Below are 144,179 nucleotides of genomic sequence, written 5' to 3'. Positions count from 1 at the left end.
TAAAACAAGTTGGGCAGGCCATGGAGACTCCAAAGCACTCTATAACTTTGTGAATCTTTATTAGTGGTTGCCAAAGTGACTGTTCATCCTGGGGATTAAAAGACCCTTTTCTCTCTCTCTTTTTTTAAGATTTTATTTATTTATTCATGAGACACACACACACACACACACACAGAGGCAGAGACACAGGCAGAAGGAGAAGCAGGCTCCATGCAGGGAGCCCGACGTGGGACTCAATCCCGGGATCCCGGGATCATGCCCCGAGCCAAAGGCAGACCCTCAACCGCTGAGCCACCTGGGCTGCCCCCCCACTTTTCTCTTTTGAGGCACCCCTAACTTTTGGGTGGGAAAGCTCTGGGATTTTTCTTACCCAAGGTCATTAAGTATATCTTCATTTATTAGACTGGGTGATACATTTCTATTGTATTCGATGCATTTCTATTTAATTTTCTTCTTCAGGGAACTTGAGAGCATCTGTGCATCAACAACATAGTAATGAAGTTTAGTTCAAAGTAGAACGGTATGGAGTTAAAAAATGGAAACTCAAACCATAACATTGTCTTGGGGTGAGGCAGGTGCTGTGGGAAGAGAATGGAGAATGGGGAACTCTAGAGGTGGGCATGCTGCAGAAGTCCACACATCTCTGTGTCCCTAAAATTCTTCTATTTTATTTATTTATTCATGAGAGACACAGACAGAGAGACAGAGACATAGGCAGAGGGAGAAGCAGGCTCCCTGAGGGGAACCCGATGTGGGACTCCGGGGACCCTGAGATCACACCCTGAGCCAAAGGCAGATGCTTAACCACTGAGCCACCCAGGAGCCCCTGCACCCCTAAAGTTCTTAACATCTGGTTTTAGTGTCTTTCCATCAGCATGGGGAATCTACATTAGAAAATTTTACTGACTTAATTAATTTAAAGGAAACTACATGAAATATGGGTAAATGGAAATGAATATTTCCAGTCAGGGAAGATGAGTCTCTGTTCCATCTCTAGGTGATTTGTAACCCTGGGGACTTGTTCTGTGACCTGTGACCTCAGCTCTGTGACCTTAGAGCCCCAGACCATGCTGGACCCCAGATCTGCGATGCTGGTGGCTGCCAGATTAGCTTCACCACACTTCTTCATTCCAGTTCTTCCATGGAAATAGCACATTTCTACATTTTCATAAACCTTCTACATTTTACTCTCATCAGCATACTTTTTTTAAAAATTCAGTTAATAAAAATTCAGTTAATATACAATGTATTATTAGTTTCGGACGTAGAATTTAGCGATTCATCAGTTGTGTATAATACTCAGTGCTCCATCAAGCATGCTTTTTTCCTTAAAGACTCTGACAGTGACAGTGGGCATCACTCTGCATGTGACCGGGTCATTTTTGCCCATCTGCAAACAAGCCTGGCCCCTCTGGAGAGCCGCTTGTCATCCACATTCACTCTTATATCCATTGAGATCCAGAAAGGGTTGAAGGGCCCCTTCAGAATATAATTCACCCCTGATTCGAACAGAGCCCTTCAATTCCTTTGGATCCATGAACACTGAGTGGAAAAGCTAAATCCTAACCTCTGACCTTTCAACCTGCCAACCTTTGTAACATAACAGCACCCAATACACTGGTCGGGGAGATTGGAAACGAACAGTGATCCCACCCAGGGGTCCTCTGGGTTAAAAGCACGCCCAGCGTTTCTACAAAACAAAGTCAGATGCCCTTGCAAGGATGTCAAAATATGCTTCGTGATCCCCAAAATACTCTCCCAAAGATGCACCCAAGGATAGTTCCCAACTGGCCTAGTGTTCCATGGAGACCAGGGCAATTCAGATTAATATCAACATTTCATAGCGTCTAATAACAAAATACTCCACACACAAAAAATGTTGTCTATCAAAAGTACATGAAACAAAGACTTTCAAATATTAAGACCAGATGTCGGAAATACTGGGGAAAGCATTTACTCTTGGCGTACCCAGGGAGATATAGAAAAATGTACATGATATCAAATGGATATAGCTTTCGTCGGAATTTTTTTTCTCAAATATTGACCAGTAACAAAGCAATTTGTGCTTAAAGATTTTATCCCAAAAAGGAGGTTTCTTTCAGTTCTTGTCAGGAACCCCTTTTAGCATTAAGCCCTAATAGCTCAATAAATAAACAAAGTCACCTTTCATTGTCCAATGTTCAAAATGTCAAGTGCTAGCAGAGGGCAAATAGTTCACCTTCTCTCAAGTACCCATCGATTTAAGTTATAATTACTCCCCCGGTGACAACCAAAGGGGTTATGGAGAATGTAAGCAGGGCAGTCCCCGGAGAGACGTGTCTGTCTCCTTCAGAGGAAGATTCCATTAAGAGAGAGCAACCCAGGATTGAGCGATTGGGATTTTCTTTGGACAGTCAAGCGACTTCCCTACCAACCCTCTAGGAAGGCAAAGGGAAGAAGAGGCATTAGGGTGGAGGGATCCTTACAAATGCCAAATCAATACTGGGCAAAGCAGCTTGGCCCACAGAGAAGCTCTGGGCCCACTGCCAGCATGGTCAAGGCCATCCCACCACACCCTGAAGGCAGCCCAGCCCCAAGAGATGGCAGGCCGAAGGCCATCCAGTAGAGGAGCCCACAGCCCTCCGTTTCAAATTTCCTGGCCATTGTCAATTTGTCTGGTGAACTCCGTATTATCTACACTTCAGAGACTTTTAATTTCCTTCCTTAATAATAAAAAAATCTGCCCGAAGTGGTTATAAAATGTATATTTATTTACCTCTGGGACTAGGGCTGAGGGCAGCATGAGTGGGCCGTGGGTTAGAGAGGAAAAGAAGGACAAGAAGAGCCTCTGGTTTCCTTTGGCCTCAATGTCACCAGCTCCCCTGGGCCTGTCCTCCCTTGCTCTGGCTGATCTCAGGAACAAAGCTGTCAGGCTAGGGGAACTAGCTCACCTTAACGCCACAGGCCACTCAAACATTTGCTGAGGCTGACTGGAGTCCAAGCAACAGGAAATAATCTGTCCCTGAGAGGAACATTCGGGGAGGCTCGCTGAGCCGAGGGAGTCTGTCCAGTGAACTGGCTCTCAGCTAGAGCTGGGGTCGGCAAAATACAGCCCGTGGGCCAAATCAGGCCCACCACCTGTTTGCATATGCAAAAATTGTATGGGAACACAGCCACATCTCGGCTCTGGCTGCTTTCTTACAAAGAAAGCAGAGCTGAGCAGTTGAGAATTGAGCTGTAGGTATATGGTCTGTGATGCCTAAAGTATCTACGACTTGAGCCTGTGTGGAAAAATTTGCCAGCCCCTGGTCAGAGAGGGTGCAAATGGCAGGTAGGAGGTGTTCCTGTAATCTGGGCGGGAGGTAATAGTGTTTTCTTGTTAAACTCTGTGTTTTTGAAACTTCCAGACAGTGTCTTTAACTGCTTGAAGGAAGAGCAGTGCATATATAGGAAGTCTCCAAAGAACTTTCTTTAAGGGGCTCTATGATACCTGTGACCCACGCCCAGATGACAGGGAGGTTAGTGGAGCTAGGGAAGCTGGGCAGATGCCATGCAAGTTCAGGGAACCGATCTAGGTCTGACAGACAAGTAGAAGCAACATAACCAGAAAAGCCTGGTATCTCAGGAAAGGTTGTCATCATGGGAAACACAGAGACAGCCATCCCCAAGCCCTGTGACGGGGCCTGGGGGGAGCAGCAAGCCCCTACTGCTTGGCAGTAGTAGCGAAGAACACTATGGCTACCTTACTCCGTGCTTGTGCCTATATTAACTCACTCTGCACTTACAACACCACAGAGTAGGCTTACTTCTCGTCCCATTTTACAGATGAGGGCCTGAAGGACGAGGAGGTCAGGTGTGTTGCCAAAGGTCACACAGCAACTAAGCAGCAGAGCTGAAATTCTAGCACAGCGAGCCTGATACCAGAGCCCGTGCTCCAACCACTGTGCTGAAATAAGGCTGCAGAGCAAGGAGGAGGCACCGGGGTAGATTTTTTTCCTTGAGAATTGGAGTTAACTAGTGAGAGTGATATTTTGGAAAAACTCACTAGTAGCAAAAAAGATTCATAATTAAGGGGACAGAGAAGAGATAGTTGGCAATAATCTAGGTATGAGGGATGTGGGATTGGCCCAAGATGGCAGCAGCGGGAATGGGGAGGAAAGTCAAGACCAGTAGAACTAAGGCCTCCTCACCAAGAAACATGCATCGAATGCTGCCCTGCGGAGCGCCCTGCATTCCCCTCTCCCTAGAGATTGGCTATGCAGCTCTCCCCTTCTCTAGACTGAGAGCCTTAGGGCCTGTCACTGATTTGTATTTACTTCTCTACCCTGAGCCCACGCATGCTGCCTGACGCATGATGGACGCCCAGCAGACTCCTGAGAGCTGTCTCGGTTCTTAGCCAGGAGCCCTGGAAAGCCCATCAGAGCCCTGCCCGAGATGGACAAGTAGACGAGGCACCTGCACAGCATGAAGGGAGAGAGCAGATGGGCATACTGAGGTGGAGGGGCAGCAGGATACGTGAGGAGAGACGTCCTGTCAGCGGTTGGAAATGCCGTCTGGGGCACAGGAAAGGGTCATGGCGGGAAAGGTCGACTTGCAGGGCATCTGCAAGAGGTGCTAATGAAACCATGAGAAGAGACGAGCTCATAGCCAGGGGAATGGCAGAGGGAAGGGGCAGGGGCTGAAAGAAGCCCATTGTTGGAGAGAGAAGGGAAGGAGAGGCGTCCATGGAGGGCCAGCCCCAGAGGTAAGAGGAGAAGAGCCAGGTCAGGTTATGGGGCACCCCTTTCTTCGGGAGCTGACAGACATACTTATCAGCTGGCACAGGAACTCCCACAGCCAGCAGGGCCCCGGCCTCCCCACCCTGACATCTTTCTGCAAAAAATTAGCCCTTAGAACATAATGAAAATGTCCACACAAGGATGAACTCAGGAGGCCCACATGTAATTTCAGGGGGCTAAGCAAACTTCCGTTGCCGGAGGATGCCTGCAATCCTTCCATCGAAGCTTCTTTCCTTTACCATAAGGCTTCAGTTCCCATTAAAATGGGTTGCACCTCCCAGGACACGTGCTAGCCATCGGTTACTCCTGGGGGTGAATGGGGGCTCTGCAAGTAGGTTTGGGTACAGTGTCCAAGGATAGGTGGTGGGTTGTGGAGTTCATGAAGGCACGACTCAAAGAGGTTAGAACAAAGCAACAAAGCAGACAAACATTGCCTGTTTCATCATTTTGCCAAAAGGGCGTCATGTCATGGTTTTCCAGCCATTTCTTGTTGTTTATTTATTAACGGGTCAAAACAGCAACAATAAACTCAAGCTAACTAGTGATAATAATTCGTAATGGCCACATCAACAGCATGCATGAGGTTAAGTTTTGCTTTTTCATTTTGTTTTGTTGTGTTTGTGTTTGTTTTTTGTGTTGTTTGTTTGTTTGCTTGTTTTACCATACTTACTGCTAGGGAATGGACTCAGGGCTGGAGACAAGATTGTACACACACGCCCAACGCCCTCAATGTGCAACACTCTGTGCTAGGAGTTATACGGGGATCAGGAACTAGACCAGCGCTTGCAGAGCCGCCCCTTCAGATGGACAGGTGACACTCCTGAGAATCAGGGTGGCAAAGTCTCAGAGATCATGGTGGAGGCAGTGTCATGTGAGCCAGGTGTTGGGGACTGCGGGGGTCTCCAGGAGAGGTTGGATGGAGGGCCTCCAGCTAGTAGCGCAGAGGTGGGGATCAGTCTGGGATGACTGAGAAGGAGAAGAATGGTGACTGCAGAGGGCTGGCTGGTTCCCAGATGCGGACCTTGAACATCAGACACAAGGCTTTGGATGAAATGGAACACCAGCAATGGCAAGAAGTGCCTGCACCCCCAGCAGGAGCCGCGTGCAACAGGAAACAAAGAATGTGGAAAAGAATTCGGACCCCAAGTCTGCAGCTGACAAACTCTGGGGTGCTGCTTAGCCTGGGTGCACCCTGATTTCGTCCTCTGTAAAATTGGGATAACTGTAGTACCAATTTCAAGGGTTGATAAAAGGACTAAGGGAGATAGTGCATACTCAGTGCTTAGCACAGTGCTTTTCACCTCCGGAAAGTTCCATGAATGTTATTCAAATTGCTGAAAGGACTACTTATTAGTGGAGTATTCGGAAAGTGGAAACTCCCTCCTAGGAATTGACTCCGATGGGCCCGACCTAAAGACCTTAGACTGAAATACCGAATCTGCTGGACAAAACTCATTCTCTCTCTGCTCTCTGTATGCCGGCAACTGGGCTCATCCAGCCACAGGTATGGGAACCAGGCTTAAATAGGCAGGTGCAATCAAGGATCATAGCCCAAGTAGAGTGGGGAATCTATAATAAAGAAGGGTCTTGAAAGACTAGGGAGAAATGGCTCAAGCTTTGGGTGGGTCGCGGTGGGAGGGAAACAGATGAGGAGTTAGCATTATGGGGCGAGGCAGTGCATGTAGACTGTAGAATAGAAAGAAAAATATGCTAGAGACTTGCAGGGCAATGATTTGTTGGCTGCCCCCTCCCTTGCCCAACAGGGAGCTCCCTGAGGGCAGGAACTATCTGTCTTGTCCCTGCAGTATCCCCAGGAGTTAGCACCCAGCCAGTGCTGCATGAACCTGCACGAGAGCACTATGGTCAACTTCATCACCACCTCATGCCCTTTCAAGTTCTGGCTGCCAAGGACAGCATGGCCTCCTTCACTTTCACCCACTCTAGCTTCAAGCAGCTTCCTCCGGTGGCATTAAGTCAAGTGCAAGGGTTTCCATACTCTGGTTTATGGCACTTGGATGTGGAAATGCAGGGAAAAGTGCTGAGGCATCATCACACGCTCCACTTCCACTCCAATGTTGTTAATTACTAATGATAAGAATGGGTATTTCCTGCACTCCTCATAGTGTCAGGCACTGTACTAGGTGCTTTGTATGCATCATTATATTTGATCTTCACAAAACCCATTTTACAGGTAAGGAGACTAAGATATAGAACCATTGTGAAGTTGCCCAAGGTCACTAAGCCAGCCAATGCCAAATTGGGGCCATCTGACCTGGGAGCCTATGCTCTCCGGAGGTGGGACTCTGGGCCCTCAGAAAGCAGCAGGTCAGTGAGGAGACACAGCTGGGACAGACAGGCAGGCCCTGGCTGGGTGGCCTTTGGTGCAGCTGTGCTTTACCCAAGAAGGCAGGACAAGTGGTGCCCCCAGCACCCCCGCATACACTGCTGTCTTACAATCCTGCTCCAGACCCACTCTGAAAGTTGGCATCACTGAGAATGTTTGGAGGCTATGGGGCTCAAATGCAAGGTCTTGAGGTGACACCAGGAGTGTTTCAGCATTGGAGAAAATCTGGGCTACCATTTAAATGTTAGAACGCCCAGGGACAAGTTGCAAAACTTTAAAAAAGTATCTCTGGCCCCCAGTGGCTGAGTTTCAAAGACAGAAGTTCAAATACATTCTGTCCACAGCAGAGCTGGGAGTCACACAGGCCAGAGATGACAAAAATCAGCCGTGTGCAAAAATCCTCTCCTCCATTATTCTAACCTGCGTTTCCCCATCTTTGACTGTTAGCAACTTACAGAGAGATCCGGGAGACAAATCTGAGATCTCTGGACTCCTGTTATCTATTTCTTCCCTACTCCCCATGAATATGGGAACATCACAATGGAAGGATTAAACCCAGAGGAAAAAGAGCCACCACCGCGGCAATTAGCATGCAAGTCTGCAGTGAAGACCATTTCCGAAATTTCCTGATTTAGAATAAAGAAGAAAATTGTTCAAGTATGACTGATGTCCATCAACAGGATTTTTTCCCCCTTAAGATGAGAATATATTTCAGGTTTCAACTTTAACATCAAAACTACTAAGGAGTCCTCTCCTGGAACACATTTGGCCTTTGCTTCTGCTTGTCAGATCCCCCCACGTGCTCCCCACCGCCCGGTACTTCACATATAATTCCTGGTGTTATAGGAAATGACATCAATATGGAGGTAAACATACATATGCTTTCAATATGTCATCCATCCATGTTACATTTGGGGAGCATTTAGAAGCAACAATAACAAAATTGGAACCTTGAATTCGGGAGAAGTTTAAGCTACGGGAATGTTGCAGGCCGGGACTCTCTAAGCCACATACACAAACCATCCATAAAATGACCTTCGGAGTAGAGCTCCAGGTTTTGCAGGTCAGAAAAGGGGGCCAAGGACACCGATCAGAGCACTTCTCAACCTCACACAAAGGAAATATTACAAGAAATACGGACATGTGAATCTCTGCTGCAAAGAGCCCAGGGCTCCCCTGCCTCCCCCTCTGCACTACTGGAATTCTCGAAGAATCAAGCTCTTTTTTCCCTGACTGGACTTGATAGTAGGAAAAGAAGGATCTAACTGAGCGAATGTGTCTCAGTTTCTATTTACTTAGTGATCCCTTCAAAGGCAATAAAAGGGAGAGACCTCGATTTTATTTCTGCATTGCAAAACCCCTAAAGAAATTGACTTACCTTTCTTTTTCTTTATTTTTGGTGGAATTTTATCAATTCTGTGAGTGAATGTGGATTATAACAGACTAACCAGGTCAATGTATCTTTAGATTCATAACTAAACTAGTTCTTACCCAGTAAATAAAGTTTGGTTCTGAAGAAACTCTTTCCAAGTGTGGGCTCTATAAGAGGAAAATGAGTAATGGGGCCATTACTGACAAAGAGATTGGGGCGGCCTCAGTGAGCCAGCATCAATATGAGCAGGTTCTAGCCTCTCATGTGGACCAAATAGGGACTCTTCATTCTGTTCACATTAACTTTTGTTGTAATGATTTTTCAAGTACATTTTACGTTCCTGAAGCCTTGCTCAAAGGTTGTGCATAACGTGACTTGTTGTTTTGCAATCTGGAGGCTACAGAGAACCAGAGAAGTAGATTTAGAAGTAAAAGATATTTAATTGAATTGCCTTTTGTTTTGACAGATGTTTTATACAGTACTTTGTCTGTTAAGAACAAGATGTTCCAATAAATACTGGATAAGTGGGAGAGAAAATTTACTACAAGGCCATAAATCAATTGGCAAGAGGTCGTAAACTGCAAGATCGGTGCTCAAAGCATTTATTAGATTATCAGAATCTAAGATTGATCTGTAGCTTTATCTATCTTCCCCTATCCATCATTTTTATGGGACATGAAAAAGAGTTATAAAGGACAAATTGCATTTAAAAAATTAAAATACAGGTTTTAGACAAAACAGTATGCCAGGATGGGGAACAAGATTAAAAAAAGTGATAAATCCAGAAAAATGTCCCAAATAGAAATATTTCTGTCACTTGGCAGGAGATACCAGTTTAGTGGGGAATGAAATCCTAAGATAAAAGAAATCGTGAAAGTTTTAAAATGCAGTGAGGTCTAGAGATTGCCTCATTGAGCCCCCATCATCTTACAAACAAAGAAACCCGAGGTCCGAGAGGTTAAATGACTTCTATAATAACATGGCCAGTTAATGGCATCAAAGACCTTATTCATGCTAAAGCCAATACAGAAGGTTTTGTGATTTTAGAAGAATGTATTTTTGTTAACAGAGAGGTACATAATTTTAACCTGAGACACTCACACAGCATAAACCCTTTGTGGACAGGGACAGATTTTCCTTTCTACTACATGGTCCCTAAATATTTGTCTGTAGACTTGAGAAAGTTTGGGAGACTCTCCTGTGTACCTATGGTCTATGTTTCACACATCTGCTCTTGCACACTGGCCATACCCTGGTGGCCCCACGGAGGCAGGCACAGGCCTCAGCATCCATATGCTGCTGATGAGGCCAGGGTGACACAACCCAAACACGGGAGGTTTGGGAAACACACCCTACCACTTGGGCGATCCAAAGCCAGTTTCCCTTGGGACCAAGTGGCGAGTGTTCTCTCCCCTAGAGTCAGAGCCAGACTAGGGTGGGGCCAGTAAGACTCCTTAAAACATAAGGAGGCACTCACGGTCCGTGTCATGCAAGTTCAGAGTCATAATTGCACAACACTGAGAGTGAGTGTCTCCTTAAGTCACACACCCTCGTGCCTGGCAAGCCAGGAAGAGGAGATTTGCCCAAGTAAGGGACAGTAGGGAGCCTCAGGGAAGGGGGTGCAAGGAGAGTACAACGTCCTGACAGCTGGTTCCTGAGTGCCTCCAGTCCCCATGACCACACCCAAAGACACAGTGCTGACAGGACTAGACCAGGAACTGGACAAGGTCTCAGTCCCCAGGATGCTTGTGGTCAACTCAGAGAAACATGTGAGTGACATCTCACAACATGGGGAATGAGCTTCGTAACTCCAACTTGTTCATTAGTCCCAAAAGAAATACTGTCAGAGAGGAAAATGTATGGGAAGGTGGGTGCTTAAGCAGGCATGGAGAAGCAGGAACGAGCCATTCATAGAGAGAGGGAAGGCAAGGTGGGGGCATCTGTTCTGCCCATCGACTGGATTCTACTACAGGAGGGGTGGCAATGCCAAGGGGAGCCTGGGGGACACGGAGGCTTAAAGGCAGGCTGCTTCCAGATGGAAGGTTCTACAGATCTCAAATGTTCTTCAATTGTGATGCTCTGAATATAGAACTGCCAGGTGAAGAGCAGGACACCATGAAATTTGAGTTTCAAAGCATCAACATAATTTTTTAGTATGTCACAGATATTATATGGGACATTAGGCTAAAAACAGTATCTGTTGTTTGTATGAGTTGTAAACTGAACTGGGAGTCCTGTATTTTTATTTGCTACCTCTGACAACCCAATCTGAAAAGAATGGGTGAAAAGGTGAACACAGTGGACGGAAGGGATGGAGGGTGATTGAGGAAGGGTCCTGAGGAGCTTCACAGAGAGATCCCGATTGTCCCACTGCAGGGGTAATCTTCTGTTCCAAAAGGAACGTGGTAGAAAGAATCCTGGAACTGGAGGAGAATTCAGAGCCGTGCTTCCTTAATCCGGCACACTAGGATCCCCCGGGGGAAGCTATTACCAACCCTCAGTGCCTGAGTCTGCCCTCAGGGGCTCTGATTGGATTGGTTTCATTATGGCCCAGGTACTAGCATTTGTTAAAGCTCCCTGGGAGGTTATCTTGTCAAACAAGAGTGAGAACCACAGCTTGGAAAACCACTGGGCAGAGGGTCAGACCGAGCCAGGGTTTTAAGATCCAACTCTATCACTTCCTGGCTGCCTGACCAAAACTCTATGCCTGTTTCACCATCTGTAAAACAGGGATAAAAAGTATTCCTGCATCACAGGGTTGTTGAACAGATTACTTAAGACTTCTAGTACATACTGCACATTGAGTACATGCATTTAAATCCATCCTATACTGAAGCCCTACTGAAATGACAGAATAAAAATTATTCTAACCCGTGCACTCAGTCACCTGCTAGAATCCAGAAAGCTGATACGTGACTGTTCATCAGCAAGGAGAAACCAATAAAAAGCAAGCCAATTCACACCACTGAAACCCAGAAATGTTCCAGAAATGGAGGCAGTGGGGATTCTCTGCAAATCGGTCTGAGAGACAGGCTAAAACCCAGAGGATTCACTGTGGTGTGATAGGGAAACCCTCCTCCAACCCCTGTATCTGGTAGTGGACCAGAGACAGAGAGAGAGAGAGAGAGAGAGCACAGAAGAGTAGACTCAAGGGCATTCAAGGACACCCAGTGGTGGGGGTTGGGGGGGATGGGAGGCAATTTATTAAAGATGGGGAGAATGAAGTGAAGGACTATAGGTTGAAAGGTGAATACCAGACACTTCCCGAATGTGGGCATAAGGCACACCCTGAAGGCAGGAGACTTTCTGAAAAACCTGGCCAGTGTGAGAGAAAGGTGGAGAGATGCTGACATTTGGAAATCTCCCAAAGAAAGGTTGGGTGCCCCCATCACTCTAGGCCCACAGATAGACCCTTCCCCCAACCTTCCAATAACTCACTAGACAGTGAGGATAAGAGATCAGAAGAAAGCCTCTAACATGGGAGAGAGACCAAAATCAAACAGGAAAAAAAATGGCACGTGAAAGAAACAGATCGCTCAAGGAGCAGAATAAAACAAAAGAGAAAACTATAATGAATATGAATGAGAATATAATCATCCTCATAGAAAAGATCCAATACCTGACTATAAGAAGTTCCAGTGGGAGAAAATGGAAAGTGGAGATGGGTAAATTATCAAATAAATACCACAAGAAAAATTCCCAGAAATCAACAATCAATTCTACATTGAACAAGTCCAATCAGTAGCAACCCACCCTACACACCTCTACAAGAAAGGGGGGGGAGAATGTGGGGAGACTGACACCAAAGCATATCATCATGGAACTTCAATATCCTAAGGATGAAAAAAAGACTCAAAACGTTGATAGGAGAGAGAGAGAGAGAGAGAGGGAGAGAGAGAGAGAGAGAGGTCATATACAAAGGACTTTAGATAGGAATACTCTCAAATATCTCAGCAGCTAAAAGCTAAGACAACCAAGCCACCAAAGCCTCCAAATCCTAGGAAAAAATTACTTCCTCCTTAAAATTCTATAACTATAGGACGCGTGGGTGGCTCAGCGGTTTAGCGCTGCCTTCACCCCAGGACGTGATCCTGGAGTCCCAGGATTGAGTCCCACATCGGGCTCCCTGCATGGAGCCTGCTTCTCCCTCTGCCTGTGTCTCTGCCAATCTCTCTCTCTCTCTCTCTCTCTCTCTGTGTGTGTGTGTGTCTCTCTCTCATGAATCAATAAATAAAATCTTTTCAAAAAAATTCTATATCTAGCCAAACTATGAATCAAGAGTAAGGGTCAGATAAAACCATCAGACATGCAAGGTATCCAAAATGTATGTCCTATGCTGCTGTTGCTGCTTCCATATTTGATGGAAGATGTGTGCCATTGAAACTTGACAGAAAACCAAGAAAGACAAAGATATGAGATCCAGAGAACAGATGATTTTCCAAGGGGGAGGTAAAGGGAATTCCAAGATGAGAGCCAAGAGGGGTCTCAGAATCACAGCATGGGGCAGACCAAGAGACCAGACAGCCCAGAGCGAGCAGGACATGGCTAGAGCAGGGAAGACTCTAAGGAAAAAAGAACAGAAGTTTGATTTGTTTGACAATACGGAGAGGGGTTTTAGGCTTCTGTTGGAGAATGTGAGACTTCCTTTTCTATGCACATAGAAAATCAGGTAAACCAATAAACACGGTGATTATGAATTCCAAAGCAAACTCTAGTCATATAAGGAAGAGCATGTAATCTTGCAATACTGTGAAAATATTGTTTATAGTCATTATAACATAAACCCTGAATATTTCATCAAAACCTGGGAGGAGGAGAAATGTGAGAGGGTGGGTGGGGCATGGGAGCTAAACCACGCTGCACTCTTCAATCAGTAGATAATGTCTATTTCAAAATTTAAACAGTAGCACCATAAGCATGTTATTTAGAAATCTAGAGATAAAAAACTGAGAAACAACTAAAGTCGTTGCTTCAGGGAGAGGATGGGGTCAGGAAGAGGATTGTTATTTCTTACTATAAAGCTTCTAGTTCTATTTGACTTTTCATATTATATACGTGTATTTCTATAAGAGCTTGATGTACTCTATGTCTAGCCAAACTATGAATCAAGAGTAAGCTTCTTTAAGAGCTTGATGTATTCCTAAGAGCTTGATGAATGTTGGCTACTAGTATCACCTCCTAGATTTAAAACTGGACAAATGGAGACACTGTGGGTTACTGAAAGCTTTTCCCTCCCCCAAATTACCAGCAGCAGAGTTAGGACCTCTTTACTCAAAACATTTTAAAAGGGCATCCTCTGTGCCAGACTCAACGATGAGCTAGTCCCAGCCCCATAATGTGCATTCCGGTCGGGATCAGTCATGGCACAGAGCAAGTGTGAACATAAATATCGCACCAGGTACACCCTGGTAAGCACCGCATAACCATATTATTAAACCAGCCTCCCACCAGGATGGCCCTCTCCATGCCACACTCTGAATACCAGAGTAGGTCATAAGCACTGAAGGCTAGCCACTGGAGATGCTAACTCTTAAAGCATGAGAGTTTAGGGTCTCTGGAGGTAATAGGTGTGCAATTCATCACATTTCTCTTTTTTATTTTTCAATTCTTAGGGGAAAGCTGTATTCATATTATCAAATATGCAACAGCAATCAACAGGACCATCCGAGGAGCTTTGGTCACTGACTACAGAGTTCTTTGTACTTTAGTCAAATTTTTCCTAAGGTTTGGCTCCTTTGAAGCTTTACCAGCATGCTGTCTTTCTGGTGCTTTCCTGACTTACTGTTGGCCAAGCAAGTCGAAGCAATCATTGAAACCGGTAAGAAGAGCTAGGGTGTCTGTCTACCCCCTTTTAGTACCACTGGTGTCCTTCACGGGGGCTCGCCATGCTGAACAAGTTCATGGAACAGCAGGGCTGAAGGCTGTAAAAGAGTCTTTCCTGAAAATAAAATAATAAAAAAATCAAGCTCAGCTGGATTCTGATTTAATAGCATCTGGCAAGCTAACTATATTATTTTTGAACACACAGACATAAATTTGATATGAATAATAAAACTGAAGTATAACATGGACAAAGGAAATATAAAATTCACCTAATCTTCAAAAGAAATTCTATACTTGAATAATTAACTATGCTCTATTTATAAAACTAGAATAATTGAAAACAGAATTTTCAGTTGATTCATATAGCCTCTGAAATATTTATTATTGCAAGTCGAAAAGATCTGTCTGGGGTTTGTCACTGAAAATGTCTAAACTCAGTGTCCAGATGTTTATTTAAGTTGCTCCCACAGAGTTCTAATGTCAATAACAGGGGTTATCAGAGAGCATCGCTGTGTATCTTCCTTGACTAATATTCTCATTTCTTTTGCATCTTTGATGTTTTCTTTCATTAAAATTCCTGGCCCATATCCACAAAAATCTGCTGGGCTTGCATTAAAAATTAGTCTGCAGACTCGACATTTGATGATGCCCTACGTCTCGACAAAGATAATATTTAGCAGCAGCTATCACTTAGGCATTACGATCAGCAGCAGAGAGTCCATTTCAGAGAATGAAAAAGAATACAGAATCCAGATTTTAGAACACCTAGCTTGCAGATCCTACCTTCCTGCCTATTCTCTCTTCCCAGTGTTAGATAAGGCAAGGTTGGAAGAAGCAATGGGATTTCTCACCATGAGCCCATATGAGTTCCCCTTCCCCTCCCTCTCTCCCTCTCACGTGCCCTGTCTTCGTTTGAAAATCTAAAGTAAGATGACTTTCAAATAAAGGAAACCAGGCTCTCTGTCAAGACTCACTTCCTAAAGTTTCTGCAGACTAAGACACCTGGGAGAACATTTTAAAGACATGCAATGTCCTTTCCCTTTGTGTGAAAGTAGCAAAAGAATATTTTTGAGCTGACCAGATGAGGGTTTTGTTTTTAATCAGCTGTTCAAAAGGAGCAGGTACTAGAAGTTCCTCCTTCCCCAAACTAACTGAATTTTACAAAAACTGTTAAAGCACCTAGAACCCAAAGAAAAGTGGCATGCATAAATGAAGTTAGTGCATCTGAAGGCTGGTCCAGTCGTCTGGGGCTAGAATCTGATGGGCAGTTATAACCAGCATGAGGTTGGTGCCACTTACCCTCTGCTGTTTCCTGTATTAATTTAAAAGAATCAAACCTGATTTGCACTCCAAAACAATTTGAAGAAAAACTTGGCACTGATGTGGAAAACCACTAATGATACGAAAACAGTGCCCTCTGGAAGGGAGGAAGTCACTCCTGGGAACTGTGGACGGATTAATTAGAAGGTATTGTCCATGGAAAAATCTCCATCTACACTGTTTATTTGATTAAATTGTAATATTCATAAACTCATGTAATACAGCCCGAGAGGCAACTTCCTAGCACAAAGTAGGCGCTCAATAAATGTTTATTGGCTTTTCAGTGAACATCTAGTCTAACATTTCTATATTAATAGGTATTACATAAAACTGGATCTCCAGGCAAATACATTTGGGAAATGCTGAGTTAAACAAAGTTAAACAGGCTTTTCACTCCAGGACCTATCAAAACCTTTAATATGCTAAGGTGATTTTGAATTCCCATGGGGTAGTGAGTGAAGGAGGGCAGGGATTATGCTGCATTTCCCAAAACCCATTGTTCTCAGGATTTCGGCTTTAAGAGACACATTTTGGGAGATGTTGACCAGGTCCAATGCCTTCATTTGAGAAACTGGATGATTTCAATCCCCTGAAGTGAAGTGACTTGGCCAAGCACTCAATCTGATGATAGCAGAGCAGGGACTCTCCACTCTCCCTCTCTCATCTCTCCACCTCCCTCATCCCTGTCACCCAATGTATCTTGATATAGGAGTCCGGGACTCTTCCTCAGAGCACTTTTATTGGGCTCTTGCTAGTATATTCATTTCTGCTTCAAGCAGAGCCCAAAGGGAATACTCTTTTAAACCCAACTGTTAGATTATGCAGCCTTACCTGGTGATACACTATAATAATTTTAGCAAGATAGGGTCTCTCGAGTTCAGACTTTTTTTTAAGGAGGGTAATAGAATTCATGCTTCCATAGCACCCTTCCATCACACGTCCCACATTTATAATTTTAGTATTCCTCCCACTAAACTGTTAATTCCAAGGGGTCAAGGAATCTCAGTGCCTGGTATGTAAGGGGTGTCAGTGAACATCAGTTGAATAAATGCATGAATGAATGACCTATTGAACAAACCAACCAGATGTCTGTTGTCTTAGAGAACTTCTCAGCTCTTTCAAGGAAAAAAATGACTAAATACCCCCTCTTTCCACCAGCACCAGAAGACACAAAGAGAAAACTGTTTCCAAAGAAGATCCAGGCTAGGACAGAGGGCCCGACAGAGGATGCCTGCCAGGATGATCGCCGAGCAGCCTCAACGGACAGCATTTACTTTGTTGGTTTCACAAAAAAAGTTGCCAAAGCTGTGTGGTCAGTCACCAGTTAGATCAAAGTCAGCCAACTGGTTTTGATTCTTATCTTGCCTATATTTTTAAAATATCGATTTATTTGGATTTGGGGGGCACATACTAGGGTTCTGTACTAACCTAGCTAAAGTCAACAGTAACAGTAACCTGTGGTGAGTTACCTTGTTGGAAAGCGAACTTTGCCTGAAAATAGGGAAATGGGTAACAACTCTACCTGGAACATTCTTAAATGTGTAATTTACATCAAGCCTTCTAGTGGTGAAACCCCACAGTCTTGTTCTGAAAGTCCCCTCTGGGTGGAGAGGGGTATATAAGGAAATTTCTGGATGACCACTGTCCCTTCCTAGTCCCAGATTGTGTCAATATGAATTTTTCTCAGATTTTTGAATGGAGGAGAAAACTCCTTTTAACATTTTTTGCACAATGCCTATGTATGCAAATTCTTCTGGAAAGAAATGCATGGGCCAGATCTGAAGGGCCCTTCTGTTTGGGTGCCGGAATTCTTCAGATGTGGGTAAGAGTATCTAAGAGATGTGTGCATCATCTCTGCTATTCTCAATTAAGGGATCATGGTTAAGGGTATGAATTTTTTCTTTCTTTTTAAGCATCAGTCTAATGTGAAGGGAGACATAACACACAGAGACCACAGCCCTGAACTCAGCCCAGGTATGTGTTCCTGGGATCCAGAGAAAGGGTAGTTCCAAGGGAGGGAATGTGGCAAGGCCTCCTGATGAGAAAACCCATCTGGGACTGGAGAAATCTGGATTCAATTCTTGGCTCCGTCTCTAGCTCACCACATAATTAAGAGGGCAAATCGGCTAATCTCTCTGTCCTTCACTTTGTCCTCTGTAAAGCGATAGTGTCTGGCCTCTCCCCACATCTCAGGAATGCCATGTCAGCAGATGCTGGGCCGCGGGGCCCGCCGAGCCAATTAGCTGTAGGCAGCAGGGACCTGTGCCCGGCCCTGGCTGCCCCTCCTGCCCCAGCCTGTCTCGCAAATTAATGTCTTTGGTCACACAGAGTCTGCGTCTGAGAGAGTGTGAATGAATTTCAGACAACTCGAGGCTCTCCTCTTCAGATGACAAGGCAAATAACATTTCCTTTGAGAAGCACAAATGTGGTTTCACTGCATAAAAATACTAGGAACACCACGAAAAGAAGACCCGGTCAGGCACAGGCAGAGAGGGGACCTATTATGGACAAGGGGGTATTGGCCTGAGAGCCAGAAAATCTGGGCTCTGATCCTGACTCCGGCAGCTGTGTGACCTTGGATGCACCCCCTATGAGAACAGCTCCTGTTTCCTGGGTGCTTATGGCATTTGGGGCCACATACAAGAACTCAAGTACAGGTGTGCCTGCGTGTATACAGTAAGTGCCCCATAAATGTCAGCTACTAGTGTTATCATTGAATTGTGTCTCCTAGGAATCTTTTAAGATAGGTCTTGCTGTTGTTCCCGACTGAGGGACAGAGAAGTGGCTCCCAGGATGTCCTGTCCGGGTCTTCTGCAGGAAAGCAGAACATCTTCCCCAGGCTGGACTCACAGCCTTCTCTGGGGTCTGTCCCTACTGTAGAAAAGTGGCTTACTCGAGATCATGCTTCCTCTAGTGGTGGACGCTCAGGGTAGAAAGGCCTGGTCTCCCGTGTTAGTTTCCTGTGGCCACCAAAGCCAGTCACCACACACTGGGTGGCCTAACCCCCCGGGAGTCATTCTCTCCCAGTCCTGGAGGTGGGAGCCTGAAATCACCGTGCCTTCAGGAAGGCTCCTGTGGGAGGCCTTGAGGGAGGCTGTCCCACGCCTCTCTCCCAGGTGCTGGTGGCTGTGGGCCATGCTTGGCAGCTCCCTGGCCCACGGACGCATGGCTCCAGTCTGTGCCTTTACGCGAATCTGGGCTCCAAATCTTCCTCTCCTTTCTCTGACAGGGCTCTGTCGATGGACTTGGGCTCACCCTGATGGCAGGATGATCTCATCTCAAGATCCTTAACTTTATTATATTTGCAAACAAGGTCACAGGGACCGAGGGGGAGGACTCAGACACATCTTTTTTGTGGGTCACTATTGGGCTCCCTAGACCTCCCATGGGGACACTGCTCTGCAGGGCCATCCAGACTCCCCAGCTCCCTGTGCAGTCGGTCACCTGAGGACTTTGTGAACCTCAGCCCCTCCCAACTTCTCCCTTGGTCCTGCCTTCTTTGTCCTCCGTTCGCAAGTATTTCTCTCTGAGGCTCCCCTAACGGACGTCCTGCAAACTAACCTCCATCTCAGTATCTATGACAATTGCATACATTTTAAAGTCTTTTTAAATTTCACACTAGGACTCATACATATTTTTTAAACACTTTTGAATTCGAATCCAATTCTGCAACATACTGGCCAGATATTCACTGACTTCTCACAGTTTCCCAGACGTTCTGAATTTCCCCCCTTCCTGGCTGTTGCTAGTGCTGTGTCCAGCTATCTCCCCAGCCCACCAGTCCACGTGCACCCACAGTTCAAAGCCTCATTCAATCACCCTCCTTCATGGAGCCTTCCCAGCCCCCTGCCTGGAAATGAGGCCCTTGGTCTGTTACTCACTTAGCCCAGTATGCTCTGGATAAGAATGTTATGCAAATGGCAGTTCTATGAGGCCTGCGAGGGCAGGATTTTAGTCTATTTTGGAATCTGCTACATGTCAGGCCAGCTCTGTGCACCCTCTATTGTGCTTCCCAAGGTCACTGGTCCTTCCTCTTCCTGATCTGGGCTCTCCTGGAGCATCTGCATTACAGGCTTCAGCCACCTCTCCGTATGGTCTCCAGTCCCAAGAGTTAGGCTGACCCTTCCCACAGCCCACTAGGCATCTGTGAGGACCTCCAAAACTGACTGTCAGTTGCCATCCCCTACACCTGTAACCCAACCCCTCCCCACTGGTCTCCCAAGTTAGGAAGTGCAAGGGAACAGAATCACCCCCTGTACTGAAGGAATGTCTAGTTCCTGCTCTTCCAACGCTGCTGCCTCTGTGACTTGGTACATGAGGATCACTCCTGAGGACGGAAGGGCAAAGCCATGCCCCCTGGAAGGGCCCTAGGGGGGCATCCTGATGCCTCTGTTCTCTTCTACGAAGCAGTGGTGCAGAGGATGGGGGCCAGCAGGCGTTGAGTGGAAACCAGGCTAGAAGTGGGAACAATAGCTAATAGTTGTTGTACACTTAGACCTAGCTCATCTTCACCACAAGCCTGTGATGGTGATGCTGTTCTTAGGATTCCACCTTTCCAATGAGGAGCCTTCGAGCAAGTAAGGAACATTGGTTACCCTGGGAGTGAGTAGCAGTTGTGAGCTGCTGGCTGGGGCAGGTGCGGGAGTGCTGGGAGGTCCTCTGGGAGAGGCAGTGGCCCTGGCAGGTAGAACCAAAGAGCTGGGAGGGAAAGTGCTTAGAGAAGGCTCACACCTGAGCTGTTTTCATGCCCTTTGTCTTCTTTTTCCCCCTTTTGTCTCTCATCATTAAGGAAAGTATCTGTGAAAGGCACTATCCATCACAGCACTGCTCGTCAGGACCGAAGAGGGAGGATCCCCTTGGGCCTAGTGGAAGGCCTCAAGGACATGGTGTAGGGTGCTCCCCATGCATCCTCACCAGCACTGCAGGAAAAGCCAGGTGCTCACCCATCTGGAATGGAAGCAAACAGAACAAGTAGGAACAGCACCCTGGGAAACTGAAAAGGCACTCGACTTGGAGAAAAATAGATGCATGTCCTAATAGCGTGTGGCTTTGAGAAAGCCACTATCTCGCTGGCCCTCAGTTTCCCTTTCTGGAAAACATTGGAATAATACCCACCTCATAGGGCATGAATGAGGAGTAGAGGGGGACCACAGATGTGAGATCATGTCCTAAACAATACGCAGCTGTGTTGGGCATCATGGTTTCCCATGGAAGAGAGCGGCTCTGGGGCAGGTGCAGAGGGTGGCTTCCCGAGCCCTCCTTCCTCTTCTCCATCTGCTCAGCCTCTCACTCACTCATTCATTCTGTTACTGAGTGCCCATTATGTCTAGCATTTTCTAGGCCACTGAGGATATAGCCATAAACAGAACAAATAAAAACCTTTGCCTTCATATTCTTTTGGGGGAAGTCAGATAATAAGCAGACAGGAAAATGTACGACTCTATGGAGAAAAATAAAGCAGCTGGTGGGGAGGGGGTATATTCATTGGCATTCCTGACAAAGTGACATTTGGAGAAATACTTGTAGGAAATGAGGAACCAGCCCGCTCAGGTGTGGGGAAGGAATATTCAAGGCAGGGAGAACAGCCATGCACAGGCCCTTAGGTGGGCACACTCATGCCTGTTACAGCAAGAGCAAGGAGGACCATGTGCTACAGTCAGATAAGCAACAGCGGGATCAGGTGGGGTTTTGTGGGCAATCATAAACGTTTAGCTCATTCTGAGATGGGAGCCCCTGGTGGGCTTGAGGCAGAAAAATGACCTGATCTGATAATGTCTTTACAAAGTGATGCTGGCTGCTGTGTTGAGACAGCACTGTAAGTGTGGGCAAGGGCAGAAGCTGGGAGACCAGTCAGGAGGCTCCCCACCCAGCAATCCAGGCAATGGAGCATGGTAGCTCATCTGACCACCAAATCTCATTTTCCAGAAGACTTCTGTTTTAAGACATACATTTTGAGCAATGCTAATCAGGTCCAACACCCTTGTTTTAGAAACCAGAAAACTCAAATCCCAAGAAGTTAAGTGACTTGGCCAAGAATATTCAATTTGTGAATAGCAAAACAAGAAGTCTGCTGCCACCACCGCTGCCAATATATCCTGATTCTGAGCCCAAGAGCCAGGATTCTCCTCAGAGCACTATTGTTGCAGCTGAATATGAATCTGGAGCTCAGAACTGTATCAACAGTATTTAAAACCACGAAGCTGGAGGAGGTCCCCAAAGGAGTGAGCACAGAGGGAGAAGAGGTTCAGGGAAAGAACATTAGGCCTCTCAGTGCTCAGTGATTAGGAAGACCAGAAGTAATCTGCAAAGAAGACTGACAGGAAATGGTCATCAAGTGCCTTCAACAGAGAGTAGTAGTTCTGGTTGCCTCCAGAAACGAAGAAAAAAAGTGTTTGAAAAAGAGGGAATGATCAACTGTGCCAAATGTTCTGAAGGGTTAAGAAAAAGGAAGACTGAGATTGAACTACTGAATTCAGCAACAGCAAGGCTATTGGTGACCATGACCTTTTTTGAGGGAATATTAGGAGCAAAGATGTTGAGATGGGAGTGGATTCAGGAGAGCTGGTGGAGAAGAGTTGAGGTGGTGAGATAGACAATTCTTCCAAGTAACGCTTCCTTGCTGCTCCTTGGCTGTTGAGGGTCCATCAGGCCCACCTCCTATCCTTGTCCTTCTCCTACTCCACTTTCCATTTCTTGTCTTCCTTCTCCCACTCTCCCAAAGTTTGCCTGTTCCATCTTCCCCTCCCTTAAGCCCTACTTTCCTTCAGGAAAAAAGTCACCTAATGAACTAATATGCACTGAGAGATTAATAAGATTTCATTGATGTTTTGCTGCCTCCAAGATCATGTGGATTTTAACAAAGGATTCCAATAAATAAAATGTTTTCTCCCAGAGGTAATTATGGCAGCCACAGATTGGAGGAAGGAAAAGACAATGAATCTAAAACACCATATTGTCCCTTATCCATCATTATCCAATGCCTACTGTTGACCTGCACAATTTGCAAATATATAATTTTCTCTTTAAGATGTAATTTATTTGTGAGGGAGAGCAAGAGAGTACAAGCAGGGAGAGTGACAGGAGAGGGAGACGGACACCTAGGTGGCTCAGCGGTTGAGCGCCTGCCTTTGACTCAGGGCATGATCCTGGGGTCTGGAGATTGAGTCCCACATCGGGCCTCCTGCATGGAGCCTGCTTCTCTCACTGCCTGTGTCTCTGCCTCTCTCTCTCTCTATCTCTCATGAATAAATAAACCTTTAAAAAAAAGAGAGAGAGAGAGAAGCAGGCTCCCCACTGAGCAGGGAGCCCAATGTGAGGCTCAATCCCATGACCCTAAGATCATGACCTAAGCTGAAGGCAGACACTTAACCGAGTCACCCAGGTGCCCCAATAAATATGTAATTTTCTATTTTGAAATAAACTTTCATACTGAAGAAATGATGCAGAACATTGAGCTCATTGCCTAGAGCAGTGCTACTCAAGAGATGTAGTCAAGACCCACTGTGAGTTTCTGCAAGTTGCAAGACATGTTAAGTAGTGTGTTACTATAATAAAGTTCCAAAGTACAAATGGTTTTCTTTTGTTCGTAAATTATCTGAGGGAACCCTGTACGCATGAGATTCTCCGTGTGTTCTCTCAGAGACGGTAAGGGCCAAGCAGAGTCACAGCTTGTGGGCTGAGATCTGCCCATAACCCACAGCTACCCAGATCTAATTTCTGGATAAGACTGAGAGGTGGAAGCTTTGAGGAGCAATGCTGGTCCTCCCCTGGGCAGTAAAGTAAGTCATGATTTTTTTTAATGATTAAAAAACCAACACGAGAAATTCTAAATGATCATTGGTAACAAGACTATCAAAACCAGAGACTTCGCCAGAGTAGGGCGAGGAAGACACACCCCTCCACTCCATACAGGACTGCTTCCTTGAAGGTATTTTTTATTATTTTTTTTTTATTTTTTTTTTAAATTTTTTTTTTAATTTTTATTTATTTATGATAGTCACAGAGACAGAGAGAGAGAGAGAGAGAGGCAGAGACATAGGCAGAGGGAGAAGCAGGCTCCATGCACCGGGAGCCCGATGTGGGATTTGATCCCGGGTCTCCAGGATCACGCCCTGGGCCAAAGGCAGGCGCCAAACCGCTGCGCCACCCAGGGATCCCCCCTTGAAGGTATTGATGGCAGAGACTGCCCAGCAGCATTCGAAGGAAGCAGACTAGCCTGCCAAAGACGCCAGGCCAGAAGATCCAGAAAGCTCTGACAAAGATGGAGCTTTCATCCAAGTCCTCCTTGGCTCCCAGAGAGAAAGATCACGAACAAAAAAAGGGCAAAAGTTAGCTCGCCCCTTACGGTGGTCACAGACACTTTATTAACATCTTAGTTCAAGTTGAATTTAAGGGGGTGGCAGAAATCAGTGAAGGGGCCAGAGGTACAAAGTTCCAGCCATAAAATAATTAAGCCTTGGGGATGCAATGTACAGCGCGGTGACTATAGTTAAAATACTATATTCCATATTTGAGAGTTGCTAAGAGAGTAGATCTTAAGAGTTCTCATAAAACACACACACACACACACACTTGTAACTATGTGTGGTAACGGATGTTAACTATACGTATTGTGGTGATCTTTCTCCAACGTATATAAAATGTCGACTCATTATGTTGTATGCCTGAGATTAATATAACGTTATATGTCAGTTATACCGAACCCCTCCCCCCAAAAAAATCATCATTCTCAAAGAAAGTTTACTCCTCTCAAATCCATTTGCTTCACAGAAGCCATTAGGCTTCCTAGAATTTTTATTACTTATCCTAATTAGCCCACAATAATAAATACTAAGACCCCAAGTCCCCTGTTACCTTTAGAGGGTGGTGGCAGACAGAAGTCACAGGACTGGTGAGAGGTTTCGGTAAGTAGGTAGGAGTCACACTGCTGAAGACTGGAGGAAGAGGGTGGGAAGATGATGGGGAGTCTGTAAAACAAACCAAGTCGGGGCTCCCGGGTGGCACAGTCTTGGTTAAGCATCTGACCCTTGATTTCAGCTCGGGTCACGATCTCAGGGTCGTGGGAATGAGCCCTGCGTGGGACTCTGTAATCAGCACTGAGTCTGCTTGGGATTCTCTCTCCCTCTCCTTCCATTCCTCCCCCACCCCACAAATAAATAAATGTTTAAAAACAAACCAGGTCAGGCTGCGAAGATGAAGAGAGTCACACTTATAAGGAGCGGTACATTATCCCCTTGATGTTTCTTTATAAAATATACATTATCAGTTTTTATTTCAAGAAAATTAAAAAAAAAAAAGAAAATTATAGTAACTGAACCCAATTGCATTAGGTAAGCCTACCTAAGGCTACCCAACATTTCTATAGGTTCAGAATCAGAAAATGGATTTCTGGCACTGTTGCTTTTTCTGTCACTTTGCAAAAAGGTATTAAGGAATTAATTACAAGTAGACTCCCCATTAAGCACAGAACACCAGGCTAGAGCAGAAAGACTTGGCTCTGTTAGAACGAGCTGCACACTGTAGGCAAGTCTCTGTGCCTCCCTGTGCCTTGGTTTCCCTATTTATAGGATGTGCAAATATATTTAAAGTTTCTTCCTTCCCTAAGAACTAAAGATGTTAATTTGAGATAAGATTGGCCTTCTGTTGTCAGTTAGTTTCCTCATGTGCTGCATTTTGACCCTATTAAGTGTAGCTGAAGGGGGAAAAAAGTCCTTCTTATTAAAAATCTAATCAATAGAAGATATGCTTTCATTCTTACCACACAATCCCTAGAAGAGCTATTTAATACAAATATATGTGGTACTGGTTAAGAGCAGTGATGTATTTCCTAGCATTATTTTCAGACAGAATTTATAAGCACCAATCTGGGTCTCCGTCTTCTAAGGAGCGTTTCTGTGTGCTTGGAGTAAGGGCTTGATTTACAACTCTCATTCTTTTGCCTTAATAATGAGAAAATTTTCCATATGAAGCTGGGTCTTTCCTTAGCTCAGTGTCCTAATTTCCCCTGTCAAAATAGCTTTTTTAGGGAGTCTCTATTGTTCTCAGTTAATTTTAACACTAAATTAAAAGTTTCATATGGTGGTGATTTTAAAACATTTTACTCTGAATGCCAAAAGGTACCTCCCAAACTACTTGAATCATAATTGTTACCATCGTTACAATAAGGTTTTCATATAGAATCTCTGTTAGGCCCCAAAGTGTTCTCTAAAGACCACACTTTGAAATTTCTGTTCTCTCAAAACATACCCCATACGTTAGATAAGGGGTCGCTGACCTCATCTTACAGACTTAATAGTCAGGAGAGCACATAACTTCCCATTGGATTCAAAGGAAATAGTGGCATTTAAATCCTAAATCTAATAACCTAATGCTATTCCAGTGGCTTACCCTCTTTTTCGCCTTTTTTTTTTTATTCCAAGTTTTCTAAAATCATCTGGGAAGTAATAGATCATATTTAATTGTTCAGGCTTTTATGCTGCGCTTTCAGAATCGCTTCTGATTTGTGGTCTGGCTCCAGTTCAGTATTACCCAGCACTAGGTTTGTTTCATCCACCCAGTATCAAAGCTCCCTCACTTTAGCCAGAAATTAAAATAATAGCTTTCAGTTTCTCCTCCCCGTCAAGGAGCTAGTCAATAATGCAATTTGCCATATTTTGTAGATGACTCTATATGCTCTCCATTAAAGCTGGATATATAATCCTTTTATTTATTTAGCAGGGGCTAAAGACAGAACCTTTTCTTCCTGACAACTTTACTTTCTTTTAGCATTATGAACTGTCCTGAAGCCCGCAAAGGGCGAACTACCAGATATTACCTGCTCCCCTAAATAAAGCCTGGGATACCTGCAGTCACTTTTCCTTACATCTCTTCCCCTAGAAAGTTTTACGCGGCCAAGTGTTGAGTGAGGAGGGAAGAGTGAAGATACCATCAGTGACCAAAGTAGTCATATAGTTCTAAAATGATTAAAAACAAAACATTCCAAATACAAAAATTATCAGAACAAAAAGCTCTTTTGTGGTGTAAGTCGTAGACACATGACAAACACCCCCAGAGTAATCTGAGCTCTCGCCTACCATTAGCACTTTTTAAAGCCCACATGCAACTTTGATTTGTGGGTTTGTGCACAAGGCCATGCAGTTCAGTGCCCAGAAATCTTGAGGGCTGGCTTCTTTTCTCGGCTGCCTCTGACTGACCTTGTGCAAATCACCTCAACATCCCAGTTACAGGAAAGAGAGGTAATCCCACAAGCTATCTGCCTTCCACCTTGACTCATATCTCCTGGATCCCCAGAGAATGTGATGTGGACTAGACACAGGTCCTGTGAAATTATTATCTTAGAGGTGACTCTTACATAATGAGGTTAACCCTCCAATATCTCCCACAGTTCAGGTTAAGCTCCAAACTTCAGCACTTCCATCTCTTAAAGTAATCACTTGAAAATTGAAGGTAAGGGTTAATGACTGCAGATTCACTCTATTTTCCTACTTTAAACCTAATTTAACATTAAAAAAGTCTTCCTTAAAAACTTACTTTTAGGGCAACCTGGGTGGCTCAGGGGTTTAGCACCACTTTTGGCCCAGGGTGTGATCCTGGAGACCCAGGATCGAGTCCCACATTGGGCTCCCTGCATGGAGCCTGCTTCTCCCTCTGTGTCTCTGCCTCTCTCTCTCTCTAAGTAAATAAATTAAAAATCTTTAAAAAAAAAAAACAGAAAACTTATTTTTAAAAGTTAACTTTTGTTCACCTGCAATTCAGATGAAAACATGTTTTCTATGTCTATACCCTTTTGATTTTACTTGGAGGGGCAACATGGATTATGAGCTAAGAGCATATATAGCTTGGGTTTAAACCTTATCCCCAACACTTCCTAGTCATTGGCCTTGGACAAGTTATTTCAAGTCCTTGTGTCTCAGCTTCCTCTTCTGTAAGTGGGAAAAATAGTACTTTTGAAAAATAAAAATCTAATCATGTCACATTACAAAAACAAAACCCCTTACTTGCTAACTCTTCTTAGTCAAAACTAAACTTACAATAAAAGTGTTCTGAATTTTCTATTTAACTTGTACAGCGCAAAAATAGTCATCCTTGTTGAAATAGTAACTATACTCGATAAATGGCAAGGTTCCAAATCTCCTATCTCCTAAGTTTCAAAGTACATTTTGTTAGGAATAAAAAGTTAATTGATTAACAATGGAGTATCAAATACTTTTAAGTGAATGGAGATGTGCATTATCAAGGGTTTTTGGTTTGTTCCTTGCAAAACAAAGCAAGCTGATTCTAAAATGTATGTAAAAATGCAAAGGGCCAAAAACATCCAAAGCACTCTTAAAGAAGGATGGCAGGCTTTACTCCAGCCTATCATAAAGCTACCATAAATAACATGGAGTAACATTAACACAAATAGATAAACAGAACCAAGAGAGGACCCAGTAAATTCACACAAACATACACAGATGCTTGATGTATACCAGAAGTATACTATATAGCTCAGGACAACAAGCTGGCTACACAGAAGGATCCTTCCTCATACATTCACAAATAATTTCCAGGTAGAATCAACAACACAGCGGAAAGGCAAAATTATAGAGCACTTTTTAACTAAAACAATTTTAAAAGATAGTATCTTCATGACTTCAGAATAGGGAGAGATTCCTTTTAAAAAGACATTAAACAGGGCAGCCCCAGCGGCCCAGTGGCTTAGCACCGCCTTAAGCCCGGGGTTTGACCCTGGAGACCCGAGATCAAGTTCTAGTCAGGCTCCCTGCATGGAACCTGCTTCTTCCTCTGCCTTTGTCTCTGCCTCTGTGTGTGTGATGAATAAATAAATAAAATCTTAAAAAAAAAAAAAAAAAAGACATTAAACATAAAAGATTGGTAAGTCTGCCATTAAGGTCTGTTCATCAAAAACACCATGGAAAAAGTAATCCAAAGAGGAAGAAGATGTTTACAACAAATATAACTAAGTAATGATTAGTATTAAGAATACACCCTAAAGGGGCTAACTGGGTGGCTCAGGCAGTTAAGCACCTGCCTTTGGCTCAGGTCATGATCCTGGGGTCCTGGGATCAAGCCCCATGTCAGACTCCCTGCTCAGTGGGGAGCCTGCTTCTCCCTCTCCCTCTGCCTGCCACTCCCCCAGCTTGTGCTCTCTCTCAAATAAATAAATAAAATCTTTAAAAAAAAAAAAAAAAAAAGAATACACCCTAAAGATAAATGAGGAAAAGGACAGCTGACACAAACACATAGAAAGATGAATAAAAGTTTTGAATGGACACTTTTCAAAAGAAGAAATCCAATGACCTGTAAACATGAAGACGCTCAATGCCATTCCTAATCAAGGAAATGCAAAAATAAAACCACAATTAAGACCTACTACCAAAACATCACACTGGCTAAAATTACTGTCTGGTAGTAGCAAGTGTTAGTGAACTGGAACTTTCATACATGCTGGACAAGGGACGGTGAGAATATTAAATGTTAAAGATATGCATACCTTATACCCCACGAAATGAACTCCTAGGTAAATACCCAAGAGAAATGTTTATGTGCACAAAGATGCTCATCGCAGCATTGCTTATAAAAGCCCAAAATTGAAAGTATTATAGAAATGCCCACCCCACTAGATTAAAGTGGGATTGATAGGAATGGCACATTATACAGCCACCAAATGAATCAACCACACTTACACATGAATTTCATAAGCAATGTTGAGTCAAAGACACCAAACATACATACAGTATGATTTCATTTTTATAAGGCAAAAGTAGGCAGCAAAACAAATTAACCATATTATTGCATACATAACTGGTAAAACCATTTTTTTTTTTTAAAGGGGGAAGTACTACTTCAGGATAGTAGTTACCTCTGAGGGATAAATAGGGTATCCACAGGGTACCTGGGGAGATTCGAATGCTGGCAGTAGCTTTTCTGCATCTGGCTTGTGATTACATAGCTGTTTGTTTTACCCATTAAACTGCACACCTGTTTTGTGTACTTTTCTGGAGGTTATAGTTGACAGAATTTGGAGAAATTGTATACCAAATATTAATGCTGATTAAATCTGTAATTATTAAAATAGTGCAGGAAAAACTGCAAGGCACAGAAATAGGCCCATACCACAAGACACATGGGAATTTAATATTCTACAATGATAGCATTACAAATCAGTGAGGAAATGGCTTAAAATACTGAACCCCCCCAAAAAAAATATTGAACCAATTGGTCAACTATCTGCAAAAATTAAATCTTACAACATCTTCAAATAAATTTGAGATGGATTAAAAATTTCCTTTTGAATTAAATGGAAGTATAAAATGGAATTTTTTAAAAAGTAGTAGAAGAAAATAAGGATGAATATATATCCATCTTGGGAGTAGGGAAGGCATGCTCAGGCATAACAAAAGTAGTCTTCTAAAGAAAACTTCTACACCGAAACACCACAAACTGTATTAAAAAGAAAGTAACACACTAAAATAAGAACATATGACAAAAGCCGGACATCTTAATTCATCAAGAATTTATAGACCAATAAAAACAGCACTTTCCAAGAAAATAGTTAAAATATGAATAAGCAACGCTCAAAAGAATGACCATTAAGTGGTCAATAAACATGAAAAACCATCCTTCATTAAGCAATCAAAGAAATATAAATTTAAAAAATAATCCTTTCTTGTAACTGATTTGCAAACACTTTGAATATCAATTTTCAGTTCTGGGAGTTCAGTATTGCTAGGAGGAATTTAAAGGGACTCCATCTTTGTGGTGGGTGAGGTCTATCGAGAATCTCAAAAACTTAATATACTTCCAACTAGCGATTTCACTTCTAGAAGGCTATCTTCCAGAAATAATTTTTTTGACAAACGTGACTTTAAGATGTTAATCACATTGTTTACAGTTTACACTGTAACTAACATTATTAAACAATAAGTTGATTTTAAAAGTTCTGGCAGACCCATTAAATTGAATATTCTGTAGCTATCTAAAATGCAAATTATCTATTATGGGAAAATGTTTAGGACACATAGAGCAGGCTATGAAACAATATATAGTATGATTGCATTATTGAAAATAGAAACAAAAAATACGTGAAGTACATATACCCAAACCTTAATAGAAGTGTTCTCTGGGTGATCCGACTACAAGGGACCATGTGTACATGCATTTGAGCCCTTCCATATTACTTGGCTTTTCAGAATGTATCCTTTTATCCTCTAAGGAATAATTTTATGTTGTGAAATACATTTACTATTAGTTTTTAAAAGTACAAATAATTAATTTGTTAGCTCAGTATATCTTTACATTGGGGGGTGGGGAGCTGGGGTGGCAGGGGCATAGAAAGCTGTAGCTGCTCCTGGAAGTTCATGCTAGAGAACTGAGCTCTTCTTCTCACTCCTAAATGTGTTTGCAGGAAAATTTCATATATGAAAGTCTCTTTTAAAGCAAGATAAATTTAATTAAGCACCAGTAAAATACCACCATTAACATTGTAAGTTGCTCTAATATTTTATTCTTCCTTTCAACACTGTTTGAAGTCTCCAACATATTAAACAAAGAAGTCTTATAACAACTACATAATCCTTTAAAATTACATAAACACAAATACATAAGAGATTGAGATTTCTGTAGCCTAAATATGCCTCTTTGGATGGAGGAGGGGGGCAATATATTGACAATCCAATTGTAGCTTTAAAAAAAAAAAATGGTTTCCTTACCAAAATGAACCTGTCAGCTCTGAGAGTAATCACCTCAAGTCAGGTCAAGCCTAAGAATAGCTACTCCCTTCACCTACAACAGTCACCCTAGACTTTCCCTCCAACTCGTGTTACTCCAGGCAAATCTGATCATCTAAAGATCATCCAAGCTCCAGCATCACTAAAAGTACTCCTTATTCCTAATCAGAAGAAAGATAGCATCCTTCCTAAGGGAAGACGGAAGGAGACAAATATTTAAGAATTTCCTAGGAGTGTCTTCCTAGGTACTTCACATGTGTCCAATACCTCAATAACCCCATGCAGACATGCACAAAATTCTCTAGACTGCTCCCTTCATTACTCAAAAGAGGAGGGAACTTTATCTTCCTAATTCATTTTAGCTGATGCCTGGGGCAACCAAATATTTCACTGAAAGACATGTAATAAATGCTATTCCACTGAAATAAGAATAAGGAAGAGCAGTTACCTGCCTCATTTGGCTTAGAGGAAAAAAATACTGTGCTTACTATGTACTAAAATATCAGACCAACACACAACATACTGCAAAACTTTAATACAATATGATTAAACATAATATTCAAATTTTAAACTTTCTAAGCACATGAAAGTCATCTTCTGAAAGACACACTGGGCTATTTTTATAGCTACCTTTGTGTAACTTTGTAAAACTCCTCCCCTCAACAATGTGACTCTGATCTTGATACTTGGTAAAAAGTCTGATGTAAGATCATGATATCTCAACAGGCAGACATTAAGGTGATGATTCCACTGCTCATCTTCAGAATTCATCATCAGAGGACTGATCATCTTCATCCCTTACTTCTCGATACTTCCTCGAAGTCTCCCCTTCTGGATTATAGCTCTGCATCTTAATATTCAGTCTTTCAGCTAATTTTTGTGCCGCGAGTTTGGCTTGCATCTCCTTTAAAACAAAAATCAAAGCAAAAAGTCACACATTCACATCTTTTTCCCTACCATTTTTCCAACAGGGAGTCACTTAAAGAACACTGGAAATAAAGGGGCATACCACTCCCCTCAGTGCTCTCTAGCAGTGTGCAAGTTTGAGGTTGTGCCTACTGCAGATACAGGGGGGCAATGCTGGTGAGAGCTACTAGCCCACCACCGCTATGGTCAGATTTCCACTCAGACAGACAGTGGTGCACTGATTACCCCACTTCTCCACGGCAAACTGAGTAACAGGCTAAACGCTGCAACAGTTGCAAATATGAAAAGATTTTTAAGTATGTGGATACATGCATGTGTACATACACACTCACACAGCAGTTTGAACTATCAAATGCCAAAAATCACTAATGCTGTCCTGATTCTCCAACAAAGAATCTTCTTTCCTAGATGAAATCATGGCTTTTAGGCTTGAGATTTACATTTCAGTTGCACAATGAAAAAAAAAAAAATCAAGAAACCAATACTTCTAAAAAGCTAACTATCCCCTCTCCAAATTAAGTTCCCATGAAAGTTACTATGCAACACAAAGCCACATAAATTTCAGATGCAGGCAACGTGCTCATAAGACACCCAAGGGCACAACCTCTGACTGATGGCAAGGGCAGCGCAATTTTTAATCTGGCTCTTCACTTTTCTCCTGCTTCTGCCCCTACAACTTGACCCTCTCCCCGTCCTTCCTCTCAGGCCATGAATATTCTGGGTAGGCAGAACTGAAATGGGAGCTATTACCACTCTGCCAAGGAAACCAGTTTCAAAGGAACCAAATTCAAGCTAAATTGGACAGGCACTTAAGATCATATAAACAATTTAGAAAACAATTCCCCAAGGGTGTAGTTGTAAGTAGGCAATAATACTCTTAATACGTGAGGAAGAAAAATGGCTAAAAAGGAATGCCTTGAAAATGCCAATCCATGCCAAATGAATTTTTGTAAAAAGTCAAGGCTGAAAAACAGCCTCATTTTGTCTTGAATAGTGCCTAGTGCCTGATTAAGATCTAGCGAAGCAATGCTAAGAAGTTAGGCTGCTATTTTCCTGGAGGTTCAAACTCTTACTATCTAAGGATATTGGATGCTTTCTATTCTCCCTCCAGTCTGCACAACTATTTCCTCCCATTCATTACTCTGTGCACAAACTGTCCATATACGTGCTTAGAGTCCTGGGCAGAAGTCCCAGATCTTTGAAGAAAGTGCTGTAAGAAATTAAGTCACCATAGGTAGGTGATTCTTCTGTCTTCACAGGGGCTTACAGATCATGCTTTTAAGTTTACTGTCTGAACATGTTGATAAAACCACAGTATTCTCCCAACATTACGCTCTTCCCTGTCTGGCAAGAGACAGAAACCGGGAAAGTTCTCCCTGATTCTTGGTTAGCTTCTACCACCGAGAACCTCTTGCATGGCGTTTCCAAGGTAGAAGACAGAGAAGCAAGGCTTCTGCTAGCCTGACAGCATGGGCTTTAAGAGACTGGGGAATTTTGCAGTAGTCTCCTCCCCGTATTTTCTGGCAAAAACCACTCAGCTGCTGCACCTAGCTGTGAGCATCTCCAGCTGCATCCTGTGGTTCTAGCAGCTTCAAGACTCTCAGAGAACTAGAGGCTCACATCTGAAAGCTACTGGCATTAGCTGACCATTTCTCAAGCACCTACTCCCTTCTATCGAGTCCTATCCTTTCTGAACTTTCCAGAGTAAATTCTGACTTAGCAGCATCCAACACACAGACAAGAAACATTTAGAGCTCTAAATACCTCATAACTCTGTTTCTGCTGTTTCTGAAGTGCCAAAGATTCTTCTATGGAGAGCAGCTGGGTGGGCATATGGTGAAGTGGTAGAAGGCGAGCTGCTGTGATGTCATCGAGATGCTGCTTATCCCTGAGCCGCCTCTCTTCTGAGGAAAGGGGAGACCCTCTTCTCTGCCAATGGCTAGATGCAGATTCATCATTATGTTGCGAAGGTAATCTGAAGGAGGGGAAATTTGTATCAGCGGACTACTTTCTTTTTACAGACACACATTTACAACATTCCCACACAGAAGTGGCCTTCAACCTTAGCAGTGAATTCTCCTAAAAAGATAATAGTAAGGAGTTTACCAGTATTTATATATGTAGGTAAAAATCCTGTTTCTAAACATACTTCAAAACCAGTATGTAAATTAGCACCTTTTTGGAGAATAACGTGACAATCCACTGTTTCAACAAATAGGTAGACTGGTAAGTTCTTTGCATTTTCCTTCACTCCTCCAACCTTACACTTGAACTGAAGCCATCTTTCCATCTTTTCATTCAAAAAACATTTGCGAAGGGGTTTGCTGTCCAGTAAAGGGAAAAAAACTTACGGACAGTTTCTGTGCAACACAATACCACCTGGATAATACCATACATAGAGGTGGTATACATACTATACATGTTGGCACAGTGCAACATAAAGTAAACGACCAGTTTTATTGGGAGACGGGGGAGGGGGCTGTCAGAAAAGCTTTAAGAAAGTGAATTTTGAGGAGTCTTGGAATAATAAATGCTCACTGTGTCAATGAGGGGAAAAGGCATCCCAACAGGGAGTGAGGGCCAACATGGTGCTGCACAAAGGGTGTTCAGGGGGTGGGGTGGCCAGGAAAGGCAGCGAGGTAAGGCTGGTAAGTACACCAGGCCCAGTCCTCAGCGAAGAGTTCTGTTCTATATAATAGGTTCAGATTTGCATTGTACAAATTTCACTCTGACAGCAGTGGAGAGGATGGACTGCTGGAGTTAAGACTAGAATCCAAAACATGCCAGTTATAGTCCATGAGAGGGATAAGAGCCTTCGTTTTGACAGGAGGACAAAAATAAGAATGATCAGAGATAAAGGTCAACGAAATATATTATGTAGGTCTTTACGGCTGGCAGATACAGAGATGAGGCAAAAGCAAGACACCTTAGGGAAAAAAACAAAGTGCTGACACTATGAATTTAGGGAATATGGGAGAAAGCATGGGAAGAAGTAAAAGTTCTATGCTATATATAAATCTAAAGTGCCACAAAACACCCACAGGGCCAGGTTTCATTGGTAACTGGCCACGCAAATCTGAAGTTCTATAACGACCGAAGCTAGAGGGAGATGAGGGGCAGCCACCAGCATCCAGGCGGTACATGGAGCCAGCATGGCATGGAGGAGGCCAAAGGAAGAGCAGAAAAAAAGCCAAAAACTGCTCATTCTTGGAATCCCTCGACAAACACCTAACAGACTCATCCAGGCCCAGCCTTTCCCGATCTGCTCTGACAAGAAGCATCTGGCTCTCCCCACTCTGACTTCCAGCTAAATGACCACACTACCACAATCAGTGTATCCACTGACTACATGATGCTTTAGGTTTTCCAGCTTCCTGGAGGTAAGGAAATGTACCTCCCTGAACACAAGATGAGAGATTACTTAGAAAGAGTACAAAGATTACTTTTTGTTCCTCACTAAAAATTAATGTTCTATAATTCTGGTTTTTATACAGAAGTAAATAAAATGTTTTCAAGTTAAAAAAATGGCAGGGTTGAACTTGAAAGTTTTTTTGTAATAGTTCTATAGTTCTTTGAAAGTTTTAGGTATTTCTAACTAGAGGTTTTCAGTTTTTCAAAGGCAGGCAGTAGTGATTCCACTTTGTATATGATGTTACACCCTGCTAAAGTCATACAGGTAGGATACCAGTGGCTACTCCCTGAGGTGAATGTTACATCTGCACACAAGGAAGTAACATCCTTTTTTCTTCAAAGAGCTTCTCTTTTTCTGCAGATCTCAGTAACAAAACTATGGCGAGGAACTCAGAAGCAAGGTTTGCTCCTCCTGCCTCAAATGTTTTTGTGTCTTTAACCCCTTCTCAGCTACCTTCCCCCTCAAGTTGTTATGGTCTAGTTCAAAGTTCTTCCAAGTGTGGAAGCCTTGGGTTTTCATCTAGACCCTGAACTCCTGAGGAGCAGGACCTTTACTTCTGTGTCACCTCAGCACCACCTGCTTACATATAGTGAGCATACTAATATGTTTTGATGACAAGTCCATCAGCTTTTTTCCCCTTAGCTTACAGTCTAATCAAAGGGGGAACTGCATAACAAACAATTGTTGTGGAAAATAGTCACAATAAATTCTCAACTCTGGGTTTAATATCAAATGTTGGCTAAGCATCCTGAAATTTAATACTTCACCTGCTATGTGAAACCTATCCAATTTGGCTAAAAACCTAAAGTATTTTTCAGCATGAATCCTCCACTCCGGCCAGGCTGTTTCCACAATATGCTCTTTCCTAACTATAAGGAGGTCCCACACAAAGTCCACTGAACTGAAAGCATTCTTCCTTTTTTTTTTTTTTTTTGGTTTAACAAATAGTACATTTCTGTGACCGGCCTGTTTCTGATAGTACTTACACATTAGTTTTAAATTTATGTGCTGGGGGCACTGGGTTTTTGGCTCGAATTTCTAGCACTTCCATGTAATGAGGCTTCTTCTGTGCCCCACTACGGAGCCTTCCCAAGTTTTCAGCACTCCTGCTCTCTTCTGAGTGCCCTTCACCCGGGTCCACAATTGTGATCCTTTGTAACTTATCAATAAACAGGTTGTAAGAGCTGCTAGAATTATCTTCTGCTTGACGTGAAACCCGATGTTGAGGGAGACGCACATTAGCTTCGGAAGAGGAAGGTGCACGGGCTCTGCTGCTGGAGGCTGGGCACCTATTCACTGTGTACTCCACTTCTGGAGCTTCTTCATAGCTTTCACCAAAAGGATGTACAAGTCCCTGTTGCTGTGAGGTTGTTTGAGATGACTTGATGTTACTTACAGAGGAAGAGCCACAAACTAGTGATGAAGTATCAAGTACCTGGTCAGAATTCTGGGCCTTATCTGTGTCCACATCAACAACTGCAATTGCTTTTTGCTTTAGCTCACAGTCTAAACTAACAGGATGAAACAGTTCACTTTTTCTTCTAACTTCTTCACATTCTGCAATGGCAGCTTTCAGTTTGGCAACAGAGTCTAAGATCTTTTTACCTTTGTCGGGCAATTTGCAAATGAATTTTCTGTTAAATGGGGAAAAAAAACACACATGTATTTGTTAGAATCATGTTTTTAAACTTGAGATACAAAGACAAAAGCATTATCCTCAAAGGGAAAAAAAAAATCTATCTTTAAGCCAAAAATCTGACTTCCTACTGCATCAGAACAGGAATAAAGTAAAACGCATTATCTAAATACTCTAAAAATACAGGATGCAGAAATAAGTATTCCTCATCTGTCTAATGAGAATTTCAGCAAAAGTATTTTAAGCACATAATATCCTATAATACACCCCAAAACTCGCAGTTTTTAAAGTGTGATGTCCAAGGCCTTCCTAAGGAGGGGACGTGGATGGGTCTGCATGGTCAAAATTATTTTCATAATAATATTTGCCATTTCCATGCTCCTTTTCTCATATGGGTATAATGGGAGTTTTCCAGAGGCCACGTGATACTGCTCTGATGGCTAATCACTGTGTATTCTTGTGTTTTAAAGATCTCTCACCTGTAATTACTTTTTTTTCTAATTTATTTATTTTTGGGAAGAGAGTGAGCGCAAGACCACAAATGGGAAAAGGCAGAGGGAGAGAAAATCCCAAGCAGACTCCTGGAGCCGACGCCAGGCTTGATCTCCCCACCGAGATCCCGACCTGAGCCAAAACCAAGAATCCAACGCTTAACCGATGATGCCACCCAAGTGCCCTTCTCACCTGTAATTCCTAACACACCAATAAACACCAGTAGATGTTTTGTAAGTAGATGTTTTGTAAAACACCAGTAGATGTGTCTTGTAAAACAAGAACTCCTTGGGACGCTCCCTAAGTCTTAACAGTATAAAGGGGGTCCTGAGACCAAAAGGTTAACTCGCTGCTATAGATTTAAAAAACCATTCTCACAAAGTACTTGAACCTACTCGAAAGCTCCCAAATGGTCATTTGTCCCTTTGTCAGTCTGCTGACTGACAGAAATTCCTTTTCAGATTCTCTCTTTTTTTTTTTTAATCTCTATTAGAAATGGAGGGAAGATAGATTACACCTCTGGCTCTCCATTCTCTCACATTACATTCCTTCCCACAATTACAACACCGAATCCCTCTCCAGCTGAGATTCCTACATGTCCTCAGCCTTCTCTCTCCGGATCCTCATGACCACTACTCTAGCTTTCCCCCACCTCCCCAGGATTTTATTTATTCACGAGAGACACAGAGAGAGGAGAGAGAGAGAGAGGAGAGAGAGAGAGAGAGAGAGGCAGAGACACAGGCAGAGGGAGAAGCAGGCTCCACGCAGGGAGCCCGACGTGGGGCTCGATCCCGATCCCGGGTCTCCGGGGTCACGCCCTGGGCCGAAGGCAGGCGCTGAACCGCGGCGCCACCCAGGGGTCCCCCTACTCTAAGTACATCTAACTAACTCCCTGTCCAACCCAGCACCCCCCGAGTAAACTCAACCTCGGAGCTCTTCCCCAATTTTCCTGTTCTTACCAGTGGTCCTCCCTACAGGCTGGGAACTTCAGCCATCCCTTTCAACTACCTACCCCGATTATTCCACGCCTGGTCGGAGTTTTCCCAATCCGACAACTACTCTTCTACAGTCCCCCTTGCTGGGAACTTCTCTGAAAATAACCTCCAGCTGTCGCCTGCCTCGGATTCCTCCAAAACCATCCTGCACCGATCTGCTAAATGAAGCGTCCTTAAAAAAAATAAAATAAAAAAATCACTCTCATTATGTTGTTCACCTGCTAAAGGGAAGTCGGCCGGCTGGAGGGGACAAACTTTTCCTGCCTAATGCAGCACTCCAGACTCTCCCTCTCCTTCCTACAGCTCCCGTAGGAACGGGACCGAGACGGAACTGACCCGGTGTCCTGGGCCCGGTCCGGGCGGCAAGGGAGGCGGAGGTGCCACGGGATTTAGGCCACGGCCCCTCCCTTCAGGGAGCCGTCGGGGTAGCAAGGTCATTAGCACCGCGGAGGACTCAGGGAACAGCTGAGACTCCAGCAGCCGGCCGTTGGGCCCTCGCGCGGCCGCCTGTGCGGCGGGAGGCCGTCCGCGGGCCGGCGGCACCCCCGGGTCTGACGGAGGGAAGGTCACCTTCCAGGGCAGGGAACCCGACGCGGGGGAGGGCAACGAACGCGTCCCAGGGAGCCCCGACCGGAGAAGCCTGGCGGTGACTCGGCGGGACCCCAGCTTACTCGTTGCGCAAAAGTCTCTCCTGGCGCTTCAACATCTCCCGCAGCTCCGCCAAACTCCGCCGCCCCAAGTCCTCGGGAACTTGGGGCTCGAAGCCGCGGGCCAGCGAGGACATTCTGCGGGGGCTGCGGCTGGCGCGGCGGCGGGCACTCGGCTCCCTCGGCAGCCCCCGCTGCTGGCGCCGGATCCGCCGCCGGCGTGGACTCCGAGGTACGAGCGGGAGCCGCCATTTTCCCGGAAGAGCGGGGCTTCTTCGAGCCGAATCGAGCTTTATTGAAACACCGGAAACAAACACAGGCGAGGGGAAGGGGGCGCTGGGAGGAGCGGGGAGGGGCGGAAGTTACGTAAGCCGAGGGGGCGGGGCGCGCTGGCGCCGGGGGTCTCTTCGCGGCTCGTCGGCTCGGCTCTTCAGGTTTATTCGAAAAGTGTTGCCTGTAGCGCCGCTGTGACCCCCCAACACGTGTCCCCGACTCCTGCCGTTGTGGAGCTTACCGAGGGGTGGAGGGAGGCAGACACTAATCAGGTAATGGTGAAACAGCAGTAAGAGGGGCAGCCCGGGTGGCCCAGCGGGTGAGCGCCGCCTTCGGCCCGGGGCGTGACCCTGGGGACCCCGTTTCGAGTCCCGCGTCGGGCTCCCTGCAGGGAGCCTGCTTCTCCCTCTGCCTGTGTCTCTGCCCCTCTCTGTTTCTCACGAATAAATATCTTTTAAAAAAGAAAAAAGAAGCCCCCCCCCCCCCCCCCCCGGCAGGTGCCTTCTGAGAAGTGGGATGGAAGTGGAAACTCGCCCTTGGTGAAGCCGGGGGAGTGTGCCGGACGGGGCCCAGGCGGCCAGGGCTTAGTGAGGTCCTCAAACTAAGTTGGAGGGATTTTTCGTGACTATCAGCGTTTCTTAGTGGGACTCAGTGGCATTCGGAGCAGGACATTTATGTGTCTGGCTTGCGCCCTCTGGTTCAGTGCAGCTCCCAGCTCGGAACAATCCCCGACGCCTCTACCAGTCCCCCCCCCCCCCCAGCCCCCGACCCCACCCTCGGCCCGCCCCGCAGGTACACAGGCCCCTCCAGAATCCGCCGGAGGTGATGGTGGCAGGTGCCGGACAAGTCAGCCTGAAACCGATCCTTCCTAACTGCCCAACTCGCCCGTGGGAAAGCAGAGGCGCAAAATCAATGAGGTATTCCCAGGGCACAAAACTAGTTAAGTGGCCGCACCAGATGTCACTCCAATGCCCAGCTACTCTTTCTACCACACCCGTTTGGAAAAAATCTTCTTTTTTTTTCCGCCTATTTCCAAATGTTTAAAACTGTTCAAAGTTTTTTTTGTTTTTTTTTTTTCTTTTCAGGTTGTTAAGAATCTTAAGAGTAGAGCAGTGTAAGAAGCATCCCAGGTGGCTCTGACTTTGTCTTTACAGCTCAGCTACCAGAGCTGTGTCCCAAAGCAAAACTAGGAAAAGCGTGCAAGAGTCACAACACGTAACGGTTGGGGGGTTTGGGCACCCCTATAACCTCCAGCACCACCTCCCCCCATTCTCTGATATGGAAAATCTTTAATTTTCTCAATCCTGTGTATAGTGCTGTAATAAATAGAGCTGTTCCCTCCCAATCAGATAGAGGCTCTTAGATAAAATCTGAAACTACTCCAGGGATACAGTTGAAGCCATTTCTGTATTGTCCCAAGCTAGTCCATTCTGAGACGAGTAAAGTATCCAAATTCTCAACATAAGCCCTGCTTGCAGAGACCTCAAGAACCTGCTCCAGGGCAGCCCCGGTGGCACAGCGGTTTAGCACTGCCTGCAGCCTGGGGTGTGATCCTGGAGACCCTGGATGGAGTCCCACGTCGGGCTCCCAGCATGGAGCTTGCTACTCCCTCTGCCTGTGTCTCTGCCTCTTGGTGTCTCTCATGAATAAATAAATAATTTTAAAAATTAAAAAAAAAAGAAGAACCTGCTCCACCAGCTATATAGCAGATACTTGAGTAAGACCTTGGAGTCAGGGAGTTGTCTGCTGGCAAGCTCCCCCAAAGCCTCCCTCAACCTAACCCTGAGCCACAGCTGGAGGCCTTTATTAACCCCACGGTAGTGAACCCTCCTGGTCCTGGGCCACTGGTGTCCTCCAGGCAAGGATGCCTTTCTCTCAAGACTCAGAATTTTGCCCCCTACCATCCTCCTCTAGCCCCTTATAAATCTAAATTCAAGCCTCATCTTCCCCCTAAGCCTTTCTACATTATTCCAGCCCCAAATTGCTCTTGCTCTTGAACATAACTATACCTCTTAGAGCTCAAACCTCAGTCTCTGAAGCATATTCTGCTTCTCCAATTGTCTTATGCATGGTGATTTCTTTTTCCTAACAAAACTGTGAAGTCCGGGAATTCTCTCAGGGAGTTAATGTTTGTACTTTTCTGTCTCTTCTAATGTATATTGCAGGTACTAGTTGATGGAATCTCTCTCTCAATTTTTCTCATAGCCTTCCTCTCATGCTCCTCTTAATGTCTCTTTCGTATATACAAATCTTAAGCTTTTTATGTAAGTATCAACCATAGTGATTGTGAATTCTCAGTGGTATGTGATAGAATCTTTTATACAACATAGCTTAGAACTTCAAGATGTCCTAATACAAATCTGAATTTCTAACAGCACCGATGCACAATCTAGTTCTCATCAGTAACCAAGAGGTTTGGCAAGTGAGAAAACATCACCCTAAAACAAAAGCGGGCTATTTGCACTTCAGAACGAAAAGAGGCAAAGTATTCTTTTATAACCATCAAACAAACAAATGAAAGGTAAGTTTAGAACACAGATTTTAACAGCAGTGTCTGGGGAGAAATGATATAAAATGGAGAAATTTAACAAAGAAGGAAACTGTGAATGGCATTGGTTTTAACAGTCTCCAGCCAGAGCCAAATACTTGAAAAGAAATGGAGCCCACAAACCAACAATCCCTAATCTCTGCTAAAGAATTCCAATTGTTGGGCAGCCCCAGTGGCTCAGCGGTTTAGTGCTGCCTTTGGCCCAGGGTGTGATCCTAGGGTCCCGGGATCAAGTCCCACGTCGGGCTCCCTACATGGAGTCTGCTTCTCCCTCTGCCTGTGTCTGTGTCTCTCATGAATAAATAGATGACATCTTTAAATAAATCACTTTTCCAGTGGTACTTGGACTAATCTTCAGAGTATTAATCATCCTCAGTAAACTAATGAATTTGGCTACTAGCAAGAAAAAACGTCAAAATGAAGAATTAAAGGAGAGGACAGTTTCATCATTATGTGAAGTGTTGCCAGGATGACTTAGCCATTCCATTGCCACCACACTGCAAAGAGTGTTGTTTGAATGCAATTTAAAAGGACAAAAACGGGCACCTGGTGGCTCAGTCCATTAAGCATTGGATTCTTGATTTTGGCTCAGGTCATGATCTCAGGGTCCTAAGATCAAGCCCCACATGGAGCTCTGTGCTGGGTGCTGGAGCCTACTTAAAATTCTCTCCTCTCCCTCTCTTCCCCCGTGCCCCATTCATGTGCTCTCTCAAAAAAGGACAAAACAAAAACACCTGGGAAAGATTTCCATTAGTCCTTAGGTAGTTGAAGATAAAAATTACAAATCAATTGTAAAATTAGTAGCACAGATCCTCAGAATCTTCTCCAGGCTGCTCCTCTGTTTTCTCCCACTGGTTTTAGGCCACAAAACTGGCCATGGTATGCGTCAGGTCCACTAGGATGGCAGCAAAATTATTTCCCATCCCACATGTTCTGCTTACTATGTGAATTTAACTCTCCTCCTCTCAAGAAATGGGGTTGGGGATGCCTGGGTGGCTCAGCGGTTGAGCATCTGCCTTCGGCTCAGGGCGTGATCCCACGGTCCCAGGATCGAGTCCCACATCAGGTTCCCTGCATGGAGCCTGCTTCTCTCTCTGCCTAAGTCTCTGCCTGCCTCTCTCTCTGTGTGTCTCTCATGAATAAATAAATAAAATCTTAAAAAAAAAAAAAATGGGGTTGGTCTTCCCTGTCCTTGAATCTGGGCATGCTTATAACTAGAGCAAAAGTGATTTTTTTCAGTCTTCATAGTAAAAGGTGATGCAGCTTCTGCCTAATTTTCTTGGGGTTCTTACTCTTGGAAGTAAGTCAGCCATGCAGAAACCTGAGTTTGTGTGGGGTTTGGTGTTTTGTCAGCCTAAACTGGGGTTTCAGCCAGAAGGCAGTATTAACCACCAGATATGTGAGTGAATAAACCTTTGAATGATTCTAGCTCCTGACTGGAACAGCCTTCCAGGCTCCCAGACTGAGGCCCCAGACATTGTAGAGTAGAGATATACCCACTAGGCTCTTTCTGTATTCCTGACTTATGAAATTCAAGGGCATAATTAAATCATTTTTTTTAAACTTTAAGGTTAAAGGGTGGTTTGTTGAACAGCAGTAATAACAGGAGCATTAATCAAGGTTAATCCCTCCAGCTATGATCTGGATCCCATCTATTTTGCCTCCTTGGAGATCTCATTCATTTGTTCATTCAATAAATAATTACTTCTCGTGCATGAGATGCTGATCTAGGCTTTGGAGATATAATGGTGAATAAGACAAGTCTGCCATGCTGAAACTTACATTCTATTAGATAGTGTACCAAGTGCCACATAGAGAATTAATACAGGTGGAGTGATTAGGAGGCTACCTTGATTGAGGTGATTGAGGTTGGTTTTTCTGAAGAGGTAATTTATAAGCTGAGACCTGAATGATGAGCATTAACCATGGGAAAGTCTGACAGGAAAGCATCCCAAGTAGAGGGAAACATAAATGCTAAGGCTCTAAAAGGAGCAGGAGCTCAGCATGTCTAAATAACAAAAGGTCGGGGCTAGATCTTGCAAAGCTTTGTAGACCAGGATATGGAGTTTGAATTTTACTCCAAGAGAAATGGGAAGCCATCTGTTGTAGGCAGCCTCTAGGCTGGACTCCCAATGGTCCTGCCCTATGGTAATCCCTTCCTGTTAAATGTGGATGGACTTCCTGACTTCTAACAAAGACAACGTGGTAAAAAAAAAAAAAAAAAACAAATGGTGAAAGTGACTGGGTTTCACTTCTAAGGTTAGGTTGTAAAAGATTGGAACACGCATTTCACCAGAGGTGTACAAAGGAAAAAATAAGTACATGAAAGGTGAGCAGTGTTAGTAGCCATTAAGAAAATGCAAATTAAAAATTCAATGAGATAACTACAACACAATTATCAGAATGTCTGAAATTAGAAAGACTGTACCAAGTGTTGGAAAGGATGTGGGACTACTGGGACTTACACTGCTAATGGGAATGTAAAATAACACAACCACTGGGGAAAACAATTTGGCAGTTTCTAAAAACCTACTGCATAACCCTTTGCTAGGTACTTACCCAAGAGAAAGGAAAGCCTGTGTCTTTCTGAAGACCTGTACATAAATGTTGATAGCTTTATTTGTAATAGAAAACTGGAGACCACCTGATGTCCATCGCTAGGTGAATGGATAAACACGTTGTAGTATGTCTGTACAATTGAGTACTATCATACATGCAAAAACCTCAGTGAACCTCAGTTATACTGAGTGAAGCCAGGAAGAGTACATACTGTGCGATTCCATTTATGTAAAATTCTAAAAGATGCAAACTAAGCTTTAGTAACTGAAAGATCAGTGAGTGCCTAATGATGTGGGGTAGCAGGGAGAGGCTGCAGGGAAGGATTATGAAGGGGCAGGAGGAAACTTCCAGGGTGATGGATATGTTCATTACCTTGATTGTAGTGATGGTTATGTGAGTGTATTCATTTGACAAGTCACAACTTCTCCCATGGTACCCTGAAAATAAGTCTGGTGCATGGCATGTCTGCTATACCCCCAGCGAAACTGTTAAAAGTACCCCTCTATCTTCCACTCCCTTCTCTGTGTTCAAGGATAAGCTGTTGGAAAGACTTGTCTGTACTCTTTGACTCCATCTCTTCCACTTTCACCAGTGCCATGATCGCTCTCGTGGTGTCAGACCCAAGGAGCAGGTCTCAGTCTCTCTCCTCCTTGCTGCCTCTGACTTATTGACCACTGTCTCCTAACGGAAATTCCATGTTACCAATCTCTCCAGGATTTTCAGCTCTGGCAGTTTTTGCTCTAGGGCCTGAATTAGAGCCCTAAGGACCTTACCACCCGGATGTCCCAAAGGTTCCTCAGGTTCAGCGTCTCCGAAGCTGAACTTCTGTTCCCTTCCCCTACCCACTCTTCCTTTTTAAAATTCCCTGTTTGATGGCATCATCATCCACTTAGTTTGCCCAAGCCAGAAACTAAGTATTCATTTTTCCTCAACCTAACAGCCTAAATACCTTCTTCTCTGGACACTTCTCCCTCTTTCTACCCCTTTCAGCACCTTGCCACATACCCAGCATTGCCTTAATTGCCTCTGTTCCAAGTCCTTGAGCGAACTGCTGTAACAGCTCCTCAGAGGTCTTCCTATCCTGGCCTATCTTTTCCTTATAACTGCTGTCATAGAACTTTCTTCCTTAGAAAAAAATAATCTACTTTTGCTTCCTTCACTTGGAATACTGATGTAGGAAACACTGATATCAATGTAGCAAAAACCAGAAATGTCCAATTCCCTTGCTTGTTGAGCCTCTCAGCTCACAGAGATTGTCCTACCACCATGTTGGGATCACTGGAGGGTCCACACAGGGAGTGCTGCAGGGGAACACCCAGAAGCATGCCTGTCTCTCTGCCTAGAATTGACGGTGGTGTGTGGTCACTGTGGCAGTGGGTTGTGATGAAAGCATAAATGAAAAATGTAGCCTAACTCCTGTCAGACAGCAGGAACTTGGGCAGCAGAGTGATGGTTAGTGGGAGGTCAGTCCCAAAAGAAAATATAAAGGAGAGGATTGGCAGATATTTGAACCAAGGTCATTGGGAACAGTAGTCACCAAAAAAGAAACCTGTGATGATTAATTTTGTGTGTCAGTTGCCTAGGTCTTGGTGCCCAGATAACTGGACAAATGTTACTCGATGTTTCTATAAAGATGTTTTTTGGCTGAGATTAACATTCAAATCAGTGGACTTTGATTAAAGCAAATTGCCCCCCCATGATGTGTGTGGGCCTCATCCAATCATCGAAGCCTGTAATAAAAAGACTGACACCCCCCCCCCCGGCCCCCGAGCAAGAAGGAATTCTGCTGGCAGACAGCCTTCAGACCTGGACTGAAGCAGTGGTTTTTCTCCTGTTCTCCAGCCTGCTGCCTACCTGCAGGGTTAGTCACCTGAGCCAGGTGTCTCTCTCTCAGATTCATTTTAAGGAATTGCCTCCCATGATTATCTACACACACACACACACACACACACACACACACACACACACATTCTACTGCATCTGTGTCTCTGAGGAGCCCTGACCGATACAGAGCCCGATAGTGTCAACCTGTTAGGAAAATCAGGGGTCCACCATGACCAGGGAGAGAGGGCTGACGGAGGAGAGGGAGGGCTGGCTTTTGCTCTGCCCCTGCTGTGTGCTGGGCATGTGGAGAAGACATAGGAACCAAGAGTCATAAACAAGTTTGAAGCAAATTCTATTTTCTTCCGTGTTGTTTTTTTTAAGCGTTCATTTGGGAATGGAACCTGCTGAACTTGCAAACAAACCATAGCAGCCGTAGCTAATGAAAAATTAATAAAGAATGCTAAACCTTAGACTCCATTGAACAATAATGGCTGGCATCTGTGTACCATTTACCAAACCTGCCCTTCCAACCCCCCAAACCGCTTTCGTGGATGAGCAGAGTGGCAGAGACTAGCCCTGCTTTATAGAGGGAGACACGAGGGCTAGGACCTCCTGCCACTTGTCCCTCAGCACAGACCTTCCCAAATAACTGGCAGGTTCCTGGCCAGTTGGGAGAGAGAAATAAGGAAACAGGGAAGTGGAACTGAGCCTGAGAAAAGCAGAGTGAAGAAAGGAAAGGAAAGGAACTGGTAAAGAGGAACACAGAACAGAGGAAGGAGCTGTAGGGATAAAGTTTCTCTGCACAGAAACAGAAAGCTTCATCGGAAGCCTTATGCTGAGAAATGCACAGATAAATTTTTCATTTCCCTTCCAGCTCTAAAATTCTGTACTACAAAATGTCACATTTCCCCTCTTTGTATTTTACTGTGCTCCCACTGCAACAAAAGGTTTTCCTCAGCTACCCAGGGGTTTAGGCTGTAAAGTGCATGTACTCCACACTAAAAGTAAATTCTTGCATTAGTTATCCAAACTGTTTGAAATGAGGAACCAAATTTTCAACTCCTATCTCCCTCTTTATCAGCAAATAGTAATTTAAAGCCATTTACCGGGGCTGTGGTTCCCGGGTAACAGACTGTGGCCTATTAAAATTAATCCTGACAGAAGATCCTTGCTGCTTTCTCCAAGCACATTCAGGCCATTGGTTTATGAACAGGATGAACAGACGGCCCATCCCAGAGGGCTTGAGGGAGGAAGCACGTTAAAATGGACGCCTGCATCTTTGTTTGCTCAGCTGCTTAGAAAAACTAAGACTGAGGGAAATGGGATTAATCAAGGGGGCAGTTGCCCATGGAAAAAAAATAGGAAGACTCTGGTGAGAAAATCCCAGCCAAATAAGGTTCAAGTTGAAGGGAAAGAATTCTTTTCTCTTCAGACTTTCACATGGTTGAGTGTTATTTGGTGACACATCTCCCATTTCTGGCCACCACAGTGTTTTATGATCTTTGTGATGGTGTGGGAAGAGGTATATTAGGGGAAAAATAATTAAATGTCCGATTCCCGAAAATTTCATGTAATTTTACTTTTAATTAACAAATTTAGTGAAGATTATTGGCTAGATATGTGGTTAATTGCAATTAACATCTTTCTGTGATTATTCATATGAACAAACTCATGAATGAGAAGAAAGTGTTCTTGTAAGATCACATGTACCCATCTTGGTACAGACTATATAGCCATTGTAGCTGAAGCCCCTCCTCTCAGTTTAGGAGAAAGAAAATTGTCAGAAGCAAGACAGTCTCTTGATTTAAAATATCTTCCCCTCCCCTTAACTTAATTCACTTCCCTTTGACACACTGACTGGAATTCCAGCAATAAGATCACTAGGTTAACAAGGATCTTCCTTTGAGACCATGGATATTTCTAAAAGGGTTGTGGCCTATCAGCCATTTATAAATGAATATGAACTGGTTCCAAATGGCTGTCTGACAAAAGGACTAGCTGAGGCGATAACCTACACTAACAGAGTAGAATTTGATAGGAGGATAAAAGAGGAAATTGAGAGAATTTTTAGCAATCAGGAGAGTAGATCACAAAGTATTAAAACAGACTTTACATAGCAGGAAGACCCAGAGGACCTCCTATCCAGGATTTGGAGAATATGGAGAGCAGGCAAAAGGGGACAATGTCAAAACCAAACTTTGCTTGGAATTGGCTCAGATTCAGTGCTGGAGAGCAGACATCCTATATATACACGTGAACCTTGTCAAAGATCTTTCATAAAACGTGCAGTTGACTGTGTATCAAAAGATGGCTATAAGATTATTTCATTAAAAAATACACTCAGATAAGTATGTTTACGCTTCTCTTGTGCTCAAGGAAAGATGGTTTCTACGTATGTTTATCAGAAAATAGAAACAGTAAGGGAGGTAATTTGCAAAGTCAGGAAAGGGTGAGAGGGTACAATTTCCTTTCAAGTATTAATAGGGGAGGGAGTTCAGAGTCGTACCCATCGTGGAGGGAAAGAAGAACCAGGCCACTGCTACAACGTCAGCACACCATGGGTCTCACTCTTTGGAGTCTGATGCCTATCAGATGCTATGAAATAAAGAAACTGGTGACCGGCAGGAGGATGGAGTTAGAGAAAGCCCACTACCCCTCTCCTGCCCCTGGACCTGGCCAGAATCGAGTGTCTGATCACCTTTAATGTTCTGTCTTGCACGAACAAGAACACAGCTCTGAAAAGTTTCAGCTAGGGGAAGTGGGGGCACAAGGGACGCCCATGGAATGTAGAGTCGAGAGAATTATTAAAAAAAAAAAAAAAGTGCTTGATTTTTCTTCCTAAAAATTTGGAGAACAGTCAAGCATAGTATACGGGACAATAAAGGTGATCCCGATCAGAGAATTGAAGGGGTGGTTGTCAATCCTCAACTGTTTTTGGGGGGAGAGGGTTTATGTACCACTTACTTTGTGCTTTGTGGCCAATTAATTTCTCTGGGTCTCTGTTTTCTCCTATTTAAAATGAGGTTATTAAACCAGACAAACTCCAAGATGCCTTTCAACGCTTAAATTATATGATTCTGGGATGATTAATGTCATAATACATTCTTTGGCAACATCTGCATCTATTTAAGCTCATAAATGTTGAGAAGAAATATTTGGTATGCAGTAAACCAGGAAGCAGGTAGCTCCCTTTAAATAAATACTCATCCAACATTGATGACGTTTCAGGTTTTATCAACCCTTGCTGTACTCCCATACTTGCCCGTATCTTATGGAACTGGGTAATGTCTTCCGTCACCTAGAATTCTTGGGCTTAATTTAATTTTTATATCTAGTGGATGACAGCTCTGAGTAATTTAAGATTGTTTATAAGGTTTAAAAAAACCCTGAAGTTGTCAAAATAGTAGAAGAAAAGCAAACTATAATAAATGATGTGGGAGGAACATCATTTCAGGCAGAAGAGAGAAAAAGGTGCTTTGAAGGAATAAGTATTTTCTTTTTTATCGTGCACAGAAAATAACATTAGATAATATAAACAAAGGGTTGCAAATTGTGGGTCTGTGGCCACATCCAATCTACAAATGGATTTTTTTGGTCAGGACAGAGTTTCTCAAAATCACGAATTTGAGTGACTTGGGCATGTACTTATTTATCATCTGGGTGAACTTTCCTCCAATGAGTCACTCACCCTCGTTATCCTACACCAGACCCTTTCCACCTCTGTGCAGACCCTGGGCACCAGAGCATTTGAGTTTGGGTGTGTCACAAAAGAATAGATGAAAAATTTTGCCCAACATTTTTCTTGTCTGAGATATTACAGTTAATCCCACAGAAACATCTAGGTCACTAATCCAATATATATAACTTGTAAGAAAATGTTCTTTACCTCCAAATCTCAGTTTTCCTAAGGTCTTCTGATTTTAAGAGGCCCCACAAATGGGGCGCCTGGATGATCAGTCAGTTAAGCATCCAACTCTATTTTTGGCTCAGGTCATGATCTCAGGGCCCTGGGATCAAGCCCCACATGGGGCTCTGCGCTTAGTGGAGAATCTGCTGGAGAGTCTCTCCTTTTGTCCCTCCCTCGTACTGTCTCTCCAATAAAATCTTTACAAACAATCTGCACAAATGATTCTCAGATAATTTATAGACTTGATGTCCTGCTAGATTATAAATTTCATTGAGATTACAAGGTTGTTGGGTTTTTTTCCCCCTCTAGAATTAAGTGTAAAAGGTTAATTTTAACTCAAAAAGACTCAGCCTTTTCTGGGAGGAAACCACTTGCCTTGTTTTATAGTCAGACTAATAAGTACTATAGTCAAAGGTTGTAATTCTGTTATTTTGAACATTTCCTAAAGAATTATTTGTAAGTATCTCAAACAATACATAGTCATTTTTTTTACAAAGCTTGATATATAACATTTTTTATCTATTAAAAGTCATTTTAAAAAATCAATTATGAATCTTTATGATCACCATGGAAAAACACCATCTTTACGACTATATTTTCTATTTTCAATTCCATATTGGGAATTTGGGGACAAAAAAAGGTTAACTTGAGACAGCCCTAATTTCCTTCCCCAGCCCCCCAAAAATGTTTAAATAAATTCGTGGGTACTATAAAGATATTTTATTTTAGGGTTGGGCCACAAAGTGACCAGTTAAGTTTTTTCAGGCTGAATGTGTTTTGTTTAGGAGGTGGCAAGTTAAGAGGAAAGGAGAGAATTAAAATATTTGCAAGATGTCATTAATCTCCAGCAAGAACCTAAAGTTGTTTTTTTTTCCCTCTTCATTTCAGAACTAATCCAGCTTTCTGTTATTTGGCTCAGAAAAGTCTTAAATCTGTAACAAGAGAGTAACTTCCTGTTCTCAAGAGTATGGCTGCCAAAGAAAACATTTACAAGAAAAGTCCCAGGGCCAAAAAATTGCCTACTAATTATTTCTTAACCCCCTCCCACCCCTAATTCAGGAAGGTGAATGCTGTAAATGCTATATGTTAAAACTCGAAAGTATGTGTTGAAAAATTAAGAGAAAACCCCTAAGAACTGTTTGCTATTTATTTATATTTTATTGCATTCAAATTACATGAGTTTTATGGCCCTTGGGCACAAATTAATGTTTCTTACAATATTCTGTTCAGAATTCCACAAAGATTATACTATACCTTTATCAAACTACATTATGGAAATTTTTACCTGGTACCTTCCCAACTGAAGAAGGGAGAAGTAGTCCCAACATTCAGGACCTGACCTAGTACTACCAGCTAGACTGTGATGTTGCTCCAAGTTGGCCTGACACTCAGCAGTGAGGTCTTTTTTTTAAAAGATTTATTTATTTATTGGAGAGACTGCAAGTGGGAGGAGGGGCAGGAGGAGAGAAGGAGAGAGAATCTTAAGCAGGTTCCCTGCTGAGCACAGAGCCTGATGACACAAGGCTCCTCCATCCCAGGACCCATGAGATCAAGACCTGAGCTGAAACCAAGAGTCGGATGCTCAATCAGCCTGAGCTACCCATGCACCCCACTCAGTATTGAGGTCTTGGTGTTCTTCTTGGTGATCTCTCTCTTCAGTGCAATGCCAATCAAAGTCCCAGCAGCCTTTGGTAGAAATGGACAGACTATAAAACTCATATGGAAGTGCAAAGGACTTAGAATAGGCAAAACAACTTTGAAAAGAAGCACAGGGATCCCTGGGTGGCACAGCGGTTTGGCGCCTGCCTTTGGCCCAGGGCGGGATCCTGGAGACCCGGGATCGAATCCCACGTCGGGCTCCCGGTGCATGGAGCCTGCTTCTCCCTCTGCCTGTGTCTCTGCCTCTCTCTCTCTCTCTGTGACTATCATAAATTTAAAAAAAAAGAAAAGCACAAAGTCAGAGAGCCTATGCCACATGACTTCAAGCCTTATTAGAATAAGATGGGCAAATAGATCAATATAACAAAGTAGTGAATACAAAAATAGACTGATGCAAATATGACCAATTGATTTTCAACAGTGGTACCAAAGCAGTTTAGTGGAAAATGGGTAGTCTTTTCAATAAATGGTGCTAAAACAATTTATACTCTACACCATGTATTAGTAATCTAATCCTGTTTTAACAGATTACCTCAAAATTTAGCCTCCAGTTTCCCTCTGGTCTTTTTGCCTCTGGACTCTAGAAACACATCTCCAGTCTCCCTTTTGGTCTTTCCCTTCTCTGACAAATTCAAATGAGTTATTCTCAAATTTTCATATGGGGAAAAGGAGACTACAGTTTATTCAATCTCCTGTTAATCCAGCCACAGTCCCACTCACTAGTACTCATTGAGTCTAATAGTCCGTCCAGTAAGAGGATCCTTAGATTTGCAAATATTCATGATGCAACACCTCCTTCCCAGTATTATAGTAATAATGGCAGGTATCAACTGTTTGTCTCTGGTGTGGTGCTGGAAAATTTTTCCATGGTCTCACGTGATCTGCACAGCAAGCCTGTGAAGGGGATGTAATTCCATTTCTAGGCAAAACTGCCAGTGGGAGCGCTAAGCCTGAAGTGGCCTGACCAAACGGGTATTGTGACTTAGTGGCAGACTAGAGACTGACTCCAGGCTTCCCACCTGTGTTCTGGAATCAGGCCCGCGTGGTTTCAGACAGTTTGCATCTCTCTTTGAGTTTCATTTTCCTTGTCCACAAAATAGCAGCACCAGTAATGTCTTCCACACAGAGTGGTTGCAAAGATTTAGTGGATGTATGCTGGACCTAGCTCTATAACTCTTGCTCTGCTAGATTTCCCCAGCCAGGGCTCTTTCTGGAATACTTCCTATTTGTAGATTATTGAGGTTTGGAATGAATCCCCTTGTTTATGGGAAATTACCCCGAAGGAGCTCACTTCATGAGAGAGACAGGAAATGGACGTGATGCTCCGTCATTAGATGTAAGAGGTAAGAGGGTGAGAGGGGGCTTGGGAAAAGTAGCCCTGGGATTCAGAGACAGCAGAGTTCAAGAGGAACCAGACTCACTAGGGATAATTTTTGGGAGGTGAGGGTCTCGAGGGGCACAGACCTGTCTCCCCAGCACATGACCTGTGGCAACTGGCATGTGCTGGTTGAACGGAACAGGGTCTGAGTGTGGCTATCAGGAAGAGTACTGTGGTCTGATGCAGACAGGAAGGAATCCTTGCCATCATACACCCCACCCCACCCCTTGCCCTTAGGGGACCACCCTGGGGCTCCTGGAGCAGGAAGCTAGAGCTAGCATTTGGGGGGGAGGAAGAGGGTTCCCAGGGTGGAGCAGGTCAGGGGTCAGTCTTGGTTGGTACACCCGCTAGTGGGGGAGGGCAGGTCATGCCATACAACTCCAAACACTTCCCAAACGTCCCTCTTTCCTGGCTGGCCCCTGAAATCTGCCCTCTGGGGGCAGGTCCTACCCAGACTCAAACCCATTTCAGTCATGTGGCCTGAATTTTTTCTGTCTTCATGGCTGGCTCTTGCTTCTGACTGAGCAGCAGACCTTCTGTGATTCCAGGATCCTGGGGAAAGCCCACTCACTCACTCTAAGCCCAGGCCTGTTTCCTGTTTGCTGCCCATGTTCTCTCTGGGCCCTGGGGACGCCTACAGGCCTGCAGCTCACACCTGCACCGACCCTGAGCTCAGGTATCCAAAGGCAATATCCTGAAGAACTTTTTTCACTGCCTGTTTGTGGGACAGGTCTGCCTAAAGCAAGCAACTTTATACACTCCTTCATTTCTCATTCCCAGTGTTGGCAAAGGGGTCAGAAACCTCATTCTCATCCTGTTATAAGAATTTAAATGGGTGCAAATTTCCAAGGCCCAGTTGGACCATATATACCAAAAGACTTAAGTCTGTATAATTTTTGATCCAGCCCAGCAATGCTTCTTCTAGGAATTTATCCTGAGAAACTAATTAGGCAAGTATATAAAGACAGCATGTACACAAGATGATTCATCAGAGGATTGCTTAAGAAAAGTAAAGACAACTTCTAAAATTCCAACACGAGTGGAAGGCTGAGTAAATCATAGTAGGTCAATAAAATGGAATCCAGTTAAGTATAAGAAACAATGGCATAGATCTATATATCCATATCTGTATAGAATGACCACAATATAGCAAGTGAGAAGTGGTTACAAAGTATGTAGTAATGAGAATAACACTTAAGTGCCTACTGTGTGCCAGGCACTATTTTAGAACTTCACAGATATTAACTCATTTAATCTTTCCACCAACTGCAGCTAGAAGAGAACTGTCAAGGATCCCATTTAATAGGGGCTGAAAGAGGTTCCATAATTTTCCCAGAGCACACACTAGTGACTGAGCTCAGTCTCCAGAGCCCAGATTCCTAAGTATCACAATTCTGCTTTTTCAACATAGTACCATATGTGTTTTCAAAACAAAACAAAATAAATAGTATGTGTGTGTGTTTTAAGACAGCCAAGAAGGATTGAAATGAAAACATTGATGGCATTATTCTAGGATTTTTTTTTTTTTCATAATCTAGGACAAAACCTTGCATACAAAGCTGTTTTTCATTTCGGTAAGATAAAATTACTATGTACTATTGAGTTAATTAGATACATTTCAGGGTTTAGACATACACACACGCTGGTGCTATCTCCCCCCGCCTCACATACACACACCCTGTCTTATGGTTTATAAATGTTTCGATGAACTGTACTGATGGAAAGATCTCTGTGCCCTGACTTTGACATTCCCAAGCTCCATCCTGTTCTCTACCTCTCCTACCTGACCATGGATGAAATACAGAGACAACGTAGGTAGAACAAAATATATGGCATTTATTAAACATATGTGACATAGGTTATAATATCAAAGTAGAGCATGCATGAACAAATTATTTAACAAAAACACCAATTGATACTGAAAACATGAAATGATTATATTTCCACAACATACAAAATTCTTTCAGTTAAAGTGAGAAAGGGAAAAAAAAATCACAGGTGAAATAAATACATAGATTTCAGTAAGCCCCATGAAGGCATAAGGCACAAATTAAACCAAAGGATTAGCACATCAGAATGAGGCACTTGTGCCGGCAGGAGGCCAATCTCCAGCCATGGCTCCCGCAACCCCACACAGATCCTGGGTGCCAAGAGGAGACAGCACCCTTCCTTGGCAGGGTTCGGTCTCCCCAGGTGCTCCTGCACCATGGACAGGCTTCTCGGCACCAGAGAAACACTGCCTCTAATACTTTTATGGGTGAATAAAGCCTTCATGCTGTAACAAATGATCCTGGCGTGAATAACATGAAATTTCAAATTAATGCCCTTTTTCCTCCCAACCGAAGGCTAGTAAACCAGAAAATAAATTGTGAGGGAATTCTCCTGACACAATTTCAGTGTCTACTCAGAAAGCTAATGACGGCCCAGTAGGGCATGGTTGGGTGTTTGAAATATGACCTCGAAACCACTCTCCCCAGCCCTCCCCTTCCACCTCACTTTTCCTTCATGTTTTAGAAGTAGATCAGAACCTCAGCAGGCTCCTTTCTGGCTTAAACACGTATACAGGGAAGCAGCAGCCGTCCTTCCCAGACTTTGAGCTGTGCGGTTCTAGGGCCTTTGCCCATCTGTACAAGGTGTGTGTCTCCCAGGGCCTAAGTCAGGGTTTTCTTCATGGTTAACTCCAGAACTCTTGTGTATGGGGTATAGTTCCTGGAAGGCATCGCAATTTCACGAGTCCTGCCTGTTGGGCTGAGAAGTGAGAAAAGGCAGGTCAGGCAGATGGAACAAACTTCTCCATATTTTTCATGTAAGACAACTCTAGGAAATGGTTTTGCCACTGCTGTGGCCTAAAAATAGAATGCAGTTGAATCTTTCATTTAAATATTATGAGGGTCCTTTATTTTTAGCAACTTTTTCCCCCAAAGGTTTGACAGAGCTGAGCAGAGAGAGAGGCAGAGGGGGAGAGAAAATCTTAAGCACACTCTCCACCAAGAGCATAGCCAGATGCAGGGCTCGATCCCAGGACCCTGAGATCATGACCTGAGCTGAAATCAAGAATCAGATACTTAAACCGACTTGAGCCACCCAGGTGCCCCATTAGCAGCTTTCAAAGGTTGTGCCAAGCATCAATAATTCGGAAACATTTTTAAAAATGTATTTAATTAAGGAACTCATCATTTGGTGGGACAGCTATTTTCGTAACTGTAATACAGTGTGTTAGGTACTATGAGATACATAATGATCTGTGCTGGATATTCTCCATTTGCCGGTTCAGATGACTCTTCCCGGTCTTCACCTCACTCTGCCCTTGGGAAGCTGACCTGAAGGTCAGCATCAATGGGCTCCCTTACCCTTTAGCTTCCAGTTGGTTCTGACCAGTTGGGAACTGGCGGCAGAGGATGAGAGACTAGAAGGACAGAGAGGTCAGGACCTTTGTCCCCTCCCGGCCAGGCTGTGGCTTGGTAGTTGGCCACATTCCTCTTGCAAGGACCACAGCTTACAGCTCTCCCCTTTGTCTGCTCTACCCGCTTCCTCCGCCTGCCTCTTCAGGCCCCGCGGGTAGTAGCTTCACGAGTACTACTGGAAGTAGTACTGCAGAGTACACCACTGTTCTTTGTTTACTTCTCTCAAAGCTGCCCATACCTTCACAAATGGCCCCTTCATCTAAGTCTCTTCAGTCTTCCTGTCCTGTCAGGACCCTGAGCAATATAAGGATTGACCTGTTATGGGCCAACTGAGGCCAGAACGAGGTAGCAGCACTGAGGAGGGTATCTGGAAATCTGCACCGAGAGGGGGAACCTTGAAGGTGCCTAGGCATTCCTCAAGCGGCCAAGGAGGAGACAGGAATTCAAGCAGAAGGGACAGTGTGTGCAAAGGCAGAAAAGGGGGAGCATAAGGGCTCTGGGTATGGAAAGGAGACATGTTCGGTGGGACTGGGGCAAAAGGTTCATGATGGAAAGTGGCAGAGGACGAGGCCTGGTGGAGGGCCCTGTGTGCCCTGCTAAGGAGGTTAGAAGGGGACACAGCCACTAAAGATTTGTAAGGAGGGGCAGGATATGCTCATCTTTTTATTCTAGTAAGATTCCTTGGCACTGCTAAGGGTTGATTAAAGAGGGGTTAGGAGGTAGGTTAGTTAGGAGGCAGGAGGCTAGTTAGGAGATCCTTTAGTGTGTGTGCTGTTCAGGAGGTGAGAGAGAGATCAGGAGAACTTGAATTCTGACAGTAACACTGGAGGTGAAGTAGCAAGGAACGGGTAAGGAGATACAGGGGAGGTGGAATCAACCAGAATTTGGTGACTGAGATGGAGGAAATCTCCCATCTCTTTTTCCTCCTGGACACCGTAACTACTTTTTCCCAGTGTGGCCGTGTGACTAAAGGACAGCAATGATGTTTATTACTTCCAGGTCTAGCCAGGAAAATCCTCCTACATAACCCTCCATGCCCAACCTCTTCCTTTTTATGTAGAGGATAGAGTGGAGGGCCCAGGAGGACTCCAAAGCCCAAGCAAGGTGACCAGCTGGAAGAATCTGGACTCCTGAATGACCATGTGCAGTGAGGCCCATGCCAGCTGGCCTTGGGCTGTCACATGAGAAATCAGTCTTGATTTTGCTAAGCCGAGGTCTGTGGGCTTGTGTTACAGCAATTATGTTCCTTCTCCCCCCGATGCAGTGACCAGGTGCAAGTAGGAGATCCTGGTCTTCTCTATTCCCTCAGCCACTGCCCCCGTTCAGGCTCTCCGAATCCATCTTTGAATCCTGGAGCACTGTTCTAAATGGTCTTCCTCCCTTCAGTGTTGGCAAAGTCCTCCTCCTCCTCAGATCCTCTACCTGGTTTGCTGTCAAAGAGATCTTCTGATAATTGAGGCATATTACCGTACTTCATACTTTTCAGAGTCTCCCCAGTGCTTCCAGGATGAAGTCTAAGCTCCTGTGCTTGGTCTTACAGACCCGCTGCCATCTCCTGTTTTATCTCCCTCCCGTCTGGCCTTGCTAAGAAACACGGTTTTCACCCCTGCCACTGCCATTCTCCTGTTGTCCGCTCTGTCTTGAAAGCTTCCCTAATCAAGTGGATTTCATGAATCCCTGCCTGTATTTCAAGACTCAAACCAAACATCACCTCCATATGACAATATCCCAGATTCCCCACCCCAGTGATGGAAAAGAAGTGATCATTCCTTTCTTTTGGTCCGTTTCCTTGGGCAGTAGTGCACCATTTTCTGCTTCCACTTTTGCTAAACTTTTCCAGCAGTTAACATTTCCCCTTACCCTGCCGTGATTTTCAACTGTAGCTGGCTTACAGATTCTTAATGGGATATATTAGAAGCTTGGGGGAAATTTTAAACATCACCTATCTCTCCCCAAGAGATTCCATATGTCTTTTCCATGCTCTCTAAACTATCCTCCCCATGTAACCTTGAAAAAGACTGTCATACAGGCTCCTGACCCAGCACTGGGAGCACCCCATAGGCTCCTCTGGTCTCCACATTCTCTGCTAATTACAAATGCCTGAAGGCTGAAAACCACACTCCTCTTCATGACGCCAGCAGCTCACGCAGGCCAGGCACAGACCTATCACTAAATGTATGGATAATGAAGGAAACCAGAGGACAAGGGTTGCCAGGAGCGAGTGGTCAGTGTCTTGTCCCCTGCCACAGAGGAATCCACAAAATCTGGCGGTTGGGTCCCCAGTGACCTGACCAGGCAGTTTTGTGGAGTGCTGGGGGCAGAAGCCAGATGGTGGTTTGTGCCAACCACCATGAAAATTCCATGTAACGGAAGTGGTCTCTGGTGATAATATCGTAAAAGCCCGTAAAATGCAAAAATATTTATAAAGGTGAGCTTTCCAGGTTTCAAAAACACAAACTCTGATATCCCAACCTTTCAAGAGGAAGTGAGGTATTTTGTTGATCACTAGGAAACAACGGGATTTCAAGAACACAAATAATTTCAACCACCGAATGAAATTCAACCATTTTCTTTAACACCTTAGGCCATTGTTAACCTTTTATTATTCCATAAAGGGGCAAGTCCCCTGAGGGAGACAACACCAGAGTGAGCAAATAAAGCTTTGACAAAAAGCTACTTTGTGTTCTGGTCTCTACACACCAGCAGTATGAAATGAAATGTTGGCATTTTAAAGCACTTACTATGTGCGGGGCACTTATGACCATGGGGAGTATTTTTCATTACATCACATCTATTAAGACATAATTTATGAGCTTGCTTGGACACCAGGTGTCACTAAGGGGCAAAGAGAAAAAGTTTCTTTTTCGTTTTTCATTTTTCTCTTTGGATGAAGGCTAGTGGATTGGAAATTGCTCTCCATGGCTTTCATTAATAGATCTCAAACTTTTAAATCAAACTCTTGATTCTTTTCTAAAGAATAGGTGGCTTTTTTAAAAGACCCTGGAATCACAGTGAATGCCTTCTCAACCCTTCCCTCCCTCCTTGCCCAGTTGTAAAATCCGTGCTCTCCAGAAATCTATGTAATGCAAGGGTTGGATGAAGAGGAGAAGGATTTGAAGAGGAGAAACTGGAGAGAGAAGGTGGTACTCTGCTGACGAGACATAAAGAACCCAAGTCTCTAGCAGGCTGGTGGCAGTGGGACTGTAAAGGCATGCAGCAGGTCCTGAAGGGAGGAGTAGGCCTGTACGGGCACTGAGGTGGTCCTGGAGCAGAGTGTCCGCAGAGAACTGCCCTTAGGGACCTGGGAAGGTGGTGGCCGCATCAATGGAATAGGAAGATGCACCCACTCCACTGGGCACTTCCTGTCTTTAGCCTAGTTCACCAGCTCAGCAAGTTTCTGAGGGAATTACCATCAGAATCTTCCAGTTCTGGGTGAGAAATCGAGACTCAAAGAAGATTAGGGATTTACCCAAAGCTGTAGATAGAGCGAGAGGCAGATCAGCCAACAAATGTTTATGGAGCATCAAGAAAGTGCTAGGCTAGGGAATGAGCAACCTCAGCGTTGCTGTCCCCTGGAGTACACAGTGTTGGCAAAAATGTTGGTGAAAATGGGGACGTGGTGACAGTGTGGGGAGTTTACAAAAGGGACTTAATGGCTCTATAAGTAAAGAAAAGTAAGTAAAGTAAAGACTGGTTTTGAATCTTCCCAGCATAAAAATCAAGCAGCTCTAACTGCAAGTCAAATGCTGGTAACAGTAGCACAGCAGGAAAGCCCGGCAGGTATAGGGAGAAATGAGTCCTGGGTGGCCCGCTACTCTCCCGTGAGGCTTTGTGCCCAGTGCCTGGAACAGGCTGGGACCACGCGGCCATCTCAGCCATCACAGAGACCTCATCAATCACTGGGCCTTCCAGAGTTTTATGCACTGTCTAGAGGGTTCCAAACCATGGAGAGTTTAACTGAAGAGCTTAATGCATACTGAAGCACTACAGACTTGTAGCACTATCAATCCATTTAACAAAATCACTGATAACCCCCAGTAAAAATTAAGTTAATGAAATTGTCTTAGCACACCCAAATTCATTTATATTTGATACAGCGTCTTATGTGAAAAATTAGAGTTTTGGTGTAATTAATAATAATAATAGCTCTTTTTTTTAAGATTTTTTTTTATTTCACAGAGAGACCACAAATTGGGGGATGAGAGGGAGAGGGAGAAGCAGACTCCCCATGGAGTAGGGAGCCAGATGCAGAGCTCCATCCAAGGATCCCAGGATCATGACCTGAGCCAAAGGCAGATGCTCAACTGACTGAGCCACCCAAGTGCCCCAATAATAGCTATTATTTATTAAGTGCTAAATGCTATATATTTTTGCATTTAACCCTCATAGAAACCCTATGAGATTTGATACTCTCCTCTTCATTCCCATTTTAAGGATGAAATACTGGAGGCTTAAGAGTGATGAAGTAGCTTGCCCAAGATTGTGCTCAGCTGGCAGCTGGCTGGGCAGTGAAGCCCCATGGCCTGAGGCTCCCCAACTGGACTACACTGTCAAGTTCTTTGTGAGAGAACAGGTAGTGAGAACAAAACTCATCTGCAGAATTAAGGCTTTAATGCAATACTTTTATTGATCCAATACATTTTGGAGTAGGCTATTTTCGAAATGTTCCGGAAAACACTATGGGATCTTATATTAGGTGCAAGTTCAAAGTCTAAGTAAGAACCAGGAATTTTGTTAGAACATACACACAGAATTTAGTGACTTTATTTATTATCTTAAAACTACACATGTACCACAGCAGGACTCTAACAGTCTGGTTCTAATCCTGACTATGTGGCTTCCAGTGAATCACTTACCTCTCTCTGAGCCTCGATTTCGGTATCTATCAAACATAGGTACTAAACTAGACCAAGGGATTCCAGTTTCTTTATTCAAACAAAATCTTACTTGGGATCCAACATATAAAACACACTAACAGCCGAGTTTTTCAGTTTTGTTTTGTTTTGTTTTCCAGGAGGGGAAGGGTCCCCACAGGCCAGCTCCTTGCTCACCTCCAGCCCCCCGAGGCCGCTCCCTGAGCCCCAGCACCACGTGCAGGGAAGCAGCACAGGTGGGAAACTACTGCTCTGAATTCTCTCTAAAGACCTTGTGCTCCTCGCCACTCAGACCCGCATGGCACCTTTCACGTAGTAGGCACTTAATAAATATCGGAGAGGAAACAAATGGAATCTTACCCTGCCTTTTCGGAAATGCGGATATGTAGCTTTCATTTCCTCTGCTGATTGACCTATGCAGTGAAAGCGCTAAGATGGATCCTGGGGGAAACCAAATGTTACATTTATGGAAAAGCTGCTTTTAGATGCTGAAGTGGCTTCCAAGTTCACCATGGCCATAAGTTAAGGGTCTGTCAGCACTTCCATTATGAAAACCGCTTTGTGGTTTCATAACTTAGCCATAAAAGTTTGCTTCAGGCTATCCTTCGGCATACAAATTGAAAACTTTGTTTTAAGCCAAAATGTGGGAATTAGAAAACAAACAATTTATTGGTTTCAGACATAGTTTTGTACCCGTCTTAAGCCAAACAAGATTTATTATGTGGGCAATTAAAGTGGACTAAACCACTTGGTTCCTGAAAAATAAAAAAGGAGAGAAATGGCCAAACTATTTATATTTCAGAAGGAGTCCCCGGCCATGACCATTCCTTTTGGCTATATTTTTATCATGTCCTTTGTCCCCCACATTCATGAGACCTTCAGTATGTTTTAAGTATCTGTTTCCCTGCTTGAGCTGGTTAAACCTGAGAAATCACCTACTCAAAACTACTGTACTTTACAGATTGGGAAACTGAGGCCCCAGCAAAGACAGTCTGGCTTGAACACATCCTGCTGCTAGCTAGGGGAACTAGACCCAGGTACTCTACATTCCGGCTTGGTGATGCACTCACCACCGTTTCCTACCAGATACAACCATTCGAGGTTCCAGGATTCTACATTTCTCCAGCCTGCTAGTATCTAACAGAGCACACACCAGTGCCCCTAATTACACAGGACTACATCCTCCTACACACGGTATACAAGGTACTTTGTGACTTTGGGTACCTAAATTACAAGCCACATGCCATGGGCATGCTCATTATCGTTTTATGTCTCTTTGGGCCAAGCACGGTTTCGAGCACCTAGCGATGATGGGTTAGCTACTGGGTCACAGACGCTGATCTTACCAGAGGGAGACCCGGGCATGGGTGTGTGGAGCAGCTTAAGGACAAATAGGTCAGTCCTCGAGCTTAGAAATGCAACTGAACAGACAAGGTTGTGGTTATTGTTCATTTGTCATGACTGAAACAGATCGATCTATTTTTGATACTGAGCCAGTGCTTGACGATACTGTGTCACCGCTCGGGAAACAGAGGACTCTCCCTCCCTCTGTGTTACCAGAGCACCTCGAGGGCCCCCCACCCCACCACAAACACACTGTTGTAAATGTCTGCCTCTGTGTATGTCTCCCCTTCCAGACTGCATGTGGGGCAGGCACCAAACCTCATTCCTCTCCATAAGCCTATGGCACAGGGAAGGTATTCAACAGATGTTTGCAGGGTGAATGAACCAGCGGACAGAGGAACAAATGTCTGCACTTCCTGACAGGGCCAGTCTGTCTCTCACGTGGCTTCCCCACGCTTCTCTGCGTGACCCTCTCTGCCCTGCACAGTACTCCTGCTCCCACAGAAACGAGCCAGACCCCTCGGCAGTTACCATTTATCTTTGCAGAAATATTTTTGATAGAAAGAATGTGATTCTGGTACTAACAGCCCCATAACGTATTTTCTTAAGTCAAAGAGGAATTTGAGTCAGAAAAATAGGAAATTCCCAAATACCTGGTTAGAAGATCACAGCCCACTCCAATCTCTCTGGTCTCCACCTCAGGCTTGGCCTGGGTTTCTATTAAATAGTCCAACCTGCTTTGTAGTTCATTATTCTAGAGAGGAGGAAAAAAGTACTTTTAGTAAAGCAAATACGTTCCCCCACAAACGTGTGATACAGATAGACATATAGATACAGTCCAAATGTATTACATGATTTACCCTGTGACATGGACATCATAATGTATTATTGAGCACCTCTTATACAGTAGGAATTGAAGAAATAGTTTGCATCCTTACAGATACTTTTCTGTGCATGTACATACATATGTATCCAATTTTACATCAATGGAAACAAACAAAATACCCTGTTGTATGCTAAATTTGGGGTTTTTCACTCAACAATTTGTTGTGAATATCTTGGCATGTTTATTAGTTTTCTTTTTATGTCAACAAGCTATTTTAATGGGTTCATAGCATTCCATTGTGTGGATGTATATTATTTATTTAACTAGTCTCTTACTGATGGCATTTAGATATTTACCACTTTTTTTGCAATTATAAATAAGGTACAGCTCATGTTTTAATACTCCCTTATTAAACTATAAAATGAGTAAGTCTATTAATTTAATTTAGTGGGAAATACCTCTATAACTTAATAATTAGTATTTCATAGGTTTGGAAAATTCAGAATCTCAAACATATAAAGTAGAACAAGCTCCTTGGGATTAAAATTAGCATTCTAAACAGTTTTTTTCAGGCCAGAGCCAAACATTACATAGGCTGATGATTAGATGCTCAGGAATTGGAAATTTGCCCCATGGGGGAAATGAAGGACAAAGGAGCAAAGGGGCTGAGAATATTGGAATGAAAACAGAAGAAAGGATAGTGCCTGGCACCTAAAGGGCAAATATACACACACAAAATCCAGAAAGAGGTTAATGGTGGTTATCTCTGGGTATTGAGGTTTTTTTTTTTTTTAATCCTTCTATATTTTTCTGTAATGCTAAATTTTCTCTTTTTGTATATTATTAGTTTATTTTTTCATCATGGTAATGATCTTTAATCCCCATCACCTATTTCACTCATCTCCCAACCCACCTCCCCTCTGGTAATCATCAGTTCTTTAGAGTTAAGAGTCTATTTCTTGGTTTCGCTCTCTCTCTCTGTTCATTTATGTTGTTTCTTAAATTCCACATATGAGTGAAATCATATGATATTTGTCTCTCTGACTTATTTCACTTAGCATAATACTCTCTAGCTCCATCCATGTTGTTGCAAATGGCAAGAGTTCACTCTTTTTTATGGCTGAATAATATTCCAAACCACCTCTTCTTTATCCATTGATCAATGGACACTTGGGCTGCTTCTATAATTTGGCTATTGTAAATACTGCAATAAAGAGAAGGGTGCATATGTCACTTAAGTTAAAAGTTAGTTAAAATTAATATTTTTGTATTCTTTGGGTAAATACCCAGTAGTGCAATTACTAGATTGTAGGATAGTTCTATTTTTAATTTTTTTTTAAAAGATTTTATTTATTGAGAGACAGAGAGAGAGAGAGAGAGAGGCAGAGACATAGGCAGGGGGAAAAGCAGGCTCCATGCAGGGAGCCTGACGTGGGACTCGATCCTGGGTCCCCAGGATCACGCCCTGGGCTGAAGGTGGCACTAAACCACTGAGCCACCCAGGCTGCTCTATTTTTAATTTTTTGAGTACCCTCTATACTGTTTTCCACTATGGCTGTACCAGTCTGCCTTCCTACCAACAGTATGAGAGGGTTCCTTTTTCTTCACATCTTCACCAACACTTTAATTTTTCATGAGACAATAACGTTATCTATCTTCTTAGCTATATTCTCCGAGCATGCCATGTCAGAGATGCAAGGTAAATACTGAATAAATAAATGTATAAGTAGTCTCATAAGGAGAATGTTATTTGCACAATTAGAAAAAATTAAAGCATTTGTCTTTTAAGAAGCTAAAGCACTATTCTAACACATTAGATTAATGCGTGAAAGTTGAACGGTTCTTTGAAAAAGAAACTCGGGATCCCTGGGTGGCACAGCGGTTTGGCGCCTGCCTTTGGCCCAGGGCGCGATCCTGGAGACCTGGGATCGAATCCCACGTCGGGCTCCCGATGCATGGAGCCTGCTTCTCCCTCTGCCTGTGTCTCTGCCTCTCTCTCTCTCTCTCTCTGTGACTATCATAAAATAAATAAAAATTAAAAAAAAAAAAGAAAAAGAAACTCATTTGTTTCAAAAGCAAGAATGTGGCTATCACTCAGTAGATCATACTCTGAAATGGGTGATACCAAAGAGCAAAGCAGCAGCTCTGGTACAAACTCATGTTCTGTAAAGGTCTATGGATCCCTTCAGAAAAAAAGGGAAATGGTGTATAGGGAGAGAATCCATAGCAGCTGATGAGCCATGACAGATGGATGGACTCCAAATCTATTACCTAATGCTCAGGATGGAGAATGTTGCTGGCTTACTGCCTAAGGTACAACATTTACACACACAAGTGCACACACAGCTTCTCTAGCAATATGTGGATTCTCTCATTCATAAGGAAAGACAAAGGCAGAAGGGGCTTGCCCATTAACAAGCTCCAGAAACCCCACCGCCTTGTCTCTTCTCAGTGTAGAGTTTAATAATGAGGATTTCACATAATTCTGAACTGACTACCTACAGTTAGGGGGCACAAAAGACAGGTTAAGTAAATATGCCCTACTGATAGACTGAATGCAATGTGGCAAAGTAGCCACAAATCCTTTATTCTATTTCAGAAGAACTCTATGTGTGCATATGAGATACATGCTGAAGGCTGAAATAAAAAACCTGCACTCTTAAATTTTAATGTGAACAAAAGGAGTACCAACTATGTATCAGGTAGTGTGTAAAGTTGGGTGAGGGGAGCTAGTTAGCAGTTAAAGAAATAGGGCATGATTGCAACCCCTGAATTCAGTCTTGTGGGGGTACAGACAACCAAGCAGAAAATAACAAAAGCATAAGTCCCATGCCAGAGGGACCCACAGAATATTAAGGGGGAACTCAAGACAGGGAAAATGACTGAACTCCATGAAGGCTTCCTGGAGTTATGCAAGGGAAAGACTAAGAGAAACAAAGGGATGAGTATTCCAGAATTGCAGAATATACCAGGTTGAGAACAAGCACCTTGCTGCAGTATATAGGTAGCAAGAGTTAGTTCCGAAGGGCTACATATGCCTTTACAAGGATTTTATACCCAATTTGATAAGCCAGAGCACTAGATTTTATTTCAACCACTGGGCTTCCAGGTGAAAATTGTCTTGGAAGGAAATAAAACTCCTTGGTTAGTCAAGGAGGCCACTACAATTTCCTAGTTCAAGGAGTGAGAGCTGTATTTATAGCACTGAGGAGTAGGCATTTAGCCAATGGATCCTCCTGCAAAGAATAGCTATGAAGTGGACAGAAGACCAAATAAAACCAAAAAACCCATCTATTAAGGTCTTTGGAGACTGAACACGGAGAGGCAAGCTGTAGAGGGGAGTGACAAGCTAAGAACGTGTTCTCTGTGACTCATTTGTTTTTGTTTGCAGCTTTGCCCAAGAGCAGTTCAGTCACTGTGGCAGCAGCACAGACCCTTTAGAAATTCAACAGAAAGATCACCTTTCTTGTAGAGGGAAAAAAAAGGAGTCCAGCATAACCAGGACTGCCAAGAATAAAGGGAAGCCAAAAAGGAGAGAAAGAAAGCAGAAATGTAAAATTCCATGTAAAGACTCAACTCAAGTCTCTGGCAGACCCCCGAACCATGCATGTGTTGGGTCAACTGAAAGAAGTTTGCAGCCAAGGCTTAAAGAGCTGAACTGAGATCTGAGCCATCACCCACTACAGCATGGCAGGGTGGAGTTGGGTCTAACCATATTCATTACCTAAAATAAAAACCTCAGCACTGTTCAGAACAATAGAACAATCCAAATCCTCCACAACAGAACCTTTACAATGTCTAGATTATAATCCAAAATTACTGAACTTTAAAGAGTCAGGAAAATGTGACCCATTTCCAAAGAGAATGAGAACCAACAGATGCCAATCTTGAGATGACCTGGATGTTGGAATTTTCAGACAAGGACTTTCAAGCCCCTTTTATAACTATGCTCGATGAGGTAAAAGAAAATATGCTACTGGGGATCCCTGGGTGGCGCAGCGGTTTGGCGCCTGCCTTTGGCCCGGGGCGCGATCCTGGAGACCCGGGATCGAATCCCACATCGGGTTCCCTGCATGGAGCCCGCTTCTCCCTCTGCTTGTGTCTCTGCCTCTCTCTCTCTCTCTCTGTGACTATCATGAATAAATAAATAAAATCTTTAAAAAAAAATATACTACTAATTGATATAATTTAAAAAATCAAACAGAAAATATTAAAAAAAAGAACCAAGTAGAAACTTTAGAACAGAAAAATATACTCCCTGAAATTTTTTTTTAAAAAATCACTAGACCAAAGAAAGAATGGAGATGACAAAGGAAAAAGTCAGTGAACTTGAAAACATATTAACAAAAATTCAATCAGGGGCACTTGGATAGCACAGTCAGTTAAGCATCTGACTCCTGGTTTCAGCTCATAATTTTAGGGTCATGAGATTGAGCCCATCAGGCTCTGTGCCCAACACAGTCTGCTTAAAACTCTTTGTCCCTCAGGCCCTCCCCTGCCATACTCTCCCTCTAAAGTAAATAGATCTTTAAAAAGAAAAACCAATCAGAGTAAGATGAAGAAAGAAAACACTGAAAATAATAAATGGAGCTTCCTGGAACTATGGGACAATTTCTAATGCCTCACATAGGGACACTAGAATCATAAAAGGAGAGGATAAAGAAACTAGAGCAGGAGAAACAATCAAAGAAATAATGGCTAATCATTTCCCAAATTTGGTGAAAGACATAAATTTGCAAATCCAAGAGTCTCAACAAATCCCAAACAGAATAAATCCAAAGAGAAATATACCTTGGGATATCTTATTCAAACTACTGAAACCCACAAGATTGAAAGCAATCTTGTTACATACAAGGGAACAATAATTTGAACTACCACAGATTTCTCATCAGAAACTGGAAGTCAGAAGACAGCACTAAAAGAAAGAAATTTATCCCTAAACGCTCAATGATTCAATAATGATGGTAAAATAAAGAGCTCACTTTCAGATAAAGAAAAACTAAGTGAATTTGTCCTCATGTGTGCTATACTAAACAAAATGCTACATAAAGGTCTTCAGGCTGAAGAGAGATGATCTACGAGAAACAGATTTTCAGGAATGAATGAAGAACGTCAGAAATAGATACTATATGAGTAGATATGAAAGACAATATGAAAGACAATATTAAAAGCGATTGTAACAATGTATTGTGGGTTTATAATGCATGCAAGTGTGATACCTATAACAGCAGAGGAAGGGGTAAATGGACCTATATCATGGCAAGATTTTTTTTTAAAGATTTTTATTTATTTATTCATGAGAGACACAGAGAGAGAGAGAAAGAGAGATAGAGGCAGAGACACAAGGCAGAGGGCAAAGCAGGCTCCATGCAGGGAGCCCAACATGGGACTCGATCCCAGGTCTCTAGGATCAGGTCCTGGGCCAAAGGCGGCGCTAAACCGCTGAGCCACCTGGGCTGCCCTCATTGCAAGATTTCTACATTTTACGCAAAGTAGTTTAATATTAGATCTTTAAGTAGACTATGAACAAATAATGATGTACATTGTGATACGCAAGGATAATGGCTAATATGTTAGAGAAAAGAGACATAGCAAAATGCCAATAGATATATTAAAATGGAATTTTTAAAAATAATAATAATCCAAAAGAATACAAAAGAAGGGAGAACAAAAATAAGCAAAACAAACCAGAGGGTGTAAACAGAAAATAAATAATAAAATGACAGACCTAAATCCAATCCTAGTAATTATTAAATGTCAACGGACTATACACTCCAATGAAAGAGACATCAGAATATATTTTAAAAAGCAAGACTTAACTATGTCTTGTCAATAAGAGATGCACGTTAAGTATAGAGACATGGATCAGCTGAAAATAAGTGGGTGGAAAAAGGTATATAATACAAACAGTAAACTTAAGAGAGCAGGAATAGCTATATTAATGCCAGAGAAGACAGATTTCAAGACAGAGAATATGAACAAGACAGTGACCAACATTTCATAATAAGGAAAAAGTCAATTCATCACCAAGACATGACAATAAAAATTATACATATCTAATAACAGAGCTTCAAAATATATGAAATTAAAAAATTAAATAGATGGTCTAAAACCATACCAATGGTTTTAGCTGACACCCCTCTGTCAGCAATTGATAGAAGAATTACACAAAAATCAGGAAGAACATAAATAAAATAAATGATACTATCAGCCATCTTAATCTAATTGATATTTATAGAACACAAAAATAACTGAATACCTGTTTTTTTACACTAACCAAGAGAAACCATGTGCTGAGCCATAAAACAAATCTCAATAAATTTAAAAGAATTAAAACCATACAAAATATGTTCTCTGACAATAACAATTAGAAATCAAAAACAATATATAAGAAAACCTCGAATATTTGGAGGTTAAACAACACACTTCTGAATAATCCATAAATCAAAGAAGAATCTCAAAGGAAATTAGAAAATATTTCAAACTGGATGATAATGAAAATACAACATATCATAGCTTGAGGGGTGCCACTGAAGCAGAGCGTACAGAGAGACGTTTATAGCTGCTGATAGTAACAAAGAAAAGAGCTCTAAAATCAATGGCCTAATGTCCACCCCAAGGACCTAGAAAAAGAGGAGCAAAGTAATACCAAAATAATTAGAAGGAAGGGAATAATGAATATCAGAACAAAACTCAATAGGATAGAAAACAGACAACAGAAAGTATCAACAAAGCAAAAGCTATTCCAATTTTTTAAAACATCAACAAAACTGATAACCCCCTAGCTAGACTGATCAAAGACTGGGGGGGGGATGTATAAATAATAAGGATCAAAGAGGTGCTAAAAGGAAACAACTGGCTATCTATGTGGAAAAAGATACATTCCTTACTTCACACCAAACCCAAAAATTAGCTCCAAGTGGATTACAGATCTCAAATAAAACATTTAGGGAAAACCCTAGGAGAAAATCTCTGTGACCTTGTACTAGGCAAAGACTTCTTAGCATACAAAAAGGATAAACCATAAAAGAAAAAATTGATAAACTGAACTTTACCAAAAATAAAAACCTTATCTTCAAGAAAAGGAAAAAGTGAGGCATCTGGCTGGACAGTCAGTAAAGCATGCAACTTTGAGGTCATGAGTTCGAGCCCCACATTGGGGGAAGAGTTTAATTAAGAAAAGAAAATGAAAAGGCAAATCATGAAATGGGAGAAAATATTCACAATACATGTATCTGACAACTGGCATCCAAAATATAAGAACTCTTACAATTCAATAATAAGAAAACCAAAAACTTGATAAAATGATGGGCAAAAGATTTGAATGGGCACTTCAAAATACTAAATGGCCAATAAGCATTTAAAAAGATGCTCAGTATCACTAGTGACCATGGAAATGCAAATAACACCACAATGAGATACTACCTAAACACCCTCTAGGATGGCTAAATCAAATAGATTGATGGGACTAAGGGTGAAGATGTAGAAACTGTAACATTCGAACTCCTAGTGGGACTGTAAAATACTACACAGTCCCTTTAATAAACCATTCGACAGTTTCTTAGAAAGTTAAACCTATATCTACTGTTCAACACAGCCATCCCACTACTAGGAATTCACCCAAGAGGAGTAAAAGCTTAAGTCCACATAATGACTTGTATAGTAATGCTCACAACAGCATCATTCACAAGAGCCCCAACCTGGAAACAACTCAAATGTAGATCAACAAATGAGTGGATAAATAAATACAGTGGAACACCTACAACACAGATACAGCTAAAATCATTATGCTGAGCAAAAGATGCTAGATACAAAAGAGTCCGTACTGTATGATTTCATTTACAGAGGATGCAAACCAGTCCTCAGTGACAAGGTGAGCCTCCCACCAAAAAACAAAAACACAAATCACTGGCTGCCTGGGGATAAACTGAGAAAGGGAAATGGAGTCTTCGGGAAGTGGTGGAAATGTTCTGTATCTAGACTGTGGTGCTGGTTTCACTGGTACATGCAACTGTCAACATTCAATGAACTAGGCACTTTAGTTTTTTTTTTGGTATAACTGACATATCACATTATAGTGTTTCCAGGTGCCCTGTTCATATATCCTGTGAAATGACCACCGTGGGAAGTCTAGTTCCCACCTGTCACTATACACTTTACATAGATAAGGCTTATTGATGTAAATGAATATACAACAAGGCTGCCAAAGGTGTGAGCTTGAATATGGGCAGTAGGAGACAAGTTAGAGAAGGAGGAACAGATTTAGAAATAGAAAAGTGTCAGGACTAGGTCTAGGAAAACAAAGACTCTGCTCTCAATCCCACAGACTACCTACAGTGAACCGACAAAAGGCAGCCTCACTACTGCCAGGCTTGTGTTCCGCGGAGGGTGGCTTCTGGGGCTGAGCCTCCGGTTCCAGGATTGTCCTGCTTTCAAATACCGCCCCCTTGTGTTTAGATGTGACATGCAGCCCAGGAGGCTGTGCGCCTTCCAGGAAGGAAGGACCTGGTACCGCACCTTTTGGCATTTTTTGGAAGTTATGTCACAAATATAGGGCAGCCACCTCCTCCCCCAACTCCCCCAGGCCCAGGGGAGGGAGAGGCCGGAGCTGGAGCACAGGCACTAAACAAAAATGTGTGTCCAATAAAATGCATACGTGCAGCCTTGGTGCCTGGTGCTGCTGCCCCACTATTACCCTGGAAAATTAATAATAGTCCCAGGAATGCACAACGGACACGTTGAGAGGTTTATGTACCATACAACATGCATTAAATGCAGGATGAACAAAACCAAGACATGTGACTCCTTTCCTCTGACCTTGGAATTCTGCTGTAAGTTCAGGATTTTCAGCAGTGAAAAATGGAATGGAATCACATCAGAGTTTCAGACAGCTGACCAACTTTATATACTTATAAAGCATAATTTCAATTTAGTAACAGTTTCTATATAGGAAATAGGGAATGGGATATTCCTTCTTCAAAAGGTGGGCAAATAAAGTATTGTTGGGAGGAAAAGAAGAAAGAATGGACATATTTTTATGTCAGGAAGATTTTGAATTGGTTGATAAAAATGTGGTGTGATGGGGCCAGGCTAGAGCAAACTTCTAGGGATCTGGTTGGGGTGGAGGGTTCCAAATCTAATGAGTAAACATCAGTAAGTTCAAATGTTGGATTTAGAGACCAAAATGATCCACATTTTTTGTTTTAAGAAGGAAGGTGGGAGAGGAAAAGGAGGAGGAAGAAATATGTATCAGTGACAAGGAAAGGAGACCCTGGGGCCTGGACAATTGGAAAAACAGTAAACACATATGGCATTTACAGTGAGCCATGTACTTTCCTAATCACTTAGTATTAACTAATTTAATCCTCCTAACAACTCTATAGAGAAGACACCATTTTAGAGAAGACTCCCTTTTACAGATGAGCAAACTGAGCCCCAGAGCAGTTAAACAGCCTATTCAAGATCACACAACTAGCAAGTGGCAGAGCTGGGAATTTGAACTCGGGCAGCCTAACTCCAGGGTCTGCAATTAGGCACTTAGTAAAAGGTAGCTACTTTATTAATAAGGTGGGATATAAAAGGCTACCAGATATGTCTATCAAAACTTCTCAAAGATATCTGGAATACCACCTTTGGCATCATTATGGTTTAAAGCAGGTGGTGGGAAGATGTGGTATAAAAATTAGTGGCGTGAGAACCGGCCAAAAGCACAGAAATTCTTAGTGGCCAACAGAATCCTGTATTGTAAAGCGATATAATTAGATAAGTTTGGAAAATGTGTGACTAGTAATCTTTTTTTTTTTTTTAAGATTCTATTTATCCATTCACGAGAGACACAGAGAGGCAGAGACATAGGCAGAGGGAGAAGCAGGCTCCCCATGGGGAGCCCAGTGCAGGACTTGGTCCCAGAACCCTGGGATCACAACCTGACCCAAAGGCAGAGGCTCAGCTGCTGAGCCACCTTGGTGCCCCCTTCGTAATCTTAAAAAGACATGTACTTCCCCCAATTCTGTCAGGACTAAAATTAGCCTAACAGTAGGCACACTGCTTTAGCCATGACCAATTCTCACGCCCAGGTAGTTCTCAATATAGTTTGCCACTAAAATGAACCAGGGCTCCTTGGCGACAAGCCAGTACTGTATCTTGAAACAAGACAAAAACGAGGCGGCAAGAATGAACCCAGAAGCACCAGGAACCCTGCTGCACGGGCAAAGAAACTGATGTAGGAGAACTCTCCCCATCTGAGGTGTGACAATTTGGGCATCAAAAAGAAGGAGGAGGGGCAGCCCCAGTGGCTCAGCGGTTTAGGGCCGCCTTCAGCCCAGGGTGTGATCCTGGAGACCGGGGATCGAGTCGCACATCAGGCTCCCTGTGTGGAGCCTGCTTCTCCCTCTGCCTGTGTCTCTGCTTCTCTCTCTCTCTGTCTCCTCTCTGTGTATTCTCATGAATAAATCAATAAAATCTTTAAAAAAGAAAAAAAAGGAGAAGGAAATTATTATTATAGAAACAAGGTGAATCTAAAAAATGCCTTGTGTTCAACAGTGTCTCTCAAAGGGAAAGTTAATAGAAAGTATACACAAAGATAGTTTTAATAGAAAAGACAGGTGACCATAATAAGCTATGTTACAATTTATATTGATTTTTAAAACTAGGAACAATATCTAAGGTGATGTCATCTCTTTTATAGAGTATTAATTATATGTTCGTTTATGAAATTTCTGTGTCAAGTAAGAAAGAGTAACGAAATGAATCATAAGTCAGGTCATCCCAGGACCTTTGGCCCCATGGCAAGACTGCTTGGCATTGGTAACCCTACAACCACCAGGTGGAAAGAGCAGCAGAGATCCACTGCCATTACTGGTCACATACAGTTAACAAGGAACCAACAGTCAGCAGTGTGTTTGTAACATAAACTAGTCAAACAGCCTGAAGAAGAAAACCAAGTATTCAAAAGCCATCTCTTATCTTCTAGGAGGTGAAACATCTACCTGACGCAACAAACTGTGGTAAAGTATTAATGAGGAATACATGAGTTCTGTTCTGAAAGCGAGGTCAATGCATCATGGTGATAAAGGGTCCTGACTGAATCACCTTGAAGCCACCTCATCCTAGTGTACCCTTATCCGCCCCCCCCCCCCCCCAAGAATCAGGACCCTCTAACCTTAGCGCACCTGTCTGGAAAGTGGTATAATGATATTAACTCTAAGAACACACTGAAATAAGTAAAACAATAGCCTTGGTAAGATATTAAAAAAAAAAAAAACAAGAACAGAAACAATGAAGAAATAAACACAAGATATTTAATATTTTAGAATACGTTAAAGTATAAATATATTATTAAATCTCATCATTATATAACTTATGTGTTTTATCTGCTGTTTAAGTGGCTACAGGAAGTGATCAAAAGGAATTAGCCATACTACATTCATAGTGGGATTTAAATAGCTTATGAGAATTTAATCAAAGTTTAACCAGTGTTTAAATGCTCAAGGGAAACTGGTTCTCCAAGGTTTGCTTATTGGATATACATAGCAGATGCTGCTGGCCCCACCCACACCCTTTGGACACTCACCATTTCCTGACATGCCACTTGTGACTCTTTACCTGGGGGCTCCCTCAAACCACCAGAGTCTGGCTGGCCCTGAGGGCAGGCCACAGTGGATGCATCCCCCAGGAGCAGGCCTCAACCAATGGCTGACGGGAGTTAGTGGATCAATGCCCAGCTCTCTGACCTTTGGGTAAGGACAACTCAGAGGCTAGTGCGGAGCATGTCCTAGGGACTCCCCATGGAGTGAGCCGCAGCTGTCCACGTTGGCAGCCTCCTCAGCAAGACACTATCTATCCTCTCCCTGACTCGTTTCCGCCCCTCCCCCCGTCCTCTACTGGGGCTTCCTGGGATCACCCACCAAATCAATTAAGTGGACTAATAATATCCACATCTCAGGGTCTGGGCATGAGATGAGTTTAAGAAATGGAGCATGAAACAAGCACCCACAGGTGTAATGCTGTTCTCTATGCACAACATCCCCTTGGGCTTTCATAATCTACCAGGAGGAGAGCTGGCTTGAGTGGCACAGCCGCAGGGAGGGAGAGAGCTGGTGGACACTGCTACTTTTTTCCACCGCTAATAAGAGGCACATCTAGGGTTCAAACTTGGGCACATCTGATTCTGCGCTTAGCCCCCATGTTATACAAAGGATGTGGAGCACAATTAACAGCGCCCAGCAATACCAGGTGCTTAACAAATGACATTTCTGTCCCATCCTCTGACTTCATCACTGCCTCCTGGGCTGTCTCCCTTGGGGGAAGAGCTATGTTGAGGGGCATAGACAAGGAGAGATTCATGAGGCTCAAAAGGAAGAGGCTCAATGCCAAGCTCTTAATAAAGCGCCTTCAGAACAAATAGATGTTGGCTTCTCCTTCTGTTAATACCTAAGCTCTTAAGGTGCTTCCAACTCCATAATTTCCTTTTCTGGACTCTATACCAAATATTCAAAATGACTTTCAAAAAAGCCAGAAAGTCAGGAAGGCTAAATATCTTTAAGGGTTCAGGTGACATCAAGTCACCTCTAACCTGTTGACTCAGTGTCACAGAAGAGCAGCGGATTCAGACCCCATCTCTCAGCCTGGCTCTGGTGTTAACTAAGCTGGGTGACCATGAGCAAAGCCACCTACCTTCTCTGTGCCTCCTTCTGAAACATTGTTAATATAAAGGTAACGATTCTCCTTTCGCCTTTCTTAAAGTCACTGAGGTAACCGTGTGAGGAATATTCATGAAAATACTTCACAAGCTATAAAGCATTACATAAACGTGGAAAATTATCAAGTGTTATTCCACAGCTTAAGACTTGCTAAGAAAATTCTTGAATGAGAAAAATGAGAGCCAAAAAGCAGAGGTGCACAGCAGGCTGGAATGAGGAGAGTCAGGTGGTCAAGAAAAACTAGCTGTCAGAATCTCATTTTCAGTGTTGGCAGTTAACCTTCAATCAATTTTATAAGGCCAGGAAATAGCCATATTTTTAATTAAGTGTCGGTGGTAGGCTCAGCAACATAAAATTTAATGGTAGAGAAGACACCAACTTAAAGAAACATAGCGTCTTACCTCTCCTTCTAAGAAAGAGATCTTTTCTAAAAGCTGCAATATCAAGAGCTGTTTCTGCTGCACCTTTTTCTTTAACGATTCAATCTAGAAAGAAATTAGAAATTGTGAATAAACACAAAATTGTACAAGCAGAAGTTAATCAACCGGAAGAGATGCTTTTGGTTTTCGTTTAAATAGAACCCACACTTTGGTTCTTTGTGTCCCATGGAACAGTGTTAACATGAGATGCTTCCTGGAATAGAGGGTTCTGTGGCCACATGATTTTGGAGTCACATCTCATTAGGTTTGTTTTGTTTTTATTTTTTATTTTTATTTATTTATGATAGTCATCACAGAGAGAAAGAGGCAGAGACACAGGCAGAGGGAGAAGCAGGCTCCATGCACCGGGAGCCCGACGTGGGATTCGATCTCGGGTCTCCAGGATCGCGCCCTGGGCCAAAGGCAGGCACTAAACCACTGCACCACCCAGGGATCCCTCATTAGGTTTGTTTAACCTAACATCTCCACACTGATTTTGCTGTGTAACCCTCCTTAACATCCTATATATGTTCCAGAGAGTATGCTTTGGGAGATGCAGATGCAATTCTATGTAAAATAATTGTTCAGCTTAAATTTTCGAGGCAGCCCACATCCACAGTGTGATCATGGAGACCTGGCATCAAGTCCCACGTTGGGCTCCCTGCATGGAGCCTGCTTCTTCTCCCTCTGCCTGTGTCTCTCCCTCTCTCTCTGTCTCTCATGAATGAATAAATAAAATGGTAAAAAAAAAAAAAAACAGATGAGGATATATGAATGCATATATATTTGCAAAAAGAAATTCTGCAAAGATAAAAGAATTATTAAGAAATAGTTGCCAATAGCAGAAGGAGGAAATTAGAGGAGGCAGAAGAAAGGACGTTTTTTTAAAATTTTATTCATGAGAGACACACAGAGAGAGGCAGAGACACCGGGGGAGGGAGAAGCAGGCTCCCAGCAGGAAGCCCAATGCAGGACTCCATCCCAGGGCCCCCGGATCATGACCTGAGCCAAAGGCAGACGCTCAACCACTGAGCCACTCAGGCATCCCCAAAAGACTTTTTTGATCATACCTTGTTACCAACATTTAGTTCTGAAAGCATATTTTTACAGATTCAAAAAATAAAACCAAAAAGAAAAATGAATCCAAATACCTGAAAACAAATTGAAATAAAGGAACTTAACTGTATATCAAATTGGTGAAAAGAACTCAAACGTTAGAACAAGCTAATGTATTCTAAAGAGAAACAGAACTGCAAAGAAATTTCTTATTCACTAGAAAAACTGTTGGTAATAATGCTGGTATTGTTCTGAGACTATTTGAGATATTAAAGTATAATAATGTTTGAAACCAAGGTTTTTAATGGAAGAGAAGGAAATACAAGTGTGAAATCAAAGAAATGTTTTTTTTTTTTAAGTTTTGTTAAATTTGAAATGAAAATACCAGTATTGAACGCATTTTACTTTCACTTGTTAAATATGCATTTCCTAACTCTGCTTGGCTGAGAAACTTAGAAATAAAAACAATAAGCACATAATATATCCAGATGGTGGCACCTAAATACTAACCCTCACCAATGAAACACAGGTCGTCTTGGAGGAACAGCTCATTTCAGGGGGCAAAAATATACGAGGGGAACCCAAGATACCTTGTTGTGCCTGAAAACAAATACATGCAGGGTCTCCTTTAGGCCAAGGATTGGGACAATTTTAGCATCAAAAAGAATAATAAATGTAACTGAGCAAAGCGCATGGAATAAATATGTTTTTAACACCCTGAGTATTTCATGATTCGTCAAAAACAAAAACCAACAGCACCAGCATTGGAAATGACTAGGGAACCAACTCCTTGCTTTAGAAAGTTGGCAACTTAGAGACAGAATAAAGTACAAAGCCTGCCCTGCCCTTCTGGTGCAAACTGCATTTTGAGATTACTAAAAAAAAAAATCCCGGTTAATGAGGGAAAACATTTTCCTTTTCAGATGAATTCCAGTTAATAAATGGGGAAAGAATGAGAGATTTAGAAAATCACCCTTGTGCAATCCCTAGGAAATAACTGGCCCGTTATAGTAGATGAATTAACAGATGAAACAATCAGGGGCCGGGCTCATGAGGAACTTTACAACTGTGTTTTGGGCTGTCACCATCTGAATCCGTGATCAGCCTCAGCATCACCCACTGTGGGACAAGCAGACATGCCACGTCACCAAGGAGAGAGAGAGTAAATCGCACAGCACCACCACGAAGTATTCCTGCTTCCTCCCTGCAGGAGAGATCAAACTGAATCTCCCCAAGCTGCTAGAGCTAATAAACAGAAAGTCAAATCCAGAATGTGGGCATGTTTATAGGACAACTGACTCATTCCTGCAATGTCACTGGATGCAGGAAACCCGGCAGGGGAGCAGGGCAAACAAGGAGAAGCATGTTCTAGGTTAAAAGATTCTAGAAACATAACCACCAAACAAATGGGCTTCTCTGTATGCTGAATGAAACAAAGCTTCAGTTAAAAAAAAAAAAAAGAAAAAGAAAAGGCCATTTTAAAGACATTTCAGAAAATTTTAGGACATATTGATATTAATGGATACCAAAGAATTATCATTAATTTTGTTAGGTGTGACAGTGGCATTATGAGCATATAAGAAGTCCATATGTTTTAGAGATGGATATTGAAGTGTACAGGAAACATAAACAGAATGTCTGGGATTTGCTTCAGAATTACTACACGCAGGGTAAAAAGAGGAAAGGGAAATAGAGCCAAGTTTTGCTATTTGTTGAATCTGGTCATGAGTCTGAGGGGCTTCAATGATTAATCTCTCTGTCCTGAGTGCATGTGACATTTTCATGATAAAATACTTTCAATTCCACCCAGTGTCAAAAAATATAATCCTCCCACATAAAAATTAAGCCCATGAAACAGAGTATAAGAAACACATTTAAGAAAAACTGTCCAATATTGATAATAATTAGTATTATTATAATTAAAAACAGTAACAAGTTACCCTTTAATAACGATTAAATTTGCCCAAAACTACCGGCTGAAGAAATCAGTGTTGAAAGAGCTGGGAGGAGCAGCATCTCTCGTGTGTTGCAGGTGGCATTGTAAATTAGAATGACCCTTTGGGCAATTTAGCAATAAATATTAAGAGCCATAAAGCTGTTCATAGCCTTTGACCCACTAATCCCACTCCTGGGAATTTATCCTAAGGATATAATTCAGACACAGAGGAAAAAAGCTATATATACAAAGATGTTCTTGCTCCTATTATTTATAATAGAAATTGGAAATAACCTTAACGTCTAGCACTAAAGCATCGGCTAGTACGTTATGGAATATCAATTTGATGGAATATACGACACAGACACTACAAACAAATGTACTGCAGAATGTAAAAGTGTTTACGAAAAGCCTCGAGGGGAAAAAACAAAACCAAAACCAAAAACCAAAGCTTGCAACGACTGGAAGTAAAAGCTGGAAGTTAGATCAACGAAATCATACTGAGGCTGGGGCAGGATTCTGGGCAAAAGGAAAGTTTCTTTAAATTCTCTTTCGATATGTGTAGGACTAGTTTTCAAAAATCATCCTTACCAGCGTTCCTCTTTCATTCCTTCTTATAGTATTAAGATTTTTTTTTTGAAAATTGACTTTCATTCTTTAAAGGAGAGGCAAGATGGGTAGTGAAATTAGCTACAACGTTCCAAGGAGGTTGGGGTAAATTTCCTCAAATAACACAAAAATGGGCTCCGGATACACCTGCTTCACCATCTCTGCAGTAATGGGAGTGGCTGGTGAGTCCAGAGAAGCAAGAGATGTGGTCAAAGGCGCCCCAATGAACCATTCATATGAAGACACCGAGGATTTTCTTTTTAAAAAGTAGATACAAAAAAAAAATAATAATAAAAAAAATTTTTTTAAGTAGATAAAAGGCAGAGATGCCACCTAGAGGATGCTGAGGGAGGGGAATTGTGGTAGTTCTCAGAAGACAGCAGGCTGGTTCTGGAGCAGTCACCTCCTTGCGCGGGGACACAACAGCTGGGGGAAGGATCTGGGGGTGCTTCGCCTTTCTCAGCAACCAAAGCTTCAAGAAGTGATCGTGCTCTTTGTAAGTGAATGCTGCACCCTCGCACTTGCTCCCTTCCTCGAGCGTTCCTTACAGAAGCATCTTGCACGGTACATCCTTGTGACCAGGGCGTTCAGATTAGAGAAAAAGGGACACCGAGGATGGCAGGCAGTGCCTGGCTTGGCCCTCATGCCCTAAAAGGGGTGCCAGCTTTGAATCCCAAATCTGTCCCCTTGGGGTCTGTCCCTGGAGCGCATCCCACGTGTCTTCCTATGAGACACCCATCATGAGGCACAATCTCTAAATCACACCTTTGCGTGAAAAGTGGTGGGATCCCTGACTGCCAGCTTCAAAGCACCTTCAAATATTGTCTCCTGTAGAGCCCAGCACACGGTAAACACTCAAAGCTAGCTACTACTGTGTCATTACTGGCGTTTGTCCCCCACTAGACTGTGAGCTTCTTGAGAGTTAAGGACCTCTGTCAGCTTTACATTTTCAGATAACGAACAAATGAATCAGTGACTCCATCCATCCATCTCTCAACAATCTATCTCTTAGACTTCAGAGACAAAATTGTCTGGATGGATAGTCTCTTGGAGGCCCTGATGAACCAGGTGGACGTGGCCCCAAAAGCACCCTCAAAATCAGGGGCCACTCCAAATTCCAGGGTACCATGCAGCTGGCAGGCAACCTTTGCTCTTTTCCATACATTAAAAGCTTGTAAATTTGACCTTGAGGTTCGTGTCTTCTTCATGAAGCTGCATTTAGGCCTAGCTGTCACCAGGTGGTAGTAAATGACCCAAGCCACCAGGCTCAAATCAGAGCATCAGGAAATGAGAAATTAGAAGCACTTATTTTCCAGACCTCATCCATTTTATTTAATAGGAACATAATCTTGTCACAACAGTTAAATTTCAGTATCAAATAGTGGACCCCCTTATAGAACAACAGAAGAAACTTGTCTTGGTAAAATCTGGAACCTCTTACCTAATGTGAATAGAATTTGTTCTTATTTTTGTCTCAGCAGGCAGGTTTTTTGTAACCCAAACTCAATATATGTCTTGCGGCCTAATGATCATTCAGGACACTAGACCTCTTAAGCCTACAGCCAGTTTGATATTTAAAGTGACACGTGGGGGGGGGGCGTGGCAGAGGGGTATCCTTAGGTAATGGCTTTTCTTCACACTAGCCACCATGGAGTTACCTCCCTAGGTGATCTGAACTAAGCAATCCCCCTGAAGCCATGGCCACACAATGGAATCACCTAGCGGGAGCTTTCACAAAATACTGACTTCTAGACCTACCTCCAGAGATGCTGAATGTATCACTCTCCTCCTTAAAGACCCTCCCAAGCTTCTAACATTCAAACTCTCTAGCATGGGTATGGGGCTCTCCTGCTACAGTCCCACTATCATTTCAGCCTGTCCTGTCCCAGATGAACCCTACATTTAAACCTCCTCATCCTCAGCATTCCACAGACATACAGTAGTCCTGCCTCTAGGCCTTTGCACAGGCTGCTGCTTCCACCCTACTCTCCACCAGGAAATCTGCTGTTACACTGAGTGGTCACCTCCCACACGAGCAGTTCCCAAGGCTTCCAGGCTAACTTCATGTCTCCCTCTTCTCTTCTGCCTCAGTCCTTTGAATAAAGCCTGTTATAGGACACCTGACTGCTCCTACCATCCTTTGTTGACATCTCTCTCTTGCACTCAACAGCACACTCACAGGTGTTTACTGTATCAATGATCTTATATAAAAGAACTGTTCTCTTAGAAGAAGTAATCGCTTGTGTCAATCCACACAATTTTATAAACCTGCTTTTGGAAAAAAATCATCACTATAGTGAAAGGACTCTTTCCGATTGCTTTCGAAAAGGGCTTGTATGTCAACCAGAACAAAGTGAAACTGTACAAAATTTTAGTAAGGTCTTGTTATGGATTGGGAGCAATCCCTAGAAGTTGAGAGGCTTCTCAGCTTCCTGCAATTTTTTTTCCCATTAGTGAGAGACATATAGGTCACAGGTCGTTTCAGGTTAGTGTCAGAAGATGATACAGCCCTATAATTAGAATTATGTGAACAGTACCCGACTGGGTGAAACGTGTGAAGCATAACTCACCAGTGAGGTTGGGAATGTGAAGAGAAATTAATGAATAAGAAATGCAGCAGCAAAGAAGTCTTAAATACTAGACAGCACTTGATACGTTATTTTTTAAAAACTGTGCTTTAAAAAAAAAAAAACTGTGCTTTAGGGTATTGTGTGTTACCAGCAGGCAGATGATAATATACATGCATCTGAAAAATGCCTTAAATACAACAATAAACACACCAAAATGGAGCATAATTCTAGAAGGTATGTTAAAACCAATGATCATATCAAATCACATTAAAACCTAGCAAGGAAAAGGGAATTAATTTTTTTCATTGCAAACTAAGTTTATACAGACTTATTTTCTTTGAAATTTGTTTAATTTTGCTTTCATTCAAATTTTAGGAATACCCAATTAAGGCCCACAGGCACATTTACTTCAAATCAGGGTAGGAGGGCTGTGTGCATGTGTGTGTGCATGCGTATTGTGAAGGCTGACCACATGTTAATAAAACTCCCTACCTCTATCACCAACACCTCTGATTTGTTACTCTTTCCCACAGACCCTCATTTCAAAAGGATTTCTGCTTTAAACCACATTTATGAAGAAATAATTCATCTTCCCACTGAAAAATGTATCAAAGATGAGTAACTGCCAATTAAAACTAATAATCAAAACGAGATAACCATAGCTATGAATTATAGTAAAGCAATAGGATACTTTATTATGAGTCCTTGTTGACTTCTCAGGGGAAATATATGCTGTTAGAATATTTGAAAAATTCACAAGAAGAACAGTTTGAAGATTCTTATTATTGTTTTCAACCCCCCTAGAGGCCCAGTGAATTGGCCAGAGCAGGCATTGAACAGGACAGCTAAGAACCTTCTAGAGCTCACTCAGGCATGTAGTCACCTTCTCCTTTTGCCTCCTCGTGTCCTGACAGGGCCTTGTTTGCCACCCAAACTCTTGTTACCCCTCTGTGATCTCAAAAATTGTTGTCCTCATTCCCCTTAGCAAAATAGGAAATCCTGCTTGATCTTCACATACTCCATGAGGAGAAATGAGAATGCATACTCTCCACTCTTTCTCGGAAAAGGTTCTTCATGTTTGCTACAGCTGCTCTTAATTATATCTCAGAGGTCTTGTAACACGGTAATTTCATAGTTATTGTATTTTTAAAGTGCATTCTCCTTGATAAAAACCACCGCAGTAAGAATTTAAAAAATAATAAAGTTACCCGCTTTTCCTAAAAAATAATAAAGCATAGGCAGATAGGACAAGATCAGAATCTGCCCTGCACTAATGCAACATAAAAGAACAGTTTAAAAAGGACAAGGTACATTATCTCATTCTGGGGGGAGTGAAGGCAATGAATTAAGACCACAACAAAACGAAACTGAAAAATTGCTAAATGAAGCTCTGAGTGGGGAAAATGAAAAATCAATGAAGGAACGGAGGGAAAAAGGTACATTTGTCATCTTCATGATGCTTGATTGGGTTTGTAGAAATTCATTTCCAATTAATGTGTCTTGTGGCATTCAGCCAGGCTAGATATGAACAGGGCACCTATTTTAATCAATTTTTTCTATTAAGTTTGAAGTAATATATAATAATAGAACGATACCATCCAAAAGGATCAGTTGAAACTGGCTTCTGAGGTAGAATAATCCAATTTGGTTTGATTTCTATCTTGTATTAAAGATAACCCAACTTCTCTTTAAGGAGAGGAATAGCACCCCGCTTCTTCCAGGTGCCTAAACATGACAGGGTCGTGTAAACATTCCGGAAGGATGAATAAACTGGCTTTCCAACCAGAGGGTGGAATAATGTGCCACTGGGAAGGAAGACAGAGGGGTGCCCTGGGTCCCAGGCCGGTTGCTGGCTTTGCTCACTAACCTCCGGAACAACCCTAGCAGTGGTTCTCCCCGCCAGAGGAGGAGACTGAGCCTCCTAGAGTTTCGTCACCTGGCATTCCCGCAGCGGTCACCTGGGATCACCTGTGCATCAGGCCCAGTGTTGGACGCTGGGAGCACAGCAGGCAGCCAGGAAGACCTGCTCTCCACCTGCACGGATCTCACATCCCGGGGAGGAGGACAGGCAGCAGAAAAAGGCCCAAGTCAGTTCAATAAAGGGACAGGCACATCCCCCGAGGCAGGATGCACCTGCTGATTGCCAAGGGCGTGAGGGAGGGGTGACCGGCTCATCCCAACTTGCCTGGGGCTGCCCAGGCTTTAGCACTGGAGTCCCCGGGCCAGGAGCTTCTCATCCACAGGCACACCAGGACAGCTTGTCACCCGAGTTGGAGGCTGGCGGGGCTGCGATCTCAACCTCCATCTCCCTGACATCGGGCCCCTGGCCCTTCCTCTCAGCACCCTGACGTTCAGAGGCTTGCTTCTGCCCTCCCGGGGATGATGACCTATCACGGCAACATGGCCCGGGAAGCAGGCAAGGCTGGAGGAACAGGTTGGCCAGTATCTTCCTTTTCTTTCTTTCTTTTTTTTTTTTTTTAAAGGATTTATTTACTTACTTGAACAAGAGAGAGAGACAGAGACAGAGAGAGACAGAAACAATATGAGAATGAGGAGGGCAGAGGGAGAAGCAGGCTCCCAGCTGAGCAGGAAGCCCCATGTGGGGCTTGATCCCAGAATCCTGGGACCATGACCTGAGCTGAAGGTAGACACTTAACCGACTGAGATGCCCAGGCACCTCGTATCTTCCTTTTCAAAGCCTTTGTAGGGGCCGGAAGTCTCCCAACTGTTCTTTTTCCCTCTGACTGTAGAGGAGGAAGGTGGGAGGGAGAAGATACTCTAAGGTCTCTATCCCCACGCTTTCCACCACAGCTGCACTACCATGTACCAAAGACCCTACATGGAACAGGAATACCCAGGGAGGGAGCCATTTCAGGCTAACGTAAGATGGGACACATGGCAATGTCCAGCTCCACATGTAGGACATGGCTGGCACTTCAACAATGGTGGTTTTTAAGATGTTCCTAAGGTTCAAGGGTTCTGGAGGGTGGACACTCACCTGCACCGGCCCAGGTTCCCCTGGGAGCCTCCAAGCTGCCCTTGCGGCTTCTCTCCCCTCCCATTTGCCCGGCTCCCTCCTGCCAGGGGGCATCACTCTGGGGTCAAGTCCAACCAGTCAGAACTCACCACTACGGAATGTGGAGCAGGGTAACACAGGACATTTTCTCAGTGTGATGCTGAGTGGGTGCGAACCCACAACTGCTCTCAACCTCATTTCCAGCCTCCTCTACAAGCCAGTCAAACTAGACTGATAGCTCCCTGAACCCACCCTAAACTTTCTGGTCTCCATGTTTTTGTTTTCTCTTGGTTTGTTGTTGTTATTCTATATTTTGTCTGGCATGTCTTTTTCCACCCATTAAGTCCCTGCCTAGAAAAATCCAATCCATCCTGCAAGACCTGGTCAATCATCACTTCCTCTCTAAGGCTGTGCACCCACACCAGCATTAGTGAACGCTTATGGGTTCTGTGCTAAGCCCCAGCGCGCATTTCATCAGCCAAGCCTTACAACAGCCTCTGAAGCAGGGACTATGATGATCGTCCTCATTTTGTTGATACAGGAACTGAATGTTGGAGAATTGCTCAAGATCTAAAGCCTTGTTAAGAGAGGAGCAGGATGCAAAGCCAGATGCAATTTACTCAAAGCCTATGAACCTAATCACTACCCTCTCCAGCCTCTCTGCCCAAGCACACAGCTCATACCCCTGCTGAATACTTGTCATAGTTGACCAGAGTTCTAACAAGTTTTAGTGTCAACCAGAAGGTCTTTTGAGGGCAAGAACTCCTATCTATTTTTGCATTTGTTCCATAAAAGGCGCTTTTAAAATGTTTTTTGGCTGACCCATCAGGGCGGGAGAAGAGGAACATTTAAAGATAGTGGCACAAGGGAAAGAATGCTAGCTTGATAAGGGTGCCATGAAAAGAATTAGTGGGGCAAGGATGGAATATTCAGGAAATGCTGTTAGGGAAACAGACTTTCCGTGAATTAAAAAAAAAAAAAAAAAGAAAGAAAAATGCAACCCTGTTCACCCTGTATAGACAAAAATAAATTCCACATGGATTATTCTTTATTTGTTCAACAAATATTTATTGAGCGCCTATGATATGCCAGTGACTGTTCCAGATGTTAGGAGTAGAGCCAAGAGCAAAACAGGAAAAAAGTCACTGCCCTCACGGAGCTTACATTCTAGTGGAGGCAAACAGAAAATAAGTTAAGTAAGCAAAACAGGTAAACGTAGTATATATTATAGGATGCTAAGATGCTAAGTGCTACAGAGAAAAAGAGTAAGAAAGAGGATAAAGGGTATGAGTGTGGCGGGAGTTATAATCCAAGACATAAAGATGAAAAAACTCTAAAACCATCGCAAAAATATCCTATGGCAACAAACAAGACACACAACACAATACCAACGGATTGATAAGTTTATACCAAAATTTAAAATGTGTGCATTATACAAGAGACCATAAACAAACAAAAAACATTAGCTGGGAGAAGATAACAGCATCCACACACTTTTTGACAAATGATCAATATTGGTAGTATCCAGAGTTCCGACAAACCAGCAGGAGAAAAGATAACCAGGAAAGCGAAGATAAGATAGGAACAGCTGATTCAGGATAGGGCGGAAGCGGGTGGAAGCCTGAATGGCCAACAAGCTAATGAAAAGATGCTCAGCGGCACCCACAGTGATGAGCAGTAATCAAGCTGAAGCAAGTGAAAATTAAAACAAAAGAGATACTATCTCACAACTCGCTAAAATTATGGTGCAACAGTGCCAAGAAGTGATGAGGATGTGGGGAAATCCACCCTCCCAGTGGGTGGAACTGTACGCACACTCCGGAGACCCACTGGGCAGTGTCTAGTGAAGGGGAGACTGCCAACCCAAGGCCCTGGCATGGCCCTACTTCCTCCAGCCATGCTCCATAACTACAGAAGCAAAGAGAGTGTTTGGCATGGTTTGTCAAGGAATAAAAATCTGGGAATAAGCTAAATACCTATCAACAGGACACATTACAGTACATTAATACAAGAAAGTATTAGAGAGCCATTAAAATAAATAATGTAGACCTATATGTAACAACATCAAAAACAAAACTGGGGAAAAGAGTAAGTTGAATAATACATACAATAATATCTACTTATATATTATAAATAAGGATGTACATACATTTTGAAACACATAAATTGAACTAAATACTGATAATAAATACATAGGTATGTAGTAAAAGCATCAAAATACAGCCCAGATGGAGACACCAAATTGCTTCTGAAGAGGGAGGGAGGAAGGAGGAAAAAGATCAGAGAAGTAAAAAGAACCTCTTCTTTGTAATGTTTTCTTTTACTCGGACAAAATCTGAAATATGCCAAAATGTTAACATTTGGTCACTTCTAGAGGAGAGTAGCTGGGTCTTTGTTCTCACCATTCTCTATAATTTTCTATGTTTAAATTTTTTTCCAGTTACAAATGCATGCAAAAATAAGAATGAACACTGACTTTGGAGTCAAAGATCTTGTGGCCCTAGCACCATCATCATGTGCTGAGAGACTGCCAGTGGCTTATTTTTTAAGACTGTGTTTCAGTTTCCTGTGCCAAAAAATTGTGCTAATAATACTCCCCATAGAGGATGAATGTGGGATGTTAGGTCTAGATGCATGGCCCTGAAGCATGAGAAACATTCAGTGGCTGGTAGTTACTTGGAACAGGAGTGCAGCAGCCTCACAAGCTCTCTGGGCAGAATATGGGCACCCAGGTCTCTGAGAAATATTTTACAGCCAATTACAAACAATCTCAAGAAAGAGAAAGTGCATTCAATGACATTACAAAGAAAAGACCTCCCTTGAAAGGACGGTTTGTATCACGAGTATATTAGTCAGCATGTGTCATAAAATAAACCTGCAATATTTACGTAATGTATAGGAGGGGGGTAAAAAGGTCCACACACACAGTGAACCCTTTGATACCTTCTAAAAACTTCCCAGTTTAGAAAAGGTATCTAAGATTTTAAAATTAAGAAATGAATAATATGTTGAACATGAGAACTTGAAACTAACATTTTTATTTACTCCAAATAAATCCTGCCTCAAACTTCTGAGTAGCGCCAGATGTGAGTGGCCAAGGGATAAAACAACAGCCTTGAGCATCCAAGGGTTCCTTCCCCATCCACCACCTTGCCGATGTAGGGTACAAGGATCTGAATGAAAGACCAAAGACAAATACTGACAGGAAACCATTTACCTGCCCACTTTGCCATGGAGAAGTGGGAGTAGAGAGCCACCCATCACCTAAGTGACACCCAGCCCCTAAATGAAGTCCCTCCGTCAGCCCAGTGTACTGGCTGATTAAGGCGATCCCACCCACCGACTATTACTACCACTGCTGCTCCTGCTACTCGTCTGTCTTCAGGGGCGCTGTTAAGTGCTGATGACCTACCAGCACCTGTGGCTTGTCTCAAGATCTCTATAAAAATAAAGCAGGCGTGAAGTATTTCACTTCACTATATTTGGATCAAATATATTTCACTTTTCCTTGGATAGACTTCTCCTTTCCGTGAAGTTAGTTAACTGCCTATGCAAGCAGAGTGCCCATGGGCATGAAAAGCAAACCAAACCCTGCTTACACAAAGAGAATGCTACATTGACCTGGGCTTTCGGTCTCCATTCAGAGAGGACATCCTCAGGGCCACCTCCCATATGCAAATATAACCAAAGGACATGGACACGAGGCTGCTTCCGTATTACGTGGGGCGTGATCTGGTGGGGTGCGCTTCCTTCCTGGAGCACTGGAGTTCTTCGAGCCCGCCTCCCAACGTTAGCAGGTGTCCAAGGCAGCTTTTCCACAAGTGAGGCTTCCATTTCCCAAGATCTTAGAACCAGCCTCCACCTGGCACCTCCTGAATTATTTTTTAGTATTTTCATTGCAGTTCTTTGATGTCTAGGAACCCAAGTTTCTACAAATATTCTTTGAGTTCTCTGGACTCTGCAGTGTGAGGCTGGACAAGTCGAGGTGACAGTGTGTGGTATTTTCACAAACGAGAGCCCTATGTGGTCAAATCTGCCTTTCCACAACATGTCCTTCCTGTTCTGTTCGTCGGCTCATCACAGACACATGCCACCTCTTCCCAGCAGAGTTCAAGTATTCTTCTAATCACGAACAATAAAAGGAACTGCTTCCAACCCAGGCTACCATCTTATCATCTTCCAAAGAACCGGAGACTAAATCTGGAGAAGAGCTCGTGTGACATGATCTGGAAACAGTTCAATTGAGTGGATTAGGGGGTGTGGGCTCAGTGCTATGGCTCCGTTCCCCAACCCCCATTTGGCTAAATTATGAGTGACAGAAGTTACTCTGCATCACCTAAACCCAGGGCATTTGGCAAAAATGTACTTTTGTGCAGTATGTTTCAGCACAACACACGAGAGATAGTTTCAAAATGAACCGAGTGCTAACAAGCGGCTGCTCCATTTAAAATGGAAGATTCTTGGGATGGAGAGAACATAAACATTTTTTAATTGCTTTATGTGCAAATATTCTACTCAAGAGACTGGTGGCTGGGATGGAACAGAGCGCAGAGCAGAGCAGAGGGAAGCATACCCAAAGATTCCATTTGGCCCCTAAGACTCCCAAAGTGCAGAAGGGCAGCTCTGTGTATCCATCAAGAAATCAACTCAGCTACTTTTGCTTTTTATTCATTTAACCTGACTTTGGGGATATACAGGAATCCATCCACCAGTAATAATAACAGCAGCTTGTGTTTCTTGCGTATTTCCTATGCTCCAATTAATATAAGTATTTTATATCATCTCATTTATATTTTTATATCATCTCATTTAACTCTAACCCAAAAAATCCTCTTGGGTAGATACTGTTATTTAACCCCATTTCACAAATAAGAAAACTAACTGTATGAAGGTTCCACAGCAAGTAAATGCAGGTCTGATTCTCAAGTCCTTGCTCATATCCATTGTCTATGCCACCTTCCATTGTGTAACCGTCAAGGTCTCTAACTGCACTTTTCCCAAGTCTCTAACTGCAGGGGTGCCTGCAAATTCAGAGCCTAGGAGGTAAGGTCTCAGGACTTGAAGAGAAGAGAAGCCCTGCTTTGCTGACTGGCTCAAGATGAGCCAGAAACCAGAAACTCAAATCTCAATTCTCAGAAGAGTTAGTTACTCTTCACCTATTTTCTCCAATCTAGGTTGTTTTCAAAAAAACAAAAACAAAACAAAAAACCCATGGCATTATGAAAACTTCTCTCTCAAAAAAGGAGAAGAAGAAGAAGAAGAAAGAAAAAGAAGAAGAAGGAGGAGGAGGAGGAGGAGGAGGAGGAGGAGGGATGGTAACTAAATACGTTCAAACTCATTTCTGAAGAACTGCAGAAATGTTTTGCCTCATTTTGGACTTGAGAAGCGACCACTGTGAATACTGTTGTTTCAGCAAGGTGGTGTGCTCTCTAAGGGGTGCAGGGGGACCACAAATAAGGTCTTCTGTGCAGACAGAGGGAATATAAACCAAGGTGAGGCCAGACACCTGCACCCACAAGCAGAGGGAAGGGGATCCAGGAGAACCACTTCGGGTCCCTTTGTTAGGGGCAGGTTCTCAGCTTCCAAGGACAGCGGGCAGAAAGGATTCCATCACTTGTCTGTCTAATAGCTATTTAACAAGTGTGCGTCATCTACCACTTGGGAACATCTCTCTAGATGCATCTGGGGAGCCTCCAGGAAGTTTATCTGCATCCCACCAGGCCAGTCTGGCATTAGGAGTAAGCTGTCGCAGCATCCTCTCTTGATGGGGCTGCTAGATCCCCAAAAAGACCAGATGGTCACACACTCGGACCGGCTGTCCCATGTTCATGCTCACGGCCTTGCTCAGCAGTCTCCGTGGCACTCTTCCCGTGAGCCACTTCCACTCCAAGTTCACTACCAGCTTTCCACCTCAGGCACCGCAGCTTGTGAAGGAGGCTGGCTGGATATACTAACACATGGAAACCCCGCATGGAGACCCAAGCCACTGCTCTAGAAATTCGGAGCACAGCTTCTCCATCCTGGCTGCATACTGGAATCTCGTGCAGCTTTAAAAAAAACAACCCCAAACCCCTGCACTCCCCAGAGCCTTCCTCCCACCGCCATCTGCCAGGTTTGGCGTGTTTTAAGGCTCCCCAAGTGATTCTAATGTGCAGCCTGAGCAGAGCAGCACTAATGAGAAAATCAATTCCTTCCACCTTTGCACTCATTAAACATCTAAATCACAGAGCGGGACAAGCGGGAGTGGAAGGGCGTTACGCAAAAGAGAAGTGTAGAGCCAGAACACCTCCGCTACACCCCCGTGAGATACTTCCTGTTGGAAGAACCACTTCACCCATCCCGACCACAGGACTACAGAGGGAAGTGAGGAGGAGGAGGAGGATGGGGAGGGGGAGGAGGAGGAGGAGATGATGAAACGAAAGCACTCCTAGGGTTGAAGAGGGAGGAGGTCAAGGAGCTCTCTCTGAAATTACTATGTAGTCAGCTGAATAATACCACTGCCTACTGGCAAAAATATAAGTACCCCCCCCTCCCATTTCTGAGGGCAAATAAGAATTTGGTTTTTTTTTTCCTCCAGGTAATTTCCTCCTCGGTAGGAAAGCTGCTTTGGTTGGCAGGGCCTGGCCATGGTGAGAGCAGGTAAGGAGGTATGAACAAGCCTGCTGAGAAGAGAGGACACGTAAAGATGTGCCCAGACACCACTGCTCTAGCGTCAGGCTCTGCTCAGCCTTTTGCTCCTCTCCATCTCTGGGTTCCTCGAAAGGCAAGCTAAAGATGCAATTGGACTCAAGACAAAGGACCTCCAATCCCAATGAAACTTTTCAACAGAAGAAAGAAGCCCATGCGCAAGAATGACTCTGGAAAGGCAGGTCACACCGGATGGTAAGATCTGAGAAGGCAGGACCACACCTGCCCCAGGCACAGAGAAGTACTGCTGCTTATCTCCTGAACCCACAAATCAGTGAGTTTCCCCACAAGTGCTTTTTTTTTTTTAGTCCCTCTATATTTTCTGGTAAACCCTCAGAATTGTCTAGAAGGATCATAGATGGGCTGATTTTATTTTTTTGTCAGAACCAGAACCAGTTAGAAGAATTAGTGATGGGAGTGAGGTAGCCAACCCTTGATGTCCACCACAAAAGGAGATGTAATTTTAGCGTGCCTGGGTGGCATAGTCAGTTAAGTGTCCGATTCTTGGTTTTAGCTAAAGTCTGATCTCAAGGTCATGCGATTGAGCCCCGCGTTGGGCTATGCACTCAGCACAGGCTCTGCTTGTGGATTCTCTCTCTCCCTTTACCCCTTACCTGACCCCACATGCCACGTGTGCACTCTCTCTCTCACTCTAAAAAAATAAATCTGGGACGCCTGGGTGGCTCGGAGGTTGGGCATCTGCCTTCAGCCCAAGGCGTGATCCTGGGGTCCTGGGATCGAGTCCCACATCAGGCTTCCTGCGTGGAGCCTGCTTCTCCCTCTGCCTGTGTCTCTGCCTCTCTCTTAAAAAATAAAATCTTAAAAAAAATATAAAAAAATAAATCTTTTTCTAAAAGGAGGATATAATTCAGTAGAAAGATCTAGCCTGCTGGGGATATGTGGTTCCACATGTCACAAAAGACACTGTGTATTAAATTTGACCCCGTAAGACATATACCAGTCCTTCATTCAAAAGGGTCATCCTGCCTTGATCTGTCATTAGCCCATCTTACATGCACAAGGCCTTACTGACATATACCATCCCACATAGGAAAATCAAGTCCTTATTGGGCCAAGGACTGCAAAACTGAGGCCAGATAGTTTTTATTCATTAAATTAATAATAATAATAATAATAATAATATAGAAATTATATCCTACTAAAACTGCAAGGAAATACATGGCTAAACATTCAAGGATTCCAAGAAACCCAGTAACACCCTTTTTCAGTGTTGAGCTGAAAAAAGAAGCCCATCGTTTCAGTAAGCTAAGCTTCTTCATAGACATTATGGCTAAAATGACACCAGCGGTGGTTGGAGGCTGGATCCCCACCCTTGGGAAACGTGAAGCTAGCACACAGACAGGCTTTCAGACTTCAAGTGAGGAAAGCAAAACTGTCCCTAACGTCTGCTACACATGAAGTTTGCCTCTTTTTCTAGGTCAAGTTTCTCTCAATGTCTGGACAGCTTGGGATGCCTGGGTGGCTCAGTGGTTGAGTGTTTGCCCTTGGCTCAGAGCGTGATCCCGGGCTTCTCCCTCTGCCTATGCTTCTCTCTCTCTCTCTCTCTCTCTCTCTCTCTCTCATGAATGGATAAAAATCTTAAAAAAAAAAAAAAGTCTGGACAACTTGAATTCACAGATAAAAATAAACTCCTCTTTTAAAGTCAGAGGAGGGAAGATCCCTGGGTGGCTCGGCGGTTTAGCGCCGCCTTCAGCCCAGGGCGTGATCCTGGAGACCCAAGATCAAGTCCCACGTCAGGCTCCCTGCATGGAGCCTGCTTCTCCCTCTGTGCTGCCCCCCTCTGTGTGTGTGTCTCTCTCATGAGTAAATAAATAAAATCTTAAAAAAAATAAAGTCAAAGGTTATGAATTTGTTAATTGCACTTATTATGCAAAGTAATGCTAATGCTGAGATCGCACAGCCTAGTAAAAAGCAAAGCATTCTTTATATAAGGAGCTTCCAGCTCAACTCCTGGATCATGAGGGATGGACCTGTAAGGAAGGACTAAGTACCTCCCCAAGGCAGTCAGTGTTAGAAATGTTTTCTTCATGTGAAATGAAAAGCTGAAATTCACCTCTTTCCAAGTGCCACCCAGTGGCTCTGGCCTGGTTGTGCATGCAACACTAAGCAAGAATGCATTCTGAGATGTGAATTTAGCTCTCATGCCTCTCCTTGGCCACATCTTCCCCAAGTCCTTCGGCCATTCCCTGTATCACTAGAGCTCTCAACTTTCCAACCTGACTCTGCTCTTCTAAATGTGTACATCTGTCAATGTCCCTTTTCCATGTTTCTAACTTCAAAAAAAAAAAAAAAACTATTCATATCAATGGCTGCAGCAATTGAGATTTTAAACCGTCCTTTTGTGGTGTATGTTAACATGGAATACTGGGCAAACACATCAATTCTTACTACCTGATTGAGGTAGTGGCTTAAATTTTGAATAAAAAAATAGAAGTCTCTTTTTTTTTTCCAGAATCCATGCACTGTTGAAACCCAGCTGGCCCCTAGGTGGTGCTCACTCCGACGACAGCACCCTAAATTTCAGCCTCTGATTTCCTTCTGAGGACTGTGTCTTCTAGACCACACCATCAGGATTTAGAGAAGCTTATTTGGGAGATATTAAGTCACAGGTAGAAAAGTGAGACATGGACAGTGATCTTTATCTGCTTTCCTATTTTCATGTATCAATTTTTCCCTACTCCCTTCAAATTGGTATATCCGTTATATTCCAGAAGTTAGAAGACAGAATCCTAAACCACTTGAAGGAAGTATCTCTTCCTTTGAGGAAGTATCTCTGATTTTGGTACCAATCTTAAACTCTTTTTTTTTAAATATTTTATTTATTTATGAGAGACACAGAGAGAGAGAGGCAGAGACAGGCAGAGGGAGAAGCAGGTTCCATGCAGGGAGCCCGATGCAGGACTCGATCCTCGATCCTGGGTCTCCAGGGTCAGGCCCTGGGCTGAAGGCGGCGCTAAACCGCTGAGCCACCAGGGCTGCCCCCCAATCTTAAACTCTTACAGAGAGTAACTGAAACAGAAGCCAACCGGTATAAGGCTTTCTTTGTTCACTTGTTCTCTAAGATAAAACCTAAGAGCAATGTACATCACCTCCCTGTGGTGGGCTGGGAGAAATGTAGTGCATGTGGGGAAACGGGTAGCCTTGCCCCAGACTTCCTGTGAAATTCAGAAGCAGAAAAGCTATGACCTAACAGCCAGAGTTCCCTGAGATACTAAGTGTGATGATGATGATAATGATGATGATGATGATGATGATGATGATGATATGTTTTCCCTTGGGAAACACACTCCTGACACCTAGCTAGTGTTGATAATGGAGCAGGATCTATCCATCCCTACTGCTCCTGCCTGGGTGTGCAATGGGAGTGCAGAGGGGCCCCTCGTTCTTCTGTTCTTCTCCCTGAGACTCACAGATGAGCCAATGTAAGACTTACAGGATTCCACACAGTATGACTGGATTTCTAGTTTAGGTGACAGAGTTCACCTAATGTATGTGTTTATCCTACAAGAGAAAAAAGTATCCCTCCAACCTCACAATCCCCTGACGTTAACCTCACTCCACTAATATTGCCAACATCTTAGAGATTAATAAAATAGGTATCTTTTTTAATCTTCTTTTTGTCATGTGTGTGATTTATTAGTAGACAGGCTTTTAATTTTAATAATTAACTAATAAAATAGATAACCCTTCAGAGTAGTGCTTAATATAAGGAAAATGTTTTGTTTTGTTTTTTGTTTTTCCACTGCCAGAGGTTCAATTAAAGTTCTTCCGCAGAAATATAAATGTTCAACTTACCTGTTTTTTTTCCATTTAGAAAACAAACGCATAAGCTATGAGCATATAGTAAACATAGAACTTGGTCTAACATTCCACAGACAGATGGAGACCGAAAAGATGAGGGAAGAAGGGAGAGGAGGAGGGAGGAGACAGGAGCATGGGAAGAGACACCTGTCCACCGAGGAAGAAAAGATGGAGCGGTCCCTGGGGAGAAAAGCAGCCAGGTGCAAGGAGGTGCAGAGACCTGAGCTAAAGGAAACTTTTCTCGCCAGACCCTCACGACCCCTGAGCTGTAGGCACTCCTTTGGAGGAACTGCTGCCTCTGAAAGCGAGTGAGTTCATGCACTGTGCTTCCCAGCCTTCTTCACTGGAACCCTGTGATCTGATTAGAGGGATAATCACCAGCCCACGGGTGGGGATTAGGAGATTTCCCTCTGGGCCATGAAGATCGTGGCTTGAGTACGTTAACTTGGGAGCCATGGAAAACTGACCTGAGAGTCAGATCTGGCTCTAGGGCTGAAACGTCACCACAACAGGCAGCAATCCCAGCCCATGACCTTCCACGGGGGCTTACCTCCTCAACCATCTGCTTGACTTTCTTCTGCTGGCAATGCACCATGTCATCTAAGTGTCTGATCCGTTCACGGAGGCTGGCAGATGCCTCTTCCAGCTGCTGATACCTAACACAGAGAGAAGAGCAAGCTGTAGAGTCCTCAACCAAAGCAGCAGTACCAGCACAGAGTCACGGCTGAAGGGAACAGTGCCACAACTCCACCTTCTTCTCTGTGTCTCTGGGGCGGATTAACTATCGATGGACCACCCCACTGCAGGAGGAACACAGGACTTTTCTGCAAGCTCCCACTTGGAAGGCTTACCCTGTATAAGGACAATGACTCTACTTTCCAGGGACTGAAACCGAAGTTTTTTGGCACCACTTAGAGAATGAGGGGCTCTCTATTCTGGAGTTAGTACAACATCATGCTATATATGCTTTATAGGCAAAAGGCCTTGGAGTGGAAAACGGAGGAGAGGAGTCTAGTACCACAACACAATACAATATCCGAAATCAAGTGGCCAAGTGCTGGGAAGTGTGGAACTGTAGCTGTCTACACATCATTTACTTGGGGAAACCGGAAAGCATGTTGAAAGAGAAGGTCCTCTCCACATCAAAAGAGACTGGGCTGCTTTCCGAGGCATTTCATAATTTTGTCTTAAAATGATACAAACTACCCTCTAACTCTGCTTGGTTCAGCGAAACCAAAGGAACCAGAAGACGGGCTCTTTGGAGCCACTGGAATGGAGCACTGGGCGCAGGGTCTGGTGGTCAGCTAACCACTCCTGCCAGGTACCCCCCTCAGCGCTACGTTAAAGTCTACAGAAGACTGCAAAGTTTGAATTTGTGGAGAGGAAGGAAAACAGACATTTTTCAACACATACCACAGGGCAGGCAGCAAGCCCCCTAACCCCCTCACAATGAATGACCCAGTGAGATGGGCACTGCCCTCGTCGCCGTGACCCCCTCCCCCACTTTAAAAAGAAATCTTGGATTGCAGATAAGCAAGGAATCTCAGTGAGGTTAAGTAACTTGCTCAAATTGCTCAAATCATCCCAACCTTGTTTTCCTTCACCAGAGGGCCATGCATGATCTCTCTGCCCTCTGATTTCTAGCAGAGACCATGTACTGCTCCAGCATTTTCCATGCAAGGCTTTCTATGCCCGTAGCTAGGGTACAAGGTAAGGTTTGAGTAAACAATGTTTGGAAATAAACAAAAAAAAAGGGCATTTTAAAATTAGTTTCCATCGCAATGTTATTAGTCACAGCTAATGAGTCTTCTCATCAACAAGGTGCATCCTGTGGACTTGAAGGTCACAGAGAACATTTATAGACTGAACTTCTGCACCCGAGGCAGTCTGCAGTGTGTTCCCCACACTATCCAGCAGCCATGGGCTCCAAGATGTGGCTGTGAGCTCCTAAAGAAACCGACCCCGTAGTGGAAGCTCCCAGCCCAATACTTAATTTGTAGAAGTCTGTAACAGTGATGACCAAATAAAGGAAAATGCAAGGACCTGGCATGCTCATAAAAACACAGCATGTCCACCGTCTAAGTCCACTATAAACTAAAGGGCATGCATCTTACCTTTCCTTGTCAGAATCGGTTATTTCCACTGACATTTCTGTTTCATGCTCCAGAAGCTGTAGCTGCAGCTGATGGCGTTCCTAAAATAAACACCGATATCTGAATCATCGGGTCCCCAGCTGGACAGAGAATGTATATAGAGTAATTCCAGCACTAGTGGGTTCAAGCCTACAGAATTCCCAGCGGGGTTTATGCATCCACCCACCAAAGTCCAAACAAAGCTCAAAAATGCCAAATCTTTTGGTGTGCATTTACAGATATATTTATGAATAAGATACAAAGATCCTGGATAAAGCCATCCAAGATTTCTTTTTACTGGACACCTGGGTGGCTCAGTTGGTTAAGTGGCCAACTGTTGGGCTCAAGTCATGATCTCAGAGTCATGAGACTGAACCCCTTGTCAGGGCTCCGTGCTCAGCAGGGAGTCTGCCTGAGGATTCTCTCTCTCTCTGCCCCTCCCCCTGCTCTTGTGCACGTGCTAATAAAAATAAATAAATCTTTAATAAATAAATAAGTATCCCTCCAACTTCGGTTCGGGTACCTTGTGGGAATTTATAGTTCTAAGAAATGAAAATCCATACTCTTAAGTCAGGAGCCTGTGATACTGCAAAATTCTTGATTATTTTCTGCATTATCAAGAAAAGAACCTCTAGAATTTGGAAAATATCCACATTCACCCAGTAACCTGGTGGTATTTACACAGGTATGTTTACTTGTAAAAGTGTACTGTGACAGAATAATGGGTGATCCCCCACTGCTGTCCACATCCTGATCCTTGAAACCTGTGAATATGTTGCCTTACACAGAAAAAGGACCTTTGCAGATGGGATTAAGTTAAGGGTCTTAAAAATGGGGGAATGATCCTGGATTATCCAGCTGGGCCCTTCTGGAAGGAGGAAGAAGTTGTTAGAGCCAGAGAAAGACAAAGACTGGAAAATGCTACACTGCTGGCTTTGAAGCTGCAGAGCCCTAAGTCAAGGAATGCGGGCAGCATCTAGAAGTTAGAAAGGCCTAGCAAACAGACTCCCCTCTAGAGCTTCCAAAAGGAACCCAGCCCTGCCGACACCTTGATTTTAGCACCCCTGATCTCCAGGGCTATAAGAGAATAAATTGGTGATGTTTTAAGCCACTAACAGTGGTAATTTGTTACAGCAGCAATGGAAAACTAGCACATATATCAAGCTGTGCATTAAGATTTGTACCCTCTGTTAAATATGCAAATTTAAAAATCTATCCAAAAAAAGTAATAGACGAATATGGACAATTATTTCTTTGGACAAAGTGGAAAACGTTAATAAAAGCATAGCAGCCATCATAACCAAAACTGCTCTAGAAATACATTACAGACGTTGGTGTCATAGATTTCCTTAAAATTAAATTTATCAAACCCCGTTCACTAAATTGGGAGGAGATGATTTTACTTTAGGCCCTAAGTACCGCTGTGCCTCTTCATTATTCTCAGAAATTCTCCCAACACACTCTTTAAAAGCAAACCTTTAGGGATGTCTAGGTGGCTCAGCGGTTCAGCGCCTGCCTTTGGCCCAGGGTGTGATCCTGGAGTCCCGGGATCGAGTCCCGTATTGGGCTCCCTGCATGGAGCCTGCTTCTCCCTCTGCCTGTGTTTCTGCCTCTCACTCTCTCTCTCTCATGAATAAATAAACAATAAACTCTTAAAAAAAAAAAAGGCAAACCTCTGAAAATCTCTCATAACTTCTGAAGCTATAAGCAGTGGTGTCCAAGAAACAGACCAAAGAGACAGGAGAACAGTCAACCCTGACAGGAAGAGTGTATTATCGCTGATGGATTTAGGAAGATCAACTTTTAGTGGGATTTTGTTTTTGTTTTTAAATCTCTCCAGAAAGACACAGTCTTACTGCCCACCTGGGCAGAATGCTCCCCCTGTTCTCACTCCATTTGCTGCTGCTGGAAGTTTGTATCAGCCCTGAAATAACCACGATGGACCTTTCACAAGTGAGCCCCCACTACCCCCGACCCCCGCCGTGGCTGACTCCAGGAACAAAAGTTGTCAGAGAGTAGGGCAAGGCCTAACTTCCAGCACACTTTAAGTGTTCAATTTTTTTTCTAAATTGAAGCACAACAAATCTTTAGTGTACACTACCCAATAATTTCTTACATTTGTACATGCCTATGAAACCACCGCCCAAGCACAGAATATCACCTTTTCTGCAGCAGGGTCCCTGATAGATCACACTCCTTAAAAGATTTTTTACCAATCAGGAAAAAAGAGGTGTTCTGAAAATCCAAAAATAGGCGCAAGCAGGATACGACACTGCCACAGTTCGTGCCTGCGGACATGCTGTTCGCATAGTGTGTGAGACATCTGGCACAATTCCTGCTCTGAACGAGGTATCCCCAAGGGAGAAGGAGCAGTAAATTGGAATACCTAATCCTAGCTAAATAAAGCCAGCATATCTCTAGCCTAAATGGAAAAAGAAGATTTAGAGAAATGACAATACATTTTCATTCACTACAGAAAAAGCCGACAGGGCCTGGGGAACATTGTGTGTCACATCAGTGCCGGCAGGGAAGGCTGGCCTTACCACCTCCCTGGCCTCTCACCCATCACCTCTTACACAGGCTCCACGTGGGAATCAGCAGGGGAAAAAATTCTACTTTCAGAATCCCAAGGGTACAAACAAGCTAAGCTATTAAAAAGAAAAAAAAAAAAAAAGCCTAGCCCAAAAAAGCTGACTCCAGGGGCAGACACTGACATAAGTCTAACAAAGTAAAAATCAGAGCCACACATTTTTGAGTCTCTACTACATGCCAGGCACGGTGCTTAGCACTTTGTGGGGACGTTTTTCGTTTACTGCTCACGAAGCCCTAAGAATTATTATTACTAGCATTTACAGAAGAGAAAACTCTGTTTGGAAGACTCAAGTAACTGCCCACAACTAGAAAGAGAGGCAAGTTTTAAACCCTAGGTCCATCTGATTCTAAAACCTGTATGTTTAGCCACCACGTGGGCAGTCTCCATAAGGTGGCTTCCTGCCCCAACCAGGCTGCCCACTCACTTGGCACCTGTACGTGGCAGGAAAATCTGTCACCCGCAGGGAGCATTTACCAAACCAGTACCTTCTGCTGTTGCAGGGCAGGGGGAATGGGGGAGAAAGCTCATCTAAAGTTCCAGAAAATGCCATCATTGCCCAATCTTCACTACAACCACCTCCAACCAATCCTGATGTTAAACATGCCACTTTGCTCTCTTCTTTAAAGATTTTATTTATCCATGAGAAACACAGAGAGAGAGACAGAGACACAGGCAGAGGGAAAAGCAGGCTCCCTCTGGGGTGCCTAATATGGGACTCGATCCCAGGATCCCAGGATCACGACCTGAGCCAAAGGCAACTCAACCACTGAACTACCCAGGCGCCCCTGCCCTCTTCTTTTCAATAAAAGAGAGGATTCTGTTTTCCCAAGGAAGAGAGGTGAAGTTGTAGCAGACTCACTTTGTTCATATCGCTCCCAGATAAAGACATTACCTAAGGCGGGAGCCCCCAAAGCTCCGCAGCTCCAGAGCACTGGCTTTAATGCCACTCCCGCCCTGGTTACACCGCACCTCATCAGGGCACCATAGAGGAGCCTATGTTGTGGACACGAGAGGGAAGGAGATCTCTCAGAATCACTGGAAGCCCAGGAGCTGGCCATGCACACATTGTCCTTCCTCCTGGCTCATCACCAGCCAGGGGGTGGTCAGCATGAGCTACAGGGTATTCATGTCACAGTCCTGGCAGGTGGCCGCTGTTCAGCGGAACCACATGCTGCTGAGAACCATGCACAGCATTACCCCTAAACGAACACCCTTCCCCCAGAAGTCAGCGGTCACCTGCTAAAGGTCACCTTGCCTTTTTCCTCCTTCCTGCTTTTTCTTTTTCCTCTCTCCCACCCCTTCTTCCTATTGTCCACATTCTCTCTAATTTCTGCTTCCTCCCTTGCTCTTGACTGGCTTCCTTATCTTGATGTGGGAACGAGGAGTTATGGGCAGATGGCGTTAGGCAGGGAAAGATAAGGGAAAGGCCCCAGAGTCAGGCTCCTTCCCATCCCAAGAAAACAGAAATATGACAGCAAAAACAGAAAAAGTAAACCGGGCTCCCTAGCTCCAAAATGTTAGGGAGTATCCCCCTTTAATGGCTACTAAGTAATCACAGAAATCCCAGATGTAGAGAAATATTATGGAGCAGGTATTAGCCAGAGAGAAGGGAACCCCTTGTTTGGGCTCATGATATTTACAAAACACATCTTGTTTGTTATTATGATAGTTACAAATCCACCACCTTTGCTCTAAATGTCCGCCCTGATACCGACAAAGAATTTACCAAGTTCCCTGGTCAGTTTCCCATAAAAGACAGACCATAAAAGTCCTCAGTGGCAACCCTGTTCCCACAGGTTCCCAACCCTGTCCCCCAGAGGGACCCCTTTCCCTTTGAGAGCTTTCTCTGTATCTCTGCTTAATAAACTTCTATCGCTTTGCTCACTTTGTTGTCCAAAAGATTGTCTCTGACTCTGTGATACAAGAACCAAGCTCTCCTATATCAATCTCAGCTGAGCTCCGGCCTTCCCCAGGCTACCCAGACCCATAGAAAACACAGGTCCTCCACTCTGCCGACAGATGTGGTGGGTCAGAGAAAAGCCAACCTTTCAGACACCTGCCCAAGAAACGCTTGCTCAGGATACCGATACGATATTTAGTATATCCTATCCCTATAAGGCTTGGTTGCTCAGTGAGTCCATGAATTTCATGCTTGGGACCCCAGTGAAACGATGCTAAAACATTTTTATAAATTACTATGTATGGGACGTTTTTTAAAGCATCAAAATAGGGGCAGCCCAGGTGGCTCAGCACTTGAGGGCTGCCTTTGGCCCAGGGCGTGATCCTGGAGACCTGGGATGGAGTCCCACATCGGGCTCCCTGCATGGAGCCTGCTTCTCCCTCTGCCTGTGTCTCTGCCCCTCTCTCTCTCCCTCTCTCTCTCTCTCTCTCTCTCATAAAGAAATAAAATCTTAAAAAAAAAATAAAGCATCAAAATAGTGGCACCTGGGTGGCTCAGCAGTTGAGTGTCTGCCTTCAGCTCAGGGCGTGATCCCGGGGTCCAGGGATTGAGTCCTGCATCGGGCTCCCCATAGGGAGCCTGCTTTTCCCTCTGCCTGTGTCTCTGCCTCTCTGTGTCTCTCATGAATACCTAAATAAATAATCTTTTTTTTTTTTTAAAAAAAAGCACCAAAACAGTTACTATAGGAAAGATGAGAACTTTGTCAGACCTTCTCATACTCCATTTTATGGCTTTGTTGTTTCCTGCTGAAATCACAAATTAGAGGGATGAGCAAGACGGGTGCCGAAGGCTCCTTGCACCTTTGCGGGCCTGCCAGGACTGCAGGGATGTGGAGAGTCTGGGCCCAGAGCAGTGTTTGTTACCTTTTCCATGCGCTCAATCAGCCTGTCCAGCTCTCCAATCCTCTGGTCCTTCTCCACTAGGCTGATCTCCGCTGCTTCCATCTTTTTATTGGCTTCTTCAATAGCTTTCAGAAAACTTTTGGTTTCTTCCTGCAAAGGAAACACACTCTGTTCTCAGCACAGGCGTGGAGTCCCTAGGCTGCTAATGAGGGTCCAAATAGCGCTGGCCTTGCTAAATCGTGACATCTCTCTAAAAACATACTCTTGGGGCTGAGAAGTGTCATGAACTCAGATCATGAACTCAACTCCCATGATTCGAGTTCTCACCTGCAAATAAAGAAACGTCGTGTGGCTTTTTAATGGGCCTAGTTATTTTTTCTCCTCTCCCCACCCCCCGAGTCCTTATATCTAAAAAACAAGCCCGCAAATGTTATTTCTCCCTTGACTGGATGCTCAAAGTGTCAGTGTATTTGCCAATAATATAAAGGTAAGTAGGGCCACATCTGGAACTGAATGCAGAATGCCTCTACCCTTCTCCCATACTGCAAAGCACCAAGTCGGTCAGCCATTCAGCACATCTATAGAGCTTTAAGAACACAAGAGAAGGCAGCCAAGGACTCCCTACCTCCAATGATCTTACACTCGCTCCTACCAAAGCCGGGATGTGAGATGTACAGGTGAGGTCTAGAATGCCACAGCAAAGAGCGGAGAGAGAACATGGGCTTCCCAAAGACACAGGACACTTCTAATGAATGGCAAAGACTTATTCAGAGATGGTGGCATTTTCAGGGCTTTGCACGTTCTTGGGAAGGTGCAGGGACAGGGAAGGAGGGCATTTCAGGTAAAGAGCAAATGGAGGAAGAAAGGGCACAGCTGCATGGAAGCCTGGGATCTGCTGGAAGACTGGCAAATGGCAAATCTAGCCAGAGAAAAGGAGGTACTTAGAGGCAGAGACTGGTGGTTATCTGGAGCAAGGAGGGGGGCATGAATGAGGGCGGGAGGGAGAAGTGGGGGGATGAGCGAGCAAATGAATAAACCTTGACCTTCACTCATGTTAGAGAAAGCAGACTCCCCTCCAAGCAGAAACCCTGCTACTACCTAAACCTCACCAACGTTCATGGACCACACGCTCCCCAGTTCTTCGTGGGCAGCTAGGGCATACACACCAGCAGAGCCTCCTTCTCGGCATTGTGCTTCTGCTGCTGCTCCTGCAGCCTTTCCTCATACTGGCTGTACAGCTTCCTGGTCATCTCTCTCATCACCTCGGCATTGGCTTCCTGGGAGGATTCCACCTACAGAGACATTCATTTCAGAGCTCTGGCTTTTGCAGGTTCCAGGGAACCAGCACCTGCCACGCAGTGGTGAACCCACCAACCAGGCTTCTTCTGCGGAGACGGGAGACCAAAGCAGCAGGAACTAAGGGGAGGAGGATGGTGGGAAGAAGGAGAGGGGAGTAGAGGTGTAGAGAAAGAGAAAGCAGGACTTCACACTCTGTTACCAGGATAAGGACCCTCCACATGAGGTAATTTTTCAAAAAGACAGAAATGTACCTAAGCATCAGCCCTGTCCCCCAATTTAGCCACTTTTAAGTTGAATTTTTAAAATTAAAAGGTCTATCTGTTTAAGAAAAGAAGGAGTAAGTGATGAAAAGGGGGGACAGCCCCAGTGGCTCAGCAGTTTAGCACCACCTTCAGGCCAGGGCGTGATCCTGGAGACCCAGTATCGAGTCCCACGTCAGGCTCCCTGCATGGAGCCTGCTTCTCCCTCTGCCTGTGTCTCTGCCTCTCTCTCTCTCTCTCTCTCTCTCTCTCTTATAAATAAATAAAATCTTTAAAAAGAGACGAAAGGGGATATTACAGGTACCGATATTCTATTTCTGGATATATTATTTTGTAGATTTGACTCTGAATCAAATAAATCGTTTATCTGTTACCAAAAAATTAAATTTCAAGAAATTACCTCCCAAGACCATTCAATGGGAAAAGGATAGTCTTTTTAACAAAGAGTGCTGGGACAAATGGATAGTCACACCCAAAAGAACATTAGACACCTAATGTTCTTACTTTACCAAAAAGTAAGCCAAAATAGATCAAAGGTTTAAATGTAAAAGACAAAACCATAAAACTCCTCTAAGTAAACATAAGATGAATCTTTGCAACCTTTGGTGAGGCAATAGTTTCTCAGATATGATACCAAAAGCATACACGAGAAAAGATAAACAGAAAGACCTTATCAGTATTCAATATTAAAACTTCTGGGCTTCAAGGATGCCATCAACGAACGTGAAAAGGCAACCCAGAGAGTGGGAGAAAAGATCTGCAAATCACATATCTGATAACTTGTGTCCAAAATATATAAAGATTTTTTACAATTCAATAATATCCAATTTTAAAATGGGTGAAGGATCTGATAGATGTCTTCTTTGGGAAGATATACCGACCCATTAAGCACAAGAAATATGCTCAATATCATCACTTATCGGGGAACACAAAACCACAAAGAGATACCACTTCACACTCCTGGGATGGCCATGAGCAATGAGGCAGTAACAAAGTGTCGGTGAGGATATGAGACCTCAGAATCCTCTCACACTGCTGGGGGGAATGTAAAATGGTGTGGGCATATTTCTGCATTACCTTTCATACTATGGCTCCCCTCCCGCCGCACCCCACCATGTGTATACATTATTTTAAAATCTTGTTATGTCACAGAAGCGGGGAGGCCTTTGAAGACAAGTTGCCCACATGGAGTTAAAGCTGTCCTATTAATCACACTGGCCAAACAGTACCTAGGAGAGACTTCAGTTCAGCTCATAGAAGAAATCTGGACTCAGCCTTTCCACATGTTTGTGCTTTCCTAAATACCGCATTTAGAAACATTCCCACCTGGTCTGGGGACACTAAGCCAGGACCTCCCAGTGCCTCCCTGGGCCCCAGCTCAAGAGAAAAGAAAAAGCAGATGGGTGAGCAGGACTCAGGTTGGAGGTGGCTGGTACTCCCTTTCTGCCCACGCCCCATCCTTGCCTTTGAACCTCATGCCATTGATTTTATGCTGCAGAAGGTCTGTGTCCCGTCCTTCCAGCTTATTGCTTTTTCCAGAGAGCTGAGCTCTGTGTGTGTGATGTGTGAGCTCTGGATAAAGGAAGTATACTTCAAACTCCATGGGGTACATGACATTTATTTCTAAGATCCAACAAAAGTCTCTGTTGGTGCTAATCAACCTTCTCATCACTAGAGAGGTTCTGGTGCAAGCAGCCACAAAATGGAATATCCTGAGCAGTGATTATCATCAGCTGAGAGACACACAATGTGTCCTGCACTCCATTTCCATGGCAAACAGAGACTTCTAGAAAGGGCTATGTCCCTCCTGTCCCTCATTGGCCCACTCAACCACTGCCCAGCGTCCTCGGTCACCCACGGATCTTCTTCCTGCATGCCCTTGATAATAAACAGCCCTTATTACCTTCCAGCAGGCTCTTTATTATCAAACCAGAAATACCTTGAGACATCAGAGAAAATCTCAACAGTGAAGTCTTCTGAAGTCCCAGACCTGTGGGCAACCCCCCGCCCTCTCAGTATGTGACAGTGGTGCCGTGATGACTGTCTCAGCAGCCCTTAACGCCACTGGGGCCAGGGCAGAAGTTCCCACTCAGGGTATTTGTGGTGCATCCCAATCTGAACTGGGAATAGTGAACATAGATGCCCCCTCGGTGCCTTGAAGCCAAGCCCTATGGAGTTGGCCACAAAAAGTATGGGAAATGCCAACCAAGAAAACAGAAGAAAGGAGATGGATTTGTTAATGATGGGAAGAGAGAGAAGGAAAGGGAAAGAAGAGAAGGGTCAGGGGGAAATCCGCGGTCTCCTACTTTACCTTCATCTTCAACAGCTGATTTTCAACTTGCGCTACCTCCAACTGCCTCTGCTTTTCCCGCAGCTGGCCCATGGATGCTTCATAGGTCTGCTGCAGATCTCGGATTTGATCCTTAATGTTGCTATTTTCCAGAGTAACATCCACGAGGGTTTTCTAGTGGCATAAAAAGAAATCAAAACCAGATCTGGTGATGTGAGAAAACATGGCCAGAGTCATGCACCGGGACATCCCTTTGCCATTAACCATTGGGAGAGATGTCAAGCAGCTGCAAGCCAGGAGGCTGGTATCTGGGGGGCTGAGGGCCCCCCACCATGGGCAAGTGGTCTAAGGTTCTGTAGTTGGCTGGGCCAGCAAGCCTCCACATCACACCCCACAGCCTCTGCCCACACCACCTGCCCCTGCTCAGGATGGATGGAGATGGATAAAAATGGAGTCTTTCCAGGAAAAGTGGAATAATGCATCATTTCATGTAAGAAAAATTATGTTTTGAAAATAGTAAGGATAGAACAAATCCCATTTTGAAGAGGAAAATGTATAGGCATCGGTTCAAACGTGTTTATGTAGAGACAAGTTTTCAGAAGACTGGGATGAATTTCATCAAGATCCAAATAATGGTTATCTCTATGTGGTAAGACTATGGAGGATATTTATTTCCTTCCCTGTGTTTTCTGTATCTTTCAAATTCCTACAACAAAATCAAAAAATAAAAACATACGTTTTGTAGAATGGAGATAGTCCCCTTTTTCCTTAAAGGGGCTGTCCCTTCTGTACTTGTGAAACCACCTACCAGGACAGCCACAGCACAGCTCAGGTTCTGATGGTGCCAGCAAACGCTTCCCCTTCCCCTACCAGGCAGAGAACTGTGGCAATGAAGAAGTACCAGGGAACAGAGTCTGGTGACTCAGACAAGTGCCTGACAAGCAAAAAATCCTGTTGATTATTGCTCCAGGCCATCCACTGGAGCAAGAATGATTAAATTAGGGACACCTACGTGGCTCAGTGGTTGAGCATCTGCCTTTGATTCAGGTTGTGATCCCAGGGTCCTGGGATCGAGTCCTGCATCGCGCTCCTCACAGGGAGCCTGCTTCTCCCTCTGCCTATGTCTCTGTCTCTCTGTCTCTCTCATGAGGAACAATAAATAAAATCTTTTTAAAAAGTTATTGTTAAAAAGAAGATGGAGGGATCCCTGGGTGGCGCAGCGGTTTGGCGCCTGCCTTTGGCCCAGGGCGCGATCCTGGAGACCCGGGATCGAATCCCACGTCGGGCTCCCGGTGCATGGAGCCTGCTTCTCCTTCTGCCTATGTCTCTGCCTCTCTCTCTCTCTCTCTCTCTCTGTGTGTGACTATCATAAATAAATAAAAATTAAAAAAATAAATAAATAAATAAAAAGAAGATGGAAAAGGAGAAAAGAAAAGCACCATATCACAGCCAGGAAATTCAAGTGAATCTGAAGATTGTTGGCTTCTTACTTCTGCAAGGCTCTGACCTCTCCCCTTGCCCAAACTATCCCATTTTCATTATTATTGACAGACCAGAACCTTGGTTTGATTTCACAGGCTGTCAGAAGTGTAAGGAACTGCTGAGATGATCCCCAGTCCCCCTGTTTTATGGATAAACAAGCTGAGGCCAGCAGAAAAAAACGACTTGAACAAGGTGTCTGGCTAGCAGTAGAGCCAGGACTAGAACCCTGGGTCCAGATGTAGGTTCATGAGCACAAGAGTTCTATCTGTAGAGCCAGTGGGCCTTGGAGAGGGAGTGATTGGGCCAGGTGGTTTCTAAAGCCCTTTGCAGCTCAAATATCTTCTGATTCTGTGCTTCCAAATGGCTTCTGTGTTTTTGTTAATGTCTATTTACCTCCATCAAAAATCCTTTCTCCTGATTCAAGTAGGTTTAGGAATCAGAGGCATTTTATCTACAGTGAAGGCTAAGGACTTGAGGAAGCTTCAAAGACTAATCCTCTACAAAGAGGATATAGGCATTAGAACATGTGTCCAACCCCAGGGTTTCCAAATCTAACTGAAAGTCGAACGTGACTTGGGGAGGTGGTAGATGGTACACACAACCCAGTCCCCGGTGGTAAGAATTCCAGGTTATGGAAGCCATTCTCTGTATGAATGAGGAGTTAACCATGTAGAACCCAAAGCATTAAATCATACCAATATTAACTGGCATTAAGCAAGAGTGATGGGGAGAAGCAAAGGGCGAAGCAGATTCCCTACTGAGCAGGGAGCCCGATGCGGAGCTCGATCCCATGACTCTGGGATCATGACTTGAGCCAAAGGCAGATGCTTAACCAACTCAGCCACCCAGGTGCCCCTTAACATAATTTTTAATCTTTTCATTATAAAGCTCCTCTGTCTGCCCCAGGCCAAGACACTGGACTGTAACTAGGAACCAGTCAGATACCTGGGTTATGGCTGACCCTATTCTGATGGCTGACCTCACTGCCTGGAGCACCAGCGGGATGGCAGGTCAGAAGTACAGGTGGGGAAGAGAACCCAGAAAATCAGTGCCCATACCAACCAGGTCTGCACTTAGGTGAGGTACAGCATCTCCTACTGTTTGGCCAGGAGCGAAAAGATGCCCAAGAGAGAAGGAAAGGGAGCCTTGCCAAGCTCCCTTGATGGCAGAAGAAAGGGAAAACCACACCAGACCCAGAGCAGGGCCAGGCCTCGGGCCAGGGGAAAACCAGCATGCACTAAGAAGGATCAGGAAAGGGGTGAGGCTCCAAGACCCCACCAGAAATGGCCTCCCAGCCAAATCCCAACACGATGCCTGCCCAGGCCCGCTGCTGTATCTAGCTTTGTGGTTGGCACTACTGCCCTCACAGCTGTGACCAGAGAAAACCAGGCTCATGGGGAAGTGGAGGATTTCAACATGAAAATTTATCTGTTATTTGTATAGAACTGGGAAGGACACATAATAGCTGCGGCACCCTTTAGGGAAGGGAAAAAAAATAAGAGCCAAATGGATTTAGAGAAGAGGCAAGAAACTGTTGTGTGCCTATCTGGAAACCAAAGCCAAGGGAGAGTGTTTCTGGTGAATGTAATGCTGTTCTGAACCTTTTCAAGTTAATCTACATATTAGATGCAGGACTCAGTTGGAAGGGTAACAATGGGTAGCACTGGCGGGGTGAACTCCCAGCAAGGCAGTTCAATCACGGGAGCAATCCTGAAGTGGACCGAGGACGCACATTCAGAGCGTCCTGAATCCTTCTGCCTTCCCGCCTCGTACTAAAGACATTCTTTGGAATGCACAGGATTTCTTTTATTGCAAAATAATTTCTAAATTAGTAAAAAGTGCTTCACAGCCTTTGGGAGTTACTTGCCATGAATGAGTACAGATGGTCTGTGAGTAGGTCTGTCTTTTCCGTGCTTGGGTGGAACTTCCCGTAACGCGAGAGCTAAAAGAACAGGGGCTGCTGTGCTGTTTTAAGTGCTAATACTTAAGACCACTTGGGTACCTACTGGAGAAAGTGACACCTCTAATGGAGCTCAGGATCTAAACACCCATTTTAACGAAGGCAAAAACAAATTCTACTCAAAGGTTTAGAGTCTTGGCTTGGAAGCACTTCCTCTCACCTCCTTCACTAGCTTCCTGGTATGGGCTTTACTGTGGCCATGCTTGAAGGATCCTAAATAATGATCTGAAGACATCCCGTGACTTACTTTACTACCGAGGCACGGACCCACACTTGGTTAGGCATGCCGGCCCCGTAACAGAGGGCACCCCAGAGGGCACCCAGGCTAACGGCGAGCACTGGAGTACCTGCAGGCCAATGGAGTCCGACGTTAAGGTTGAGTTCATGGCATTAAAACTGTCCAGGGCTGACGACTGTGTCTGGATGTGACTCTCAAGATACTCCTGCTGAGCCTGTGAAGCCTGAACAGATGACGAGATGGTTACACAAAACCATTTATACCTGCAACAAGCTTCAGTTAGGCTAGAACCTTCTCCTGATATTCCAAGTGCAGCTTAAAATTGCAAATTCAACATCTGCATGACCCAGAGAGGGGAAAGACAAGAAGGCTCTTCCTTTACATATTCACCCACAGGCCTCACCGGCTCCTCACAACAGGTGCAGCAGCAGACCATCCCCCTTCACATGGAAGAAACAGAATCAGAGAAGCTACGGGGTTTGCACACCAGCAACTGAGAAGCGGTACAGCTAGAACCACTGTATAAGGGTATAACTAAAACCCAGTTGGAATATCTTCTCATGACATCTTGCTCTTTCCACTCAGCACAGAAAGAGCACATCTGGGGTGCACACAGTTCTCCAGCATCATTCTGGGGCTGCCGCTGCTGCCGTGTCTTTGTTGGGTGTGTGTGTTTAACGTGTTGCAGACAGTCTCATCAGAGAGAGTTCTACAAGTTTAAGCCAAACCTTCAAGAAGGTCTGGGAGCAGGGAGGCAGGAGAATGAGGGGTAAGGATTCGGGCTAGGCTCAAGGGTGGATGCCGGTGGGGTCTGCTGGAGCCACAGAAAGCAGTCAGCAATGACAGAACCAGAGGGGCACCCTGCACATGGGAAGCAGAGTTGAAACAGCAGGGCAGGCCCAGGAACAGGGTGGGGGGCACGTTCTTGCTCAGGGGTGTGTTCACATTGCAAGAATTTAGCAATGGTAATGTGGCTGCAGAATGAGGGCTGGCCTAGGGGAGGAGACGGGGCAGAGACATAGTTTCTTGCATGGGAAAATGAGGGTGTGCAAGAGACGGTGATGGAAAGCCAGGGGCAGGGACCTGTCTGCGCATCTATTGCAACTCCAATCCTCCGGCTTTAATTACAGTTGTTAGCGCGTGTCAGTGGATGGCAGACTCAATTTCCACAAGTATGTGAGAATTTCACAAACCTCTTCCTACATGCCAGTTGAGAATGGGCTACGCCCCCACCCCTATAATCAAGGCAATGGGTCTTACTTAAGCAGATAATCTCGCGGCCAAGTCATGCGCTAACCTCTAACACGGCTGGCGTAGCTGTGCTTCCTTCCTGCAGAGATTCACCTTTACGGAAAGTAGGTTGTGTATACGTGGACTTTTTTTCTTTCAACATTATGAATCAAAAATACAAAAAATAATTTTTTCGCAGGCATTAGCTTGTTTAAATCAGAGGAATGTTATTTTCTCTTAAATTGGAAAGTAAGACATTCACATAGTTGAAACATTTACAAAATGTAAAAGGTACACACTAACATAAATCTGTCACTCCTGTCCCATCTGCTCAGGGACCACCTTGCCTACTCTGCCTCTCAATTAAGAATCAGTTAATTTGGGGATCCCTGGGTAGCTCAGTGGTTTAGCGCCTGCCTTTGGCCCAGGGCGCGATCCTGGAGTCCCGGGATCCAGTCCTGCGCCGGGCTCCCGGCATGGAGCCTGCTTCTCCCTCTGCCTGTGTCTCTGCCTCTCTCTCTCTCTGTCTATCATAAATAAATTTTTTTAAATCTTTTTTAAAAAAAAAGAATCCGTTAATTTGTTTCTTGATTATCCTTCTAGTAACTACTTTTGCACCCACAAAACTATCTAAACATACTTATTTTCCCCTCCTGTCTTATGTAAATGGTAGTTCATTGTACCTATTTTCTTGTATTTTGCTTTTTTTTATACCATATACTCTGTATCTTTGAAATCTTCCCATATCTCATTTTGAAGAGCTTACTTGCTCTTTTTATTCTTTCCTCCTCCCTCCCCTTCCCCTATGCTCCCCCCCTCCTTTTTAAGATTTATTTATTTATTTTGGGCACAGGGGCAGGGAGAGGAGCAAAGGGAGAGGGAGAGAGAGACACGAGCCTCAAGCAGACTCTCCACTGAGCAGGGAGCCTGCTGCAGGGCTAGATTCCACACCCCTGAGATCACGACCTGAGCCGAAATCAAGAGTTGGAGGCTCGACTATGCCACCCTATGCCAAAAGAAGGCGCCTTCTCCTTCTGTGTACCCTATTGTAGAGTCATAATTTATTTTACTTTTCTCTTCTTAATGGAAAGTTAGGTTTCCAACCTTGTTACTACAGCGAACAATGCTGTGATAACTAAGTTCATACCTATGTCAGTTCACGCGTGAGAGTTTAGGGAATATGCTCTCAGGAACAGAACTGCTAAGTCACAGGATGGAGGCCTTTGTAATTTTGGTAGCTACAGCCAAATCGCTCTCCCTCAGAGTAACACAAAATTCTATCCTATCCAGCAATCTGCCTCTTCCTCCACAGCACCCTAATATAGTATCTTGTCTGCCCCTATAGGTGTGCCAGTCTCACAGGTAAAAATTACACTTCAGGATAGTTTTATTATTTTTTTAAAGATTTCATTTATTTATCCATGAGAGACAGAGAGAGAGAGAGGCAGAAACATAGGCAGAGGGAGAAGCAGGCTCCATGCAGGAGCCCGATGTGGGACTTGATCCCAGGTCCCCAGGATCGCGCCCTGGGCCGAAAGCAGGTGCCAAACTGCTAAGCCGCCCAGGGATCCCCAGTCAGGATGGTTTTAATCCAAGTTTTTCTTAATGAGAGGGAAGCAGAGCATCCTGCCAGACATTTAAGAGCTCTTCATCCTTCTTTTACTATAAGTACTCCATAACAAATATTTTGCCTATTTTTATGAGTTGTGGCCTTTTCTTCTTGATGCCTGAGAGCTCTTTAAATACTCAGAAAATCAGCCTATTACCTATGACATGAAGGGCAAATCATTTTGCCAGGTTTGTCATTAGACTTTGACTGGTGTCTCTGCCAGCACACGTCCTTCATTTCAGTGTAGTCAAAGTTACCAAACTTTTCTTTTGTAGTTTTAGAATTCCACATCAGAGTAACGAAAAGCCTTCTCCACCCCAAGAATATAAAAGAATTCACATGTTTTCTTCTGGTACTTTTAAGTTTCATCTTCAGCACTTAAGTCTTTGATGTCTTTGGAATTCACCAGAAGTCTGTCACAAAAGCATATAAATTGTCCCCACATGGGCCCCTGGTAGCTGGGTGGTGGAGTTTCTGCCGTTGGCTCAGGGCGTGATCCCAGGGTTCTGGGATCAAATCCCGAGTCAGGCACCTCACAGGGAGCCTGCTTTTCCCTCTGCCTATGTCTCTGCCTATCTCTCTGGGTCTCTCATGAATAAATAAAATCTTAAAAAAAATATATTCCCCAAAGCATATCTTCACTGGTCCATTTTCCTCTCTTTATTTGAGATGCTACATTTATCATATATTGGAGTCCATTTCTTCACTTTTTTCATGGATGCTTACTTTTTTATGTGTTAATATGATTCTGTCCTAATCTCTGAGGCTCTCTCAGTTTCTTATAACATTAATAGAGCTAGTCTTCCTCATTGCATTTTTTTCCCCAGAATTTCCTCAATGCTTCCTATTTATTTTCTGTATACTCTGGAATCACCTAGTCCAGTTATAAGAATGACATAAAATAAAAATCTGTTGGTATTTTTATTGGGTTACATTACATTTGTGTATTACCCTGAGTAGTACGGACATCTTACAATGTTGGCAATTCCTATCTAAGTACATAGTATGTCTTTCCTCTTGGTATAGTTTACTCCTAGATATTTGGTAGTTCTCTTTGCTCTTGTTTCTTCTCACCAGTTGTGTTTTGTATACTGAAATCTATTTGTTTGTACCTATTAATTTTTTTACCCTGCTACCTTACAAAATTGTTTTTTACAGTAGTTTTTTTTTTTTTTCCATTGGCTCACTTGTGCTTTCTGGGTATATAATCATACAGTTTGTAAACAGTGACAGTTTTACATCTACCTGTCTGGTTTTTATACCTCTAAATTTGTTTCTCCTGTTTAATTCCATTGGCTAATCTCTCAGGTACAATATTAAATAGTAATGATGATAGCTGGCTTCCTTGTCTTGTCCCTCACTGTGGAGGGAATGCTTTGAATGTAAAGATTCTTCTTGCCACAAATGTCCCTTTAAATAATACACTTAATTCTGTGATAAAATTCCCTCAGTTCATTTAAAATATGATTCTATTCACAAAGAACATCATAAACTCAAATATGTTCAGGCACCAGCCACTCAGAGGGAGTCCTAAGCCCTACCATCCCTCCATATTTCCAAGTCACTGAGATATTCACTTACTGACAATTCCTGGGTAAGCTGTCGAATCTTCTGTCTCATTTCATCATAGTCTCCATACATTCGCTTCCTTACTTTTTCCAAAGTGGCTCTCACCTGCAGCCCACAAAGATGCTAGTTAGAGATCAAGTTACAAAATTTTGAGAGATTTTCTGAAACACTAATGACAGGAGGGTTCCACAAAAAAAAACAATTTTAAGAACATGACAGTTTGGGAGATTAAGAAAATCACTTCTAATATCTAGTTAGAAGCCAAGGGAATTATCCAAATAACAACAATAAATATGTATTATTATGAATGTTTGTAATTATTAATAAAGATTAATTATCCAAATAATAAGCCCTAAAGAAAAAATGGTTTGTTGAAATGCACCTATCACCTGTCAAAACACATTCAGCAAGATTCCTTTTCCTATCACACATTTTTATAAGTAGAAAATTAACAAGTTGACTCTATAAACAAGTGACTAAGAAGACAAAAAAAAAAAAAAAAGCAACCTCTAATTTTCCCTATCTCTGCTCTGACCACCAAAGAGCAATTAAACATCTGAAATATACGGCAGGGAAGTATGAGCATAGAGAGACCATAAATTTGAACATTTCTCATTTATCAATAATACACAGGCACAAAATATAACAAAAGTCAGGGTAATCCTCCAAACACCTGTTTACACAACCACTGTTGAAGTTCCTCTATAGTAGCACTTTTGGAGGAGTAACCAGGTCCTTACAATTTTTATTAAAAAAAAAAAAAAAAAGGCCTTGACCCTGTCAAGGGTCAAAAAAAGCCCCTGCTCCTGCTCTGCTTAATGGAGAGCTCAGGGATCCTCAAATAGAAACGAGGTCTCAAGGGAGCCCTCTGCAGGTAGTTCCAGAACTTCCATGGCAGGAGGGACTCAAAGACAGTAGTAGGTAGGAATTAGGGGATAGCACGAGGGAGCACTTCACCTTGAAGCTGTATTTGCATAGCTAGCACAGGTTTTAAATCAGATTGCATGTTTGTTAGAGGTGACTGCGTATTGGTGAAAATTTTGGCAGCAAGGTGTAAATCAAGATGCCAAGACTTTCCTAAATGAATTCTGATCAAGAGTCTACTTTCTTGCTGTTATCTACAAACATTTTGGGGAAATGAGGCCCAAAACACTCTGGCAGACAGAAAGGTTTTCACCATGGCCCTAATTGGCTCTCATGCTGCTCATCAGTGGGGAGTAGGTTGGCTCTCAAGCTGGATGGCAAGTGGTACAAGAAGCCAACTGGGCCAGAATCACTCATGGCAAGAGAGAACAATCCCATAAACATGCTTAGGGATGAGCAGGCCAGGATGGATTTGAAACCAGCTATAGAAGGTGGGACCTGGAAATTAATTTTATGTTACAGGTCACAATGGAGGCTAGTAATCCAGGTCAGAACCACCCCTGTGTCCCAGGCACATGTCATCCCTGGTTCACAACCAGCCTCCACCTGTTGTTTTTGTCTTGGGCAACTGGCGGCTCTTCAGCTCTGCTTAAAAGGTTTACCTGTGAAGCAGTGCCTTTTTATCCGAGGTATATGAGAAGGGACTAAGTATTTACATGAGAAAAATACTGGAGATGAGGAATGTTCAAGTTGCTTCTATAGAGGAAGTCAAGAATGAGATACTCTGAATGATTAAAAATTATATTTGGGGAGTAGAATGATTGGGGATTTGAGGGTGGTGGTTGTCATAGTTGTCCTGTACATTTGTGTATGTATGTAACTTTTTTGGCTTTTCTTCATTTTCTCTGTTAAGCATTTATTATTTTTAACTAAGACAAGATTTTTTTATTTCTTTTAATTATATAAGTATCTAAATCTTTCAAGACACGTGAAAGAAGGTGCCCAAAACAGTTATTTTTAATACTCAATGAGATGTTCTTTTAAAAAAACTGTACAAAAAAAATTAAATTAAATTAAAAAACTATACAAAAGCTGATAACATGACTTTGTATCTTCTCTGCAAACACACCATATAAAAAGCTAGAAGTTTTGACTTTAGGGGTCCCTTTCCACCCTCCACAATCTATATAGGAGAAAACTGAAGCCCACAGAAACAAAAGCTTGGCTGGGCCAAACACAGAGGTAGATGTTGAACCAAGGTCTAAGGGGTACCCCACTGCCCCACACTGCTCTGCTTCCCATGAGCACTTTTTAGTCCACAGGTGGTGCTCTGAGCTCATCAGGGTCAGAGTAACTAATTTCCTCTCTATCTAATGATACTGATTTGGTCAACAGGGCACTGGGAGGCCAAAGAACCAAAAAGGAATGGAGATGGATGGATGGATGGATGGATGAAAACAAATAAAAAATGTAGAAGAAAATGCTCCTTAACAACAGCTCTGGAAAAAATTAAAAAAAAAAAAAAAAAAAACAGCTCTGGTTAAATGGTAGAATTATGGATGGTTTTGATTTCTTCTTGACACACTTTTGTATTTTCCAAATTTTCTTAAAAGAGTGTGCAATTAAGAAATATAAGAAATGTTATATTAAACACAAAGAAATGACATTGATTGGCCTGAGATGGACAGTGTCTACTGTGGTTGACTTCTCAGCATCTATTTCGACTAACTGATCTGAACCAGCTATAATCAATCCCATTCCCCTCACCAGGGGATCCATCCAGGGATGGATTTGGGAATGGGCCTGTGACCCAATCCTGGCCAATGAGATATAAGAAGCCTAACAGAAGGACTCTAAAAAAAGAAACCAGAGACAAGTAGCCTCTTCCTCCAGCCACCATCATATTTTTAGATGATGCCATAAGCCTGACACAAAGGAGGAAAGAACCAATGGAAACTCTGAGTAGGATTCAGAGGACTGGAGCTTGGATGTGCCCTGGCGAGAGCCCACCTACCCCAATACTTACCCCACATGAGACAAATTTCCTCTTTGAGTTGGCTTTTCTGTTCCTTACAACCAAAAGCAATCAAATTTATATCATTTTTGAAACTCATGTATTAGGAGTGGAGTGTCCTACATAATAAGAAAAATCACTTAAAAGTCTCTATATCATACGTGGAAGAATGGAATCATTTGGTCTCCTGAGCATCCGTACTTAACAACCTCTAGCAGTTCACTCTATACTTCACTACAGAATTACGTATATGTACCTTTAACATTACGTGAAGATATGGAGAAACATTTCCATCGAAAACAGTAATGCTAGAAATTCTTCCAAAAGGCTTTATTACATTCATGTCAATGCTTCCAACTGCACCGTCTCACATGCTACAAAAGGAGTACAAACAAAACCAAAAACAGCAATCCTCAAATGACTCACATCTCTGATGTAGTTCATCTCTTCTTTCAGCTGGTTGGTGGACCACCCATATACCACCATTTCTTTCTGCTCGTTTGGATCTGATCTCCGCACCACGCCATAGACAACACCCTGAGGAAGTTTCCTGGTTGGTTCTCCATTGCTTAGTTCAGGGAGCTTCAAGAAGGTAGAAAAGAGAAAAGAATAATGACTGTTTAGGCCTGGTAGAAACAGTTGCGATAATGGGTACATTGTATGTGGCAGTTTGGGCTGTGCCGGCACTAAGGAGCCCAGCGGAAATCCAGCCCGGTCACTTTCCTCCTGCCTGCACCTGGAACGGGTCATGCCAGCCTCTACCCTGGAGGAAGGCCATCTTTCTCAAATTTCTATCAAAGCACTGTCCATCTACCTAAGAGTGCATCTGCAGGGCCCTACCAGCCCAGAGGAGCGCCTTTCATTCTCACGGAGGTGCCAGGTTGACCTTTGTTGCCCCTCACGACAAGAGCAAGAGTCGGCACTTTCACAGTCCAGGTGTCCTAATAATGCTGCTTCTCCCCTGAAAAGCAGTTCCTCTGTATGCCTTCAACCTCATCATTAAATACATCACTTGAAATGCATGAGGTTGAGATACTGGGGGAAGAATGTTGGCTGTCCACTGGCAGCCAAATTGTCCCCTGAGGTTAAGACCCACCCTGGAGCCAGCTCAGAGAAAAGGCCGGGGGGTGGGGGGGCCGGGGGTGGAGGAGTACACAACCTGTTATGACCATTCATGAAATATTTCTGAAAAGCCAGGCAGAGCCAGCGGGACTTCAGCCAAAAGAACTTTCTTGCACTTTAATCCCTTCACCCAGAGATTTAATACCCTTGGGAAAGGATAACACGTTCAAGTCCTAACACACTTTTCTAGAATGAAGGCTCAAGAAGCTAGAGAAAAGAAAATTAGGATTTGTTCAGCTTCTACTATAAGCCAGATAGGTTCCTTAGTACGTTTAATCTTTACAACCATTCTGTGACATAGCAATTGTCCTCTTCACTTAATAGCTGAGAAAACCAAAGTTCAGAGAGGTTAAATAACTTGCTTATAGCCACACATCTAGGTTCAAGGACAATTCTGTCCTTCCGACACTAAGTATACTTCCCCACACCATGGGCTTTGTTAGGTCCAGGATGACAGAGAAAGAGTCCCCATGACAGAGAAGGGCAAGACAAAATCAGGGACTGAGGCTTCACAGACAAACCAGCCTACACCAGTCTCCCCTGGGGCTAACCCTGACCATGACAATCACAGTACAGAAGCCTGAATTCCATATGGCAAGCCTGCTCTCCCACTATCTTTTAAGATTTTATATACTTACAGAGACAGAGAGAGACAAACAAACAAACAAAAAAAAAAAAAAACAAGCAGGGGTAGGGACAGAAGGAGAGAGAGACAGTAAGCAGATTCTGTGCTATGAGAATCCCAACTCAGGGCTCGACCCTAAGATCATGACAGGAGCCAAAATCAAGGGTGGGACACTTAACCAACTGAGCCACTCGGGTGTCCTACTCACTAATTTTTTACACCACCTTTGCATCAATTCCTTCCATGGACTCACAAAATATTTTTGACATATAAGACTGTAATTTACATTTTAAAATCATTCATTTGCTGCAGAATATAACTTTACATTCCCATTCATTTAAAGTTGTCAAAGAAAAGTCTAGAAAGATACATGGTAAATTATTAATAGTAATGACCTCTAAGGAGGGGACAGCATGGTAGAGCTGGGGTACTGGGTATCAGGATGACTTTCAATTCTTTCTTTATACCTTTTTGTACTGTTTGCCTGTCAACGATGGGAAGCTTTAAAAAAAATTAGGAAACAAAACACTCATTGCTTCCCACCCTTCTGTACATATTTGGGAAGAGATGAACTATGGTATTTGCTTCCAGAAAATGATTCTGCTTGAGTCCTTTGTGCTTGGATCCCACTGGCACTAATCCAACTCTTGGAATTTGTACATAAATTTAGGTGAAGAGACTGTTCAGTTGCTCTTGGTGGAATGACAAGCTAGGATTCCAGACCCCTGGTTTCCCATACAAATAATTAGGAAAAGGAAAAGCTCTCATGAAACTCCCCAAATACCAGGCAACAAAAGCATGCTCTTTTAATCAGACTCCACCCAGTTCCTGAAAAACAAGCTGATGAGGATGGGAAGGCTTAGTGAAATGCATTTCTGCAAAGCAAAGGCTTTCCCAGACGGGACTGGTTTTCAGGAAAACGCTCAGGTGGCTGCACACAGACAACTCTGCCTCCCTGCCTGTGGATGGACAAAATGTCACAGACAATACGAGGTCTGTGAAGCACGGCTCCAGAGGTGGTAGATCTAATCATTACACACATGGAAAGAAAGATATCGAAGATCTGTTAAGAGAAAAACAGTAATTTCTATATTTTTGGTTTTGTTTTAAAAATGTTTATGTGCATAAAACATCTAGAAGGGTGGAATCCAAATTTTTAATGCCAGTGGCCTCAGGCAAAATAGGATTTCATTTTTTAATTTATGCTTCTTTTTGTCTGATTTTTTTAAGACTTTATTTATTCATGAGAGACACAGAGACACAGGCAGAGGGATAAGTGGGCTCCATATGCGGGCAGCCTGATGTGGGACTTGATCCCAGGACCCAAGGATCATGACCTGAGCCAAAGGCAAACGCTCACCCCTGAGCCACCCAGGCATCCCTACCTATGTCTGATTTTTAGCCAAAGAAAAGGGGTGGGGGTGCATTATTTTTGAATGAATAACATTCATTCAATTTTCAAAAAACAAAAAAGAAAAGATTATTACAAAGTCAGGAACTAAATAAAAGAGTCCAGACAAGGGCTGAGCACAGGACTCTGCTCAGGAGCAGGGCCACTCTCACTGGCCACTCCACACAGCGAGGGTTCCCGAGGCCGTGACCAGCTGCTGCACTGTGATAGGCAAACAGAAGGGAGGTTTATGAATAAAGCACAGGGAACAAATATTTGTTGTCTGTTTTATTACACAGTATTTTCTTTATCCTCACAATAACCCTGTCATATAAATATTATTAGTTCTTCCAAGGTGGCCACAGCATTCAAGTGCCTGAGTACATCTTCCCAAATCTAAGCTCTTGCCTTTGACCACAAAGCTTTCAAAACAGCTAAGAGTCGGGGTGAAATGGAATCTCACATCTCCATGTGGCAGCAGCCCAGACCTCAGCGGCAGGGAAGCCAAGAGCCTGGGCCCCTGGTCTGGTTGGGGCCACTGGGGAGAGGCAGGCTCAGCACAGGGAGGCCTCCTGGGCTCCATCTCCCCCTCTGCCCCCACCCCGTCCTTTCTGCTCCTTTATCAGTCAACTCCCTCCTTGTCACAGGATGTGACACGGGCTATTCCCTCTGTGTCCAGTGCCCACTGCTGGGCTGAAATGTCTCTCCCTCAAGGACATCTTCACTGACCTTTCAGACTGGTTAGGTCTCTACACCTTCAGCACAACCACAACACGGTGACTATTAGTATCATCACATATGTAAGGGCTGCTCACCTAGCCACTGGGCCACGTTGATCTTCTTTACCATCATAAGCCCTGACATCTATCAGTGACTGAATCAGTCAATGAATTTCTCAATAAGTATTTGCTGAAGAGGGAGTTGGAAGAAATTCTGGGGAGTTTTCCAGATTATGTAAATATGGTCCAACTGAAGGGAACATCCTCTGTGGAAAGATGTTAGACCAAGGGACAGGGAGCTGATGTCTACCCCAGTCATAAACTCTCTATCCAGCAGAGTTGCAAAGGAACCCAAGAAGGCTATCACTCTGATAAAATGTATGTTTTTGATGAAAACCTAGAGAACTCAGGAAAAAAATGAAAAGAGCCAACATGTTTGGCACTGTGTCTGCGGCTGAATTTTTCTCCTCTCAGGTCCTTTAAGGTATCTCCCTATAAGATAAATATTAGTTTCTGAAGCATGATAACAGCATTGTGATTGTATGAGAGATAGTCTTTATCTTTCAGAGAAACATGCTTAAATATTTATGATATCTGGGATACCGGGTGGAGGAAGCGGATGGGAGTGCAGACAAGCAAGACTGAGCTTGGGTTGAGGGCTTTGGGGCTGGGTGAAGGGTCAGTAATTCATCACACCGTTCAGTCTCCTTTTGTGTATGTTTGAAATTCTCCGCAGTCAAAAGTTGTGGGGTTTGGTTTGTTTTTTTTTTTTTTTTAAACTTCTTCATAATGCTGCTTGGTTGGTATTAAAATATCAAATTCTTTAAAACATACTAAGCCTATTAAAAAGCCTCCTGGGTATGAAATAATACTAGGCAAAACTGCCTGGAAAACCAAAGCCCTACCAAATGTAGGAAATGAAAAAAAAGTCAGTGTCAAAGAAGGGAAAAAAGTAACAGCCAACTGAAATGCACCCCGTGAATTGCAATGTAATTAACAATAGACATAATCAGAGAAATATACAGAGAATCTTTCATTTAAACTGTTCCCTGGGATATACTCATGGCTGAAAATTTACTTACAGACTCATGCTCTGGCTGTTTTCCCCAAAGATGTATGTAGTGCAAATTGCCTTAGAAAGAAGGAGAAAGGGATCCCTGGGTGGCTTGGAGATATAGCGCCTGCCTTTGGCCCAGGGCGCCGTCCTGGGGTCCCGGAATCGAGTCCCGCGTCGGGCTCCGGCATGGAGCCTGCTTCTCCCTCTGCCTGTGTCTCTGCCTCTCTCTCTCTCTCTCTCTCTGTGTGTGTGTGTGTGTGTGTGTGTGTGTGTGTGTGTGTGTGAATAAATAAATAAATCTTTAAAAAAAAATAGAAGAGAAAGTACAGGAAAGTAACTCCACCTAAATTCCTGCCGCAAGGACTTTATGGCTGCTGGAGAGCTGGGGTCAGTGAGGCCAGTAATAGGTGATCATATTTCCCAAACCCTAAGAATATATGATCTTACATAAGATATGCTCCATAACGCAGGGGCTGGATCTGCTGTACTGTTTTAACCCTAACTCTCAGCACAAAGAGATGCACAATCAATATGTTTGGAAGGAAGGAAGGAAGGCAGGCAAGCAGAATATTTGGAATTGGGTCTATGCCAGAGATTTGGAGCATCTAATCATCCAAAACAGTGTTCTGTGCAAAAGAAGAAAATCCTTTGGTCAAGAAGAGTTCTCAGGGAGGGGGTGCCTGGGTGGCTCAGTTGGTTAGGCGTCTGCTCAGGTCATGATCTCAGGGTCTTGGGATCAAGCCTCAAACTGAGCTCCACGCTCAAAAGGGAGTCTGCTTCTTCCCTGCTCCTCCCCCTGCTCGTGATTGCTCTAGCACTCTCCCCAACCCCCTCAAATAAATAATAAAATCTTTTTTAAAAAATTAGAAGAGTTCTCAGGGAAGAAATAACAGCAGACACACGGTGATAGCCTACTACTGCCAGCCCCTGGCCCCAGAGGCCAGGACAGGCAGCCAGTCACATGTCCAGTCTGCTGATATGACTTAGATGGACCATTACCTGAACTAAATGACATGCAAACTAGAAACCAAGTTGTTTCCAAAACTTCTTGCTTTGAACCTCTTCTTCCAGCCAGAGGGCAGCAGCTGACACAGGGACAGCTGAGCGCTGAAACAAGGGCGTCTTACCCATCTTGCCCGCTGAGGACAGCACTTTCAGGAACGTGCTCTGACCCGTCTGCCCTGTGTGTCAATCCCAGCAAATTAGGAGTCCCCGGTCATGACTCACACCTGACATTGTTTTGTCTCCCTGTGACGAAAATGAATAATGAACCCTGCAGCCATCCTGAGCAGCCTTCCCACAGCCTGGGAGAGAAATAGGGAAGGGAGAGACAGACCAGTTTCCTCAAAGAAATGGATACCTTTGGCTCATTAAAGTATTTGTTATTTCTGAGGAGCTCACAGACTCAAGACACCATTTTATATAAAATAATAAACTCATGCTTGGACAAAGACCAATCATTTTTAATGCTTAAAGAGAAGGAAAAGAAAAACTTCTAGCCAAGTAGAAAGCCCAAAGAGAGAGTAGTTCTAATAACAGTATCCTGGTAGGAGGTAATTTCTTAAAGATATTACCTTCTAGATTCTAAGCTGACAACAGCTGGTTAGGCCCAACAACTCCAGAGGAAAAAAAAAAAGAAGAATATCTGGAAGGCAAAATCAGGAACTTCTTTGCTGGAACCCAGTCATACAGTACACACATTAGGTAACCTTGATTGATAAAATATAAATATCCTGACAGACCTTCCCAGATAAGAGAAAGTATGAGAGTTTACATTCCCATGGCAACATGGCCATGGCACAGACCCAAGTTGGAACTGCAAATCCATGGTGTACTAGCTGCGTGGCCCTGTGCCAGTTATTTACTGCACTCAGGTTCAAGGGTCCTGTCCTGATCAAGGACAAGGGGTATATTACCACCCACTGCAAAGGGTTGTTCTAGAAATACACAGAATAATATACATAAAACCCCGGGTACGCTGCTGGGCATTACTAGTAGATGTTGACAGATTCTATTATTATTAGCGGGATCTTTACATTTCTGAGTATCTGGGATCCTGCTAAAGTCTATGTTGTTTGTCTGAATGCTTCTGTCTGTCTACCTCTCTCTTCCTGGTGCTGTTTGCACCACAACCATCAAATGTGCCGTGACAGTGAGATATCCACCCTTCGACTGGCCTCTTCACAGGGCAACAATCATAATCCCAGGAGATCAGAAAAATGGAAAAGAGCTGGGTAGTCCAGTGGGTTTGTAAATGGTACCCCAGCACTCCTCAGTGTCTGACAAGGCTGAGGCTGGGGCAGGGGGTAGAGGGTATAGGATGGGTGGAACAGCCGGCACAGCCCTGGTCTTGCCTGAAACCACAGCTACTAGGCTTTCCCTCTTGTACCAATGGACTTCCATATATATATATATATATATATATATATATATATATATATATATTCAGTTGAATAAGGAGTTCCATAGCTAAAGAAACTTGGAAAAACACTGGTTCCAGGCTAATATCTACAGTTGCTAGAAGAGAAAACTGAGGCCTAGAGATGACTTGCCTGGCCCAAACACCACAGTGGGCAGTAGGGAACCAGAACTAGGACACGGGCCTCTTCCCATCCTCCTGGGCCTGCTATCTCTGAGAGGCACACGGAGTCCTGCACACCATCAGGACAGCCCCAGCGCCGATGTGAATCCTGGCAGCACACTCCCTCACCTGGCAACAGCCCGGGCTGTTGTATAAACAGTCACCCCAAGGACGAGGACTCAGCACGCTTACTCATCTGGGGCTTTTAAGGGAAAGGGGACTGTAAAACTGAACGGCAAGACTTTTCTCCTTTGAAACATTATACTGGGCTATGAAAGCTCCCAATGTTTCATACATACACATATACCTGCTCTCCCTCACTAGAGTTCTTTAAAAACACAGGTCGCTAAAGGACACCTACAATGGTAGGATGTTACCAGCTACCGGAAATATCATCTGCTTCAAATTACTCTGTTGCTTTGCAAAAGACTTCACCATCCCGCAGACTCAGAATCAGCAGAGCTCAGGCTGTGCTCACTAAAACTCAAGTATGCAGTGAGACCTCGATTTAGCTGATAAATCCATAATAGCTGGTGTTGTCTCTTACTGCTATGTGCATGTATCTAAGAATATACCACATACAGATTTACATAGGAATATGGGTACATACATTCATGGCATTCTTTGAAAATGATGGGGGTTAATTTCAACATTATCTACACCAACTATCAATTCCTCAGTATGAAATGTGTATCCACAAACTAAGAGCATTTCTTCTCTCATATTCTTAATGGTTTTTAACACATAAATAAAGTCCAATGGCTAATTTATCTGAGTAGTTAATATAATTAAGTTAACATTCTACCAAAAAAAAAATTGTTTGGGGCTGAACTGTGTCCTGCAAAAAAGAGAAATGTTGGAGTCCTAACCCCTAGTAGCTCCAAATTTGACCTTATTTGGAGAGAGGGCAAATTAAAATGAAGCCATTAGAGTGAGCCCTGATCCAGCACAATGGGCATCCTCATAAAAAGGAGAAAATTTGGATACACACACACACACATACACACACACACACACACACATCAGGAGAATACCACGTGAAGACTTGGGTTAGGCAGCCATAGCCAGGGACTGCCATAGCCCCCAGCAGCTGAAAGAGGCAAGGGAAGATTCTTTTAGAGCCTGCAGAGAGGGTATGACCCTGCTGACTGGACCTTGACTCCAGACTTCTAATCTCCAAAACTGTAAGCCAATAAATTTGTTTGTTAAGCCATGCAGTTCATGGTACTTGCTATGGCAGCCCTAAGAAAATAAAAAACAAAACACATAAGGCATTCTTGAAGCACCTCCTATGTGCAAGGCAGGGACCTAAGCTCTGGGAGACAAAATAAAAAGACATCACCTCATTTCAAATGGCTCTGAGGGAAATACCTATGATGAACAAATGTAAGAAAACACTGGTCATCTTTCTCACTGTGAGATGCCTCAGGAGACTCAAACAGAGAGGGATGGCGTCAGAACACTTTCTAAATGTGAATACCTAGGTTCCATTCCAAACTGCAATTCAGCCTAGAACTTTCTGGGTATGTCTGTTCATAAATGATCCAGATTCATTCATATTTTTAAATACCAAAATAATGGTGATGTGCTGATTAGGTATCTATATTCTAAAAACACCCCATGTAGAGAACACTGAACACTGGCATGGCCACCAGTGGGACAGGGCTCAGGATCAGGAGGGCAGAGCTGTAGGTTAAGCGTCTCCCTGCAGAGGCTGGCTCCAAGCTGTGGAAGAACGAGTTCTCTGAGGTAAAGTCTGCAGAGAGAGGAAGCAGCAAGGCCTGAGGACATGGACAGGAGGATGCTCAGATTTACGGAGAAGGACACAAGGACACCAAACAAAGATGCGTGGGCACAGCCCAAGAGGAAAATGCAGGACAGGCAGTTTCAGGAAGGGGGAATAACTCCCAGAGGGTCTGAGGGAAAAAAGCAAAGAAGGGCCACTGTGCTTGGCACTCGAAGGATTGACATTGGCTCTGAGTCGCTGCCTCACTAAGCAACATGGTGAGCATATGCATATATTAGCTCACTTATTCTTTGCAATCAGGCATTACTGTGCTTCCTTTAAAATAAGGAAACTAAGCAGCAGAGAAAGGAAGTATTTGGGAGCTCATCTGTGGCCCACAAAAGCAGTCTTGGGGCAGTCGGGAGCTTCTAGAAGAGAAAGATTAAAGGCAGCAGGCAGGAACAGTCTGCCAGGATCACCTGCTTGAGCATCTGCCTTCAGCTCCAGGGGCCCGGGGATCCAGTCCCACATCGGGTTCCCCCCGAGAAGCCTGCTTCTCCCTCTGCCTATTTCTCTCATGAATAAATAAATTAAATATTTTTTTAAAAAAAGGAATGGTCTGCCATAAGGGCAGGAAGCCTCCCCACATACACCCCAGGAACGCAGGACTCCTGAAAAAGATGCCTCTGTTGTGACTGCCTCCAGAAGTCTCCAAACACACCATTATGAAGGTGGGCAAAATATACCATCCACCACACCCCTCCCCTTCTCCAAGGATTCGGGGAAGAGCACACAGAAGAACGGCCCAAGTGGCAGTGGCATCTGTGTGTGGCCAGCTGTCCTGTGGAATCCCAGGTGCTCAAAGTATGCTAAGCATAATCCATGATGGTGTCAAAGCCCCGGCTTGCCCTCAGTCACCTACAGCTCTAACGGGATCCTGGATTTTGTCCTCAAAGTTTACCTTCATCAGAAGCCACTGAGGCCTTTTACACCTTCCCACTTTGACTGATTGGAGTCAGCTCCAATCACCCCAGCCTTTGCACACCCCTGGCGCAAAGTCATCTCAATAGGGAGGGCCGTCCAGAGTTCTTGGCACCTTGCAGTGTTGTGGCCCACAATGTCCCAGGGAGGGACAGCGATGGTGGAGGCACATCCCATGGCACTTTCAGGACCTCCTTGCTCCTGCCTCACCACTGGCCCGTGACTCAAGCCCAGGCAGCTGGCCAAGACATGGTGGCAAAATCACTCAGAACAGCCTCATAGTAACCACCAGTACCTTCTAGTGCCACCACCACCCAAGGACTTCAGTCCTGGGGAAACAGCTGGCCCCACCTTCCTCCACTCTACCCCAATTCTTCTGCAGTGAGTCACCGACACATCACAGATGGGCACTTAGGCTGCACACCTGGTCCACCCAGCATATGAGGCTACTTGATGCATGCTCTGCCCTCATGGCTCTGCCCTGTGCTCCTCACAGCCCTGGGGTTCTCACGTACCCACAGGAGGTGGCCAGGGAAAACAGGGGGACCCTGGCCCCACACTAGCACCACTTCTACCTGATTTATATATGAGGGCTCATAGTAATATTCTGATTAAAAAAAAAAAAAGCAGATCCTATTGCTTTGAAAGTTTGAAAAGCACTATTTAGGACAAATGGGCAAATCAAAGCACATAACTTGGTTACCAACTCCTGCTTGATGTGGACCACATGCCTTCTTTCCTTGGGAATACTTGATATCTCTTAGCAGTGACATGCCCTCTGGTGCCTCACAGCACCAGAAACCCTTCATGAACATCCATCCAGGCCTGCAGCTTGGGTCTAACTCCAACAGCCCAATCCCCGCACCTCCTCTGCCATGCACACAGGGACAGCTGCCATGGCTCTGGTCTTGTCACTCCCTCCAGCTTGGGCCGCTTCCTCAAAGAGTACTCCTGATTCCTCGTGTGCTAAGCAGCCTGTGAGCCCCTGGACAGCTCAGGTCCAGACAGGGCAGCAGACAGGCCAGGAGGGATACCCCCCAGGAGCGCAGTGGCCCACTCCATCTAGTCAACAACACGTGTCTAGGTGGTTCTGGTTATGAGCTTTTACCCTCAAACTCTTTCTTTAGAGAATGTTCAAAGCTATATGCAGGCTGAGAATACAGCTCAACTACATAACCAAAGTACCATTATCACAAGTAAGAAAAGTAACATTTATTCAATAATATCCAATAAGTGGTTCATACTCAAAACTGTACAACTATCTCAATATGACCTCTACAGGTTTTTTTTGATCCTGGATCTAACCAAGGTTTGCTCCTTATATTTGATATTAACCTCTCCTTAGTCTCCTCTATGCCAATTGTTCTGCACAATGTCCCATATCTGGGGTTTGTTTCCTTACTATTCAGTTTAGTTTAACAAGTTTGGCATGAATATCACATAGGTGATCCTGTGCAGTCCTTGACTGCATCACCTCGGAAGCCCATCCACCAGGCTGCCCAACTATTGGTGAAGCTAGATTGTATCGCTTGGTTGAAACGCTGGCTGCCAGATTGCACCACTGTGCCTTCAAGTCAGAAAGTAACCTGTGAGGTGATACTCTGGGACCACGTGAAAATACTGTTCCACAATAAACTTCCACCAACTAGCTTTGCATCCACTGATGAACTGCCCTTGAGATTACAAAATAGAGATTTTCCAAATTTATCAGCTGAAGTTCTGTAGAAGAACACTCTTTCTAAATCTGATGCTTACTATAAACTCATGAACTCTTTTAATTATTCAATTTGTCAAAACATATTACTGCCATTGCTTTTTGATGTTCACGTTGTTGGCAGTTTTGCCAGTGCAGTGAGACCCCCTTTCAAACTGGCTTCTGGGTCCTTTGCTAGGACCCCACTCATCTGAGTGCCACCTCACTTTCCCGCACGAGACGTCCCAGGCTAGCTCTGTACTTGCCTTGCTCCCACCTGGAATCAGTCATTTTTCTGGATCCTTTGGTGGAACTCAACCTCTCTCTCCTTAAGCAGATAAGCAATTTGACTTTCTCTCAACCTTGCTCTAGTCATAACCTCATTTCCCCTCCTTTACCCTGTCATTCATCATTTGAATTAGTGCTCTGTCCTTGGTAGAAAGTGGGGAGAAGAAGGGAATAAGAGAAGGAGAGAAGAGACAAAGACCAACAGTGAATTTAGGGCCATTATTAACCATTTACCACTCAAAGACGACCTTCTTTTTTTATATATCAGTGGTCAGCTCCATAGCAAAGCTTGTCATTATTTCATGATTCCATTTACAAAACTTCTGTTACCACATATCATACCATTTTACTGTTTGATTTTATGCTTATGCAAAATAAATGCACAAGAAAAATTACTACCTGCCCCTCAGCCCTCTTGTCCCCTTCCCTTGCTTTGTCTTCATCAGCAATTATTACTTCCTAAATTCTATGAGATATGTTTTATTTTTTAATTCTCCCCCACAACTAGGAGATAAGTCCAAAAAGGACAGGCACTTTTTTGTTCCCTGCTTTGTTCAGTACTGTCCTCACAGTGTAGTACACTCTAGCACGCTACACTCACGTGCCCAGTGCCTGAGATATGGAAGGCGTCTCCTAACTATTTGAGAATGAGATAAAGGGCTTGCCCAGGACAAGAGGTCTGGAGTTGAGTAGTGTCCCCTGTGTATCCTTTGGGCCCCTGCTTCAATGTCACCCCCAGCGGTCAGTTCTTCCCTTCCTGGTGTTCCCAGAGCCCTTCTTGTCCTTCTGATCCTAAGGCTTTAACTATCATGTCAGCATTGTTCAGAGGTCTGTCTCACCTGAAGAACTTCGAGCTCCTCCAAGAGAAGGACAAGGTCACACTTACCTTCACGGCCTAGCACTGAGCACAGAGGCTGGCACAAAAATCCCTGCTGACCTCCTCCACCCTCCACCCTCCACCCTAGTGCCCTTGCCTGTCACCCGGGCTACGTGCTGAGCCTGTCCTCTCCGGGTGGCCTACACCGGGAGCTGGGCTTCTACCTCCAGCTGCTGAGAAAGGCTCAGCCGCCGGCAGCTCACAATGGGCCCTTTGACTGGACAGGACTTAGCTTTTTCAGGAAAAACTCGTTCCCTGCCACAGCACCTGTCACGAAGGCCAGCGTCCCTGCGGCTTTGAGGCCACACAGAGCCAGCGTTCACCAGGAAACAAGAGCAGGGGCAGGAGGCCAGCAGGGCCAGCCAGGCAGGGCGGCCTGACTTCTGAGAAGATGGAAGATGGGGTGGCAAGGTCGAGAGGGCCTTTTCATCAGCCGAGTCGCTGACATTCAGACTCTGTGAATAGCCTGGATGGAGGATGGGAGGGGTAAGGGGTTCAAATAAAAGAGTGCAGAGAGGAGAACTTGTCAGAGCTTTGCCTCAGAGGCGGCTTACTTGTTCTTTTCTTTCAAGTTTCTTTTCACCTGGCTCCAAGGCTGGACTCTCGGGGGGTACCGTCAGCCGCAGTCTGCAGACATTTGCCTAGGAGAGACAGGGAAGAGAAGCCAGTGAGGGACCCACATTTAAGGTAGAAAGATCTAGGTGACCCTGTGCTTCTCAGAGCCTGTGTCCCCCACTAAGCAATGAGGTGATCATACTGACCACACGGGAGGTCCAAAGAGAAGACCAGCCTCTGCGTGGCCCAGAACAGGCTCTCACCACCCTGCTGCTCAGAACAAAGACATCACCAAGTCATCTCACAACATTCAACCGTTTCTTTAAATGGCTCAAGTTCCAGAACAGTGTGTACAGAATGATCATATCTCACGTGCTTAGGTCAGAATACGGCTAGGTGGATAGAGGTCAAAATATACACCGTGGTGATCGGACGGTGGAGTCGCTTTCTCGTCAACCATACGCTGAATTTTTCTCAAACAGACATGCGTGTGCATAAGCACAAAGTTTTGTAAAAGTCTACACACTCATGTTCATAGCAGTGCTCTGCACAACAGCCAAAACGTGGAAGCAATACAAATGTCCATCAATGGCTGAATGGATAAATAAAATGTGGTGTCTGCACAGGATGGACTATTGTCCAGACTCAAAAAGGAAGGAAATTCTGACACATGCTGCAACATGGGTGAACCCTGAGGACATTATGTCAAGTGAAAGAAGCCAATCACACAAAGAGAAATGTTGTAGAACTCCACTTCTTAAAAAAAAATTTTTTTTTAAAGATTTTATTTATTTATTCATGAGAAACACACAGAGAGGCAGAGACACAGGTAGAGAAGAAGCAGGCTCCCCACAGGGAGCCCGACGCAGGACTCAATTCCAGGACACCGGGATCACACCCTGAGCCAAAGGCAAACGCTCAACCACTGACTCCACTTCAATGAGGTACCCTAATGTCACAGCCTGGTCCTGCTGTGACCTCCCAGGGAGAAGTGATCAGGCCACCAGAAAAGCCCAAAGAGTGTCCCAGCAGCAGACAGAGTACCCAGCTGCAGCCATGTGGGCTTGCCTCGTGGGCGTGCTGCTTGTCCCTGATATGGACCGCACTGTGTCCCCCTAAAATGCATTATGTTGGAGCCCTAAGCCCCAGCAGCGCCTCTGAATGTGATCTTATTTGGAAACAGAATCTTCAGAGAGGTTAAGTTAAAAATGAGGTAATCAAGGTGGGTCCTAATCTAAAATGAGGGATGTCCTTATAAAAAGGGAACCCTGAAGATAGACACACTATAGGCAGGTCATCACGTGAACATGCTGAAGAGAGAAGGCTGGAATGGATCGTTCTCACACATGCCTCACAAGGAACCAACCCTACCAACACCTTGATTTTGGACTTCTAGCTCCAAAACTATGGGATAATAGAGGTCTGTTGTTTGAGCCACTTGGTCTGGTGGGACTTTTGACAGAAGCCCTAGCAAATTAATATACCTGCAATTTCATCTGCACAGCCACCTCTGAGCAAAACTACCCTGCAGCCCAAACACCCAGAATGGGATGGGATGGCAAAAAACCTTTGAAGTCCAATCTGCCAGCCTATGAAGAGGGTGCAGAGACTGAGGATGGCATCTTCCATGTGCAGGTAAGAGAGCCCATTGGAACATGTGTGGGTACTTCCACATACATTGTCACCTCCCTTTGAGACATCTCGTACTTCCAACTTCCTGATGATGAATTTATGTGTTCCCTCTGAACTCCTACCTAATGGACCCTGGGTTGTCTTCAGAGAAGACAACCCAATTCTCTTTTCTCTACAAAGGCTTCCTTCCTCTGAACCTCTTCTCCTCGAGATTTAAAACCCCAGCTCTTTCAACTAAATACCTGATTTTGCAATCATACTCCATCTTCACTCACCTCTGGGCCAGCCTCATCCCTCAGGGCCCCGGAGCACCACTGCCTCTGATGTGGCCAACTTTGCAACAAACCTTCAAAGCTTACTGCTAGTCATGTTGGCCAAAGACAAACTACCTATTCCAGCTAGGAGGTAGCTCTCATAGCCGACAGGTAATAGCACCAAGGAGAATCCGAGTTCCTCCAGAGAAAGGCAAACCTCTGACCACATGGACTCGCTGAAACCAGCTGGCATTTGCACAAGCATTGGAGTGCAATCCAAGTCTGTGACGTTCAGTAATCTTCTGTATAGGCTGATCTAATCCATAGCATAATTTTGCAGAGAAAAGGAAGTGCTTTTCTCCTACACCCCATCCCATACACACACGTGTACCTACACATGGGTAAATAGATGCACACACTTGCACAAGTGTACAAGTGGTCTGGCGGGACTTTTGACAGAAACTCTAGCAAATTAATATACCTGCAACTTACTACTTTCCATGATAATATCAATTTGATCAACAGATCTATTGTAAGTGATACTTTTTGTAGGGTGATTAGTCTAGAAGGGTAATCCTTAATAGCAGTAATTTTCAGAATAAACTAAGGACTGAAGAGGAGACAAGGCCCAGAAGGCACCCCATTGGTCCAATCCCTCAAAAGTACAATATTCCCCTCCCTTACTTGAGACAATTCTTTATCTGTCCACCCAGTACTTTGATATTCCTCAACAGGCTTCCTGCAGCACTCAACAATGAGCCAAGTATACCCTGGGGTATGACAAAGCCACAGGATAAACAGAAAATATTTCCCTAAACCACCAGTTTTACCTGGTGTTAGATAATTAACATAAAATGAACCTGTAAAATAACACATTTGCCTTCAAAGCTATCTGGCAATTGCAGCGGGTTCTTGAGGCCACACCCAGGCCCCTGTGGTAAATGTTCTCTCATGTCATTAGAGGTGCTTTAAGGATGGGCTACACATGGGGCCAGCATCCTCTCATCAGTGCTGGCCCTCTGATAGATGAACCACACAGACACAGTTTAAATCCAGCATTGAAGAGGATCAGATGCCTTCCTAAAAGGATGGCCAAATGTGTTGTCATGTGAAAAAAAGAAAGTTGCAAGAAAAAAATGTTAATAATAATCCCATTTTTGTTTTTTAAATATACTCTAATAATCTGCATAGGTTTATGGGGAAAAAAATGTCTTTAAGGAAACATACCAGCTGGTGGTGGTGATGATTATCTCTGTATAGTGGGATTCTCACATTGTTTCCAACTGTTTCAAGTATGTGTAAATTTTTTAATTAAAGATAATAGCAGTAAAAGAAATAATAAAGATTGAGAGAGACTGTATCGAAAAGAGAGAGCAACAGATCAAGCTTTCCTAGGTCCATAGGGCCGCTTCAGGAGCAGCAAAGAGAACAACCCAGAGGTCTAGAAAACACTCTGAATTCCTCAACAGAAGCACAGAGTAACCCCTGAAGGTACCCACTTAGGTGGACATGGTAAAGTTAAACTCCTTTTATTCATTCACTTTCAGGAAATCTTCCCGTGGGAAAATTTCCCACTGAGTAAGATCAAGGCAGCATTGTTTATCTCTCTGAGCATTTTATGATACTGGTCTCCATGGTTTCCTTAAACTCGGATAATAATACCCAGAGCAGCCTAAGCTGGGCAATACTTGAGGAAGGTAGAGTATTTTATTCCCAGGGACTCCTGCAGCAGTTGGGTCAGCCTTATATTCTGAACAATGAGAAGAACTGAATCTTACTTTCCCTGAACACCACAGCTACTGGGTTAGCTGTCCCTACATGCAAGGGTCCCTTCCAGTGGATCAAAAGCAGGAAGGTGGACTCAGTGTATGTCATCATTAGGTTACAGAGCATCTACTACTTAAATAAAATAAGTAAAAAATAAAAAAATAAAATAAAATACCTTTAAGGACAATGAGAGTACCAAGATGAAAAAGAAACAGCCATGTTGCCAAGAGCTCAGAACCCAAAAATATACCCAATCAAGGCAAATAAGAACACTTAGCATAACCAATATAAGGTCCTGAGAGGCAGCGTAGCTCAGTGATTAAGGCATGGTGGAACCACACTTCCTTTATAAAGGAGTAGGAATATGAAAGGAACAATAGTCTTAACTGGGGGGGGGGGGGGCATATATCAAAGGCTCCTAGAGATGACATTTGAGCTGGGTATAGAAGGACAAAAAGGACCTTGTGGTTCACTAAGGTTTGGAGAATCCATCATCACAATACAGCACACAACTACCAGGCAAGGCATTTGCTCCAGGCTGGCCAAAGGCACAGATGCGAGAATGTTCTGAGAACTGTAAGTGAGCCTGCAGCCTACACTAGAGTGGGAGAAGAAAACAAATGGGTAGGGGCCAAACTCTAACAAGCTACAAATGCCTGATGGAGAAGCAAGGTCTCTAGTGGAAGACAATCAGGAGTCATTCAGCTCTTGGGAGGAAGGGACTAACACTCAAATCTGAGTTCAGTGATTCAACAGCAATTATTGAGTACCTCCTATTACATTCCACACATTACAACACGGATGGAAGGGGGGAAAATAGGGAAGAGATGAAGCAAACTTTGTACTTTAATTGCTTTCGTTGCCCTTCCAGGGCTTAGCATAGTATCAACACGTAACAGGCACTTGCTTGCTCAGTAAATTAAATGTCAGTATGAGTTTCTTTTTAGGTTGAACTAAAATACAGTAAGGTGACTATATCTGAAACTCCCCAGAGAGCCTTCCACTTTTTTCAAACCAACCCCTCTGGGAGAGAGGTCAAGGGAGGGGCAGATAGTATTCAAGCCTCCTCCACGAAAAAATACACAGCCAAGCCCTTGTCTGCAATTCAGGGCACCTAGGAGCTAGGCAGGTCCTCTGGGGCCTTGTTTCTGACCACCTCCCCCTTTGTGGAGGCAGAGGGCTAGATCTCCATCTATGGGGGAATCTGGGGACCCACATACCATCATGCTCTCAGCTTCAGTATATGGGTTCACCCAAGAGAAAACTATCATCAAATAAAAAAAGGGGTGGAGAAGATGACCCAAGGAGGGGGTGGGGTTAGGGGGTTGCTAATCAGTTTACAATGATGTATTTCCCTAAGGAAATTAGCCAAACGCATTTCCATTTCTCTAAGGCCTGGTCCACTTTGTGACTGTGGGTTCCTGCCCAGTTCCACCTAACAACAAGAGGTGTGGTTCATGTGGTTGTGGCTCGGAGCACAGACACCACATTCTACTCAGCACAAGCATAAAGTCTCTGGAATATGTGGGTCAGGCTGTGTGCAACAGGGCATGCCCCATGTAGAGTAGGCCTCTTAGCTCTACTGTTGTCCTGAACTTACAGGACTGGTTATCTGCACCAGAGAGGGGCAAACCTTTTCTGTAAAGGGCCAAATAGTAAATACTTAGGTTTTACAGGCCACTGTAAAAATCATTATCACAGAGGGATACAAAACAAGCCAAGAGGGCCAAATATGGCCCCAAAGACAGTAGCTAATCTACATACTTGGACTCTGTAGGTGGTGTGAAATGTTCTAGAGCCCCTCTTTCCTATGTCAGGACTGACTCCAGACACAACTCATAAATACAAGGACAGTGACCTCTCCTTCCTGTCCTCACTGGCTCATTTCTGTACAAGCACACAATGTGCTCAGGAATGCCAACATGCAGACAGAAAATGCAAATAAATGAATGCACACAAATACCAGTGTGACCTGGAGTGGCAGCCCCCCCCCCACCCACTCTGCCCCCACCACCACCTTGCCATTTCACAAAGCCAAAGGGACCTTCCAGAGCACTGTCCCGGGAGTGTCTGTATTCCCAAGGAAGCTGTAAGAAGACAACAATGATTAAAGAAGTACTTCCTATTCTTGGCTGCACATTAGAATCACCTGGGGAACTTCCTAAAAAACACTGGTGTTATTCTCTACTTTCAGAGGTTCTCATTTAAACTGCCTGGGTGGGGCCTGGGCACAGGTATTTTAAGCTTGTCAGTGATTCTAGGTATAACCAGGGTTGAGAACCACTGACTTAACCAAAGGAATGTAGCTCCAACTTGTGCAACAGGATGAGGCAACTGGACTATTTGGAGGCCTTCCCAGAACTACCAAACTCTTCACCTGGGCCAGCACTCCCATCCATTTGTCACCTGCTTCCTGTCCAAGTGGGCCAAGGGTGATGGGATGGCTTTATCCCAGGCTTCTCTTCCTGGTTTCCTGTTTGCCAATTCGGTGTGAAGTGTGGCCCCTTTAGGACCCCAGTGGCATCCTCCTCTTTTTAAGCACCAATTATGCTGGGCCCTAACCCCTCTCTTCAAATAGTTAATCATAGCTGATGCAAGCAATGACCGGGTGCACTGGCCTCTAGGGAAACAAGGAAGGGGAGAGCTCAGACAGGCTCCTGGAGGAGCAGACCCTTTGTTAAAGAACCATGAGAGAGGCGAGGAACAGCATGGAAACCTTGGAATGGCAAGCAATTCAGAGTATCTTGAAAAAGTGTGGGAGGGGGAAAACGAAGGCGAAGGCCAAATCAGAAAGGTCTGGAAGCTAAAATAAGGATTTTGCACTTGCTGTTGGTAGTAGCAGGGAGGCTCCTTAAGCAGACATCAGCTAACCAGATTTTGTATTTTAGAAAGGGCCTTCTGGTCTCGGAGTACTAAGGAGAATCAGCAGCAGGATGACTGAAATTTAGGAAACCAGCACTCACCTAAAGCTGAACAGAGGGAAATAGCCCACTGGACCGGTTTTAGACTGGGGGAGCTTGCCACAGGCAGCCCTAAGACCAGGACGCTGCCAATTGCTCCAAGTGTTTCAGATGGAAGCTTCTTGACATGGTCTCTGGTTAGTTTGCCCTGGATCCACAGCTCCTGGAGCACAACTAGACAATTTCTGAGGCTGACTTGAAAGGCTTTCCCAAGTGATCAGAAGCTCGGGCGTCTGGGTCTCTCATTCCGGTGTGGGCACTCAGTGCAGACAACTGTGACCTGGACCACGGATGCAGCCCTCTCACAGGCCACTGAAGACATGAAACAGGCCAGGATCCCGCTCCATACCCTCTACAGCACCACCACAGGGTCGCAGTCTTGAGGAAATCAAGTTTCCTTAAGAGTCCCCAGGACCCAGGTCTGTTCATCCCACCTCTGACACACCAAGTTGGGTGCTACTTCCTCCTACCAGGCCCTGAGGTCCCACAACGCCATATCCCTTCCTCAGAGCCCACCTCTAGGGAAGCTGTGCACACACGTGTTTCTGTGAAAAGGAAGTGAGGTAAATACCTGTCTGACCCATTCACTGGCCAGCTAAGGAACACTCTTTATTTTGAGCCAACCAGACCAAAATGGGACCAAGGAGAGTGTGCATTAGCTAGGGAGTGAGGCCTGGCAGGCCAACTGGGTTTTGACAGAGGAAGCCTTTGCCAGAGAGAAAGAAATAGCCCTAAAAGCAGGGTAGGAGACAGTGCTATCCTGTGGCCTTTTTGGGTTGGCTTCTGGTTTGTTTGTTTTTTTTATGAGCCCCTGAGGGGCCATGATACCAGCAATACCAGCCAACAATCTCTTATTATCAGGACAGCGTGGTGCTGGAGGAAACCCCTGACAGATCTAAGTCTCTCACCACCCCAGCTGAGCAACTCAACCAAAAGTACTTGGCTGTGCGAAGCCTTCCCCCTCAACACACACAACCTCTCCACACCACTGACCTTTCATCTCAAAGGCCCATTTCGTGGGATTAACTTGATGTGCAAAATTCCCTTCAAAATCGTGAAGCAATTCAAGTGTTTTTTTAAAAAATGCTTTCCCCCATTCATTAAGGACATCATTCTGTCTGTTGTTATTCTCCAGCCAATCTATCTTCCTGTTGTTGCTACAGATAAAACTATTTTTAGTTTTGCAACTGGCTTGAAGGTAGGTTGTTTTTTTTTTAATTTCACAACCCCTGCTGGTTGGCATCCACAAATGCCTCTTTGCTTATCAGCTGACAGAAATTACTTTCCCACCAATTTTCTTCTTTGGGACATGATTTCGGATAAGAAGGAAGTACAAATTGTAGGTGGCAGCCACGGAACAAGGGATGACCAGTGACAGTCTGGTCTGGCTACACCACCCCGGGTGGCTGACTCAGAAAATTCCCTGCTCAATGTCAGCTGTCACCACCATTTCTAGTTGTCTGAATAGCTGGACCAGCACGGCCTGGTTCTCCCACAGTCCCTAATTTGGTAAGCTCTTTGGATAAAACAGATGCTATTTTGATCACTAGCATGTTCTTGTTCAAGACCATCACCTACGTGTGGTTCTGTGGTTGAAGCATCTGCCTTTGGCTCAGGTTGTGATCCCGGGGTCCTGAGATCGAGCCCTGCAACAGGCTCCCCACAGGGAGCCTGCTTCTCTCTCTGCCTGTGTTTCTGCATCTCTGTGTCTCTCATGAATAAATAAAATATTTTTTAAAAAAATGAAAATAAAACAAGAAAAACACCACTTTAACAACCATCACTTTGTATGATAGTAGTCTGTGACAATAACTGCCTCCATAGGGGCGCCTGGGTGGCTCAGTTTGTGTGTCTGCCTTCCGCCCAGGGCATGATCCCGGGGTCCTGGGATTGAGTCCCCCGTTGGGCTCCCTGCGGGGAGCCTGCTTCTTCCTCTGCCTGTGTCTGCCTCTCTCTGTGCATCTCTCATGAATAAATAATAAAATCTTTAAAAAAAAAAAACTGCCTTCATGGGTACAGTGGACCCCAATGCCCAGCCTTGTATCATCCAGAAGGATATCTATACATGTTGTTTTAAAAAAAATCAGTCAACAGATCACATCTTCCCACCTTGCTCCCCACGCACATCCACACAGACAGGACCTGTGGCATTTGCAAATCATGAGCAGAGGAAATCGTAAAGGGAACCTAGGACTTCTTTCCTGAACAAGTATGCCAGTACCTGTGTGCTCAAAACAGTCTCAGATGGTCTGATTCAGGTCCCTGACCTCTCCAGCCCAAAGTACTTTGGTTGTCCTATTCAAAAGGCAGAGATGCCTGGGTGGCTCAGGGGTTGAGCATCTGCCTTTGGCTCAGGGCATATCCTAGAGTCCCAGGATCGAGTCCCACGTTGGGCTCCCTGCATGGAGCCTGCTTCTCCTCTCTCTGCCTGTGTCTCTGCCTCTCTCATGAATAAATAAATAAAATCTTAAAAATAAAAAAAAAAGCAGAAGGCAAAGCCTTTTCAATAGTCTGTCCACTGTGCCATTTACAACTAAAAAAATACTTGAAAGTAAACATTTGGGAAAAACAATCTACAGAAAGGTAATGTAGTGTACTAGTCACATCGGCATCCACTCGCTCTAGCTGCCCATCTCTGGAGGGAGACTTGACACTTTCATGCAGTCTGGTCCTGCGCATGACCCTATCCAGGCTCAAGGCTGGCTTTTCAGTGACTTCATTCTTTCTCAATCACAACTGTGTTCCAACTGAGCACAATTTCCATAGAAAAAAGGCAAATGCCTATCTTAGAATAAGACAGACTACATATAGTTGGAAACTCGCTTGGCCCTGATGTGGATCTTGCTTTATAAAGCTAATGACTGGGACGCCTGGGTGGCTCAGTGGTTGGGCACCTGCCTTCACCTCAGGTCATAATCCCAGGATCCCTGCTTGGAGCCTGCTTCTCCCTCTGCCTGTGTCTCTGCCTCTCTCTCTGTCTGTGTCTCTCATGAATAAATAAATAAATCTTTAAAAATATATATATAAAGCTAGTGACTGGACAACCAGAGTTCTGTCAACTGTACATGTCTGGCATACACACACGCACACACGCCTGCACCCACTCCCCGCAGAATCCATCGCTTCGCCCACACCCAAGAGTAACGCAATGCCTTTCTTCTAGAGCTGAAGAAAGGCAGCACATAAGGCCACCGCTTGTCACTTGGCTGAGGCATGGAAATACAAACAGGATGTCCACAAGACTAGAAGTCCGGAGTGCCCAAGGGGGTCCTGGCTTGGACTTCAGCACCTGTTTAAGCTAAAACTTGGGGAACATGATTAGAGAAGTCTCAACCACAGAAAAGAGGCACCAAACGATAACTATCACGAATACTTTGAGGAATGGATGAACTAAAAAGCCAGAAGCCAAGGCGCTGGCAGTGTGCTGAGGTGCTAATCCTGGAAGAGAGACCAGAACGGGGATGATGCCACCTGCTTGTGCCTAGCATCCTTCACTGAGCCCCTGGAGAGGTGAGGGAAAACGCAACAAGGGGAACAGCGCCAGAGCGCTTCTAAAGGGCAGCCTCCCTGGACACGGTGCCCAGGGCTTCCAGGGCTACCCCTGCTGCCACCGTGCTGCACTGAGATCAGAATGAAGAAAGCGGTTTGCACGAATCCAAGCCCCACACCACTGGGCTCCTGGACGGGGGCACGGGGGTGGCCAGGTGCTGATCTCTATGTTGTAAGGAGAAGCCTGCACCTTGGCTAAACTCACTCCAGAGTCACTTACTCTATCACCGGTGGGGACGAGTGACCCTTTCTTTTAATCGCTGAAAGGAGGCAAGTTTGGGTGTTAAAGACATTCATTACGTTTGAGTCTCAAGTAGGGGCACTGCAGGAATGCTTCCCCTTTGCTGTTCAAACTCATGCCACCAATAAACGTGGCCTGACAGAGGAGGCAGGAAGGAGAGGAAATTTCTGGGAATTCCACAAAGTCCCCTAAGCCCCACGAGCCCTCGGCTGGACGTTGAGAGAAGGGTCAGGGCCGGCCGGAGCTGGGTCCAGGGTCGGGGGATCGAGGCCGGGCGGGTCCCGCGCGTCCCCAACGCCGGACCCCACCGCGGCCAGGCGGCTCCCGCCCCCGGCTACTCACCCGCCTGCTGGGCGCCCTGGCGCCGCCGCCCGAGAGCAGGGTGACGGTGGACGTGGAGCGCAGCATCCCGCGTCGGCGGCCGGCGGCTGGCGGGCTGCGGCGCTGCTCCGGCGGAAAAAGCCCGCCGAGCCCGCCCTGAGCGCGGGCGGTGCGGCCCACTGCGGGGCGAGGCGGCGAGGAGGGCGCGGGGGGCGAGGCGCGGGACCTTAGCGGCTCGGGCAGCGGCGGGGCCGGCGGGGGGCGGGGCTGGTGGGGGCGGGGCCAGTGGGGCGGGGGCGGGGCCAGCGGGGCGGGGGCGGGGCCAGCGGGGGCGGGGCCAGCGGGGCGGGGTGGGTCTGTAGCCGCTCGGGCTGCGGCGGGGCCCGCGCGGGGGGCGGGGCTGGCGGGGCGGCGGGGGCGGGGCCGGCGCGGGGGGCGGGGCTGGCGGGGCTGGCCGGGGGCGGGGCCGGCGCGGAGGGGCGGGGCGGGGCTGGCCGGGGGCAGGGGCGGGGGCGGGGGCGGGGGCGGGGGCGGGGGCAGGGGCAGGGGCAGGGGCAGGGGCAGGGGCAGGGGCAGGGGCAGGGGCAGGGGCGGGCGCGGAGGGGAGGCGCCGCCGCGCGCCGGCCCGACCCGT

The 144,179-nt window shown here is 44.2% G+C and overlaps 2 protein-coding genes and 2 long non-coding RNA genes across 6 annotated transcripts; 2 read left to right on the top strand and 2 right to left on the bottom strand.

Annotated features, from left to right (window-relative positions):
* Positions 1-30,116: 30,116 nt before the first annotated feature.
* POLR2M (RNA polymerase II subunit M) lies at positions 30,117-39,730 on the bottom strand. Its single transcript, XM_072808793.1, has 4 exons — positions 39,478-39,730; positions 36,670-37,317; positions 34,036-34,246; positions 30,117-32,248 (listed from the first exon to the last, which is right to left on the bottom strand). Exons 1-4 carry the CDS (start codon positions 39,588-39,590, stop codon positions 32,105-32,107), a joined length of 1,116 nt encoding a protein of 371 aa, XP_072664894.1. The 5' UTR covers positions 39,591-39,730; the 3' UTR covers positions 30,117-32,104.
* Positions 39,731-39,825: 95 nt separating this feature from the next.
* On the top strand, positions 39,826-56,079 carry LOC140622963 (uncharacterized). The gene is made up of 3 exons (XR_012022629.1): positions 39,826-39,998; positions 42,102-42,247; positions 51,453-56,079. It is a non-coding gene; the product is annotated as an uncharacterized lncRNA (long non-coding RNA).
* On the bottom strand, positions 55,418-143,778 carry MYZAP (myocardial zonula adherens protein). 3 transcript variants are annotated; one of them, XR_012022627.1, is made up of 14 exons: positions 143,567-143,778; positions 132,821-132,907; positions 119,634-119,789; positions 116,342-116,434; positions 112,031-112,144; positions 108,263-108,415; positions 105,559-105,684; positions 104,414-104,542; positions 98,980-99,059; positions 97,416-97,521; positions 77,152-77,235; positions 63,877-63,977; positions 62,240-62,320; positions 55,418-56,349 (listed from the first exon to the last, which is right to left on the bottom strand). XR_012022627.1 is itself a non-coding variant. In XM_072808791.1 (13 exons), the coding sequence occupies exons 1-13, from the start codon at positions 143,630-143,632 to the stop codon at positions 56,253-56,255; spliced, it is 1,392 nt and encodes a 463-aa protein (XP_072664892.1). In that variant the 5' UTR covers positions 143,633-143,778; the 3' UTR covers positions 55,418-56,252. The 3 variants fall into 3 exon arrangements, 2 of the variants coding, with proteins under 2 accessions (XP_072664892.1, XP_072664893.1); XM_072808791.1 differs by lacking the exon at positions 62,240-62,320; XM_072808792.1 differs by lacking the exons at positions 62,240-62,320; positions 77,152-77,235.
* LOC140622964 (uncharacterized) lies at positions 92,745-101,671 on the top strand. Its single transcript, XR_012022630.1, has 2 exons — positions 92,745-93,317; positions 96,940-101,671. It is a non-coding gene; the product is annotated as an uncharacterized lncRNA (long non-coding RNA).
* Positions 143,779-144,179: the final 401 nt, after the last annotated feature.

This window comes from Canis lupus, chromosome 32, assembly GCF_048164855.1.
Source record: "Canis lupus baileyi chromosome 32, mCanLup2.hap1, whole genome shotgun sequence".
NCBI classification, from domain to species: Eukaryota; Metazoa; Chordata; class Mammalia; order Carnivora; family Canidae; genus Canis; species Canis lupus.
Note: the sequence above shows the minus strand (reverse complement) of the source record. Positions and strands in the feature narration are given on the sequence as shown.

What these genes read in the sequence shown, in the direction of transcription:
- POLR2M (XM_072808793.1), bottom strand. Translation starts at nt 39,590, where the DNA reads ATGTCCTCGCTGGCCCGCGGCTTCGAGCCCCAAGTTCCCGAGGACTTG. An exon ending in GAGAGACTTTTGCGCAACGA is followed by an intron (nt 37,318 to 39,477) that starts GTAAGCTGGGGT and finishes CCCATTTAACAG; the next exon opens with AAAATTCATTTGCAAATTGC. An exon ending in CATAAATTTAAAACTAATGT is followed by an intron (nt 34,247 to 36,669) that starts GTAAGTACTATC and finishes CCCCTCCTTCAG; the next exon opens with ATTACCTTCGCAACATAATG.
- MYZAP (XM_072808791.1), bottom strand. Translation starts at nt 143,632, where the DNA reads ATGCTGCGCTCCACGTCCACCGTCACCCTGCTCTCGGGCGGCGGCGCC. An exon ending in AGCTTACCCAGGAATTGTCA is followed by an intron (nt 112,145 to 116,341) that starts GTAAGTGAATAT and finishes TCATCTGTTCAG; the next exon opens with GCTTCACAGGCTCAGCAGGA. An exon ending in ATCAGCTGTTGAAGATGAAG is followed by an intron (nt 105,685 to 108,262) that starts GTAAAGTAGGAG and finishes ATGTCTCTGTAG; the next exon opens with GTGGAATCCTCCCAGGAAGC.